General features: G+C 40.7%; 2 protein-coding genes across 5 annotated transcripts in view; both read left to right on the top strand.

Moving 5' to 3' along the window:
- TNPO1 (transportin 1) overlaps nucleotides 1-2,213 on the top strand; it is an 84,035-nt gene extending 81,822 nt beyond the window's left edge. Inside the window, exon 22 of the mRNA XM_075579563.1 lies at nucleotides 1-2,213. This exon is cut by the window's left edge and continues 4,343 nt beyond it. The gene's annotated coding sequence lies outside the window, so the exon portion shown is untranslated.
- Nucleotides 2,214-33,325: 31,112 nt separating this feature from the next.
- On the top strand, nucleotides 33,326-134,183 carry FCHO2 (FCH and mu domain containing endocytic adaptor 2). Of its 4 annotated transcripts, none has more exons than XM_075591860.1 (27): nucleotides 33,342-33,651; nucleotides 62,178-62,269; nucleotides 66,326-66,400; nucleotides 66,496-66,637; nucleotides 66,762-66,914; nucleotides 67,761-67,865; nucleotides 82,594-82,692; nucleotides 85,027-85,123; nucleotides 99,160-99,204; nucleotides 99,977-100,049; nucleotides 100,376-100,400; nucleotides 104,808-104,868; nucleotides 106,055-106,230; nucleotides 109,896-109,907; nucleotides 111,769-111,793; nucleotides 112,120-112,159; nucleotides 115,888-115,973; nucleotides 117,546-118,034; nucleotides 118,974-119,089; nucleotides 119,895-120,024; nucleotides 121,221-121,332; nucleotides 123,374-123,529; nucleotides 123,814-123,946; nucleotides 127,064-127,263; nucleotides 128,695-128,759; nucleotides 130,476-130,640; nucleotides 131,258-134,183. In XM_075591860.1, the coding sequence occupies exons 1-27, from the start codon at nucleotides 33,619-33,621 to the stop codon at nucleotides 131,278-131,280; spliced, it is 2,928 nt and encodes a 975-aa protein (XP_075447975.1). In that variant the 5' UTR covers nucleotides 33,342-33,618; the 3' UTR covers nucleotides 131,281-134,183. The 4 variants fall into 4 exon arrangements, with proteins under 4 accessions (XP_075447998.1, XP_075447975.1, XP_075447990.1 ...); XM_075591867.1 differs by lacking the exon at nucleotides 33,342-33,651 and adding an exon at nucleotides 65,681-65,761; XM_075591875.1 differs by lacking the exon at nucleotides 117,546-118,034 and having other exon boundaries at nucleotides 33,365-33,651; nucleotides 131,258-134,180.
- Nucleotides 134,184-144,179: the final 9,996 nt, after the last annotated feature.

Raw genomic sequence — 144,179 nt, 5'->3', positions numbered from 1 at the left:
TGCAACTTAAGGAGAATCAAATGACCAAAGATGGTATACAGCACAAAGCGCCATGTTCAATTAATATTAACTGTAGTCGAAAGGATACAATAGGTAGCATCTTAATGTAGTTATATAACAGGGAGTATCCCATCCCATAGGCATGAGCATTAAAATGTGTAGGAACATTTTATGTTTCACAAATTAAAAGCTAAAATAAATGTCTCAAGATTGTACACTCTTTGGGTGCTGTTTGACTGAACAACTACGTCATGGGGTCTGCCACTCCAGGGCCCCCCGTGATGTAGCTACTTGATGATCTAGTTGCTATATTTTGTTTTCTTTCTGCTAGAAAGAGGACTCCTCCCCTTCTGTTCCGTCATCAGTGACTGAGCATCTGCATGATCACGTGTAAGGGGGAGGGGCAGTAGCCTCCTCCGGCCCTTAAAGGGTTAACTTGATTAAGGAGTATAGCCATCTATGACCCAGATCCACAAAAGGGTAGCCAGGCGTTGGCACGATTCGTCTCCTAGTCATATGAATTGGAGTAAAGTCATGCTGAAGCTCAGCACCCTCTTGTGGATCTGGGCCTATGATTTGTGATGCCATTTATGGCTTTAAGGCCCCAATTCAACATGCTGTGAAGCTACGAATTGAGCTCCGCACCTAAGCAGCTGCACAGCATGTTCAATAGCGGCATAAATATATATCTTTGAGTCCATTGAAATTCATGGTTAATCCAATTGGCTTCTGGGAGTCCTGGAACTGCACAAACCTTCCCCCCTGCTGCAGTAAAATACAAATGTACTGCATGGCCCCTAGTTAATACACCTAAGAGGTATTACCCATTCTGGATGTTTAGCCCTTTTCTCCAGCACCGGAAAAACCGCATCACAGCATTATAAATAGGGAACAGTGTGTTTACACTGCAGGACATGGAAGTGTACGATACTCTGCGGGAAGCCGATATCCATAATTAATTTCAGCCCCACTGTTTTAAGTGTAATAAAGAACATTTCAAATCAAAATCTAGCTGTTTTTTGTTTAAACTCCGTGGCTGTTTATACACGGTCACCAGTCTGCTATAAATAGGAAATGTCTCTAGTAAATGCCACTATTTGGATGAGGTAGCATGTTATGATGGAGAAAGCGAATTATTGATCGACATGCTTCATGATCACCTATTTGCTCAGTTACTCTTCATACTATTAATGCATACATGTGGGTATGTTTTGCTTTTGTTAGTATTAGGTTGCCTAATATTAACAAGTACCACTAGTTAAGCATGTAATTTCATATGCGCTATGTAAGTTGAATGCAATTCGTTGTATAATGGACATTTTGAAAAACAATATCTTACAATGACTACTGGAACTAGGAATGATCTGTATGTATGTATCACTTTTTTTATTTTATTTAAATAAACAAATCCCACTTAGCCAGTGATCCTCACCTCTCTTTGGGAACCACTGGCCCCACCAGGTTTTAGAAATAACCAACCAGTGCACTTCCACATAAGGGAATTCACCTAATTTGCATATTAATAGAATATTAGATGGTTGCCTCAAAAAACTGGTCTGACGTAAGGCCCCGGGGAGAGGTTTGAGCACCACTGCTTAGGGATTTCTTGGTCGCACTAAATTTGGAATAGATAGCCATGGGTAATGTAGAGAATCCAGCACTGTGATCCTAAAAGTTCAAGTAGCCATATGAAACACTTGTAATCAACATGTGCTGATACTTACACAAAGCAATATGAATATATACGTATGAGTGTTAACATTATTAACAGAGTATTTAACCACTTAGTATAATTTATTAGAATATACAAACGACATCAAATTAATGGATCTTTCTGCTGGCAACTTGGGTTGTATGCATTTTTGCATAAAAGCTTTATATCTGATTATTGTTGTTGTTTTTTTTTTAAATAAAACCTTTCCCAGGTAGGATGTTTCCGTCAGACATATCCTCATGCAACCTAACAGCCTGTAGTAAATTGAGTGATATCTCAAGTCTGCCTCTGCTTATTGAACTTCACTTTAAATAAAATATGGTTTTAGTTTTTGATAAGCTGCTGAATTTTAAACGTTTTTCGGGGCCACCAAATATTTTGGATCATGCAGAGAATATATATTGTACTGTAGTAATTTTGTATTTACATTTGTATGATGTGACAATAGATGTGAATGTTAATCACTGCTTGGCTGTGTTAATAAAGTTGTTTAAATACAGTAGTAGTTCTGTGCTTCTTATATATAATGTTCTATCATATTTGATTTCTACAAAGCGATTTTAGGGATTGGTTACTTATTTTTTTCTCTAACCAATTATCTCTAGTTGCTCAGCCATCTTAGTTAACATTATGCTTAAAGACAATTATATGACCCAAATTATTGAGGAACCAACCAGGAGAGGGGCAATACTGGATTTGGTAATATCAAACAATGTAGAAGTAATAACAGATATTCAAGTCCTGGAACATTTGGGTAACAGTGATCATAACATGGTCTCATTTGAAATAAGTTATCAAAAAAAACAGATTACTTGGGTTCAAAAAAGACCTTAAACTTTTGAAAGGCAGATTTTAATAAACTGCGGTCTAATCTACAAGTAATACACTAGGGTGATGTTTTTGCAGGGGAAAATGTAGAAGATAAATGGGCAGTCTTCAAAATATTGTTGGAAAAGCACACTTATCAGTGTATACCCTTGGGTAAGAAGTATAAAAGAAATAAGTCTTAAACCAATATGGCTAAATAAACAGGTAGGGGAGGAAATGGACAAGAAGAGGAAGGCGTTTAGATTCTTTAAGTCAGAAGGGACGGAGACATCGTATCCGAAATTATAAGGAATGTAACAAAAATTGCAAAAGGACAATCAAATTAGCAAAAATGGATAATGAAAAAAGGATTGCAATAGAAAATAAAGTCAACCCTAAAAAGTTATTTAAGTACCTTTAATAACAAAAAAAATGAGAAGAAAATATAGGACCCTTTCAGTGTGAGATGGGTAAGCAGATTATTGGAGATAAGGAAAAAGTAGAGGTATTAAAAAAAATTTTTCCTCTGTGTTAACCAGGGAAAAATCAAGTTCAATAGTGGTGCCGCAGGAGGAAGCCACAAGCTCCATATTAATGAACAATTGGTTAACTTAGGAAGAAGTTCATAAGCAGCTTGAAAAAAATTAAGTAAATAAGGCACCTGGCCAAGATGGCATACATCCAAGAGTTCTCCAGGTGTTAAGCTCAGTAATAGCCAAACCATTATATTTAATATTCAAGGACTCAGTTTCCACAGGCTCCGTATCACAAGATTGGCGTAAAGCAGATGTGGTGCCTATATTTAATAAGGGAGCTAGATCACAACCGGGAAATTACAGACCTGTAAGCCTGACTTCAATAGTAGGGAAACTACTTGAAGGTTTAATACGGGATAATATTCAGGAATAACTAATGGAAAACAAAATTATTAGTAATAGTCAGCATGGATTTATGAAGGATAGATAATGCCAAACTAATCTTACTTGTTTCTTTGAGGTGGTAAGTAGGAATTTAGACCAGGGTAATGCAGTTGATGTGGTCTACTTAGATTTTGCAAAGGCTTTTGATACGGTTTCACATGAGGTTGGTGTACAAAATAAAGAAAATTGGACTCCGTAATAATATATGCACCTGGATTGAAAACTGGTTAAAGGACAGACAACAGAGGGTTGTCATAAATTGAACTTTTTCAGGTTGGGCTAAAGTCGTGAGTGGAGTACCTCAGGGATCGGTACTGGGACCCTTGCTTTTTAACTTGTTTATTAATGACCTTGAGGTTGGCATCGAGAGCAAAGTCTCCATCTTTGCTGATGATACTAAATTGTGTAAGGTAGTAGAATCAGAGCAGGATGTAATTTCTCTTCAGAAGGATTTGGAGAGACTGGAAACGTGGGCAGGTAAATGACAGATGAGGTTTAATACAGATAAATGTAAGATTATGCATTTGGGATGCAAGAATAAAAAGGCGACTTACACATTAAATGGGGATACATTGGGGGAATCCTTGATGGAGAAGGATTTAGGAGTGCATGTAGACAACAGGCTTAGCAATAGTGTCCAAAGTCATGCAGTAGCTGCAAAGGCAAACAAGATCTTATCTTGCATTAAACGGGCAATGGATGGAAGTAAACATAATTATGCCCCTTTACAAAGCATTAGTAAGACCACACCTTGAATATGGAGTACAATTTTGGGCACCGATCCTAAGAAAAGACATTTGGGAACTAGAGAGAGTGCAGAGAAGAGCCACCAAATTAATAAAGGGGGTGGACAATCTAACTTATGAGGAGAGACTAGCTAAATTAGATTTATTTACACTAGAAAAGAGGCGTCTAAGAGGGGATATGATAACTATATACAAATATATTCGGGGACAATACAAGGAGCTTTCAAAAGAACTGTTCATCCCACGGGCAGTACAAAGGACACTTGGTCATCCCTTAAGGTTGGAGGAAAGGGTTCTTTACAGTAAGGGCAGTTACAATGTGGAATTCATTACCTATGGAGACTGTGATGGCAGATACAATAGATTTGTTCAAAAAAAGGTTGGACATCTTTTTAGAAAGGAAAGTTATACAGGGATATACCAAATAAATAAACATTGGGAAGGATGTTGATCCAGGGAGTAATCTTATTGCCAATTTTTGGCATCAGAAAGGAGTTTATTTTTCCCCTTATGAGATATCATTGGATGATATGACTGGGGTTTTTTGTTTGCCTTTCTCTGGATCAATAAGTATAGATATAGGATAAAGTATCTGTTGTCTAAAATAAGCATAGGTTGAACTTGATGGACATACGTCTTTTTTCAACCTCATATACTATGTAACTATGTAATATCTGTGCACAAAATGTATTTTTGATCACCGTCAGAATTTCTGTGGCAATTATAGTAGGACATAGTTGTTTCTTTATCCATATGATGCATTACTCTGTTTTTTTTAACTTACAACTGAAATATTGTGTCTGAATTATTATTACTAGACAACACAAGTTCATGAATTGCCCTCATACCTTATTGAGAATTGTCTTTAGTAAAAATGTTCACATTTTCCTGCAGGTTTTTTTTTTTTTTTTATATCGAGAAACACTTTAACAGAACTTGCCTGTATTCACATACCGTACAAATTAGGAAACCACACAATCAATGGTGCATATGATGCATTTTCTGCATGGATAATGGAATACAAAAACACTTCGTTTTTTTTATTATTATTACATTTGTAATGTGCATTTTCCAATACATTCTGGTGTTCAGATTTCTGATTTTTTTAATTTGTCATTTATTAAGTTTGTGTACTTGGTTATCAGTGCATGACAGGGTTCCTTGCAGTTCAAGCTGTCGTTTGGAAACTTTTTTTTTTCTTTTTATTCAGTATGTGCATCAATACAATCTGCACACTGACAAGTGGTTAGCTAAGTTGCCGATCGATCCGTTCTCCTGTGATTGATCGGCGAATATTCGGCTCGGGGGTTCATTAAATTTCTGTCAGTGCTGCAGAAGACTACCCAAGAGGCAAAGTTATGTGGAAGATCATGTGACCAGGCAGCCACTAGATACAAATGGTGCACGGCTAGAGAGAGGGCAGGGCTTAAGAGCCAGAGTCTGTCTTAGAAGAGGAAGTGGATGTGACTGTAAATGGTTGCTATAGAAACAAAAATGCATGCTACATTAAAAAAAATTAAAGGTGCAATTCTTGGTGAATCCTGAAGTATGACAGTCGCTGTTAGAGCCGAGTAAAAGACACACATGCTGAGTAGGTGACAAATTATTAGGAATAGAAAAGCATTATTTTGCAGGTCTTGTTTTACATCAGTGGGGGCAAGCACAGCCATCAATCCCTTTTAAAAACAAAAAGGTCAAATACATGAAGATGCGTTTAGCAGCTGACTCGGGGCCCTGCTGCTGTCTTTATCTGCTGTACTGTACTTAATACTATATGGCCTATTTGCCAAAGTGCATCTACAGTGTTAACCAGGGTGGTGAAACTGATGGTGGGCTGTGGTCATTTGGGAACATGGTAAATCCTGGTTTAGAAGTTACCTAAAACAAGAAAAGTAGACTGATACTTGGTGTCCCAATTATATATTTTTATGTAATATCAGCAAATAGTAAGGTAACTGTGCAATCAAAGCTGCTGCTCAGTGCAAATTGCAAAAACGTAATTGTCTCGGGTCATTTACCTTTCTAGTACCGCCACTAGGTTTAAAGCAACAATCCTGATCAAAGTTTTTAAATATATCTGTTGTCACGTGTATTACAGCTGTGAAGCGCTATGTACATTAATGGCGCTATATAAATAAAGACATACATAAGACCTGAATCGAGGCGTCCTCTGGAGCCCATTTTTTTCTCCTCTAACATCTGTGTACCCCCTCCAGAGTCCTGGTGACGAGTACACCACCGGGCAAACTGGGGAAACAATATGGCCTGTGGGTAGTTCCCACTCTGGCAGCCAACAGATGTCATTACTTTCTATTGGTGACTCTTGCCATGTTTTGTGGTATGAAGTTGTGTCTATATAATATATATTTTTCATTTTGTCAGAACTGGCACACAAAATTCAAATAACTAGAACCAGGGGATGTCTCGACCTGTCATCAGCAACGGGGGATCCCCAATGAAATTATTTATTTATTTTTAAAGAAAACTGGTATTGCTGCACTGGATCTAGGTAGGACTCAAGCACACTACCTCAGCTGCCTGTCTGGGTTGGCAAATCCCCATACACCATCATGCGGGAGACTCAGGAGTCCTGTTGCCAACAGGTGCACCACCAGACACTACACCGTAATGGGGACTGGTTAGACCACAGGGGCCAATGTGAGATTGGGTGGGTCAGGCCAGTCCAGAAAACCCGTTACACATGTATAGGCACATGTTGCCACAACAGCGTGCTTCTTGTCTCCTCATCCGACATACAACACGGCGGTCCGGTCCCAGGGAAAAGTGTGTTCAGCGTCACTCTCAGCAGAAAGGTACTTCTGGGTCCCGGTAGCTGTGCTCTGTGATTCCTGCAGTCTCCGTTGAGGATTGGCGCTAGTGGTAAAATAGTAGCTGAGGAGGCTTCTGCACTAACGGCTGTTAGCCGGAAAAACTCCTCTTGTGTCTCAAAGCGGCGGACGCTGACGTCACTAGACTTGCGTCACTAGTGAAGGACTGTCTGGTTATGGTCAGAAGTACAGCTCACTAACACAGGGAGTAAAACTGCAATGAGTCTGTTACCAATACTGGCTTACGAATATTTATGCGTTTCATAGAGTGGATCTACTTCATCAGGGATCCCTGATGAAGTATATCCTAACTACAAACCGCGTAGGATATTCGATGGTCGAACCGGGTCCGTTGTAGATGCGGCACATACCCTCTATGTAATGGATCCCACCATCCAGGTAATGTGTCCCTCCCGACAGATATGTTAGATCTCACATTTGGGGAAACCATCACATGGGAAGCGGCCACAGTCATTACCAGGGACACAGGTCAAGAGGACCGGGACTTGTATCTATTGTCACCGTCAGATCCGCAGGGACTAAGTTCAGGGCTGGGGGAATGGGCAGAACAGGGTGAGTCCAGCACCTCAAAGTCTCGTTACGCAACCCAACTTTGTTGGCAACTGGATAGATTGTCCGTATTAGGGCCTGCAACTGTCCTCGCCCTGGAGTGGAAACCTCAACAGCCGAAGGCTTAGAAAGGCCTCCCATGTCCGAATGGCAGAAGGACTAACCTGCTTGTCATGCTCCTGCTTCCACACCTGCACTGAAGCAAGAAAAGGTTCTCCGTAGAGGTACTCACCGGCTCAGCAGGGGCGGTTGCAGGATTCGTAAGAGAAGTAGTACCAGCCAGTACCGTTAGCGGAGATCCCTCTGTGCTGATCACCTTGTCCGGGCGCTCGGCCCAGCGGTGATCGACATCCCCCTTGTAGATCTGCCCCCTTGTAGATGTCGGGGCTCAAGATGGAAGAATGGGTCTTTACCTCAGGATCATTGAAGGCCTCGTCCAACACCTCATCAACGGGCACACCCTCGTTGTCCTTACGGGAAAAGGTGACCTCGTGAGAGGAATCAGTGGAGCACTGCAAGCAGGGTAGGGCGCAGGTAGAATGCAGATAGAAACAGCACACCAAGAATAAAAAATCTAATTTAATAAGTGACTAGAGACATAAAAAGGAACAGAGTAGTGTACTCTGACGCGTTTCGGGCCTTGGCCCTTTGTCAAAGACCCTTTGTCCTTACGGGAGCTCGCAGATCCAGCAGAGGAAGATACCTCATGTGGAGAGCGGGGCACCAAGGACGTGGTGGATATCTCTTGACTGTGCCTGGCCAAGCAACGGCTCACCTCCTCTAAGGCGCAGATCGGAGCGGGAACTGGCTGGAGAGCAAAAGGGGGCCCATGACGTCACAAACTGGCTGGTGTGGACTCGGGTACGTCCGCTGATCTTATTCCCCCCCCTCTGCAGGACTGGTGAGACCTCTTATATCAGTTCCCATGGCGCCCTGAGAGCCCGCTCCAGAGTCCATACTTTTTGAGCTACGGCTCCCATACAGTATATCAGAACCGACCAAGTTCCAAAACAAGGTCAAATAGTCTTGCCGGTATGTCTCAGATGGCAGTACAGCCATATCTATCAGTACTTGTAGAAACCTGCTGGGATCAGGCAGTTCACCAGTGGGCAGCGGGGTCTTGAAGGTCTCCACTCCAGGTCCCTGGAGGCGGAGATACGGTGCATTGCACCCAGAGCACCAGGAAGCGGATCCCAGTTCAGGTCCCACCCGATCGCACAACGGGCAGACCAAGTGGAGAGAGTTCTCCCCATCGTTGGGAAGCAGCATCATACCTCCGGGGAGGGTAAAGTGAATGCCTTGCTTCACATCCATAGTCGGTAGCTAGTTGAGAGGGAGCGGTTAGGCGTGTGACTGTTCCGTGATACAATCACGTGCGGCTGAGGCAAAGTCCCCACATACGCTGCGCGGCATGAGGTAAAGACGCCCTCAGCTCTTCCATCTGGTAATTCAGTAGTACGGCTGTAGAGAACAGGGTTCGGCTTGACTTTCGCGCCAAACCCGGATAATTTCTGGAAAAAGGGGCGCTGCTAGGCTTTGCGCCAAGCCCAGACATTTGCAGACAGATTTCTTGCATCTTTTGCACAAGTCGCCATGCGGTCTCCCGTTTTTGGCGGGAACCGCGATAGTATGGCTGCAGCTCCTCAAACTGAGGTCCTGACTTCTTGAAGGTCAATAGCTCCTCCTCGGATACTACCCGCACACACAGTACTTATTTTGGAATAGAGTTGCACGGTGGAGGCTGCAGTTCTCTGGGATGGGGCCCCTGGAAAACTACCCCCGCATCACTTCTTAGTAAATAAAGTTGCACGGTGCAGGCTGCAGTTCCCTTGGGTGAAGCCCTTGGGGACACTAACCCTGCACCACTTCTTAGTACAAAGGCTAGACACGCATGGCAACCCCGTTGGTGGGAACTGCCATAGTATAGCTGCAGCTCCTCAAACAGAGGTCCTGGTTTCTTGAAGATCAAGATCTTCTCCTCTGATACTACCCGCAAATATAGTATTCATTTCGAAGAATAAGTTGCATGGCGCAGGCCACAGTTTCCCTTTGGTGAAAACTCTGGGAAACTGCCCCTGCACCTCTTCTTAGTACATAAAGGCTAGTCTACGCACACTGTACGTGCATATTGGTAACTTGGGGAGGAGGGGTCCATGTCGTAGCTCCATTTAATGGGTAGTCCAGTCCTCAAGATCCCATAGAGTCCCCTTTGGAAACTACACCCATATGCCCTCTGTTTGGCATAATAGGAGAGTACCTTCTTCTTTCACTGCAAAAGCCTGTCCTGATGGTATCTCAGCAGCACCTCCAAATGTAGCACCCTTTCCCCCCCCCCCCCTCTCCTCCCCAGGGAGATCATGTCGCTACCTAGGGTGTTCTGGTGCTGGTGCATACCTGTTGGTGTTACAGGAGGCATGAGGGCTCCGTGTTCTTGTAGGAAGACATCAGGTCAGGCTTTCATCTGGTTGTCAGCGCAGCACCTCCATTCCATGAGGATTCTGGGGCAGCCAGGAGGGTCCTCACAGGTAACTCGTGTCAGTGCTCAGAATCAAGCATCACGCCAGAGGTAGTATAACTGAAACTTTATTTCGTACAGCCATCATCATCAATCTCTAATTCCCTGAAGGTAGTACCCAGGGCTTGAGGCCCTAAGCACCCCTCCTCACCTTACCCCCTAACAGGGCAAGGCCTCAGCCCCCTCCTGTCCAGGAGAGGCTTTACTGGTGCTTCCTCCACGCAGGGAGATCAGCACAGAACTAACTGCTAAATTCAAACCTTAGAGGAAAACTCCCTCCATCCCAAGGCTTGTAAGCCGGCCTCCTATCAAACATAAATCTTGAACTGTATTAGCTAACATATATATGACATAACCAGGCCCTGAAGGATTTGCTCCCAACACTGCCCACGCTTTACTGGGACTTACAGTGCTGGAGAGGCCAGAGAATTAGTAGCCACGGGGTACTTGGCTACACATATAATACTTGTTATGATCTTGTCGGATGTATGTGTGATACCTTTTCACATTTGCCTAATATATTTGAATTTACTATACTATGAGAGTTGTGCATTGTTTGTTTTTCTTCCTTTTACCGGATATAATTACCCGTCTTCACCGGATGCCACAGGCGAAAAAATCAGACACCCGCACTCCCCTGTGAATAAATGTGTCACGAGAGACCAGTACTTTTACACCGAAACCAGAGGGATCACTAGCACCAGACAGGACAAAGTGGTTGAATAAAATGGGGTTTATTCTGGCACGCCAGCAGACAAAACAAAGATGTGCAAAGCAAGATACAATACCAACTGGGGGCCTGGGGAGTAGACTCTAGCCTAGCTAGGTGCAGGGGCCTGCTTCAAGAAGGCTTGTCCTGTCTGCTTCTCATCTAGGATCTCAGAGGGCTGATCACACAGCAGCCCCTCTGAGATACCTCTCCAGCTGGTCACTGTAAAGAGTAAACTCCTTCACAGAAGGTCTCTCAGTCTCTCAAATGGTCCTCTGAGGGAATCTCCGCACTCCTTCCCAGAGTGTCTCTCTCAGATGGTCCTCTGAGGGAATCTCCACTCTCTTTCCCAGAGTGTCTCTCCTTCTGTTAGCGTCTCTAAGGAAATCTCCACACTCCTTCCCAGAGTGTCTCTCAGTCTCTGAAGGTAGATCTCAATTCTCTGATCAGCAGCACCCCTTATATAGCCCTCTATGGCTATCCCTTGCATGGGAGGGGACTGCTGGACAACCAGAGCACAGATTAAGTTAGTGCCACAACAGCCAGAGGGCATTGTAAGAACCCATCCCTGACTAAATCAGAGTCCCCTCTAAACAAATGTACACATAATCCAATTAACACTTTACAGTGCTGACTCCCAAATCACATCACAGAACAATGTTGATTCACTAAACTGTGGGATTGCATTTACAGGGAATAACAAATACAGACATTGAAATACATTTACACATTCCCTGTTCTTCCCCAGATATTTAAAGAACATTTGGCCAAAGTAAGCCTTACAAAGGTGGCCAAGTTAGGGCCGTTCTATAGTGTGTGCGGCCGTGCACGCGCGCGTGCCTGTGCGAACGCACGTGCCGCACGCTTTTTGTGTGTATGCTGTGAGCGAGTGAGGTACTGTATGTATGTTTATGTGTGTGTGTTAAATAAGTTTTGAAATAAATAAATACTTTAATAAATTGTTTATTAACATTGTACATACATACATACATACACACACACATACATACATACACACATATACATACATTTCAGCGGCAGTAGCGGCGATAATTCTTTATTTTCTTCATCTTCCCCTCTGTCGGCCGGTTATAGAAAGGCTGACTAACCTCAGCCAACAAAAACTGCCGCGCACGGCGTTGCAAACGCACGCAGTATAGAACAGCCCTTACATAGATTTAAGGGTAGCTAGCTGGGCTTCATCCCAGTTTTGTGATGCCAGCTAGCCCTACTGTCACAAAATGAACACAGGGGATGGGGTGTCTGACAATCAACACAGCGCCCGCTCTGGAAAAGCACTGCATATATATGTGTATACATAATAAAAAGGATTAATTGGTGAACAGTCATGAAATCACATACATATTGTATTGTATGTCTTTATTTATATAGCGCCATTAATGTACATAGCGCTTCACAGTAGTAATACACGTGGTAATCAAATAAATAACAGATAATATAAATAACAGATCATGGAAATAAGTGCATATATAAAAGCTGACAATTTTTATATACTGTACCTCTCAACTCCTAAGTTCTTGTCTGACACTTTCTGTAGGTGCAACGCTTGCAACACGAGCAGCCAAATACTTATCTACATGGATAATCACACATAGACTGACCCAATTATTATTTATTCTACTCCTAAAGGATCTGTTCTTTTTCATGGATGTACTTTTTTTGAATAAATTATTTACCATACTGACTGATTTCCTGGGACTAAACAACTCGAGCATTATACTGATGGGATTCATTTCCCTCTTTTGACAAATTTTAATATGCATTAGTAATGCAATTCTGTGGGATTTAGTAATATCACACTTTTCTACCATAGGGGACTTCTTATAAAAACCATATGGCAGAACATAATTTAACCCCTTTGATCACTCAGGCTACCAGTACCAGGCATGCCTTCAGTAACCAAATGGGTAAATATACAAAATAAATAGCCTGCAAAAAAAGTACATCATCTAGATGTGAAAATATTAACCCCTTATTAGCCCAAATGGACATCTTGCTTTTGAGTACCAGTAAGTGATTTGGTGTCAACTACGCATTTACATACGCTGCATTTAAATGAATGCAGACATATCGCTGCTGTAGAAAGCTCTTTATTTCATTGCTGCTGGTGACTAGGTCGATAAATAAAATTGGCGTTAAATGTGGATTATGACAATTTTTTTTATTTATTAATAAATTAGTGAATCTAGGCCTAAGTTTCATCACTTATTAACTATACTTGGAAGAAGACGGCACTCACAGACAATCAAATTGTGATAGTTATTGAATCAGATCAATGTTTCGGTCCTGTTTTTGCACCTTTCTCAAGATCTTGAGTTGGCTACAGAATTTGTTTCGGAAGTATCTCTAGATCTGGTGAGACTGTCCACAAGATCTGTGGCCTTGTCATGGCAGCCAGGCATGCTCTATGGCTTCGACCTTGGTTAGCAGATTGAGTTTCCAAGAATAATCTGTGTGTATTCCCGATTGAAGGTCAACTTGTCTGGAAGAAGGTTGGATACCATAGAGCAGGAGTGGCCAACTCCAGTCCTCAAGGGCCACCAACAGGTCAGGTTTTCAGGATATCCCTGCTTCAGCACAGGTGGCTCAGTCAGTGACTCAGTTCAAGACTGAGCATCCCTACCCCTGAGTATTTTATTTACCCTAAGAAAGAAAATTGAGAATGTTTTATCGGTTGTACTTCTCATGAATCAGAGGCTTTAAGAGACATGAAGGCTTACAAACCTGGAAGAGGATATTTGAGATAAGATATTAGAGAGGGGGCTAGAGCAACTTTTATTGTCGTCCAAAAGGTCGTGGTTCCTTGTTCAGAAGCTCTGGCATGAGATGGGGAGAGTCCAACCGTCTCCAGTAGGCGGCAGAATCCACTATTTCTGAGATGCTTGCACTCAATCGAATTCAGATTTCTGAGTTATCAGCATAATCCACAAAGGATATTTTCAGGAGTTCAAAAAGATACCTGCAAGAAACAGTTTCCTGATGTCCAAAGGAAGCTGCTTTAGCTTAAAGGCAAAGTATAAAAGATTTATTAAACGATAGGGCAATAAAGCCGATTCCATTACCTCAAAGGTTTCAGGGATTCTGTTCCATGATGTTTCTGTTACAAAAAAAAGAAAGAAAGATACATTCAGATCAGTATTAGACTTCAAGAAGATAAACTGATTTCTCGACTTAATACAATTCAGGTTGGAATCACTGAGCATGATCATTGCGGCAGTAGGTCAAGGAGATTGAATGGTGTCGATGGACATCAAGGACACCTGTTTTCATATCCCGGTACTCAGCAGTGATCAAGGATATTTAAGGTTTGCTGTGGTTCATTCTTATTACTAGTTCACAGCTCTTTCATTCGGTCCTGCCACTTCCCCAAGAACCGTCACAAAAGTATTGGTGAGTTTTGTAGCTGAACTAAGGAAAGAAGGCATTCAAATATTTCACTACCTCGACAATATATTCATAAAGGCTCAAGACACACATACTTTTCTACTACACCTTGCAAAAGTCCTGGAATTCTTACATTTTCACAGATTACTAGTGAACGAAGGCAGGAGCAACCTCATTCCACCTCAGAACCTGAGTTTTGTTGAATTTTTACCGTTCAACACATTATGAGTCATCATCACCCTTTCCTGCGATAAAAGATAAAGCATTTGTCCTGTGTTTCAAGTTATAAGAAAAAAAACGATTGACTGTAGGATCGATATTGTAAGAAACTAATAGGCATTCTGTCATCTACCATTCACGTAGTCAAAAAAGCGAGATGGCAAATACATTTAATTCGTCAATAGGACAAGCGAAGAAGGTATTCTCTACAGCTACTCTGGCTTCCGGAACACAAGAGTTACTGATATGGTGGGAGCAGGAGGAGAAAGTAAAACTAGGCTGTTCTCCGCACGATTGGATCTTTCTCACCACAGATACAAGTGGTCCAGGCTGGGATTGCAACAAAAATACAATATAGTAAATGTAGACAGACATAAACGGGTATAAAACGGAAAACGAAACATTCGTTATCACATTTATTTATAAAAATCTTTTACCAGGAAGAATACATTGAGAGTTACTTCTCATTTTCAAGTATGTCCTAATTTCATATCCAAAATACAGGCATTTTATCCAAAAAGCTCTGTAATGGAAACAGGATATACCCAATCTCTGGGGGGGGGGGAGAGGGTTCTTAACTCCCCCTAATCAATCACATGATACGGTATTTATGTTGGGATGACAGGATCTTTAAAACTCAAAAGGCTCAGAGTAAAAAAAATACATCATAACTTTCTTTTGGTAACTCCAAAAGTAAGGGGACCCGCCTTATTGCATTCAGGTGAGTTCCCTGGGGGTTTGGAAATAAGTCTTTCCAGGGCTACTCCTAGTTTTCTGGGGCAAACAAATATCTGACCTTTGCACCCTCAAATTCGTGGTATGTTTAGTATCATTTAATGTCAAATGTCACAAGCTGTAGTCGTTATTCTTGGGGCTCATATCAGATCCAATATAACTTTATATAGGTAAACCTGTAAGGAAATTGCAAAATGAACTTTGTCACCTTGCGCATCTAGTTTTATGAACCCTTAAAGGTGGGGTTCTGGCAGAATGGCTATTCCTGTATATACTCTGTTTGACAATTTACTATAAACAGCTGTGTTGGGTTATCGCTTAATCACCCCACAATCCCAGATGTGGGCGCTCTTAGATAACCCCACGTTTAGACATAAACACAGAAAAGTGGCCCAGTCATTGTGCCCTGACCCCAATAAAACAAAAGATGTATTTTTAAGATGTAACTAACTCAAATTAACCCTTTGTGTGCTGGAGTATTAGAAATAGCAAGACCACACCTTAAATACAGAGTACAGGTTTGGGGCAACACTCCATAAAAAAAACAAAAACATTATGGAACTAGAAAAGGTGCGCAGAAGAGCCACCAAATTAATAAAGTGGGTGGAAAATCTGACTTATGAAGAGAGGTTAGCTAAATTAGATTTGTTTACATAAGAAAAGAGGGGATATAATAACTATATACAAATATATTCACGGTCAATAGAGGGAACTTTCAAAAGAACTGTTCATCCTAAGTGCAGTACAAACAAGACAGGGTCATCCCATAAGGTTGGAGGAAAGGAGATCTCACCAGCAACAAAGGAAAGGGTTCTTTACAGTAAGTAAAAAAATAAACTAATGAAGGGCACTCCTGGCTATGCCAAATAAAATGTTAAATCAGTGATGCTGATAACACTAAAGGGAATTTATAACTATATATCAATCGATGTGATTGATAGTGATCACAATAGGAATAAAAGTACAGAACCGTGAAATAATGTGATAAATAAATAATAGAAGTGGCAAAAAATAAACAAAATGCAGCTCTTCTACCCTTTTCAGAACTTGTTCACAAATTCTTCCAAATGTAGCGAACTACAGAAACAATTGCGGCAACTTTGCAACTGCAGAGAGAGACGCTGCTGTGTGAGACGCGGTCAAATAGATGCAGGTCGAGTCACGGGGAACGCCGAGATTGGTGAGGCTGTAGAAATCCTGCAAGATCTTGTATATCTGACATGCGATTTTAATATTGGCAAAGTGTGAGTGCACACTGATGTTCCGTTTATTCAACAGAACGGTTTCCATATTTAGTACCATCTGCATTATTGTTTCCTTCTCTTACATCCTGAGATTAAACTGAAAACCGGGCGGAGAATGTCTGCAATTTAAAGAAAAGCCTAATCCGATTGCTGCGATTGATTTTGCCTTATTCTCATACAGAAATTGTAAGTGCAGATCCACTAGCTTACCCACATTTGTGTCCTGTGTGAAACAGTAATGTACTATTGTGTATTCTTTATCTCTTTTTTTTTGTTCCTGCGCTCCCCAAGTTTCTGAAGATCTTTACAGTAAGGGCAGTTAAAATGTGGAATTCATTACTCATGGAGACTGTGATGGCAGATACAATAGATATGTTCAAAAAAAAGGTTGGAAGTCTTTTTAGAAAGGAAAGGTATACAGGGATATACCAAATAAGTAAACATGAGAAGAATGTTGATCCAAGGAGAAATCTGATTGCCAATATTTTGTAAGGAATCGAGGAACACGCCCCCTCCTTACCTGCTGCATCTCAGATCCCCACTCTCCTTACAGATTGCACACGCACCCGCGGTTCTTCTACGTGTGTCACGGAGCTCGGCCCCGCCCCCGGTCATATTGCGCCTCTTTCGTGTGCGGCACGCTCACGTGACGACGTGCACCGCTCCCCAGCTGCGCAGCAACATTATCCTATCTCGTGTCTTCTGCGGCTTTCCCACCTCGCTACCGGGTCCCCCTCCTTGTCTTGGCTTGTGCGTGGGAGCACAAGCGTTACATTATGCTCAACCCAAACAAACTGACCCACTGAGGTGGACTCTGCCGTTCCTGAACCCCTTTACCATTGGGAGACTCGATCCCTTCCTTCAACAGTCCAGAATTGTTTTTCCTCCTACTCCAGGAGTGAGCCCTTGAGTTCCGGTCCATGGAGTCCTGTGTCTGTGGGTTTCCAGGTTGCGCAGTTTTTAAAGCCTGAGTCATAGTTCCTGTTCCTACTGCAGCCTGGACTCTCTGCTGCCAACTCCTTGGAGTCTGCCGAGACCCCACTGTGCTGACCACTTTGGTAAGAACTCTCTCTGGATTGTTTCCCCCTAGTCTAGTATGGATCGCTCGAAGTTCGATCCTGAAGAAGGGGGTACTGTAAGGAATCACACCCTGTGGTGTGTTCCCTCCTTACCTGCTGCATCTCAGATCCCCGCTCTTCTTACAGAGCGCGCATGCACCCACGGTTCTTCTAAGTGTGCCATGGAGCTCGGCCCCGCCCCCGGTCACGTTGCGCACCTGTCTCGCGCGCGGTGTGTACATGTGACGGCATGCATCACTCTCCAGCTGCAAGTCAAGACTATCTAATCCTTTTCTGTGTCCTGAACCCTTCCCTGATTCCGCGGAGGACGCGCCTCCGCTCCGCCCCCTGCCTTATCTCACCAACCGGAAGTGACTTCAAGCATACTGAAGCAAGTGACGCCATCTAGCTCTCTGGCAAATCCTGCCCTCATCCTCCTGAGAGGAAGTAAGCCTCACTCTCATTACCAACAGCTGCTGCTGCTCCTTATATAACAGGCAGTTGCTATCTGTCCTGTGTCATGCAAAGTACTACTCCAGTAGTCTATGCCTCTTGTTCCTGTCATTGCATGCTGTGTCCTGCCTGGATTTCCACTGGGACTTCTACTTGATCTCCTTTGGCTTTCCGGAAGTCTGGGACATTACTCTTTCTATTACTGAGGTATAGTTTACCGTTGCGGGTAGTGTAGGACCTGCTGAATAGGGTTTTCCTTGACGTGGTAGCAGGCTTACAATACTTTGGCGAAGCATTTAACAAAAGAACCCTTACTTTGAATTTAGTGCTGCTTTTCTATTTTCGCTCACTGAGGACTCAGCAGTCTCTGCGAATTACTGGCACTCTGCCCTTAAGGAGGCTTGACGTCCTCCAGTGAATAACTACTTATGCCACGGAGCTTGGCTCCGCCCTTGGTCGCATTGCGCCTCTCTAGCGTGCGGCACGCTCACGTGACAACGTGCACCGCTCCCCCGCTGCGCGGCAACTTTCTCCTATCTCGTGTCTCCTGCGGCTTTCCCACCTCGCTACCGGGTCCCCCTCCTTCTCTTGGCTTGTGCGTGGGAGCACAAGCGTTACATATTTGGAGTCAAGAAGGAGTTTGTTTTTCCTCTTGTGAGATATCATTAGATGATATTTCATTGAGGTTTTTTGTTTACCTTCCTCTGGCTCAATATATTGTACTGTGAGTACAAATATAGGATAAAGTATCTGTTGTCTACATTTAGCACAGGTCGAACTTGATGGACATATGTCTTTTTTCAACCTCCTCTACTATGAATATATATATAGTCCCTATCGTCACACAGGCAATTATTTTTATCTCATCAGAAACAAAGGGAAGAAGTCTAAAAGTTAGCTGGAATTTTTACAGAAGGGCCTTGATCTGGGGCTCAGTTACCAAAAAGTCCAAATGTTTGCACTTTTGCATTATTGGACTACACTAGATTTGATAGCACGATTGTTTCAGGCTATACATAGAATGACAAAAAGAATGATTCCTGCGCTCCTACCAATTAGGCTAAGATAAAATAATAATCTCATGAAAAACGGTATTTTGTTAAACCCTTTGGCCAAAGCATTTGTAAGCCTCCATGCCACGTCAAGGCATACCCGTATGCAAGTACCTACACTATATATATGTAATAGTTGTCCCATGGACTGGTGAAAAAAAGTGTGAAAGCCCTGAAGGGGTTAAATAAAGCATGAGCTTATGCGAGTAGTGCAATTAAAATCTGGCTAAAGCCAGTATCATAGTTACCTTACTATAGAGGCAAACTGTGTGCACAATTTCCCTGGTGTGAATATAATTCAACTTACACATATTTCTCTCTGTCAGCCTTACACATTCACCTACCATTCAATGGAGGGTGATGTCCAGACTGACACCGGGGTGTATTATACTTGCACTAATTGGAAAATTGGTAGGGGCTCAGTAACTGCTATGTAAAGCAGATGAGCCAATAAACCTACCCCTGTGATGTTTCAGAGATTCTATATTTAAAATGCCCTTAGGGAGTATGCAGCAAGGAAAAGGAGTGCCTAATATTTGTGAGAAACTGTACATAATACCGCACTCCTCCCTATAGAAGTTTGCTGCAGGTAAAAAGATAGGCCTTACATGTAGAAAAACAAAAAGAACGATTCCCGCGCTCCTACCAATTAGGCTAAGATAAAATAATAATTTCATGAAAAAGGGTATTTTGTTAAACCCTTTGGCCAAAGCATTTGTAAGTGTAGCCATGCTGTAAAATGGCTGCAGTCATCTCTCCTGCTGACAGTAAGGCCTGGTAAGTTATGGGCATGCCAGCAGTAATCATGGAGGTTTGCCCTCACACCCTGGTGAGGTGCCCTATGTATGGATGGGAGTGGTCACAGGCTCTGACTCCCTGGTTGGTGATGTCAGAGTTGTGTCAGCCCCCAGAGGATACATAAGGCACAGCACTGATCAAAAGTTAGTTCAGAGATTGTTGCTAAGTAGTTGGAGGAGTTCAGAGTTTGTACACTGCAGGACTAATGAGACTGTGACCAGGGACCTGGCGCAGAGTAGATATCCCTACGGGGATAGGGAATCCCTACATTAGGAGGACAATACCTTTCAAAGGGAAGTACGGTGAACAATGGAGGGCTAAATTCACCCATTGTGGAGGGCAGCTGGCCCACCGTACTAATAAAGATGACTCTGATAAAAGATACCCTCGTGTGTAAGTGTGGAGTGATTACACAGGGGGCTGCACCACAGAGGAGTTCCTCACCAGGACCATCCACAAGCGAACGCTGGGATCCTGATGAGGTGGAGGGGCTGGACTGGATATAGGTAGGACTCAAGCACACTACCTCAGCTGCCTGTCTGGGTTGGCAATCCCCAACACAACATCATGCGGGAGACTCAGGAGTCCTGTTGCCAACAGGTGCACCACCAGACATCACACTGTAATGGGGACTGGTTAGCCACAGGGGCCAATATGAGATTGGGTGGATCAGGCCGGTTCAGAAAACCCGTTACATAAGCCTGCATGCAACGTCAAGGCATACCCGTATGCAAGTACCTACACTATATATATATATGTAATAGTTGTCCCATGGACTGGTGAAAAAAGTGTGAAAGCCCTGAAGGGGTTAAATAAAGCATGAGCTTATGTGAGTAGTGCTATTAAAATCTGGCTAAAGCCAGTATCATAGTTACCTTACTATAGATACATAGAATGAAGCTGCAATTTAGAGTGCCTCTTCCCTCATGGGAACTACCCATAGTTCTACAAGCCCTCGCTAAATTCCCATTAGAGACACTTCAAAAAATCTCCGTTGTGAATCTCACGCTGAAGACTGATGGCGGGGACTGCAGCTCATAGAATTAGACAGCTACACGCCGATTCTATTGAGTAACTGTTAGTAACCTTTTCTTATATTTCAACAGGACAATGCAGTTCTTTAGACCAGTGCTCCTATTCCTGCCAACGGTTGTGTTCTTATTTCATCTGAATCAGGAACTCATTCTACTCATTGCCCAAAGTCATCTACTAATAAACACATCCTCCATTCTCTGGATGGCGTTCGATGCCTGAAACATTACCTTTCGAGAACTGAGCAGTTCAGGATTTAAGATAAACTTTTCATACTCCCTTCAGACGGAGAAAAAAAAAGATCAGACTGCTTCAAAACCACTATCAGTCAATGGATTGTCTCGGGCACGAAGAAGGCTTATACAATCCAGGATAGGCGGGCACCAGAAAGTTTTAAGGTGCAGTTCAAGATGTTGTTTAAAAAATAAATTTAAAAAATTTAATATGTGCAGCAATACAATCTACACACTGACAAGTGATTAGCTAAGTTGCTGATCAATCCATTCTCCTGTAATTGATCGTTGAAGATTCGGCTCGGAATTCACTAAATTCATCTTGGGTCCTCTTCTGCTACACAGACAGCCAAAGTTCTTCGAGGAAGATCATGTGACCAAGCAGGCACTAGATTCAATTAGTTCACTGCTAGAGAGGGCAGGGCTCAAAAAGGTGATGCTAATTCAGATGGGGAAGGGGATGTGACTTTGTAAATGGTTGCTATAGGAACAAAAATGCTTGTTACATTAGAATACATTAAAAATGTCTTTAAAATTGTTTTTTTTTTTTAATGCTACAAGTATTTTCTCATAGTACAGAACTGATTTATTAAAAAAAAAAAATACACATGTAGGATATTGCTTGAACTTCAGCTTTAAAATCCCATTCCACTAGATCCATGGCCACATCCTGGGCAGCAAATGCTCAATCTGCTACAGGGCATCAGTATGAACTTACATTATTTCCTTCATTAGGTTCTACCAGTTGGATGTCCAGGCTTCAGCATATGTAGGCTTTTGCCAGAAAGTCCTCCAAGCGGGTTTATACATTCAAAGAATTAAAAAATTAAGCAGCATCACAGTGTTGTATGTTTCTTGATTTTTAAAACCCTCCATCATTGGTAATACGTGGGCACTTCCTACTGCCATGGCTATGCCCAGGAAAAGAAAAAAATGCTTTTACTACCGTAACATCATTTTATTTTCCTGGGTAGTTCTCCATGGCTGTGCACACCAATTTCCCAGCCCTGGTATTGAGAGGTATTAACGTGTATATTTATATCTTTCATCGTAAGAACTATAATACTACCTGTTAAGCAGAATCGTGGCTATTTATGGGGACCCACTACAGGTAGAATTTGTTCTGTCCTATCCCAGCTGGAAGGTGGGACTTAACCTTTCGTGCACACTGCCACAGAAAACTACCCAGGAATTTTTTTTTTTTCTGGAATATGGCATCTGGTTTTTTTTGTGTGTGTTTTACATCTTATGTCACTGCATACATTTTGTAAAACTGGGATTAACTAGGCAATTCTCTCAGTGTATTTCACCTATCTCTGTTATAAAACTTTGCAAACAAAATGCAACAAAAATTGCGACCATCATAAGCTCTTATGATGTACCAGGTACGTCATAGGCACTTGCGTGTATTAAGGCTGCCTGGTCCGATTGAAACGGAAGTGGAGCCCTCAACACTTGTCCAGCATCCAGGCGCCAGTCTTATCATGTAATCATCGCTCCAGGGGTAATCACATGACCTGGAAGGGGCAGAGGTCTGTTGTCACTGTAAATATTGTAATTCTATTATATTGATTTGTATTAAGTGCACTGTTGCAGGGTTTGGGGTTATAATTTATATCATACAATTGTTTATTCCAATAATATGTCTAGTTTTTCATTGCTCTTTCATTCTTGCCACTACAAGAGTTTCTCTGCTGTTTAATTCCAAGTGTCATAGTTCTACAAATGAGTCTTTTGGAATAGGCTCTTGCCTAAAATCTTACTAATTGTGTTCATTCAATCTTACTAATTGTGTTCATTCTATTATCATATACCACAGGATCTGAGCAGTTTCTGTCCCCTGAAGAAAGTGTTCAGTAATTAGTGATCCAAGCATGTCAACTCTTACTAATTTTCTTTCTCACTAATTTGTTAGTCTCAATAATGTTTAACAGTTTTCTTTTCAACATAGTCTCTCTGATAAAAATCAGTGGTTTTATATTAAAATTTATTTATTTATAAAATATTTTACCAGGAAGTAATACATTGAGAGTTACCTCTCGTTTTCAAGTATGTCCTGGGCACAGAGTAAAACAAATAATACATGGTTACAAGTACAGTTACATAAATGAACAGGGTATACATTATATACAAGACATTGCGTGCACAGTTAAAGAAAATATATATTATGAGCGTATGAAACAGTTACAGACCAGGTTAAAATGTGAGACAGCCTTAGATTTGAAAGAACTTAAACTGGTGGTGGATGTGAGAGTCTCTGGTAGGTTGTTCCAGTTCTGGGGTGCACGGAAGGAGAAGGAGGAACGTCCGGATACTTTGTTGAGCCTTGGGACCATGAATAGTCTTTTGGAGTCTGATCTCAGGTGATAAGTGCTGCAAGTGGTAGGGGTGAGGAGCTTGTTCGGGTAGCTGGGTAGCTTGCCCATGAAGAATTTAAAGGCAAGACAGGAAAGGTGAACTTTGCGCCTAGACTCTAGTGTTGACCAATCTAGTTCTTTGAGCATTTCGCAGTGATGTGTGTTGTAGTTGCATTGGAGAACAAAACGACAAATTGAATTGTAGAGGGTGTCAAGTTTGCTAAGGTGGGTTTGAGGAGTCGAGCCATATACTATGTTTCCATAGTCAATAATTGGCATTAGCATCTGCTGTGCGATACGCTTTCTGACCAGGAGACTTAGGGAGGATTTGTTCCTACTTTTAGTGTAGAACCCCTGGATTTTACTGATTTTGTTCATTGGAGGCTGACATCCCCGGTGATCTGTGATAGTGGCTTGTAATAATGTATATGTACAGTAGATTGATTGTATTTGTTGCTGTCTGCTTACAGGAAAAGCTAAAATAGCTTCTCTCATGAACTCACATCAGCCCTAGGAGAAACTCATGATTGGGAAAAATGCAGATCTGTGGTGACTGTGCAGGATTCTACTCACATGTGTTGTGCATTAATTGTCTTCTATTGCTGGGGTCGTATGAAAACGGTTAGGCCTCGTTCAGGTTGCCAGAGTCAGGAGTTGGAGGTCGGGCGTTCGCGTGTGCGAGCGGCAGTCTGCTGGGCGATGTGTGCACATCATCCCCAGCAGACTTTTTCAGGAGTTGAGGAGGCGGGGAGGGGGCAGGGCTACAGACAGCAGCTTAGGGATCGGTGTTGCTGTCTTGAAATCATTCTCAAGAATGATTTCATTGGCTGCCGAGGTACCAGTGACGCTGCTGCAGCTTCAAAAAACAACTTGGGTTGTTATTGAAACTGTAGCCAGCATCAACTCCGTACTTCGGAGACAGGGCAGCTGCTACTCTGACAACCACAATTCACTTTCAATACATTGTTTCGGACGGCCGCTCGCACATAAGCACGCCCTCCCTTCGAAGTCAGCACCCTGAACGAGGCCTTACAATGGTCGTAAGGCGCTGCTTTAAGTACGGCTTTAATTTGAGCTATGGTTTAATTTTGACTCATTTATAATAAACTAGCTGAGAGACCCGGCGTTGCCCGGGATGTAATTTTGGGGGGGCGGACGACAGGGTTGGGCTTCCCCCGGGTGACTGGGTGACTGACTGAATGGGTGAGTGACTGACTGAATGGGTGGGTGACTGGGTGACTGACTGAATGGGTGGGTGACTGAGTGGGTGGGTGACTGAGTGGGTGGGTGACTGAGTGGGTGGGTGACTGAGTGAGTGAGTGGGTGGGTGACTGAGTGAGTGGGTGGGTGACTGAGTGGGTGAGTGAGTGGGTGGGTGACTGAGTGAGTGGGTGGGTGACTGAGTGAGTGGGTGACTGAGTGAGTGGGTGACTGGGTGAAAGTGGGTGACTGGGTGAAAGTGGGTGACTGGGTGAAAGTGACTGGGTGACTGGGTGGGTGTGTGGGTAGGTGACTGGGTGGGTGGGTGACTGAGTGGGTGGGTGACTGAGTGAGTGGGTGGGTCACTAAGTGAGTGGGTGGGTGGGTGACTGAGTGAGTGGGTGGGTGGGTGACTGAGTGAGTGGGTGGGTGGGTGACTGATTGAGTGGGTGGGTGACTGAGTGAGTGGGTGGGTGGGTGACTGAGTGAGTGGGTGGGTGGGTGACTGATTGAGTGGGTGGGTGACTGAGTGAGTTGGGTGACTGAGTGTGTGGGTGGGTGACTGATTGGGTGGGTGAGTGGGTGACTGGGTGAAAGTGGGTGACTGGGTGAAAGTGACTGGGTGACTGGGTGGGTGTGTGGGTGGGTGTGTGGGTGACTGGGTGACAGTGCGTGGGTGGGAGACGGTGGGTGACTTACCTTGACCCCGTGGCATCTGGCTGGGGCAGGTGAGTTCGGGAAGCTGGCGGGGGGCAAGAGCGGCAGGAGGCCCGCGCCACGCTTACCCTCCGTCTGGGAGCCGGTGCACGTGAGGAGGAGGCCCGCGCCGCGCTTCCCCTCCGTCTGGGAGCCGGCGCACGTGAGGGGGAGTGCAGGAGGGCCGGGCCGCGCCACGCTTCCCCTCCGTTCCTCGTTGTGAGCGAGGGGGGAGGAGCCTGGAGTTTGATGCTGAGCAGGAGGGCCGCGTTTCCCCTCTCCGGGAGCCGGCGCACGTGAGGGGGAGTGCAGGAGGGCCGGGCCGCGCAACGCTTCCCCTCCGTTCCTCGTTGTGAGCGAGGGGGGAGGAGCCTGGAGTTTGCTGCTGAGCAGGAGGGCCGCGCTTCCCCTCTCCGGGAGCCGGCGCACGTGAGGGGGAGTGCAGGAGGCCCGGGCCTTGCCGCGCTTCCCCTCTGTTCCTCGTTGTGAGCGAGGGGGGAGGAGCCTGGAGTTTGCTGCTGAGCAGGAGGGCCGCGCTTCCCCTCTCCGGGAGCCGGCGCACGTGAGGGGGAGTGCAGGAGGCCCGGGCCTTGCCGCGCTTCCCCTCCGTTCCTCGTTGTGAGCGAGGGGGGAGGAGCCTGGAGTTTGCTGCTGAGCAGGAGGGCCGCGCTTCCCCTCTCCGGGAGCCGGCACACATGAGGGGGAGTGCAGGAGGCCCGGGCCGCGCCGCGCTTTTCCTCATTGTGAGCGAGGGGGGAGGAGCCTGGAGTTTGCTGCTGAGCAGGAGGGCCGCGCTTCCCCTCTCCGGGAGCGGCGCACGGTGAGGGTGATGGTGCGGCTGGGGATGTTGCGGAGCGTGGGGATTTGGGTGAGGTGGGGAGGGGGGAGAGAGTGAGGGGCACCGGGAGAGGAGGGGGGGGGGTGTGTGGAAGGTGAGCTGCGGTCCAACTGACGGGGGAGAGTGAGGCCAAGCAACAGAGTGTGTGTATGTGTGTGTGTGTGTCGTCACTCCGCCTCAGCCCAATGAGAGTCGCCTCAGGCCAATGAGAGGTGTGGGGGCGGGCGGCCCAAGGGACCAATGAGATTTCCCCTAGGGACACAGGAAGATGCAGACAGGCATACAGTGCTTTCACAAATATATAATAAGATGGATAGCACCAAGTACTGGATGTTTTGGATGTTGTTATTGTGTAGGAGGGTTAACAAAAAAATAAATAAATACCACTAGGTATTTCATACATTTGAATTTTCTAATAATCACAAATTGGCAAAGATTAAAAAAAAAAAAAAAAAAACACAAATTTGAATGTTTGGCAAAAAAATTACAATTTCGAAAATTAAAAAAAATGGGACAATACTCGCAAAGGTATTTTTTTTTATGTTTGGGAATGTTTCCAAAAATGTAAAACCATAATCTGCAAATATAATTTTGCCACATTTACCCACCTCTAGCTTTTTGTAAATTTTCTAGGGAAGACTGCGTCATTCGCTCCTGTGAAGCCATGAACATGATCTGACCAGATGAGGAACAGGAGACACCTCCTCTTCTGGTCACATCATCAGTCATGTTGCTAGTGGTGAGGTGGGGCCTGCGGCACTCAAAGGTTAAATTACATTGATTTATATTTACTGTGAGAATATTATACTAGTGCACTAATATGAATCCTTTGTCAATTGTGATTTATGTGGGGTTTGTCTGTACACTATTTAAATATGTCTCTTGTATTTTGAACATCGTATTTTTGTAAGTCAAACTGGCATGGTATATATTTAAGGTTCTCATTGTAGTAGAACTGTTCCCTTTATGATGTAATTGTAGGTGTTGTGAACCTAAGATTTTTTTAAAACTATTTATACTAATAAATGCTTTGACATTTTTTATTACTACACTGCATGCAAAATATACATATTTTCTCTTGGTTGCTGTGAATATTTAATATTTTTCACCTTAGACTAACAAACACACAAATGCTTATCGCTCACCAACTATTCAATGTAGAGAGTAATGTAGCTCATGGTGCATAGGGTAAAATTAGTGGATACATAAATCCAGAGAGGGGTTTTAAGGCCCCCAGTGGAGCAAGAAACCCAGGGCTGCACTCACGAGAGAGAGTAGAGGGAAACACACAATATGTCCCGGGCCAATAGCCCTAAGCTACGCAACGCAAAACAAAAAAGGTTTATTATATATATATATACAAGGGAAAGGAACATCCGGGGGTGTAGGGTAAATGGGTAAAGAGAAGTGCGTTAAAAACATGAGGTGGGTAAGTGACCAGGGCAAAAACTAAGTCTCATATATCAGGTATACTGAAGGTACATGTGTATTCCCAGAATATATGACGCTGGAAGTACTAACTGATAAGAGACTTGAATGGCCAGGGGAGCAGAGAATGTACCTTTGTAGCAGCTAGCAATCAGGTAAGGTACAGGGGGATAATCTAACATACATGATAAATATCTAAGCTGTTAGGGTCCCCGGCTGATGACAGGAAGGCACCTAGTAGGTGTCCGCACATAGGTGATCCACTTTTGCCATATGACGTGCACATATAAATACACAGTGATGCCCCTACGGTAGGGAACCAAAGATATAAATGGCCTCCCGTTGGAATACTGTATAATCAGCCTAAATAATGCTTTGAATCAGGCGCCTGCAAACACACACTCCCCTGTGGTGAGAGGCCGTGCGCATAAACAGGCTCCCGCAAAGGGTGTGGATTACAGTGTCCCGTCACCCAAAGCTATGTAGTAGGCATGAGAGGTGTATAAGTAAAAAAACAGGGCTAATACAACCCGTTCCGCCGCGTGGCTGATAGTACACACGGTACAGCAACCTCTCCTGGCCACATCCTGGTCGCCCCCACCTACGTCAAAGGAATGACGTCATCTAAAACCGACGGGCCGTTTCGCATAGGAACCTATGCTTCGTCTGGGTTGGTAAGGAGACTCACTTCATTAGTGCCTTATATACCCGTTTTGTAGCAGGAAGTCGGTAGTTCCCTGATTATTAACCCCTTTTAGCATCCTCTCATGGATGCTTAATAGTAAATACCTCACATTGTGGATTTCAACCGACTTTAATGTGATGCTGCGCTTTCGGAGTCCTGCAGGTTGCTGCAAGAGTTATTATTAAAGAATATCATGGGAAGGACCTATTTTTGTCTCGGACCCTCAGTTATCCATAACATGATTGCATGAAATAAACATATTAAAACACCATTGCTGCTTGTTGGTGTATTTGATGTAAGACCTGTCCTGATGTATGTCACAGACTCCAGTGTGGCTGATAACATGATGGTATACAGTGAACATACTGAAAAACCGTGGCTGTTGGTTGTGTACAAGTTAATGATATGAACTCAAAAAATGTATGTGGCATAAAGAAGGGGTGTATATATATATATATATATATATATATATATATATATATATATATGGGGTGTAGGAGTGTGAGCCCCTGGATGGAACCACCTCTAAAGTCAATATGGCTCCTAACGAGTATATGACTCATACATATATATCAACCCTGTACAGAGAAAACATACTGAAAAACCATGGCTGTTGGTAGTGTATTAGTGACAGTATAGGCTCAAGAAGTGGTAAGTGGCTAAGGAAAGGGCGGTGAATATAAATATGGGGTGTAGGAGTGTGAGCTCCTATAGGGAACCACCTCTAAAGTCAATATGGTTCCAAGGAGTATATGACTCATACATATATGGGATGCAATCCGTATCCCTTATCGCCACATACTAAACATGTATAATGGGGCCTCCTTATACACTATTACGTTGATAGGTGTAGGTGGATCTACTAGGTCTCATGAATACAAAAGATGTTATAGTGTAGGAGTGTAAACCCTTACATGGAGCCACCTCTAGAAGTCAATATGGTTCCAAAGAGTATATGACTCAATTAAAAAATATATCCCTGGATCCCATGGCAGGTTAATAAACAGGAGGGGTTCATAGGAATGGAGTATATATGAACCCCTCATTGAGACCATCTGGGTACAGTGTCTTAAGTGTGTAAATCCACCTGCACTCAGTTTGCATAAGATGGCGATCCCAGTCACCTTTCCTTGCCCCCGACTTACATGTTCGATACCACAAAAAGTTAGAGCGTTCAAATCACCATCAAGGGCTATGTTGACATGTTTTGCCACAGGCAAATCCTTGCTGTTTCTAATGGACCCTATATGTTCGAGGATCCGTGTTTTCAGTTGTCTGTGGGTTTTGCCCACGTATCTCTTTCCACATTTACATGAGATGAGGTAAATCACCCCTGTAGTGAGGCAGTTGATGTATTCCCTAATGTAATAGGTTTTGGCTTTTGGGCCCAAAAAGGTCTTAGTCCTGGGCATATATGAACACGCCTTGCATCTACCGCAAGGGAAAGAGCCAATGGGCTTCGCATCTCCTAGCCAAGTTCTGGGTTGTTCCCCACGGTAATGGCTGCGTACTAAGGTGTCCTGAAGATTCCGAGCTCTTCTACAGGTCATTGTTGGACTTCCCTTAAGTACCTGTTTGAGGTCATCATCCTCCATCAGGACGTGCCAATGTTTAGAGAAGATATTCCTAATGTTCTTCCATTGGTTGTTGTATGTACCAATGTACCTGATGACATGTTTGTCCGTGTCATGATTGGTTCTTTGACCCGCCACTAGTAACTCATCTCTAGGTGTTTGTCTAGCCCTTTTACAGGCTTTTTTAACAACCCCTTTACTGTATCCCCTCTGCAAAAAGCGTGTGGTTATATCTGCAGCCTGATGATCAAACTCCTCTAAGTTGGAGCAATTCCGCCGCAATCTTTGGAATTGTCCTGTAGGGATGCTATTAATCATATATCTGGGATGGTGGCTGTCAGCTACCAGGAGGCTATTGGTGGAGGTTGCCTTCCTAAAGATTGTTGTTTTTAGGGTCCCATCATGATTCTTGCTTATGGTTAAGTCTAGAAAGTTTATTTTCTGACTATCTACCTCATAAGTAAGTTTCAAGTTGTGGTTATTAGTGTTGAGGACCTTAATGAATTCACCTAGAACTTTTTCTGTGCCACTCCACAACAGTATGACGTCATCTATATAGCGGGCCCACAGAACTATGTGGCCCGTATATATGTCCAGGGCCTCGCTGAAGACCACAGTTTCTTCCCACCAGCCTAGATATAGATTGGCATAGGTGGGAGCACATGTGGTCCCCATTGCGGTGCCCTGGATCTGGTGGTATATTTTGTGATCAAACAAGAAAAAGTTCTTTGTGAGTACAAATTGTAGTAACCTCAAGGTGAATTCATTATGTAAGGTAAAATTCCTGCCCCGAGATCGCAGGAAATGTGAGACTGACTATATACCGCATTGATGTGGAATGCTGGTATACAGTCCCTCCACATCCAGTCCCACTAGTAGAGTGTCCGATTCTACTGTGATTCCCTCCAATCTTAGTAGTACGTCCTTCGTGTCCTTAAGAAAAGAAGGAAGCGAAAGGACAAAAGGGCACAATATCATATCCACGTACTGACTGGCGTGTGATGTTAGATTCCCTATTCCCGAGACAATGGGTCTTTCCGGAGGGGGGGATCAACCTTTGTGTAGCTTAGGTAAGTGATAGAAAGTCGCTAGTTGGGGATTGGCGATAAATAGGAAATCGTATTCCTGTTTAGAGATGACATCATTGGCTAATCCTTCTGATAGGATGTTTTTAAGCTCTGTGGAGAAAGTGAGTGTTGGATCATGGGGTAGGATAGTATAGCATGTTGCATCACTTAGAAGGCGGATACATTCAAGTTGGTATGCCCCTTTATCCAGGATAACAATGTTACCCCCTTTGTCAGAGGGCTTGATAATAATAGATGTATCGCTTTGCAAATCCTTCAGGGCAATGCGTTCTAAGTTAGTCACGTTGCTAGGACCCGTGTACTGCGACAGTTTCTCAATGTCTGCTGTGACTAATTTCGAGAAAACGTCCACGTTAGTACTTGTCTCAATAGGTGGAGTAAATTTGGATTGATTTCTCAAATCAGAGAATGGTCCTTTTCCAGGTTCTCTATCATTTTCTTCCAAGAGGCTATTCATGGCCCTCAGACAGGAAAAGTCTGCTACATCAAAATTTTCTAATGGTGTGTTGTGATATTGATGTCTATTACGTCTGGTGAAAAATTTGTGTAGTAATAGCTTGCGAGTAAATAAGTGTATATCTTTGATACATCCAAAAATATCTAGGTGGTTCGTGGGTGAAAAGGATAAACCTTTTGCCAGGATGCTGGTGTGTGTAGGACTGAGGATTTTACTGGAGAGATTGACTATTTGGGTCGTCGTTTCCGTGATCTCTTGGGTCGATCTCCCCAAGGTCTCTGACCCTGGTACCCCCATACCTCCCTGTCCCTTAGATAGGCCTCCCTGTCCCCGCCTGGTTTTCCTCTTCCGGGTTGATCTAATGGGAGGCTGGTCCCTTCTAAAAAACAGTCTGGATTATTGGTGGTAGGGTGACCGTCTCTCCTAGACCGGCTAGTGGAAGGGTTTGGTTCACTGTCACTGGCTTATGTTTCCCACTCCGCCTCTGACTCATAAACAGGAGCCTTGGAGGTATTGGTTATTTTTTGTTTTGCGTTGCGTAGCTTAGGGCTATTGGCCCGGGACATATTGTGTGTTCCCCTCTACTCTCTCTCGTGAGTGCAGCCCTGGGTTTCTTGCTCCACTGGGGGCCTTAAAACCCCTCTCTGGATTTATGTATCTATTTTTCACCTTAGCATTGTCCCTTTTTTGTTGAATGGTATAAAAGCTTATGCTGGTCACTTTTTTTCCCCCATCTTGTTTCTACATCAACAAAATGCGCGGGGGTCTTATTCCTCAGTAACAATGTGAAACCCAAACTGACCAGTAATAATACGCAATAACAAATCTCCCATATTATGCTGAAGGAAGGAGTGGCTCAGTGGTAAAACATATCCAGTGTCCTCTCCTGGTTTCCTTGGGCAAATCATTCCATCCACGTGTGCTTCAGGCACTAGGCTGTGACCAGGGTGAAGCGAAGCGCATGCACGTGCTTAGCGCGATCAGAGTGGTAATTTGTGCGGGTGCGTGTGCACGTGCCCGTGAGCTTGCTGCTTGTCGAGACAGTCAAATTTGATTTTGCTGCTCGCTGATGCGTCACGTGAGCGGTTCGCCAGCTCCATGACGTCTCTGCCGCGCCCCCCGCACGCGCAACTAACAGGATACAAATCACAATAGAAAAATTAGCGCCGTGCTCGTGCGCCTTAGGCTGGGGCTATGATGCCGCAGACCGTGCGGACGCTAGCGATCCGACTACCTTAAGGTAGTGTTCGCGTCGATGCGGCGTCCATGCGCACGGAAGCGGGCGCATGTTGTGCAAGAAATCAGTTGAAACTGATTTCTTGGCGCGACAGGCCGGTCACGTGAGCGGTTCGCAGCTCCGTGACGCCCCCAGAGCACACCCCCCATGTCCCGGCGCCTCGACCATGGCAAGGGAAAGCACCCGCTTTCCCACAGCCTCCGCACGACTCCAGGCGGGCGAAGGCACCATGGCCCGGCCCATAGATTGTAAATTCTACAGGGCCGGGTATCGTGGCTGCAAAATTCTACGTACAGAGCTGTGTCCAAGGTCAGCACAAATGATGTAAACTGTATGTATTGTTTTAATGATATAGTGCTTGTTTACGCAGAGCTTTAAAATGTTTTACAATACAAGGTAAATAAAGTATAAACAATGGGGATAAGCGGGTCAGGTACCACATAACAGAAGGCACAGGTCGCCCCTGCCCTGAAGAGTTTACAACTAAGTACAAGACACACATATTGGTTGCACACAGCTGTATATCACACTGTATGAATTACAGCAGATTGGGAGCGAGCGCGTGCACGATGTTCCACACGCTATATGTTCTCAGCAGGAGCGCGCGGCGCATGCTCCCTGCTGTGCGCCTGGGCCTCATTCCCAAACCGCCTTGCTACGCGCATGCGCGCAAAGCTCATACAGGTGAAGTGTTCAGCACACGCGCACGGGACTCCTTCCCCCCGCCCCCGCTCCCGGGCACAGTGCATGCGCACGGGGCTCGTTCCCCCCGCTCTCCCTCCGGACACAGCGCATGCGCACGGATCTGGTAGCAGTCACTGTCCCTCTCCCCTGCCCCGCCTGCTTCCGTTGTGCGCACGCGCGCTGGCGGTTAGGGGCGGATGCCGGCGGGGCTCGTAGTCGGGTCCATAGCTGGAAGAGTGTCAGGGCGGCGCTGCCTGCTGGAGGACACCGAGCTGGGGCTCGGCGGTACAGGCACCTGTACCAGGAGCGCGGAGTTTCACCTCCTCCAACACCACCATGGTCATGGAGTATTTCTTGGAGAGTTTCTGGGTAGGATCAATCGCTTCCTGTCCGCTCCTCCCTTCCCGGGGGCCGGTGTCCGGCCTCCTCCCTTCCCGGCAGGGGAGGGTGGTGGGGGGTTGCTGGGGAACACCACGGCCGGCGGGGTGGTTATATTATACATGTCTTATCCTACATATACCTTACATTATCTTCCCAAATGTACATCTGCCGCTGTCTCACTATATCATTACACCTGGTACATTTATATACACTGTATACATAGACACCCCATTCTCTAGTATATACATGTTGTGTAATGTAAAGTGTATGTACATACTGTACCTGGTATAGTTACAGCTGACGCTCCATATATGTATTTCTATATGGTATGTATATACCTGACGCTGTTAATGTGTTTTTACTGCTGAAGATCTTTTTATATATAGTAATACAGTATCTGGTATATTTACATATGAAGCTCAATATATGTATTTATACCTGGGGTATATTTCTTGCTGATCTAGTTCATTGTGCTTCAAGACGAACACTACATTCAGGTTGTGACAATTAAAATGCCCAGAATGTTTGCTATATCTTGAGTAGATTGAATTTTATGTCCTATACCACAATTATTATAGTTTATCAGGTTATACAATAGGGTCACTTGTATTCTGCTGCTCCAGTTATTAGGAAGCGCAAGGTTCCCAGAAGATTTTTTTATAGGCATATGTTTATGTTTTGTTACGCTGTCCAGTTGTAAAGTCATTGTTTATGGTGTGAGTCAACAAAAAAAGGTTTAAGCAACATACCCAAGATCCGAAAGTAAACATGGGGGAAGGGAGGTTTGTAATCTGCACATTTGTGCTGGGTACCTTTTTGAAACTGTGGAAAGTATGTTTTTAGTGCCCACTGTCTTCACCCCATCACCTACCATGGCATTATACTGTGCAGAGGCCAAATCCCTTTGCTACCACAGATTGCTCAGAAATGCTTTGCTGATTTAAGCCTTATTTTGATAAGGCAATTGGGAATTTAGATTACAATCAAGTAATCTAGCTTTATGGCAACCAAGACATTGTCAAGTGCCACTTCCAGTTTTTTATTTGAAATATCTCAAAAAAGTGAGTTGATTGCTCTTATGTTGCGTGTAAAGTATTACTGCCTATATATGTCGCTGACAGCTTTTGCTTTACAGTATAAATCAGGGGTGGCCAACTATATAGTCCACAAAGGCCAGCAACCGGTCAGTTTTTAAGGATATTCCTGCTTCAGCGCAGGTGACTTAATCAGTTTTTGATTGAGCCACTGATTGCGCCACCCATGCTTAAGCAGGGATATCCCTAAAATCTGACCTGTTGGTGGCCTTTGAGGACTGGAGTTGGCCACCCCTGGTATAAATACTTATAAGGCAGTTGTATCACATAGAAATGTAACTGACTTTAGACAGCTGAAGAACTGTATCCCCCAAGACTTACTCTCATATGAATTCTTGGAAGCTAGATGGTAAATAGGGAGGTTTCCTTCATTGGCTACACGTGATCTATGCGGTTAGAGCAGTGATGCACAACGAAGGTGTTGTGACACCCTGGTGTGTCACAATTCAGACTATTTGTGTCACAAAATGTCATAGAGCAATATTTAGAGATACTTAAATGAAATGTTTAAAGGTAATATTCCATTCAAATTTTATAGTAAAAAAACAAAAATTGAAAATGAATATTTAGCATAACACTAAAAGAAATACGGATGTCAGCTGTTTTTAAAAAAAATAAGATAATGGTGTCGCCACAGAAAAAATGTTTAGGATTACTGGGATATAGATGACCAAAGTGACATTGTTCAGGTGTTAGATCTCGGTGATGCTTTTCCCTCCCAAAAAATCTAAAACCAGAGCGAGGGGAAAGTTGAGGGTGATGTGTGGCGCTGATAGACCATGGTTGCTGAAACTCTTCTGAAACACAGCTGTCAATCACCGCTCTACTTGCCTTGCATGGTGATATACAAGGAATTGTGGGGTGTGCCAAGATGAGCAGAGCCTGCAATGGCCAGTCTTTGGCGGGTTCTTTTGCATCCGTTTAGGGGAACTTTTTCCCATACCAAAAAAATCGTTTGAGACTTTGTAAAGCGTGAAATGTAGCAGCTGATAACATGATGAAAAGAGTTACTGCGACTGTGGTTCCCAATGCACAAACTTATTTATATATTTGAATTTAAGTTTCAACTTGACCTTTTTTCTAGTTTCATACCAGTAACTGGTCAGGCAAATCCATAGCCCCCCCCAACCATACTCACGCTATTTTCCATTTAATTTAACTATAAAATATGCAAACTAGTCCTACTACTAAATACCCTCTTTTCAGTCTATTCAAAGATCATTTTTCCTCCCATAAAGCTGTCACTTTGTCATAGTTTGGGATACTTTGAAATACACCAACATGAGAGTTCCCCAGAAGAAATTCTAGAGTACAGACATGACAGGTCTTCAAGTGTTATGTCATAGGTGTGGGTGCAAAGTAAAGCAAAAAGCCATGAGCAACCCACTTCATGCTTGAAATAATATTTAGATTTACTCTTTGTTACTACCAAACACCAGAAAAGTCCATGTTTTACTTTGACTGCCTTTTTCAATACATACAAAAACTATATATTCATGATCCGGGAATGATATAGATCTAGATATATTGCAGACATTTTCAGATGATAGATTAGACATGACAAATATAATAATTTGTAAAGTTTGAATGATCAACAAACTCTTGATGTGGTAGGGAGACTTAAATGTCCCATTGGCATTTTTTTTTACTTTGTATGGTACAAGGTCTTTAAACTCCAAGCCGTTGCATTGTGTGTGCCCTTACTATGGGAGGGTGTACATGCCCCCGCTACGGAGAAGCAGACAAATACTGATCACATTCTAGTCTAGTATCTTATAATGCATAGACCATATGCTTAGTCACAATGCATGTGCTAGAGCTAGAAAGTTCACATTTTAAACTGCTGTACTTTGCTACGTTTGCTTTTGCCCTCACAGAATCTATAATTGTTCAACTCAACCCACTTTGTCGTTAAGCCTTTCACACTTGGGGTTTAATTCATTAAAATGCGGTAGGGACGATCAGGGTACTCTCGCACAGAAACTCCAAATGAAATCAATAGGAGTTTTTGTGCGACTATACCCCGATTGGCACTATCACCGTTTCATTAATTTTACAACCTTGGTATTTATAAAATACTATATTGACAAGCTACTATATATACTTTTAAGTATCATTCATCATGGCCACAAATGATTGAGCTAAACGAACTCAAAACAGATGAGTGAGAATACATTGGAATTCATTTCAAGTGAAGTTGAACTGAACAAACAGGACTTTTGTATTAAAACATATGCCAGAGTGCCATAAGTAAAGGAATATAATCGTTTCCACATCTGTTCTGTTCTAACTTTCTATTAGCTTCCTTTTGATTTGCAGTCCATTTTACCATTCTATTGTACATATGGTTTCTTTGTATTTGATCTATAAAAATAAACATGGTGAAAGAGCTATTAATTTTTTTCCCCCTAGTTTCAAACTTCACTGGGGAAGAATAATATCTGAAGTCCCATGTACTGTTTTAGTGGCTCACTGGGAAGTGAGCAGTGGAAATGGCATTACAAATGCAATTCATCACCTGCTATTTTGCACTGGGTAGGCATGTCTGGTATAATTAGCACTTCTGCTTTTAGACCCGGATTTACTAGGCTGCAATATTGCACTCTGATCCGATGTGAACTGCTATTCGTCAATGGCATTTAACACGGGATTGGAATGCAATACCTTGCATCATGGTTCAGTGAATCACGGCCTGAGTTCCCTGTTGACCCTCTGCTTTGGAAAAGCATTTCCTTTGCAAAAACTGCAAACTTTGGCAATGAAGAAATACATTGCAGTATGGTCATTAATAACGTAATTGTTGTACCGTGTGATGACATTAATTGAAGTATTAATCTTATTTATTTGTTGAATGCTGGAAACAAAATGTGAGTGACACATCTGCTTATAATTACTGTAAGTGCAGTGTGTGTAGACGGTACAATAGAATAACTGGGTGTGTCCTGCTCACGTTGCACAACTCCTGAAATGTTTTAGTAAAAACAGTAATGACTTAACCACACTCACTACGAATGTCTGATAAAGGTAAAAATGCATGTTTGATACAAATACAGTACACCAAATCATTGAAATCATTCTTTTTCTAATGTTTACTTTTGTGCCAGAAGCACTTATTCCTATTATATCATGTACTACTGCTGTGGATGGTGCTATACAAATAAAGATATTCATACATACGTCAGAACAGAGTTGTTTGGGGTTTTGATATGGGAGATCTATACTTGTCTTGTTTGTATGCAAACTGCTTAGAGTGTACCCAAGAACATATTGCTGTATTAGTCTGATACGGCCCTGTAGGGGCATTTTGCCCTACATGTTTATTTTTTAAATATTTATTCACGAATCTGTACAGTAGGTTTTTCTGTTTTGACCGCCCTAGGTTTTTTTTGGTTGCTTATTATTTTTATTTTTTAAATTCCGTATTTTAAATGCATTTTTATTTAAATGGCAGATCTTAATAGAAATATGATGCCTGTTTTTTAGCTCCTCATACAGTGCGAGATTTGGTGGGGGTTCTGCAGGTTGGTTGAATATCCTGTTCCTATAACTGTTTTAGAGCATTGATGTGCAACATGCAGGGGCCGCGTGGGGCCCTTGAGGCGTCACTTGCGGCTCCCAACCGCTTACTCCCCTGGCAGCTTACTACCCCCAACGCTTCCCAGTGCAGCAAGAGGCAAGTGGTTGCTGGTGTGGATTGTAGCTGCTTCCCACTCCCCGAGCCGCCTAATGACCGCTGCTAATTCCTGTGTACGGAGAGGAGTGGGACACTATTAATCAGTCTGCTAGCATTAAGATGCTGAGTGGAGAAGCTCATTACCCATGGCTTCAATGTCCCTTCTACCTGTGCACTGTATATGTGGGTAATGTCTGGCACTTTTGAGGCATCAAGTGCCACACATGCAGCCCTGGAGGTATATCATGTTGCCTACCACTCTTTCAGAGACGTGAACCCACCGCTTACAGTTATTACAGAACATTTAGCATGGTTCTTGAATCTTGTAAGTTATATTTTCTATAAAGAAAACAAAAGAATCTTAGGAGGGCTGTAATAGTGTGCAGTGTGGACATTACTCAACTGTGGGACTGCAACCACTGGTGGTCCTCAAAGACCGTGGTTTTGGTTACAAGCATTGAGAAGTCTACTTGCATGTTTTACTGAAATTGGTGTATTGGGATACGGTTCAAGTACATTTTGGGTTAATTTTGTGTAGGTTAGATAAGCATACAGCAGGGCTGTGGGACTCGTCTTGTAGAACAGCCCCTAGTTATTGTCGGTAACATTTGCATTTGTTTGAAAATATTTGCTGGCACAATTCCTGTGCTATGTCCTGCGCCTTTTAAATGTGCAACGTATTGTGTTATCACAGGGACTGCATACATGCCAGGGTGAGGTTTCTGTAGCTTTGGAATGTAAGGCGTGTCCTGTATAACTAGTTGGTGATTAGGTTGTATAAAAGCTATATGATGCTCTAAATACTGTCTGCATTAGTTTTACACTTGGGGTGGTATGAGTGCCTATGCTTACATTCTGGTAGTGGGTTTGCTTCAGCTTGCTTTGGATTTATAATGTACAACTAAAATATCTCATCTTCAGTCACAAAGGTTGTTTTTTATTTTCTACTGCTATAGGGCAACAAATACATCTGCTACCTATTATTACGCTATAGCACTAGCCATGCACACACCATGTGTATAATAGAAGTGTAAACAATGTAAAATGCAGCAGACTGCTTTCCACTGAAAGCTGAACAGTACAATGTGCTTGCTTCTTTTTATTAGAAGAAGCTATGTAGAAGCATGCATACTTGTATGTACAGAGGAAGCATTCTAATAATGACCTGGATAAAAAGCAGTTGTAAAGAAGTCTTTTGATAAAACATGTTTTTGAAGTTTACGTTCCTCATGTTTATATTGCGTGGCCAATCTTCTGTATATCACATGAGCGTCCCTAATATGAACATGGCAATGTGTTTATAATACAATTGCAGCAGACTTCTTGATTACATAGTTCTTTTGTTACAGGGATGTTTAAAATGCTTGCTTTCAGTATTGCCTCATGGCTTAATTCAGCTTTTCAAAATATTGGAGTGGAACAAAACACTCAAAAATGTCTTTGACCAAATGGCTTTTATAGGGTGATAGTCTTTGTAGTGACACATCTCATTTGTTTATTCCACTACTAGAAGAAACCTAATCATCAATATTTTGAGTGTGGTATGGCAGAATTGACTATCCATTAGATAGCCCCATGATTTATGTCTCCGCTGTTCTAAGAATTTTCTGCTTGGCAGAAAAATACAAACGGTCTACAGTTATTAACTTTTTACACCTTTATTTTGACCATTACTCAGCATTGCTTCATGAGTAAAGCTAATTGTGGCATGCACTTCAACAGGCTTCATGTGCTGTTCTTTAATAATGGAAAAACCTGAAAAATATCCCAAAATAAGCATATGCACCCACAGCTTGAATGTGAACTCTTTGTGAGGCATATGCCTTTACTGTTTACTTGCTTGAGATAGCATGTACATTTTCGCATTTCCCACCATGCACATGAAATTAGGATCTTTTGGTACGGACAATTAAAAAGAGCTTTAAAATCTATTTATCCCTCAAGGTGGGAAGCAGGGGGGGTCTCCATAGCTTGAACTGTGTTCATTGCAGCTCTCGAGAGACTTACTAAAGGGGCTGTCGGTATCATATCTGTTTAAAGGTCACGCGGGCCAATAGGAAGCTGCAAGGGATGACGTCTAGGCTTCCTATTGGGACGCTGGACCTTTTAAACTGACATTTTCTATGCCCAGCCAGGGCTGCTTCTGGCAGCCCATCTACTAGAAAGTATCGCCGGGTGCAGGGTGTCCCATGAGCTGGAATTAACGTGGTTCGGTTCCAGGGAATCCCTGCTTCCCACCTAGTCCAAAAACAAACGCTGCTTTAATGTATAGAAGAGCGGAAATACAACATTGGTGAAGAATTGGTTGACATTACCAAATGTCTCTTTTGTACAACTATTAAAACTTACTATAGAATGTGCTTTTAGAGAGAGGACTTAATAATCATTTAAAGGAGCAATCCAAGTGGTCTTTTTTTACCAAGCATTGAAGCTGGGGGTCTCCAGAGATGAACACCATTAATGTCATCTCCCTGCTTCCCGAGGTACAGACCTCGGAAAGGGTTACCGGTATCTCTGCAAAAAAGAGATGGGAGGTGGAGCGCAGAGAAAGAAAAAACCAGGGTGAGATAGGTTCAATTTATTACAACAACAGAAGCACAGAATTACTTACAATTAGTAAAACAGCAGCATGTAGATACTCCCACAGGAATCTGATCTGCAACTATTTGGTTACCCCCGTCCTGACTGCAACACACTGCTTCAGTCACACAGGGTCCCTGACCCGGAACCGGAAGTGTAGCGACCGAGCAAAGGGCGGGCTCTCTCTAGCCGTGGCAAGGGCTACAGCAATAGCAACAGCCACTCAAGACTCACGGGGGAATACCAGCAAAAAACAGAAAATAGGGAGATTCTACTGTGCTAAAGATGCACTCCTACCCAGGAGTGCAACATAAAAGTATTGAAACAACCCTCTACGCGTTTCGCGCAGTATAGCGCTTCGTCAGGAGGTATTAGGGTATTGCAGGAGGTGGTCTTATATAGGTCACACCTAATTAACCACCACAAAATACATGTGTCAAAACCTACTTTTAAAATACTTCCCAATGGTGAATGTGACTAAAAGACATATAATATACATATAAAAACACTGAACATACTTGCACATAAAAATAAATGCAATAATACCTAATATGAACTCTACAAATACATGTCTACCTATACTCATACCAATAATCCAATTAATAATAAAGATTTGATTAGATAGCTACCCATTTTTAATCCCTAATGTTACATATTGTGTACTTGTACAGTTTGACCTTTTGCTAGCATACATCTCCTAAAAGTACATAGCAATAGTAAAATAGATTTAAAATAAAATTAAAATCTAAAATTCCACGTCTAAAAACTATATCTATACCTAAAATTCATTGTTGATGATGTGATTATAATTCCATTTTATTATTAATTATTTAAGAAAAGGATTTAGTTCTACCATCTCATTAAGGCCACCAGGGATTTTGCTTTTCAAAGTATAAATCCAATACTGTTCTCTTTGGAGTAATTTTAGTTCTCTATTACCCTTCCTAATATCTCTTTCTACGACCTCCAAACCTCTAAAATGTAAACCCTTTATTTCACCATTGTGTTGCTCTAAAAAGTGCATGGCCAGATTATGTACCTTCCTCCCAGACTCTATATTTCGTTTTACATTTTTAATACCATTAATGTGTTCTCCAATCCTTATTTTTAGTGGGCGGATGGTTTTGCCAATATAGTATTTTTTGCATGGCAATCTATTATATACACTAAATGTGTCGTTTGGCATGTAATGAATTGATTTATTTTATATTCTATTCCTGTCTGATGGTCTTTAAAAACTTTTTCTTGGGACATATATTGACACATCACACATTTGCCACATTTGTGATTGCCCATCGGTTTACTTAAAAAACTTTTATTTGCAGCAGATTTTTTGTTGTTTGCTCCTTTTAGGAGGCTTGGTGCTAGAATACTTTTAAGGTTTTTGGCCTTTCTAAAAACTATTTTCGGCTTTTCAGCTAGTTTATTATTAAAAACAGGATCCATTAATAAAATATTCAAATGTTTATTAATTAGTGTCTTTATCTTTGATTCTTGTTTAATAAAATTGGTAATAAAAAAGGGGCTTGAATTTTCTTGGATTTCTGGTGTTTTCTTTTTAGGTATTAGTAAATTGGATCTTGGTCTAGTTTTACTTTTAATTAAGGATTTATTTAAAATCTCTTTTCTGTATCCCTTATCAATAAACCTCTGTGTTAAGATATTTGTTTGATCGTCACAGTCTATTTGTTCAGAACAATTCCTACGTATTCTTAAAAATTGTCCATAGGGGATATTATTAAGCCAATTGACAGAATGATTACTCGTATAATCTAGGTAGGAATTTGCATCCACCCTTTTAAAAAAAGTCTTAGTTGTTATTTTGTTACCTATGGCTTTTAATTGTAAATCTAAAAAATTAATTTCTGTTGTACTGATATCACCACTTAGGACTATATTGCGATCGTTACAGTTTAGGAATAAAATGAATTCATCGAGGGCTACCTTTGATCCAGACCAAATCAGTAGAATATCATCAATGTATCTACCGTAGTAGACCAAATGTTCACGATATATATTATTGGCCCACACATAGTCTTCCTCCCAGAGGCCCATGAAAAGTCCTGCATAATTGGGGGCAAACCGTGTGCCCATTGCTGTGCCATTGGTCTGGATATAAAAGTCTCCCTCGAACATAAAATAGTTGTGTTGTAAAATAAACAAAATACTATCTAAAATGAATTCTTGCTGCATATTAGACAATGTATTTTGTTTATACAAAAAATGTGCAACTGCATTTATCCCCAAATCATGTTGAATACATGTGTATACGGAGCTGACATCGAGGGTTGCCCAAATATAATGATTTTCCCATACAATCTCATCCATAGAATTAAGTACATTTGTACTATCTTTAATGTAAGATGGGAGAGCTGCAGTTAGAGGGGCTAGGAAAGCATCTACATACTTAGACAGATTCGCCGTAAGGGAATCTATACCGGATATAATCGGTCGCCCCGGGGGGTTAGTCAAAGTTTTATGTATTTTGGGGATATGGTACATAATCGGTACTCGTGGGTGTGTTGCAAAAATAAATTTGAATTCCTGGGCATTTATAATGCCTTTCTGTCTGGCATCCATTAAAAAACTCTAGTAATCTCAAAAAATCTTGAGTTGTATCCGACCTCAAGGTAGCATATGAGATAATATCCCCAAGTAATCTTTTTGCTTCACCTATATATTCCTCACGATTCTGTAGAACTATCCCCCCTCCCTTGTCTGCTTGCCGTATTATTAGATCTCCATTTGCATTTAAACTTTTTATCGCTTCTCTTTCTGTGCGTGTGAGATTATCATGAACCATATGGTATTTATTGTTGTGACATAAATTGCGGATGTCTTGCTCTACTAATTTGCTAAACAGTTCTATATATGGTCCTTTTGACTCATATGGGTAAAAAATGGATTTCGGCTTAAGGCCTGTATGTAAGTTTCCGGTATCTCTGCAAAGTTTGAAGCTCCCCATCACGTGGGCCAGTAGGAAGCCACACCAGATGTCACAGCTTCATCTTTGCTTGCAAGGTGCGGGAGCTTTGAAAATTCACCATTAAGTGAACCCAGCTAGCGACCTGGACCGTCTACCAGCACCCTTTATGATGGTAAGTATCTCCAGAAGCAGGGTGGTGAGATTCATGGGTGGTCAGCGCGGGAGATCCCCCTGCTTCAAGCCTATGTAAAAAACAAACAAACAAAAATGGGAAAAAACGACCATGTGCCGCTTTAAGATTTTCTTCAGGATTACAAATTAGGTTGTTGTACAAATACTAACGTTGCATAGGAGGTGCAATAAATACCACATAGTTTGAGAAATACAGCTGTATATATTTCAAGTTATTTGGGGAAACGTACAAAAAAACACAAGTGAATATAAAAAACTCTGTATTACTGTTACCCGCTGTTTCAGAATTCTGTATGTTACCAGTAGTCTTCTTCTGACGCTGTAACAGGTTATCATCCTCCTGCCCATACTGTATCTTTTGGTGTTCTTGAAACTTCTTCTCCCTGGGGCTTCCCTACACTGCATCTTCTCTCTCTGGAGTTTCTCTAGCATTTTACCTAGGTTTTTATGCTAGCTTTGATGTCCATGCTAGCGTTATCCATATGTACATATCTGATTGGTTAGAGATAATCTACTCAATCGCACTATTTGTTTTGATACGCCATGTTGGATGTAAACAAAGGTACTTTCCCTTCCTAGCAATATTGCTTCCCGTGGTCCCCGTCCACCGTTTCTTGGTTCAGCTGCCTTTCTATTTATATATGGAAGCCATGGCATTATGGGTCGAGAGGTCTCCCTGGGGACTGAAATGTTGGTGCTCCTGTAAAATGCATGGTATTCATTTTCAATCAATGGCCTTTCCTTTATATGGTGCTGGGGCGTATAGTGTCTGTTTGCACGATTGCGCTGTCCTAATACCTACCCCTTTCACCTTGCAACTGAGCAGTCTGAAGAGTCAAGTATGCTTTTATAGAGTGCAGTCCCACATTGCATTATTGTTTTGAAGGACAGCATTGTATGGCATTCAAGGACATCACCACTGGATTTTTTTTCTTTTTTTTCTAATGGAACTTTGCTTCCCTGTCCAGTCCTGTTTTCTAACTCACTATATGATAAAGACATAACTAAATTGGATTATATTCTCATTGGGTTGATTGTAAACAAGCCAAATCAACCAAATGTAAGCAAAAAAATACATTTACAATATAGAAATACTCTTTATTTATATATAAAAATGTATTTATAAAAATGTTTTACCAGTAAGTAAATACATTGAGTTACCTCTCGTTTTCAAGTATGTCCTGGGAGCTTAATTTCAGTCACTAGTACAAGTTCGTTCTATGTGGGGTTACACCTTTAAAACGCCATCTTTAAAACATTGTGTCTATTATGTGGGTTTGCTTTGGCAACAATCGGCAAGTGGAAAAAAAGTGAACAGCGGGGTACCTCTGGCTCTGGAGTGGTTCGTATTGAATGGTATGCTGAGCCATAAGGATATGCAGACATTGATTGTGTGAAGCCACATGAGGCAAGTCCTGAAGAATATTTTTACAGGCAGTACAATATTTAGCTGCACAAGGTCACTTGGCTTTTAGCACATGAAAGAACTGGATTAAGCAGTGTTTGCTTAAGCACTTTTTCCTGCTGAATAATCTGACATTAATTAGTTTTTCTCTGAGCCACTTAGAAAATGTACTTTAACCAGTTTGCTCTGAAAAACTACTTTCGGAAAGCATGTGCTATTATGCTGTAAGTTAGATCAATTCAGTTTGATATTTCTTCCTTAACTGCATCTTGCTGTTTATATATTTTGTGTACTAACTTTTTCACTGCCCAATTGATGTACGTGGTATCACACGGGAATGGGTATAACCAACCCCACACATTTCCACTCCCCCTTCCCTCTCCCCCATATAAGGTAAGCGAATACATGTGCTTGGTAATACATTGGTGATCCTTCAAATCTGGTCTGACTGGTGTTAACTGAGGAGAGGATTGAGATATTCTTATTGCATCAGAAGCATCATACTAGAAATGTGGGAAACATCCACTCCAGTTTACCACCCTTTTTTGTTCAGCAAATAAAGTTGTTAATCGGTCCGAGCTGTCACCGCACAGCCAAAATTCACTGAGCATTTCAATTAACTCCCACTCAGAGCTTGAATGGGTCTTGCTGGGTATAAAATGCTTGGCGAATTGTGACGAAGCTGTGATTCATTGGCGGAGCCGCAAATGAATGGTGGAAATGTGATTTCTGAGCAACTTTAGCCCATAAAAGTTCTGCAAACTGGTTCGCCAGGAATTAATGTTTGTAAAAAATCGCAAGTGCATTTTGGAAAGTTTCCCACGGCTCTACATCCTACTTGTTGTCTGAACCTTTTCTAGGTGTTCCTCTGTCAGCAAGGTGACATGGATAAACCTCAATATCATTGGAAGGTGAAAACGAGATAAACGACCTCCTGAATTAGTCCTGTCCACCCCATTTTTATGTCCAATGATCATTTCCCTTCACTATCACATGCTTAAGTCGTTTTCTATTTTGCAGAAATGTTTGGTGTGCACTAGAAAACATTTGCAATTGTGTGCACACTGCTGTTTTTGTAACGTAATCCGTAATTTTGAAATGATTGTTAGATTTTTATTCACTGTTGGAGTGGCAGCTCTGTCATTTGGGGAAGTAGCAGTGTGTCTTTCTTGGGCCAGGTATGTCTTATTGTATTTTTCGAACGTACAAAGATCAGTGTTTTGGGGGGATAAGTATGGGTGTGTAGAATAGTGTTAAATCCCTAATCCATCATGGATGACACTCATTGAATCTGTGTTTTTGTTTATACTAAAGTCTTAAACTTCCCTTTTTACCATTATCACATACTTCATTGTGAAATCCTCCAATTAATTTTCTTTTTGGAGAAATACTTATTTGAAACTAATTTTCTAAAACCTTTTATAACTCGGCCCTCATAAGCAAAGCCTTGAAGCTACTAAAACACTAGGTACTAATACATTCTGTAGTATATGTTATTGGGACTTTTAGATCTAAGCTATGATATACTGTAAAAAGAATATAGAGGCGGCGGTGATGTTCCACTTGAATGCAACTGTAATGAATGTAATGTATACCTACCGGGAAATGTGTCTTTAAGCCTTTCGCCTATATTAGACTGTAGTATAATGAATTATAGAGTCAACAAGTGCTAATATGGGAGATGGCTTGGAAGTCACTGTTCAAAATGCATTGTTAACATTATAGCTAACTTCAGTGCATATTTTCTCTCATCCAGTGAGAAGATTTCAGCACATTTAGGGAGTTTCTCTATCCATTTCCTGTTGATACATTTGTGGAGGGCTTCTGTGCTCATTTATTTCCAGCTCTTATTGACAGCCCTGAGGAAGTTCAATTCATGTAACAGAGCTTTTCTTTGCTTTGTATCTTGTAGTTACATATTGAATTTTTTGGTGTTTTACAGTCAGCATTGACTATTGTTTAGTCTGTTTTCCTTCTCTTGTTCTTGTTTGAAGTATGAAACTGTCAACATTGTACAGGCATACCCCGCTTTAAGGACACTCACTTAAAGTACACTCGCGAGTAAGTACACATCGCTCAATAGGCAAATGGCAGCTCACGCATGCGCCTGTCAGCACGTCCTGAACAGCAATACCCTGTACCGAAGCTGTGCGCAAGCGGGGAGACTATAGAGCCTGTTACACATGTCTTATTTATTTATTTATTTATTTATTTATTTATTTATAAAATATTTTACCAGGAAGTAATACATTGAGAGTTACCTCTCGTTTTCAAGTATGTCCTGGGCACAGAGTAAAACAAATAATACATGGTTACAAATACAGTTACATAAATGAACAAGGTATACATTTATATACAAGACATTGCATGCACAGTTAAAGAAAATATATATTATGAGCGTATGAAACAGTTACAGACCAGATTAAAGTGTGAGACAGCCTTAGATTTGAAAGAACTTAAGCTGGTGGTGGATATGAGAGTCTCAGGTAGGTTGTTCCAGTTTTGGGGTGCACGGAAGGAGAAGGAGGAACGTCCGGATACTTTGTTGAGTCTTGGGACCATGAATAGTCTTTTGGAGTCTGATCTCAGGTGATAGGTACTGCATGTGGTAGGGGTGAGGAGCTTGTTCAGGTAGCTTGCCCAGAAAGTATTTGAGGGTGAGACAGGAAAGGTGAACTTTGCGCCTAGACTCTAGTGATGACCAATCTAGTTCTTTGAGCATTTCGCAGTGATGTGTGTTGTAGTTGCATTGGAGAACAAAACGACAAATTGAATTGTAGAGGGTGTCAAGTTTGCTAAGGTGGGTTTGAGGAGCCGAGCCGTATACTATGTCTCCATAGTCAATAATTGGCATTAGCATCTGCTGTGCAATACGCTTTCTGACCAGGAGACTTAGGGAGGATTTGTTCCTGTAAAGTACCCCTAGTTTGGCATAGGTCTTGGTTGTCAGGGTATCAATGTGCATCCCGAATGTTAAGTGGGAGTCAGACCATATACCCAGGTATTTAAAACTAGTGACAGGTGTTAGGGTGGTTTTAGCGTTGGTTCTAATCAGGAGCTCAGTCACTGGAAGCTTTACAAATTTAGTCTTGGTCCCAAATACCATTGTTACAGTCTTGTCAGTGTTTAAAAACAGTTTGTTTTGGGAAATCCAGTTTTCGAGTCTCAAAAAGTCAGACTGAAGTATGTGTTGAAGGTCAGAGAGGCTATGGCTGTGTGCATACAGGATTGTGTCATCTGCATACATGTGTATTGAGGCTTCCTTACAAGCTGTGGGAAGATCATTAATGAACACTGAGAAGAGTAGGGGCCCCAGAACAGAGCCTTGCGGGACACCACAGGTGATATCCAGGGGGTTGGAGTTAGAGCCTGAGATGGACACATGTTGGGATCTTCCTGATAGGTAGGACTGAAACCAGTTTAAAGCATGTTTCCCTATTCCAGAGCTCTGGAGTTTGTTAAGCAGGATAGCATGATCAACTGTGTCAAAAGCCTTTGCAAAATCTAGGAATACTGCACCAGTGAGTTGTCCCCGTTCCATTCCACACTGGATTTCATTGCAAACTTTTAGCAGGGTAGTTACGGTGGAGTGTTTGGGACGAAACCCAGACTGGAATTGGCTAGGGAAATTTGTCTTGGTGTAGAAATCGCTTAATTGGGAGTGGACACATTTTTCCATAACTTTGGATAGAATTGGGAGAAGTGAGATTGGCCTGTAGTTTGAGACAGTGTTTTTGTCCCCACTTTTGAAGATTGGGACAACTCTGGCAGTTTTCCAGGTCTTAGGGATATGGCCTGCAGACAGGATAGAGTTGACTATAGACGCAATTGGTTTGGCAATGGCTGGGGCACCAAGTCGTAGGAACCTAGATTGTAGTAAGTCGGGTCCACATTGGCTGCTTACTTTTAGTTTGAGGAGCGCTTGTGTAATCTCCTCTTCAGATACTGGGCTAAATTGAAAATTGTGGGCAGTGTTGGGAGGGGGTGGGACTATAGGGGTACTCCCAGGATGAGATTCAGGTTTATTTACATCAGTTATGCACGTATATGATGATTGCAGTACAGTACATGCATCGATAAGTGGGGAAAAGGTAGTGCTTCACTTTAAGTACATTTTCGCTTTACATACATGCTCTGGTCCTATTGCGTACGTTAATGTGGGCTATGCCTGTAGTGTATAAGGGAATTGAGGACGCATTAATCAATCCTGAGGGGTTCATCAAGAAAGCTACAGGTGCCCTGTGACTTGGAGGTAGGGGTGGTGGTGGGGGGGAGGGGTCAGGATTGGAAGAGGTAGATACCTCAGGACACCGCAATCTCCTTGAGATCTTGAACTATGTAAGAGAGGCACATGGCAAATGATGAGCAAAGTCTGGGGTCCTGTTCCCTCAACTTCTGGGATTTAAAGGTGACCACACTCAAAATGGAGTAGGAGTTCCTGGAGAAAGCGCCCCAGAAGTGGTGCCTTAAAAGTACAGTCCCACTTATCAGTATAACTGGCTTTCAGTCACTATTGAAGTAAGTTTGTAATACTTCCCTTCCCTGGGCCACCGAATTCATGCTTCTCAGAAGTTACCAGCATTATTTTCTGTTTTTCAAAGTGGATTTAAATGGCTGTCCTGTAGGAAACGGCAGCCGATATGGCATGCTATTGGCCCATGATTAGCCAGCTTCGTTGTTTCCTCTGGTAGTAGATTTAAGCCTGGTCATTTGACCAGTAAATATCTCAAGAACTGGGGGATCCATGAAAATACCGCTGTTTAGCTCTTGTGGAGCCCAGGTTCCCGTTCTGAAAATGAAATAGAAATGGAGTGGTGACAAAGAGTAAGTAGAGGGGATTGCTGCTTTGTAAATACTTGTCTGGAGTTTATTCTTTGTGGAGATATAAATCGCCTATTTTTAACCTATTAAGCCTGCCATTGTCGTTAGTGCTACTTCATGTCAGAATGGTCCAAGCTCAGTCCTCAAGTGCTACTAACAGGGCAGGTTTTCAAGATTTCTCTTACTATCCTATAATTAACCATTTAACCTAGCTCTAGTAACTGCTACAAGGCAGTACTTCACATGGTCCCCTTTAAAGCTGCAGTTCAAGCAAAATCCTACATGTTTTTTTTTATTAAATAAATCAGTTCTGTACTATGAGAAAATACTTTTAGCATTTAAAAAAATACACTATTTTAAAGACATTTTAATGTATTCTAATGTAACAAGCATTTTTGTTCCTATAGCAACCATATACAAAGTCACGTCCCCTTTCCCTTCTCTAACATCACTTTTTTTGAACACTGCACTCTCCAGCAGTGAACCAATTGAATCTCGACCCTGCTTGGTCACATGATCTTCCGCACAGAACTTTGGCTGTCAGTGCAGCAGAAGATTACCTAAAATGCATTTAGTGAACCCCCAGCCAAATTTCAGCGATCGATTACAGGAGAACGGATTGATCAGCAACCTAGCTAATCACTTGATAGTGTAGATTGTATTGATGCACATATTGAATTGGGGAAAAAACAAAAAAAACGACCGCTTGAACTGCAGCTTTAATATATATTTTGCGCATTGTATATAGGATTGCTTAGAAACTGGAACATACAAGGGAGAATGCAAGAAGAGGACAGTAGCCCTATCCTGTAACATGCTATCAGCACACTGCCAACTTACAAACACCATATAAACGTTTGCTTAATCATTCTCGGACAGGCAGGATTACAGATGCTTTGCAGTAGATAAAATATGTTGATTTACTCTTACACGTGTATTGGTGTACTATGAAGAATCATACAGCATTCTTAGATTATGAAGCACAGAGTGAAATGTGCTTTCATTTTGATTGCAATAACCCAAGTAATCTTAGTCTTTTTTAACCATAAGCTTGTGTTCTTTATTTTCTCTTAGTCCTTTTTAACCATAAGCTTGTTTGTGTTCTTTATTTTAATAAACCTTTTCTGTGATTGGTTAAACAGAACAATTCTGCAAAGAATCAAAATAGCTATGTGTATATTAAACAATTTAAGTGTTATTAGCTTTGCTAGAAAGATTCTGTCACCATTAAAGTAATTGTTTTTCTTTATATGTACTGTATATTGTGAAAAATGTATTTTTCTGATATTTTGTTGCCAAAGGGCAGAGCTCAAAAGGTGTATGTCAGAGCCTATATCAAAAGAGGAAGTGGATATGACTATCTAAATGGTTGCTGTAGCAACCAAAGGAACTGATTTGGTTAAAAAATAAACCATATAGGATTTCATGTTTTGCTGCTTTAATCCATCCTGTATGTACTAACTAGGCATAACTTCCCTGACACCCCCACCCCCTCCCTCCTGTGTTCTTCATACAAACACCTGGTATCTCACTGTACTTGATTATGATCCTACTATCCCCCCTTGCTTCCACAGCCAATGACTGGAAAGGCAGGGGGTGGAGCATAGTTTACTGACAAAGGGAGCGGGTGTGGCAGTGTTTCAACTCGCCAGATGAGAGAATTGTGCAGCCAGTTGGGAGTGAGCAAGTTTATGTTCACATCTCTGCAAGTTTAAAGCAAGAATACGAAAAAGGAAAACAAAAATAGAACCACTACAATCTGGTGCTAGTTTCATTACCCGTTCACTAAATATGCAATATTGTTTTTCTTCTCCCCTCTCCCTTCAGATTTCATCTAGGTCAGGAGTTGTACATGGGTTTTTTTTTTTTTTAAATACAGAGCACTTAAATGGTTAGTTGTGACCACCATAATAATGTTTGCCATTATATCCAATGCTGTTCCTCATTAGTAAAATAAACCAGTATAGAGGCATATCGGAAAGAGACAGCTACTGTAGGTACCATAAGCCCACAATCTGAGAACCTCAGATCTAGGTCATCATGGCATGAGTAATACGTGTGTGTCTTTATATAGCATCTATCTGCATAGCGCTTCACAGCAGTAATATATGTCACATAATCTAACACAAAATGGGAATAAGTGCTTCACACATAAAAGTAACATTAGGAAAAGGTTCCCTGCTCTCAAGAGTTTGCAATCTATGTGGATAGTTTCATAATAATTTCCCGGAATCCCAGGCTCCAGTGGAAGCACTGTGTGTTAGCAGATAGTGATGAAAACAAAGGGCTGCAGACCTGTCTGAGACATGTGACTGTGCTGACAAGTGGTATTTTTATTTGCTGTATACTGTATGGTAGAGGGTTTTTGTCACTTTGTTACCATAACTTTTGTAATGTGTGGTTGAAACCTATCCCAGCTTCACATTGCAAAAGCCATTATATCCAGCCTCGCACTGATGAGACCCAAAATGTTGAAACAGCGGTCTGTGAGCAGGTTTTACTGGCTATGCACTTCTTTAACCCAGCTGTGTAAGGCCTTGGCCATGTTTGGCGCTTGCTTGCTCTCGCTTGCTGCCGCTCGCTCTACCTGGAGCTTTTTGCTGTCCTTACAGAGGAGACAGCAAGCGCTTGGGAGGCGGGTATCACTGTGTGTGTTGGTAGCTGTCAGTGTGTGTGTGTGTGTGTGTGTGTGTGTGTGTGTGTGTGTGTGTGTGTGTGTGTGTGTGTGTGTTATATAATATTTTAAAAATTAAAAAAAAAAGACGTTGTGAGAATAAATTATTTATTAACATTGTGCAACTTTGATAAATATATTCACGCACACGCACACACGCATACACATACACACACACACACACACACACACACAATGCACACACACACATGCACACACATATACATACACACACACACGCGCATACACATACACACACACACACACACATGCACACACACACACACACACACACACACACACACACACACAATGCACACACACATGCACACACACATGCACACACATACATACACACACACACACACACACACACGCATACACATACACACACACGCACACGCACACGCACACGCACAAAGGCACACACTCACACACATGCATACACAAAGGCACACACACACACACATGCATACACAAAGGCACACACACACAAAGGCACACACACATGCATACACAAAGGCACACACACACACACATGCATACACAAAGGCACACACACACAAAGGCACACACACACAAAGGCACACACACATGCATACACAAAGGCACACACACACACACACACACACACACACACACACGCATACACAAAGGCACACACACACACACACACACACACATGCATACACAAAGGCACACACACATGCATACACAAACACACACACACACACACACATGCATACACAAAGGCACACACACACACACACATGCATACACAAAGGCACACACACACACACACACGCACACGCACAAAGGCACACACTCACACACATGCATACACAAAGGCACACACACACACATGCATACACAAAGGCACACACACACAAAGGCACACACACATGCATACACAAAGGCACACACACACATGCATACACAAAGGCACACACACACACACACACACACACATGCATACACAAAGGCACACACACACACACACACACACACACGCATACACACATGCATACACAAAGGCACACACACACATGCATACACAAAGGCACACACACACACACACACACATGCATACACAAAGGCACACACACACACACACACACACACACACACACATGCATACACAAAGGCACACACACACGCACACACACACGCATACACACACACACACACGCATACACAAAGGCACACACACACATGCATACACAAAGGCACACACACACAAAGGCACACACACATGCATACACAAAGGCACACACACACAAAGGCACACACACATGCATACACAAAGGCACACACACACATGCATACACACACACACACGCACGCACGCACACACACACACACACACAATGCACACACACATGCACACACACATGCATATACATACACACACACAATGCACACACACATGCATATACATACACACACATACACACACACATACACACACACATACACACACACACACACGAGACATGGATCGGGGTAGAAGGGGGACAGACCGTCAGGGGGCGGGCGCGTCACTGGCCGGGGGCGGGCCAGTGACATCACGGAGCTGGTTCGCCCTCATTGGGCGAACCGCTCACGTGACCGGCCTGTCTCGCCGGCAAGCGGGGGAATTTTAAATTCCCCCAAGACCTGCGCTTCCGCAAGCGCGCGGAAGCGCAGGTGAGCCCCTACTAAAGCCGCTCTAATTGCGGCTGTAGGGGCTCAGTGCTGAGCGGGAGCGCGCCTCAGCGCGCTTCCGCCAGCAAGCAGGTAACATGTCCGGGGCCTAATACGGCAGACATGCTTATAGGGAGGGGTCCATGCTAAAATGGACATGAAATAAAAGGTGACACTGTGCTCATTTGCATGTCATTTCCCAGAATTCCTGGCTGCAATGGAAGCACTGTATGCTAAGAGATAATGGTGAAAAGCAGGGTTTCAGACCCGTCTGAGACGTGAATGTGCTCACAAGTGATATGTTTATAATAAGGGTACAATTTATTTCTTCCAAAGTGTTAATAAAAATGCACAAGTAAAGCCATTTTGGTTCAAGGTCACCACTGCAATAAGTAGACTGTGCATAACATAATCCCTATAACCAAAATGTAGCGATGTAGATAAAAAACAAACCTGGATTTCATTATATAACGGAGTATACAGAAAATGATAAAATCACTTGTGACCACAATCACAAGTCTCAGACAGGTCTGCAACCCTGCTTTTCACCACTATCTCCTACCATACAGCCCTTCCACTGCAGCAAGGGATTTGGGGAAATAACATGCAAATGAGCACACGGTGTCGGAGTATAAATATTTCAGCTAAAGCTTGCTGCTTTTAATTCAAATCTACATTTGTGCTCTTTATTTTATTTTTTGCTTTGGGACTTTTTTTTAAATCTAAAATTCATGGAGTTTTTTTCACCTTATTGTGCTTATCATAATACATGTGTGCAATACAATTTAGTGTTGCAATTGTAGGGCAGTTTATCCTCTTAAATATTGAATGTAGTGTAATATATTTGGCATTATATGTTTAATGCCCTAAAGAATGCGCTGCAGAATTGGGATACCAATTCAGCCTATGTCTTAACTTGTACATTTCCATGGAGCCCACTTCTTGCTGTGATAATGGTTATACTACTCTTGTGTTCTGTTTTGAGGAACCAGAAGTGGTTTTCCAGTCATAAAGGGCTCGTAATGAACAAGAAGCATTTTGGCAAAGATATTTATTCTATTGTTCTAAGAGGACATTGTAATAGTTTGAATCCTCGCCCCCCACAAGTCTGGGCTGTCACTACTGTAGAAGTGCCCCACCAGACCATTGCTGGTCACTGGTCTTACACTTCCTTCACCACCCCCTCCCTGTGCCTTCTTTAGTCAGTAGTACCATGGCCCAACAGAAGGGGATTGAACTGATTAGATGGACGACTGTTTTCATCGAGCGCCGATGTGGATGTTCGCACCCAAACCGTTATCCATGTCAATGGCCCTTAAAACCGGAGCAGGGTGTGATACACCGCTTTAATGAATCTGCCCCTTAAAGCGTGAAGCTCAACATGCTGCTCAATGGCAAAGGTGTTTGCAGGCTGCTCAGGTCAGGCCAACATATTTAGAGCAGCTGTTGCAGAAACACTAAATTTAATTTCCACCAACTTGCCATAACAATGGGTCTATGAATGTCATGTCAGCAGTGTCGAACTCTTTGTGGTGGAAAAACTACATTTAAGAGTTGTGTGCTGCCATTATGGTGAAGTGGCATTCGCTACCCAGTCTATTTACCCTACTGAGTATCAGGCTCTATTAGTGGCCACAAATGTGTAAGGAAATTAAAACAGATTCAAATAAGTGCCGCAGGTATTAAAAGGTGTAATGTTGCTGATGAGTCCACAGGCCAACAAGTTAACTTAAAAAGATACATTTGTCAGGTACAGCACACATGTGAGCATGTGCCCTGCATACGGGACAAGGGTTAATACACACAGCTCTCTAGTTGAGTCCCCTTTCTCCACACATGGACCCTCAAATTTCTAATATTTCCCCTCAATCCGTCCCAATATACCATCTGTCACAACTTGTGAGTACGTGACTTGGTTATGCAAGCAGGGTTAATACACATGGCTACTCTAGCCAAATCACCTTTCTCCTGCGCAATGTATCTTCAATTAGTTAATATTTACCCCTTACTCAATTGCAATCATATGTATATGCTAATAAAATATGCAATTATCTTCCAGGGTCTCAGGTTCCTGTTTATTAAAGAAAAACTATGCACTTAACACACAAATGTGATGTAGCAAAATGTGTCCGAAAATGTAAGTTACTCTCTACAAACCATGAAAACAGTTCATTCAGAGCCTAAAGCATCACTTATTAAAGTTTTATTTACACCCCCCCCCCCAGGTTACAGAAAAAGATTACCAGAACATACATTTACAATAGATGCAGAACAGTTTCTTAAAATACATAGGAATCCCTAAACAGTACAGTATGTTACCATATGTCATAGGTCCTGTCCCAGAGAGGTCACTGGAATAGAAGAGAAGTGACGTGTTCTGATCCTAAAACACACACCTGTTAAATTCTAATTTTCTATTAAAAAGTCGTTTTTTTTAAATTCCAACTTCCCTTTATTGAAAACACTAAGCTCTCCCCTGCCTTAAATCAGCTACTGGGTTTACCATTTTATGACTTAGAAGAAAAAGACAACCTTTCTTGACGTTTAAAGTCTGACTGACTAAATATAAGAAAGAACTCCTCATTTCCCTAATACATAGACGCCATCTTCACGGTTGCATCTGTGCTCTCCACATAACAACCAAACCTCTATTTTCGCAGGAGAAACCGTTATGTCGTTGGCACCCCTTTATCATGACGTGTGGGGTATAATTTGATTTGTCTTATTGCAACAGTGACAAATAAGGACCTGTTATTCAGAATTGGTGTCATCACATGATATAATCATTTTTAATAACGTCCTCCAACTAAGTGGTGACCTGTTTGTCACACCTCTGGGATTAACAGGGGATATTTAAAGGAATGATTTCCTTGAGGCTGACAGCCCAGGGTCTGCCTATTGTCCCCACCCTTCGAAACTACACACATTTAACTTTTAGTGGGCCACCAGTGAGACACCCCACCCCCAAATTAAGCCCTCTTTGTAGATCAACACAGACACAGGAAGTGTCTTGACCTGCCATAAACACAATTTCTTGTATTTTTAACATAATTTCTAGCCAATGTTAACCCCTGAAGTACCAGATTGATTAAAATACTTCATACCACCCACCATTTTTATTACAAACACCAAGTCTTTTATTGCTTTTGTGGCTTATATCCTAACTTGTCCCTTTCAGTTCCTGGTGAAAGCAAATCATTGTAGTATTTATAGTTGTGATTATTAAAAAAAAAAAAAAAAATTCTCTCTGGCCTCCTTTTTAGCTTTTCCCATGGAGAATGACTTTCCATGTTCTGGGTACATTCCAATTCATGTGAAGTTCTCGGAAACAGGCAAATATCCTCTGTTTATATTATTCCGCTGGTAGTGACAAGTAAGGTGAAATTTGTCTGATTTGTGAAATTAGATTTGTTTACATTAGAAAAGTGGCGTCTAAGGCTGCGTTCATGCTAAGCGCGGGCGACTGCTCGCGCGGCGTGATCAAACACATTGAGGTTTATGCTCACGTCCACAGTGCGCACGCATGGAGACGAGAGTGTCGGCACGACTGGATCACGTGAGCGGTTTGCCCAATGAGGGCGAACTAGCTCTGTGACGTCATGGCCACGCCCCCCAACACGCCTCCCCGTCGCGTCTACCTACAGGACAAAAATCTGCTACAGGAGTGTGTAACGCCGCGCAAACTAACTGTGTACGTGGCCTAAGAGGGGATATGATAACTATATACAAATATATTCTGGCACAATACAAGGAACTTTAAAAATAACTATTCATCCAAAGGGCACGGGGTCACCCGTTAAGGTTGTGGGAAAGGAGATTTCACCAGCAATAAAGGAAAGGGTTCTTTACAGTAAGGGCAGTTAAAATGTGGAATTCATTACCTATGGAGACTGATGGCAGATACAATAGATATCTTCAAAAAAAGGTTTGATATCTTTTTAGAAAGGAAAGGTATACATGGATATACGAAATAAGTAAGTATGGGAAGGATGTTGATCCAGGTAGAAATCCGGTTGCCAATATTTGGAGTCAGGAGGGAATTCTTCCCTTTTATGAGAGCTCATTAGATATTTCACTGGGGTTTTTTGTTTGCCGTTCTCTAGATCAATATACTGTAAGTACAAATATAGGATAAAGTATCTGTCGTCTAAATTTGGTATAGGTTGAACTTGATGGATGCATCTTTTTTTCAAACTTATCTACTATGCAAGTATGTAAGTAAGGGGAACGTGGGATCCAATACAGAGAAAATAGAGGCATAAGAACAGAGATGGTGTAATACGTTCCTATTTGGATCGGAATGAAGGTATAAGGGGATGATTCTATACACTCACATTAGAATATCAGTATTTTCACACTTTGTGGTATAGAGGGGTGAAAAATCCCCTCTTTTTTTTTTTTTATTTCCCCCTTGTAGTGAATAATTTCCACAATAGTGCAGATAGTCTTGACATTTATAAACAGAATGATGTGTAAAACATGAAAATGTGCACTTACAATGTTCACCAAATTTAACTGCATTAAATTATATGCGCATAGTAAGTGCACATTTTCATGTTTTACACATCATTCTGTTTTATAAAAGTCCAGACTATCTGCACTATTGTGTATTTCCATTTCTCTTCTCCATATTGAGGAAATGATTCACTACAAGGGAAAAAGAAAGGGGATTCTTCACCACCTCTATACAACAAAGTGTGAACATATTGATTTTCTAAGGGAAGAAAGTGAGTGTATAGAATCCTCCCCTTATACTTTCATTCCAATCCAAATAGGAACGTATTACACCATCTCTGTTCTTATAAGTCTATTTTCTCGGTATTGGATCCCGCGCTCTCCTTAATTGACAGACACATTTCCACTTGGAAGAACAGTTCCCCTTAGGGTTCAGTGTTGCGATTCTCCCATTCTTTGCCATTTTTATCCGATTTTGTATTTTATCTTTATTTTTGCACTTTTTGTATTCACTTGATATATTGTACATCACTTAGTCACTTTGTATTTTCGGTGTTTACGAGCACCCTTTTACACTTTTCTGTTTTTAAATAAGGTGACATGCAGGATTTTATTAGAGCTGGTTTTACCTGAACTATGTGTAAATTCACCTTAAGCCATCAGTCCTCTCTGGCGTCTCTTTTTTGTTGGTAGCTTCTGAACCAAGGGGTTTTCCAGTGTAGGTCAAAATTGGCTGTACCCATATGCCTCATGTTTATGGAGAAATTGAATTCTGTAAGAGGGCTTGAGAACTTGAAGAGCAATGACCCCATATCTCAGTTAATGATTGGCTAGCCAGCAGTTTTAGGCCTGGGACATGGTAAAGCAGACCCCACTGAGCCGCGCTGAGCAGATGCACTTACCCCCTGCACCTGCAATCAGCGCGGCTTTAGGAGCCGCTTCCACATGTGCGGAGGCTCAGAAAATTTCAGCAGACAGGCAGGTTTAAATTTTCTCGCTGAGGGGAGCGGAGGAGCGGTCACGTGACCGCAAACATCCAATGGGAGTGAGGGACTAGCGCCGCCACCCGCTCCGCCTTCGCTCCGCCCCGCCCTCAAAAGCGCGGTCACTGCCTCGCCTGCCAGGACACAAAAAAGCACCAGATTGAGCAGGCGAGCAGAGCAGGAAGCACGGCTCAGCACGACCCGAGGCACCATGCCCGAGGCCTTATATTTGTGAACATATTAACATCCTTATTGGTATGTTGCAGGTTGCTATCTTTTCAACCAGGAACTAAAGGTAGTAAGAAAGCAGCAATTCTGTAACAGAGGACATACCAATGTATTAAATGATTAGCTTCTTTAATAAGACCTCTTCTATATGGAGGTTATTAGTGTTACCTTTTACAAAGAACATTGTTTAGCTAGAATGAAAACAGACTAGGTCCTACTAGAACTTGAATGAGCTTCTTACAATTCAAAAATAAAGATGGGTAGTATTTAATGTGTTTTGGCTGTTAAATAGTGCATTGAAAATAAGACCATTCCTTTCAGTATAGGTTTTGGGTAAATTCAATTTTGCAGGTTCCATTTTTTAGTCTGGAGGATAGCTTATTTCAACTACCTGGCACTCTTTTTGGTTACAACTTTTCCAAGCCAGTTGTCAATGGAACTTCCTATGACATTTCTTCCAAACTCCTTTCTTCCACAATGATTTGGGATGCCATCTCCCAACATGAATTGAGATCCCCATGCGATGCTCATGCCAATGCCGTTGCTGTATGAAACTGCCCTGTTAAGAGACCGTTTCTGCTATGACCAAAGTGAACTGATGGCCGTGGCACGTGAAAGTTGTTAAATGAAGGTGATGGCATTTTTAAATAAATTGGGCAAGAAGTGAAGAGAGAATAAACAGAAAAAAAAACAGATCTAATTTGTCTCATTGGATGTAGTATTGGGGCTTCTCTAGCTATTGTTGAATATAACTGTTTTTACCGAATCTATTGTGATAAATACTGTTTCTAAGTGATGACAACATAATTAGTTTAGAGATCAAGGGAAATACATTTTTTACATACAGAATAGTCAACTGCTCAGCTGGTATAAAACAAATGTGGCCTTGTAGATGCACCTAAGGGGAAAATAGGATCTAAGGGAATCCCCAGAGGGGAAGGAAAAAGCAAAGCCCCTTATTCAGTGCACAACTACTGAGGAACCGGAGACTTTAATAAATAAAGAAAAACATGTTTTACCGGATAACATTCACATTTTAAAGCAGCAATCTTGTCTGGAAACATTGGAAAACATATATATATATATATATATTTTTTATTAGCCAACGCCTGGGGACCTTCTTTGTTCCTGAGATATATTTGTGTTTCTTGTGCTGGTTTTGGCACAATAACTGCAAATATGGCTGCAGAATAAAACATGACCCCGGAGTCACCAATACAAAGCAGCGACGTTATCTACCCAATGAGGTCAACGCTGTTCTATTGTTAGCGGGGGCGCGAGTTCTGAGCCCAGTTACGTGAGGTGGTATTGTATAATTGTAAAGCAGTCCACTATATTAAGGGGATTCCAAAACCCTTTATTTTTTATGCCCGGTATGTGGAACAGCCATTTAATCACAGAAGAGTTGTGAGATCAGGGAGACTGTGACCCCTGTTACATACAATGTTGATTTGTAGGACATATTAGGCAGATTATACGGCACTTCTTTCTTAGGTCCTTACTGATTCGTTTCTTTACCTCTCTGTCGCAGTAGTGGAAATCTTTCAAGAACACAGAGTTCAGTAACAATAATCACATTTTGAAAGCAGTGCATTATATATTGTAATGCTGGGAGTGTCACACAGGTATTGCATATCTGGGCATTGATGACTTTCATTTGAGATTTGACTTGTTACTTGGTTGTTGGGATTAAAGCACCTGCCATTTTTTCTACACAAACCTTGTCTATTGTCTGCATTAATTGTGCTCTAAAAACAAGTGAGTAGTCAGTAGTTGTATTAAATTCTTATCTCTATTTAGGGGGAAAAGAACAGCGGCTTTGATGTATTGTACCACAATATGAAACATGGACAGATATCAACAAAAGAGTTGGCTGACTTTATGAGAGAAAGGTATGTATATTTTTACATTTTCTCCGCCCTTCTTTCTTAGGTAAGGTTATCTGTATTATAAAGTTGCCTTGTTAAACTGTTCTATAGAATCATTTGAAACCCAAGTGCATGAATCCTCTCCTTGGAAGCAAAACTCTGACCTCCTAGTCCCACGCTCTTCCTTTTAAACCTCCCCTTTCCCCCCCCCCCGTTTCTCCCTCCCCCCCTGCAGCCAGTTCACATTTGCCCGGTCCGGGTGTTGCAGCCCTTATGGAGCCGACCGATCGTTCTGGCCCTCTGACTTACCTAATCGGTGAATGATTAGCACACTCTGTGGCCCTGTTGTAACAGGAGTAGTCTTCAATTTAATCTGAACCAGGGCTCCTTCGCTGCAAATAAGTGAAGGGCCAAAGTGCTTACCAGGAGTGTAATTAAGGACTGCTCTATAATGTATCCAATAAGGAAGGTTCACACGGTGCATTCAAGAAGCAGTATTTACGTACCTTCTGTTTGTACCCTATATCCCTTTAGTTTGTGATTGGTCCAAGTATTACTTTCCCCTCAACCAACTATTTTATTTGTGGGGTAAAATTAAACAAGCTATGGTGACTACATTAGTCTGACGGCCCCAGCTGCTTAGCGCACGTCTGATGCAGATGCGTTTGCCTTTACAGTTTAGAGTCAGATCAGATCATTGGGGTGTTGAGCCACCTTTTTTTGCAAGTGGACATCCTAATGACAGAACCTAGATTGTTGGAAATAAGGCACGTCTTACTCAAAGAATGAAAATGAATCCTTTGTTATACACTGTATTAATAGCAAGCATGCATGTATTAACTCCAAAAAATAGATCTGATACCATTTTCTCCTCTGTAATTCATTAATTCATTGTAATTCATTAATTCATTGTATGTTTAAGCAGGAGCTGTACCTTAAGGAATGTTGCATCCTGCTTACTTCCTTACTGTATGTGGTATACCATAGATTGTCATCAGTTGACATCAGTACTATGGACCTATGGAGTCACCCAGTGTCAGCCTCTACTTGTTCCCCTTTTGGATCTGGAAACAGTCCCGGCTTTGTATTTCCAGCTGTGTCTTATTTATTCCGGTTTTGTTGCATTTGAATAGTTGGCAATAAAGACTGGCTCAGGCCGTTGCCAGCAATTGTAATATTTAACTCCTTCATCCTGTTTATTTATTGCTGGGCTTTGAAAATTACCTGGTACATAGCAGCCATGTCGAAAGTATTACTTGCCATTATATCATATAACCACTTGTGTCAAGGAAATGCAGGCAATCCAGTCATAGGCTGCAAAGTACAGTACATACTGTTCTGTAGAGGTTTTTCTGCAGAACTCTGGCAGATGTGTGTAAACACTGTTTCTATTAGGAGAAAATGTACAATTTGTCATACTTTAAGACCCTTTATTTCGATAGATGTGTATATATATTATAGTACATTTGTGAAGAGATAAATTGGAAATACATTACTAATAGAAACTCTCCAAGTGCGGCATGCCTATTTCTTTCCAATCATGCAAGTTGTTGGGAAGCTGTTTTTGTGGGGACTTCTAAGGTACAGTCCTACCCTAGCACGCCCACCTGTTAAAATCCTATCCAAAATCAACAGAAATCTGAAATAATAAAAAGGTGCAGTCAGTAGATTTTATCTGGTTCTCTAAAAATATTTCAGGGTGACAGTCCTGCAAATTTATTTATTTATTTATAAAATGTTTTACCAGGAAGTAATACATTGAGAGTTACCTCTCGTTTTCAAGTATGTCCTGGGCATAGTTAATATGACAAATAATACATGGTTACAAATACAGTTACATAAATGAACAGGGTACATTATATACAATACATTGCATGCACAGTTAGAGAAGATGTATATTATAGGCATATGTAACAGTTACAGACCAGATTAAAGTGTGAGACAGCCTTAGTTTTGAAAGAACTTAAACTGGTGGTGGATGTGAGAGTCTCCGGTAGGTTGTTCCAGTTTTGGGGTGCACGGTAAGAGAAGGAGGAGCGGCCAGATACTTTGTTGAGCCTTGGGACCATGAACAGTCTTTCTGAGTCAGATCTCAGATGAGTGCTGCATGTGGTAGGGGTGAGGAGCTTGTTCAGATAGGTGGGTAGCTTGCCCAGAAAGCATTGCCAAATGAAAGCATTGTTATGCTTGCTTTGCAAATAGTCACTCCTTTCACATTACTTCGGAATGAGAGCCTAAATGTTGTTTTTCCTCCACAATTGCAAACTTTAAAAAAATTTGATATTGTTTAAAATCATTGTATTTTTGGAGGATGTGCTCATTTTGAGAGTGTCTTTTTTATAGTGTTGCTTAGTCTGCGCTTATAGTGCCAGCGACGCGACGTTGCGTCAAAACAAATGCATTGCCGCCGTTGCGTGCGCTTTATAGTAAGCCCGGTGCGATGGCTCGCGATCGCTGGAAGTCATCTCAATTTGATTTTTCCAGCGACCGCAGCCTGTCGTGGCTGCCACCGGCACTATAAGCATAGCCTTATTCATGCTACAAAGCTTCTTTGGGTACAACTGATAGGTATTTAAACAAAAGAAATAAATAAACGTGTGTGTGAGAGGGGAAAAAAAAGTGAAACCGGAATTATGATTAATTTCCTGAACCTTCCAACAACAATGTTGTGTCCCTATGCTACAGTTCAAAGGTTCAAACTTTCATAGTAATAAAGTGAGTGGATAAAGGGCGACTGCACTGCCAGAAAAAAAAGTTCAACAAATTATTAGTGTAAATAGCTTTATTTATTTTTTTATTTATTTTAAAACATGAATCACTATCATAGAATGAAAAATGTGGGAACTTTGTGTCATGAGAAATTAACACTTTTATTTATAGACACCAATCACCTGCACCTGACACACATTTCACTCAACGTGAATGAATAACATACATTTCACTGCCATTAGTTTACTTTGCTCCTAGTGAAGGTTCCCTCTATAAAAATATAGGAGTGGCACAGTGAGTAGACTGTGTGTGTGATGTTTTTATTTTTTTAAACAGTTTTACCTATAACTTAGCCGTACAGTATAATAAGTGGGTAACAAGCTAATTTAACTATGCAAATAAGCGAATTTGAATATAATTATTAAACCTGTCTCAGAGCAACAATCATATAAAAACTATATACGGCAGGACAGTTATCTGATGTGAATTCTGAAGGGTTTTAAAGACTAGCACGAAGATATTACGGGATCACAAGTTGGAGAACTGCTGGTGTGAGGGTTTACAAGACTAGGTCTGGTCTGTCAGTTTACAATTAGAGCTTGCAGTTAGAGCTGGCCAAAATCCCCCCCCCCCTTTTTTTTAAAAATGTTATGGTCATATTGAGAGCACAGAGTTCTTTTCTTCTCTGAGATGGTGGTGTATTCGTTCATTTGCCTCTTTTGCCAGGAACTTGGGAATATCTTACCAGTGGAAAAGGAGAACCAATGACATCACAGAAAAAGGGAGGCATTGAACAAAGTACTGTAGGTGTGTTCAGATATCTCCCCATGTCACACACAGGGAGTGTTTGGAAGGTATAGAATTCAAAGGGGACTATTAAAAATAGGACTTTTTCCTTCTCTTTCTCTCTCCCCATCTTTTTCCCTCTGCCCATCTCTCCCACGTTTTCATCATTGTGATGTTTTGCTTACTGCTGCAGCATATAGGACTGATTTTGCCATTTCTTTAGAATTGTTTCACTTCACAAAATATCTGGCATAATATTTATTACAAAAAAAAAAGAAACAGCATAAAATTGTTTAAACAAATTTGGAATGGTTTTGCACATCTCTAATCTTTATATCCAAGTCCAGTGTTTTTCCTAAAGGAATTCCGAACTATGTATACATTTATTGACGAACAGAGCAAAGTGCAAATATGGTGGTCCTCTCAGTTGTTCTTCACATTCAAGTGATCTGTGAAAAAGGAAAGTTTGGGACATACTGGCCTTTACTACTTGTGTGACTGGTGAAGTTAATCCCCTACATTTGTAGGTCCTTTGCAAACAAAAGTATTAACGTTTGAGATATTTACATCATGGTTGTTTTACAGATCGACAATAGAAGATGCATACTCCAGGTCAATGACCAAACTTGCTAAGTCTGCAAGCAACTATACACAACTTGGGTAGGTTATCTTTTTAGTACATCCTGTAACAAAGCATTGTCCAGTAAGTTTGATGTTTTTTCTAAGCAGATAGCTAATCGTGTTTTCATATCAAGGACATTTGGACCAGTCTGGGATGTCTTCAAATCTTCAACAGAGAAGTTAGCCGGATGTCACCTAGAACTTGTCAAAAAGCTGCAGGAACTCATTAAAGAAGTTCAGAAATATGGGGAGGACCAAGTTAAAGCTCATAAAAAGGTCTGCTTGTGTGGTATTGTGTATATTTGTACTATGGAGTCCAACACCCCAACTGACCTCATGCATTATTCCAGCAAAGATGAGGTTAACAGGATCCGCCTAAAACATTGTTTATTTTTGACAGACGAAAGAGGAAGTATCTGGGACCTTGGAAGCTGTGCAGAACATTCAGAGTATTACTCAAGCCCTACAGAAAGCCAAGGAACTGTATAATGCCAAGTGTGTAGAACAAGAGCGTTTAAAAAAGGAGGGTGCAACCCAGAAAGATGTAGAAAAGGTACATAAATAAATACTTAAAATATATATATATATATTTTTTAAATTGGGAATGTTTTTTAATATTACTTGACATGGGTACATTTCTGATCCATCCTATTGGCAAAGTGAAGCAAAGCATTGCTTTAGGAATGTAGTTTATAACTACCTGCAACAGCTTCTGCTTCCTAACTGGTGTAGTCATACATATCAATTTCATAGGTTTTGTTGTTCATGAACTGTAGACACCTTTTAGATATTGTGTTTATGTGTGGTCTTGCATGCTCCTGTTGAACAACATCTGGGAAGCACTTGCAAAATACTGTCTTATATTTATGCAACATATTAGCAGGAATCCTGAAAATGAGATGGGCTTTGCCTCTCTCTGCCTCTCCAATACAAGGAGTGCCTTGATGTCGATACCTTATTATCACAAAGGAAGCGCATCCCATTGCCCTGTAAACTTGTCAGACGTGTCCTGAAATGTCCACACCTTTGCTAAAACATTGCAGTGAGCAATGAATTTGAAGTCTAATCCTTTTCTATTGTAATCTTAGACAGGGACTTCACAATTACAATTTCAGAGTAGCACACAAATTAATATTACTAGTACCTATGTGCATATATATTGTTTTTGCCTTGTTGTGATGTAATTGATTATTTGATACATCAGTTAAGGATTAGACCTCCGTCTTTTATGTTTTAAACATACTTCAATCATGAAGTCCGAAGCAGACCATGTGCAAGTTATAAGAATGATTGATTGTTTCCATGTAAAGTGTATACCAGCAAAATATATTTTGATGTAATTTGCCCTACAATTTTGTATCTGCTATCCCATTTTTTTAACCTGTATTTTGTGTTTTAGGCAGGTATTAAAGCAAAGAAAGCTACAAAGAGTTATAAACTCTGTGTTGAAAAATATGCTGCAGTTAAATCAGATTTTGAACAGAAAATGGCAGAAACTGCGCAGGTAGGTTCTGTTAGAATGGAGAAGCCAGATACCTATTCAGAGCCCATTATGTGAATGCAAAATAATAATTAGATGTGTGTTGTGGGAAATACTGTGATTGTTTTGAAATGTTCACATTTAGGTGTTTTCATTATTGTTATGGCCCATTGCTGGCTAGGCAAAACAGAATTGTTTGATCAAGGAGGGCAAAGTCCAGTCCTCAAGGGCCACCAACAGGTCAGGTTTTAAGGATATTCCTGCTTCAGCACAGGTGGCTCAGTTGTGACTGAGCCACTGATTAAGCCACCGGTGCTGAAGCAGGGTTATCCTTAAAACCTGGCCTGTTGGTGGCCCTTGAGGACTAGAGTTGGCCACCCCTGGTTTAGACCATCAGAAATCTTATCTGAATATTTAATCCTAACGTCACTAGTACTTTCCCCATATGTCATTACCACCCCGCCCCAGGCCAACATTAAACATGTTGGAGCCAAAATTAAAATACTTAACAGACCTTTAAATGTCCCAATCCTGTCTTTTAGTCTGTGTCCAAATATATTGTTTGGCAATAAAGACGATCATTCTGTAGCCAGAAGTGAATCAAATATGTAACGTGGCCATACATAAATATCTTTGTTGTGGTCTCATCACTGCACAGCAGCCACCATTCTGGGCACATTGTCTGTTATGTCTGCCATGCAAAAGTCATATAACAACTTAACATGCTTTAAATTAAGTATGCAGGATTTCTTGCATGTTTCAAGCATAGGTTTGCTTTACCAGGAGCTACCTCACAAAAGAACATGCTTTTTACCAATCTTCCTGGGGAAAGCAACTAAGAGGGTCAGATACCACAGGTTCTTGGCCTACTTTTTGAGATCTGTTTTTAAGCCCTGTGCTGCTCTGTATCGCTGTGATATACCTTACAATAATGTCTTCTACATACGTGGAAGGAAGCAGATAAGGGCTTTGGGAAACCAATCTTACTTCCTGTATGTTTCCCCTCGAAACATGGAATTACCTTGTTACGATGTAGATTATGATGATATCTCCTAACCTTAAAGGAAAGGAGAACAAATCTGGTGCTCCAAAAATATGGGATTCACTTCCAAATGAAAGAAAAACTGGTGTATAATTTATCCAGTATACTTTCTATGTAAATTGATAGCAATAATGCAGAAACCCTTTAGCAAGCATATAATCCGATGAAATATTTGTGAGTGGTCTTCTGGAGGTGTTGGCATTGGACTACGGTCCCACCCTAATTAGAGTATACCTTGGACCTTTTATACTGTCCCACCGCATAGCGATAAACTACTATATTGCAAAGACAGTCCAGTACTCCTGGAATGATCCTCACAAATAGATGACAGTCCTGTTACTCCATAGTGGAATCCACAGCAGTAGGTGTTTTTCACTTGCAGGGTAGTTTCTTCTGTATGCAAAGCATCAGTTTAAAGAACATACAGAAAAACCTGGCATGATGCCAAGAGGACTGCCGTACCACAAAAATATAATGAAGCAAAGAGGATGACAAAAAGATTTATTGTAAAGAAGAAAAAAAAAATGGAGACTACACTGACATGTTTCACCCCAAAGTGCTTTATCAAAGTGTATATACTGTTTTTGTGGTGCGGTAGTCCTCTTGGCATCATACCAGGTTTTTCTATACAATGTAGATTAGATTGCTTTACTAATGACATGTTAATCCATTCAGTTGAAGAGAGAACATAGACCATATCAACCATTTCACGTTACGCTTTCATAAGCGTTAAAGGTGGTCTTGTATCAAACTAAACTCAATACCAATGATATGATATACCTGACCCCTGCCTACCAACCAAGCTAACTATCCATGCATCTAAGGCCTGGGACATGGTCAGCGCTTATGCGCTGACCCGTGCTGAGCCGTGCTGCTGCTCGGCACTGAGCCCCTGCAGCCGCAATGAGCGGCTTTAGCAGGGGCTCGCGCACGCGTCAGCACGCTTGGGGAAGCGTGTGTCTGACGGAGTTTTGAAATTTCCCCGCTTGCCGGTGCGCAGGGCCGGTCATGTGAGCGGTTCGCCCAATGAGGGCGAATCAGCTCCGTGACGTCACTGGCCCGCCCCCTGATGGCGCGCTGTGTAAGGCCAGGGAAAGCCTGAGCCTTAGCGTGCCTCAGCACTGGTTAAAGGCACAATGTCCCAGGCCTAAGGCTGCCTTATAGTCACGGCGATGCAACGTCACTTGAAAACAATTGTATTGAAGCCAGAGCGGAAGCGCTACCAAAATCCTTGTAGTCACTAGGATTTGATTTCTGCAGAGATGGTCTCACCATGTGACTGCCTATAAGCCAATCAGATAGCTTCTATTGCACCCAATCAGAGAGCATAGTTAATAACCAATCAGCGTGTATGTCAATAGTACATGCTGACACCTAGTGACTTAGTGGATTTGGGTGTATGATGTGCAGGGAGAGGTGTGTATACTATAGGTTTAAACAAATTCCAGTTTGTGTTTAAATAGCACACATTGGCAGCATACAGAAAACACAACTCTCCGTTTTGCCTTTTGCTGTTGACTGTGTTTGCCCTCGTCTCTGCCGCTCTGCCTTCCCCCCCTTGCTCTTGTCTCCGCCGCTCTGCCTTCCCCCCTTGCTCTTGTCGCCGCCCCTCTGCCTTCCCCCTTGCCGATGACACACCCCTTGTAGCCAGCGACGTCTCAAACTCATTTACAACTTTTGCAATGGCTTCGGAGACGGGTGACGTTATCGGTCATGTCGCCTGCACTATAAGCGCGGCCGACGCATACCTGACCATAATGTTCCCACCACAAAGACACTAACAATTACTCTATGCCCATCACATGAAATGTTCTATATATAACCCCCACCATTAGTTAGTAAAACAATGTGATTTGGTTTCCTTTGAAATGGTGATTGTATTTTACTCTTATTTGTTTCCTGTGGAATCTGAATAATGTTCTTTAGACGTATGTACTTCTAACATTATCTGCCATTTGTTCTTTCCTTTGTCTCTTTGGTTAATATTGGCAGCATAATTTGTTTAAACAAAATGAAAAAGTGTGAGCTAAGAGTTTTTGGAAATACCAGAGATTACCATTTTACCTGTAAAACCAATCCAAAGCACTTGAAGTTTTAACCAATATTTAAAACATTTTTTTTTTAAATGTTTGTTTTAGCAATGGTGTTAATCACAGCATTCCACTGCTATTATTCTACTTTTAAGAAACTTGCCAGGAAAGGTTTCCTAAAAATGCTTCTCTTTAAGCCATTATCTAGTTTTAAAGCAGCATTTTCTCTTTCCCAAATTATTATATTTAATTTTTTTAAATGCAGCAGTTCCTTGCCTTCGCAGCAATGTAATTGTATAAGCCTCTGATCGATCAGTGAAGATTCTGTTTCCCAGGAAAAGCAATATGGCTGTCTATTTCAAAAGAGGATGGGTTGGTTGTAGTTTTTAAATACATGAAAAATGGCATATAGAGTGAAAAAATGCAGTGTTATGTAATACTGCACAACTGATTTATTAAAAAAAAAAAAAAACTCACTGAATTTTGAAGGAAATGCTGCTATAACTTGTTGCACATGACTTCCAATAGTTTAATTTGGACTTTTATGTGACTACATTTTTAACAGTCAGCAAAGAACATTAGGTGTGCGTGTTTAGTTAAAATATCGGCATTATGTTGGTTTAGTGAGCACAATCTCAAGTAATTTCTCAAAACTTTCAAAAGGAACTACATAATTTCAGGGTGAACACTGAGTAGACCAGGTTATTTAATTCGAGGTACCTAGGCACTGTTGGGTTACCCGGGCATCCCTATATGTTTCCCTGCAATTTTAAGGGCACTTGAACTTTGTACCAAATACAGAAGAATTTACAATGCATCTGATCTCAGACGCGCTATTAGTGAGGGTTGTGGTTCCTTACAATGCATCTGATCTCGTTGTGAAATACTTTAGGAGTTTTGGATTTCGAAAAAATTGTGAAGTATTAACATTATTCATGTGACCCATAAAATTGGTTCCAGTCATAAATACTAATTAATTCTAATTAGGCTTCAAGTAAAGCATTGAGAATTGTACATTTTGTTATCTTTGTAATTTATGCCAGAAAGAGCCTTACAAACTGAGCAAAGCTATTATGTGTTACTTCATGCAACAACTGCTACAGATGGTAGATAAGTAAATTCTACGTGTAGCTGTGGCCTTTTTTGATCCCCTTGAGTGCTTCAATCAAATTGCAGCTGAATGTGTTGCAATTCTGTAAGAGTTAATCACTGACATTACTGAATGCCTAGTGAAGACGAGACAATCTATCACCACATACACAAAAATCTGTGAAACAAGTTGATGGATGACTCTTACTTTAATGTTTCAGTGCTGGAGGTATCCTGCAACACTGCTGTTAATACAACAAATTAAACAAGGCAATAAGTTGGCAAAATGTGTTGTACAGAAAAGGGAATTTGTTCTGGTCTGTCAGGGTTAAAGCTTTTCAGAAGTGATTTTGGGGAGTGGTTACTGTTTTCATTGGTGCTGTTATTATTTGACACTGACGTGAACAAGTGCTTAGGCATGTTAAACTGTACAGGTAATTGGTGTTTGCTGCTGGCGCAGCCATGTGATTTATAGTTAAACAGAATTCCACACCCTTGTGCATACTAGATATTTTTTTTGTCAGTAACACTCATTTTTGTAAATGTAGCCTCCGTTTTCTGGAAATGGGAAGTGTCACAGCAGGTAGGTGTATATGTGGGCAAATTTAGGGCATGATTTCTCTGGTGCTCCCTGAATCGGCTGACACTGTTCATTTGCTTATATATTTATTTTAAAACTGACAGTAAAATTCACTTTTTTCTTTTTATATAATTCTTTTCAAGTCCAAAGCCCAAATTACATAAATGTGTTTTATTTTTTTATTTTTTACTAAATAAAGATAACGTTCCCATTTCCTTATTTATATCTCCATGTTTTAATCATCTAATCCCAGAATCAAAGCAAACATGAAACCTAATTCTTCATCCTAATGGGATCTCAGTCATGACTATGCAGGATATCACTTTGCTGATACACGCACATTTTGCTGTTTTCAATCATTGCATATTTCCTGCAGAGCTTTTCCTGTTTGCCATTTTTTACTTTTATTTTTTTTTAATGGCATGATCAAAAGTATATCGTTTCAGCTGACCCTGGGATAAGTGGCCACTTACGTTTGACTCGTAGAAGTTAAATAAATGTATTTTACAAACTTGGACATGGAGTTCTCAAGCCGAAACAGGCTTTATTTTTAGTGCCAGTGACCCCATGGTTACCGAAATAACAGTTTAGCTGCCAGTGTCTTCCTCTCCTTGAGGGAATTCAAAATAGCTGGCAAAATCCTGTGAGTCCCATGGGCCAATAGGAAGCTGCAACGTTAGAGGGATGCCGTTACGGCTTCCTTTTGAACGCTAGAATGCCCCGGAAGTAACACCGGCAACTAAAGCAGAAAGTGTCTTGGAAACTGCATTGTAATTTGGTGGGGAACGCTTTAATGTTTGTAAACTTAGTAAGCGGAGACATGGGAAGGTTCTGATTTATTTGAGCTCCTTCCTTTTGTAATATTAGGCCTCGCCCAGGTAGAGAACGACGCGCTGGCGCTGCGCCCTGCTCGGCCGGGCGATTCCTGGCCGGCTAGTTGCGCGCGCGCGTCTGGGGGCGCGACCCCAACGTCATGGAGCTGGTTCGCCCTCATTGGACGAACCGCTCACGTGACACGCTTGTGAGTAGCAAAATCAATTGTGCTTGTGAGTAGCAAGCGGCTGAGCGCCGAGCAGGCGCTCACGCAGGCCACGTGCATTGTCGCAATGGGTCCAGCGTGAGCGTGCACGCCCGCTCAGCACCACCCTGGACGAGGCCTTACTGTGCTAAACATGATATTGCACAGGTAAAGCCTTCATCTCTCCTGCCTCTCTATCTGTGTTCCTACAGGTTCAGGGTGGGCAAAAGTCTGGGTACTATTAATTGACAAGCAATGAAAAGCAAACTACCAGGGATTTCACCTTTTTAATGGTCGCAAATCTCAGGCTGCGATTATAGTGGCTGCGTGCGCGTGATATCGCGCGCAGCAAGTACAAATTTGTGTTCCTCAATGAGAGCGTCCATAGTGCATGCAAGCGCTGCAGAGCGACCGTGCGGGCGATTTTTGAAGATACAGTTGAATTTGTGTTTTTTTTGCGCAATGGCCGCATCACATGAGCGGTACAGCCAATGAGGGTCCACCACGAACCCGAACCAGCCTGGTGACGCGTCCACCACGCCTCCCAATTACCTCCTACCTCAGTGCATGTTTTGTGTGAGCAACAGGAACGAGTGACATCACGCGCTCGGTTGCGCGCATGCCGTAACTATAATCGCGACCTAAGAGTTCTTCCTCCGGCGTGATCTTCCCTTTGGCACCAATTCAATATACTTTAAAGCTGCTTTCATGTGTGCGAGACACTTTTGATCCTATTTGTTAAAAAAAAAAAAAAAAAAGACCAGACCAGGAAGGTAAAAAGGGGCATAGGTATTTGTGTATCCCGGGTATAGTTAGAGGTCCCTGGTTTAGGGGGTCCCCCACGATATATGCCCCAACCCCCGGACCCGGTATAGGGGTTCGGGGTGTCTCCAACCATGTATAAGGTTGCGTGAGTAAAATTATTTCTAAGTCCAGCTTCGGTATAATTGAAGCAACCCTGAAAATGAACCTTAAGAATGATTTGAACTTTTATTAAAACTTCTTATTGGAATGTCTAGGAGCGCTGAAAAGGAATGTGTGTGTCTTTTCAGTAGATCCTAGTGGATGAGGAACTTGGAAGAATTTTGTAAGATTTTTGTTAATATGGTGTATAACAGTGTATATGTGTAAAACAAAGAGAGATACCGGCGCCAAATGAGTCCAAGGAAGTAGAATCCTGGACATCCAGTGGAAACAGTTCAAGTCCCAAGGTGATCAACAGTCTCTTAGTCTTTGGGTGACCAGATGGGACTTCGTTCATTGGAAGTGGAACATGCAATGAGAAAAGAGATATTTAGTGCAACACAGCTATGGTAGTTTACACAGACATAAAATCACAGACTGGCTGACACTAATAACAAGACAGACAGGCACGACAGGACAGATAAACACAAAGCAAAGCTAGTAATAAAAGTGAGTTTAATATAACTAGATTAAATAAAATGTTGGACAAAATCTGGAACACTGCTCCGGTCGGTTAAAACCTGAGTAACACACACAGGACGGCAGATGGTTTAAAGCAGTTAACTGGTGTGGACTGTTCTCATCAAGGTGTATGGTCTGAGGATAGAATGTGTCTGTCCTGAAACGCCACGTGTTTGCATATACCTGCTCTGATGCTTTGAATACAAAATTGCCTTGATTGAGAGACCAATCGGAGCAAAGGTGGGAGTATTTATACCAGGCATCACTGCCACCACTTTTATCCCCTGAGGAAGTGTGTGTAGACACATGAAACGCGTAGGGCCATTTTATACTGTTTGGACATTCTTGGAGGATAAGCAGTACAAGTGCTGAGTGTTGCGGTGTTGCGATCCAGTGCTGTGAGGGGCAGAAAAGCGAGTGTTACCGCTCCCTTGGCTTCGTTGAAGATTTGCCGGATTCTGACGCCACGTCCGGTGACGTTACCATCAGTTCCGGCACACGACGGAGACGCCATTTCTGGTTTTTGTCCACTAGGAGACATAGAAGAATCGCACGGCTTCCAGGGCACTCTGCGGACCCTCTACACGTGGAGAACAGTCCACACCAGTTAACTGCTTTAAACCATCTGCCGTCCTGTGAGTGTTACTCAGGTTTTAACCGACGGTGCTCCAGATTTTGTCCAACATTTTATTTAATCTAGTTATATTAAACTCACTTTTATTACTAGCTTTGCTTTGTGTTTATCTGTCCTGTTGTGTCTGTCTGTCTTGTTATTAGTGTCAGCCAGTCTGTGATTTTATGTCTGTGTAAACTACCATAGCTGTGTTGCACTAAATATCTCTTTTCTCATTGCATGTTCCACTTCCAATGAACGAAGTCCCATCTGGTCACCCAAAGACTAAGAGACTGTTGATCACCTTGGCACTTGAACTGTTTCCACTGGATGTCCAGGATTCCACTTCCTTGGACTCATTTGGCGCTGGTATCTCTCTTTGTTTTATGCCTTTATTCTGATTGTACTGTCAGATCACCACCAGGCTGCCTGTTTTACCAATAGGGCTCACCCTTACAGTAGGGTATATTATCTATTGACATTAGCGCTAATATACATCACCTTCTTTTGTTTAGTGTATATGTGTATGCCCTGTATATGAACTGGGGAATTTCCAAGTCCTTGGTTCCGAGAGACCAGATGGTCACTAGGCTTGGTGCCACTGTGTCTGGTCAGGTCCCTGACTTGAAAGTCTCAGAGATGCCAAGGTGTTAGGGTGGGCAGAGTACCGGAGTTACACTCAACTACCCAATTTCTGACATGAATAAAGGCTATCCGGCAACCATTTGCCCAGCCCCAGACTCTGAGAAGCCTGGCACAACGGGGATTTCAATATGCCAAGTGGCAGAGGTGCCAGGTTGGTGCAAGCCCCTTAGCAGAATTGAAATCAGTGCTCGGCCGGCTTCAGAGTATCGGCAAATCTGTGATAGGCTGGTAGAGATATTCCCACTCGCTGATTGGCTATAGCGTTTTGTGAATGGGACTGAAAATCCTATAAGAAACCTAGCAGCCAATCAGGTTGAGAGAGACTAAAGAAATTCTAAGCTCGAAGACAGCAGCGGCAGATTTGAAGTGACCAAAAGATGCTCTGAGAGAAATGGACGCGAGCCGGCTTCAGACATTTCAAGGCAAGAAATTTTCTAAGTCCCGCTTTTCAGGGGCCAAGTTCTGAAAAGAGACGTAGCGGTCGGGGCTGGAACTCCAAGCCGAAAAGAGTACCTGGACATTTGGTACTCGCTCCCGGTCATGGGATTCCAGCACCTCCAGAGTGGAAAGAGCGGTGGCGTCAGGAACTGCATGCCGAATTGGGTTCCAGGACTTTTGCGGGTACTTCCCGGTCATTGAAAGGACTTGTAAAGACTTTTTCTGAGCTTTTTCAACTTGGAAAGATTAGTTTTGTAGCCCAGACCCCCAGCAAGTGTGTTTTCTTTTGCATATTGCAATTCATTGTGTGTATGTCTGGTTCTAAGGAATAAATGCAATTTGTTCTACTCCTTGGTTTTTCTCCATGGCTGATCCCGGTATAAAGGTGTACAATTCCTGGTCTCCCTTGACAGTAAGGTCAGCCAGAAACTGTTGTGGGTTAAAGTTTCTACATGTTCTAGTGAGGAGAACTTTAGGGCTTGATTGGGGTGGTTTAATTTTCCTTACACAGTACACTATTGCATGGTCACTGGCATCCTACCTGACATTTTCAGAGGATTGGATTCTGCTGGGATTAGAGGAGAGAACTCAGTCTAGCAAGGTGTCAGGTGTGGGTTGGGACATGAGTTGTGTTAAGTTAAGGGACTTGAGTTGTATCTGGATTTTGTTGTTTTTGCGGTGGAGCCAATTGTTGTTGAAATCCCCAAGAACTAGCAGCTCACCCTTCTCATTCAGAGGATTTGGAGCCAAGAAACTGGGTGATATCAGTCAAGGACTGTAGAGGGGCTTTAGGGAGCTGGTAGATGCCAATGGAAGCATTGCATCTTTAAAGTTAAATCAATGTATCTGTGTGTATGTAGTTTAAATAAAGGCAGCTTAGGAATGTGTTGGCAGGCTTAATGTCTAGCAGGGGTTTATATAAGAATGTTGACAAGTCCAGGTTTTTGTCTGAGAGGACGGGGTGTTTTTTGTGTGCTTTGTAAATGCTGTACTCCCTCTAGCGTCTATAAAACCTGCTGCATTGAAAGTGAGAATTATTAGTCGCCACTAAGATTTTGCTTTACAGATGTGCATGATCTATTTCTGTTTTTCTGAGATCTTTTTGTGTGTGTCCCAAAAGCAGCAGCTCCACTTCCTTCATTTTAATATTCATTTTGTTAATTTCGTCATTTAACAAGAGTTTGTGCTTTCAATTGCAATTGCTTTCTTACATTTTATGCAAGAGCACCAAGACCTTCTCATAATTTGAAGGATATTGGCCAGTTTTCAAATGACTGCAGTAATTATATGTGGTTCGTGCAATGAAATAGTCCTTTCTCTCCCCACCCCCACCCCCCATCCCTCTTGATTTAGTTTTAATTAGAAGCCAGTGATACTTTGTTTTTCAGTAACTCTTCAAATGGTGTAGCTGTTTTAATATAGGTTTCTGGGTGAATTGAAGTATAATTTTTGTTCTATATTTTAAGTTTTTTAAATGATATATTATGTTAAATTGTGAGCTTTCTAGCATACAAGTAATGTATGGACTGCCATTGCATCACTTGTTTAGCAGAATAAGAAGTGAAGACTGCAGCAATTCAAATATTAAATCTGTTAGATGAACTCTTGTGAGCACAATACGACGGAATTAGAAGCACGGCCAATAGCAGGAAACCTTCCATTGCTGGATAGACCAAAAGGAAGTGGGATATTGGCAAACTGTCAGTCTCAGGCCAGCAGTTCAGCTTCTAAACCTTGCCTTGCATTGTGCATATGGCCTCTAGCAATATGTCAAGTGATATTTTATCAAAAAGTTGACATATAAGTGCCACTGCTGCTTTTGAGGTTAGAGAAAGTAACATGATAATTTCAGTGACAGTGCGGTTACCAACCTTGGCAAATGTGTGCAAGACTAATTTGTTTTTGATACGGTTGTGCATTAGAAGTGCATCCATGTTGTGTAAAGTTGTACTGCAGATGTGATTTCAGCAGAGGTATACTTTTATTACTGTACTCTGAAGAAGATTCACTACGGTCCGTTGCAGGTTCACATACCCAATCTGGTGTTAACAGACATTCAGGTCACATGCAAATATTGCTAGATTGTGGGTTACGTGGCAATGGATGTTAATGAATCACCCCCTCTGGTCTCTCAAAGCAAAGACCCCAATAGTGAGGACATCTGTCATCTACCCAAGGCCTGGGACCCGCTGCGCTCGTTGGCGCGGGCGGCAATGTCGCGAGTTCCCCACCAGCAGGGGAATCCTCGCGAGCCGGTCCCGGTCCCCCCTGGCGGCACAGCTGACTACACGCTGTGGCGCGTCAGCCGCTAGGAGACACCACAGAATGGTGTTTCCTAGCGTTGACGCGTCACGTGGTGTGGCTGTGAGCCAATGGGGAGGGGAGGCTGCGGGAGGAGGAGAGGCTTCGGGGAGCGGGGAGGAGTGTGGAGTGAAAGCAGCGTGAGTGCCTCTCTGTGTGTGTGTCTGAGTGCGTGAGTGCCTGCCTGTGTGTGTGTATGTGTGTGCCTGTCTGTGTGCGTGCCTGTCTCTGTCTGTGTGTGTGTGTGTGTATGAGTGCGTGCGTGCCTGTCTCTGTCTGTGTGTGTGTGTGTGTGTGTGTGTGTGTGTGTGTGTGTGTGTGTATGAGTGCGTGAGTGCCTGCCTGCGTGTGTGTGTTTTTTTTAACTTACCTGCAGCCCGTGGCAGCCCGTGGAGGGAGGGGGGGGAAGAGTAGCGGGTCCCTCCGCTCAAGCCACGCCCCCCCCTCCCTGTCAATCCTCCCACTCCCGCCCACCCCTCCCTGTCAATCCTCCCACTCCCGCCCACCTCCCGCTCCGGCCCCTCACGTCATGGCCGCGCCCCCTCACGTCATGGCCGCGCCCCCCCCGACCCGTTTGGCCACGCCCCCCCGCTCCGAGAAAAGTATCCTGTAGACCGCAGATCGCGGTACAGCGAGTTGCACGCGCCGCCGGCAAGCAAGACAGCCGTGCGGACGCGTGCAACGGGACCTTAGCCTAAGCTTCTGGAATTTCTGCTTTTCTTGGTTTTCTTTTTCTCCTTGTTTCCTTACTTTTTCCTCTGTGTGATGAACCTCCCTGTGTTTGTTAATACTTAATTCATTCTTATATTGAATGAGCTAAATTGACTTTTAGCACTTATCTATTAACAGTTGAACGAATTAACAATTAAATTGCTTATTTTTTGTGTTCATAAAAAGCTTAGCAACGTTACCGGTCATTTAAAAAACAAAAAAAAACAAAAAAACAATTCTACATTTTTTGGACTGTTTGAAGCAGGGGATTTGCGGGGCTGAACAGTGTTATTTTGCACTCCCGGGACCCCCTGCTTCCCGAGATACGTCCATCTGAAGGTGATGCCGTTAGCAGGCAATGCTGGGTACGGAAAATAACTACTTAAAGGGCGGCGGGTCAATAGAAAGGCTTACTATTGTAAGCCCCTTGTTATGCGGGACCTTTAAACAGGCAAGAGGTTCTGGCATCTTGGCTTTGGTGACCCCCTGCTTCACATTCGGGAGAGGAGGGGGGAGAAGAATTGTTATTGTTCTAATGGCAATTGTGCTTTAAGGGGGAGTGGTCATGTTCAATATACATTTTTATTTCGTTTTACTTATTATCCTTCACTTTCACCATTGCTTCATAGCAATGTAATTGTTATGGCACTATTTTATTGTAAATAAATGTTTGCCAAACATGTTTTTTCCCAGTTCCTGGCTTTTCTTATCTGCGATTTATATAGAACGATGCATGGCTGTAGCTTTTTATTCTAATAAATAGGCATCATACATATTGGGAAATATACATATTATTGTGCAACATTGCTTAGCTTTAATATGCTGATAAAAAGCATTTGTAACAGCAATGAGATTGTATTAGGCACTTAGTCAGTGGCGTAGCGGGACATGCGTTGGCCCCAGGCAAAATATTGCCGACTGCACATGCACGCATGCATGCACGATCGGAGCTTGCCGGTTGCGCATGCGTTACCAGCAAAGGACGATCGCACAGGCGCCGTCAGCGAGCAGGTCGCCAGATTCACGCATGTGCAGTCGGGAACAACTATGTGATAGAGCAGGCTACCTAACAGCATGGGCCCCCGGGCTATAGCTAAGCCACTGCTTACAGTAAATAACTGTACACATGCATAGGCCCTTAATCTACAGTATAAACTGTCATGAGCAGTTGAAGTCAATAGAGCTAGCGGTTCATAGAATAAGGGCTGTAGAGTGTTTAAATTGGCCTTCAGCCTTTGAACCTAATCATCGTTAAAAAAAAAAAATGTTGTTTACATATAACTGAACAGTTCCATTTTTCCTTTGTGTTCTGCATTCCATTCAAGGTAGATCCTGCACCACTGATACTGTATGGGCTGTTTGTGTTCACATTTGAATTTGATGTCCATGACATGCCCAGAAGTCTATTATACAATTATTATTTTGTGGTAAATTTCTAAATGCCCATGTAATAAAAAAAAATAAGGTACTTGTAGAACAGTCTATATATTATATTAAGTCCAACCATGGTCCCTATCTCATTTACTGATAGCATCTCTTGCTATTACAGTAGGACCTGCTCAGAATAAAATGATGACATGGAGCAAACAAGCTTTCATTTACAGAGTTTTAACATTGTTTGATATTCATCAGTTTCCTTAAGTTGAACCCCCACTTTCCTATAGATGGTGTCCTCCATTGGTAGGCCCCGATGCTTCAAAATAATTTATCTGAAGAGCGCTTTTGCCCAGTATGGTTGCCAGATACCGTCATATCTGTGAACTAATCAGCAGTGGTGACTGCAAAGGTCATTGGTGCTTCTGGCAACTCCCAGTGGGAAGCTTTTTAAATTCCACAAATATGCTGTTACATCGGAAGTACAGATCTCCTGAATCAATGCCTTTCTTAGTAATATGGTCACAATACTGTGACAGGAGACCTCCCTACTACGTTTTGTGTGTGGATATTATATATATCTATCTATAAATCTATCTTTAAATCAATTTCCTGTGTGTGTATGTCATACAAGGGAATTCGAACTACTGAGATTTCCCTCTGCTTCACTTCCATTTTCGCGAAATGAACAAAATTATATATATATAAAAAAAAAAAAAGGTTTTGTGTAGGGATACCCATGGAATAGGGGTAGAAGTGGTTTGCTCATACTCGCATAAAGCTATTACTGGGTCTCAAACAAGTGTCCCACTTCTCACTCTTACTTTTTGTTTAAGAGGAAACTATTTGGAGACTGAAGGCCATTTTAGAACATTTAGCCAGTAAAGAATTAAGGTGATTTACACACACACACATCAACCACACACACACATCAACCACACACACACATCAACCACACACACACATCAACCACACACACACATCAACCACACACACACATCAACCACACACACACATCAACCACACACACACATCAACCACACACACACATCAACCACACACACACATCAACCACACACACACATCAACCACACACACACATCAACCACACACACACATCAACCACACACACACATCAACCACACACACACATCAACCACACACACACATCAACCACACACACACATCAACCACACACACATCAACAACACACAACACACCACACACAACACACCACACACCACACACCACACACCACACACCACACACCACACACCACACACCACACACCACACACCACACACCACACACCACACACCACACACACAACACACACAACACACACACACACACACACACCACACACACACCACACACACACACACACACACACAACACACACACAACACACACACACACACACACACTCTGCTTTTTCCATGTAAATAGTCTGAAAGATTTAGTTTTGCTTGTGTTTATCAAACAGAAATTTCAAGACATTGAAGAAGCACATCTCATTCGTGTGAAAGAAATTATAGAATCTTCCTCCCATTCTGTCAGCGAAGTCCACATTCAAATAGGCCAGGTGAGTTGGACTTTTTAGTGATATTCAGTTTGTGTGTATTTAAAATAAAGCATGTGTGATTGTACTGGATAAAGCGGTGTGTTAAAAATATAACCTAACGCATTATGCAGCTTTTGATTATCCAAAGGAAGCACAAATAAACCAATCATGTCAGCCCTGTGAAGACGCTTGCACATGATGGGGCAACCTTTGGCAGGAAGTTGATTGTTTTCCTGTTTCTTGTGTCACTACATTTTCAACTGTACATAATCAGACTAATATATGTTCATTTCCTAATCAGGACTAGATATATAAAATACAATAAAAAATAAATCTCCCTCACACCAATATAGATATATCTATATATAATCTGTTTGTATGTACAAGTATAGCAGATGGACGCGCACGTCTAGTGCAAAGATCCCCTGAGACCATTTATTAAATATACAAGAGACAAGTGCACAATGTTAGTGTCAAATAGTTGGTGAAAACGAGAAATGGTATGTATTTAGTACATGTCTTGTCACCTCCGTCGCATTGGTTTTTCACACCAAATGCTAATAACATGACGTGATTCTAACATCCATCATATTGATGTCACTGTCATGTATTCACATACATGCTCATCAATGGGAAATTAACTTGTGCAAGATATTTCTCATGTTTTGCAAATAAATAAATCTAGACATGGGTTGTAAGTATAATAAAGAAGAAAGCACTTGTGGTCTTGTGAAAATGTTATTTAATTATCAGTGGTCAACGTTTCGGTCCTTTGGACAAGGGTTTTTTCTTGGTAGCTCAGAGGTAAGGACAGAAATGTTGACCACTCATCATTTAAACAAGGTGTTACAAGGCCACCAGAGTGCTTCCTTCTTTATTACACATGTACAGCACGGATCCTTCCATGCCCCAATCTGCACCCGTGGCAGATACCTTATTACGTGAGAGCTCCTTTTATCTTCTATTGTAGATAGACACACAAATGTAGATCTAGCCTATAAGCAATAGTGAAATATCTAATACCTCAAAACAAAAAAAAAACTAAAGTAAGAAAGCTTAAGTGCAAAAGACTAGACAACAGATCGGGATATGCTTAGCTAGCAGAATAAAGACCAAAACGGCAACAATCTAACCTATTACAAATACAAGTACTCAAATATATTAATAAGCAAATCAAATAGAAAACATAACACCTAATAATTTCTTTTCTTCTTGTGTACATAACATTTTTGCAGGCACAAGTCCGTGCCCGTAGAGCTTTAATAGCTTATCTATAATTGGTGCCTAAACACAGAGATTGTGAGTGAAGGAGCTCCCCCGCTTTAAACTATGTCATTGTTTTGAGTCCGCTGCTTTATATATATCAGTGTGTAAAAGCACTATCTGACACACGTCTCGTGTATAGAAAAAAGTATCAACTGCCGGTGCTTACGGATGAAAGGGATTGTCCCGAAAGGTCCCAATAGAGTCACATGAAAGGAGGATTAATCCAGGCACTCTGTCTTCTCTTCTGAAAATGTTTTCAGCAATGAAACAACCGTTTCGAGCAGCCCTCACCTTGACCAAGACTGCGTGGCAGTCGAAACGTTGGTTGTTTCTTTTACACACTGAGCCACTCCTTCAGCCCACCTAACTGAATTACAAACCACATTGAGAACTCTGTTCTAATATAGTTTAATAGCGCTTTTGTCTCATGACCATCTATGACCTATATGAACCAATTTATATTTAATGTTAGAGAATTACATATATTTGACTGTCCTTACAACGCTCTTCCTTTTATTTTTGTGAGTGTTTCCAGCTCCCCTACCGTGAGTATGTATATAAAATGTTAGTACATTGTACAAAATGTGAAAATATACAATACTAGTGTAAGTAAGCCAATAATACTACAATAGCTACTACAGTATGTGTCAGTAAATGAGTTAACAAAAAAGGGTTATCCGCTGCACACCATATGGTCAGAAGATTTTTACAATTACCGGGGCTCTTGTGCTGAGGGGTAGCCTGCTCGAGACCCAAATAGTATCTGGAAGCAAAGAATGACACAAGGCACTTCGGATTTTCTAATGCTGAATTTAACGAGCTAATAAATTCAGCATTAAAGATCCGAAGTGCCTTGTGTCATTCTTTGCTTCCAGTAAATTAGTTAAGGCAGTAAAATCCTCTGTTCAATTTATTTTCACTTCCCTGTTCCTCTTTTTTATGGGGTTCTGCGGGGCAGCACCTCCTTACTAGTTACATTCTAAAACTGGGGAGTCTTCTAGTTTAGGGATTATTAACCTCTGATGCCCTTAAAGTGCCCCAATGATTTGTTTTACCTGGATGTTCAAAGTAAACATTTCTTTTTTTCAGGTTCATGAAGATTTGATTAATAACATGGCAAACATCACAGTTGAAAGTTTATTACAAAAGTTTGCGGAATCTAAAGGCACGGGCAAGGAGAGGCCTTGTAAGTACATAACAAACATACTGTAGATTCAAATGCGCTTTGTCACATACGGCATATCTGTGAGCACGTGAACTGTATACAGGCATGCCCCGGTTTAAGGACACTCACTTTAAGTACACTCACGAGTAAGTACATATCGCCCAATAGGCAAATGGCAGCTCACGCATGCGCCTGTCAGCACGTCCTGAACTGCAATACTAGCTTCCTACTTGTACCGAAGCTGTGCGCAAGCGGGGAGACGATAGAGCCTGTTACAAATGCGTTATTTACATCAGTTATGCACGTATATGACGATTGCAGTACAGTACATGCATCGAAAGTGGGGAAAAGGTAGTGCTTCACTTTAAGTACATTTTCGCTTTGCATACATGCTCCGGTCCCATTGCGTACGTTAATGTGGGGTATGCCTGTATGGGACAAGGGTTAATACAGCTCTCTAGCAGTCGTTATTCTCTTAGCATAGACCCTCAAATTATTAATATCTCTCCTCAATCCGTGCCAATATAACATCTGTCACGAACAACACACTTCTGAGCATGTTACACGCGCGCACACGCACACACCTCGCCTTTCTCCTTTGCAATGTACTTCAAATTAGTAATATTTACCCTTTGTTGCAATCTATCTGCTGCCACCACCAAAGATAAACGCTGTTAGTATGCATTTTTAAAAAATGTATTTTTCTCTGAAAAGAGGTAGGGATAAGAGCTCACGCATGTGCAGACGGCGATTTGTGTTAATAGCTTACACAGTAGCTGTATGAAAAGGGTAGGGTTGCAGCGTATCCCAGTGTACCCCCAGAAAAAAAAGCTATGTATATATTTATCGATCTACCAGGGTCTTCTTTCCCTGTTTAATACACAATCTGTTGTAACAAAATGTGTCTGAAAATTTAATTTGCTCTTTACAAATCGGGCAACAGTTCTTCAATCAGCCCAAAGTATTACTTATTAAAGTTTCTCTTTAATATACAAAAAATACAGTGCTTACATTTACAGAATAAAGATTACATGAACATAGTTATAATAAATGCAGGCAGTTTCTTAAAATAAAAAATTAAGATAAAACATTCAAGAATCCCTGTGTTACCATGTCCGAGGTTCTTCCCAGAGAGGTCAGTGGCGTAGAAAAGCTAAAAATTCACGTGTGATACCAAAACACCTCTGTTGAATTCGAGCGGCTCAGTGAGTAAAGTCACTGACTGGCATTGAGAGTTTGAAGCAGGGGAGCCTGGTTCAATTCCCGGTGTCGACTCCTTGTGACCTTGGGCAAGTCACTTAATCTCCCTGTGCCCCAGGCACCAAAAAACATAGATTGTAAGCTCCACGAGACAGGGACTGTGCCTGCAAAATGTCTCTGTAAAGCGATACGTAAAACTAGCAGCGCTATACAAGAACATGCTATAATTATTATTTTCGGAACCTTATGGTCCCATTGAAACCACCATAAGAACATTTTTATGATTTTAAAAGAAAAATATTTTTATCATATATATATCTATCCTCTCATGATTTTATTCCTATAAAACTTGAAATAACGTGATTCGTATCAATAGGTTTAGGCGAGTTTACTGAATATAACAAGACTAATTTTGACCGTCTTGCTCCTAAGTTTGAGCAACAAATGGATATCTATCTCTCCCTCGCCACCACCTAAACATGAAGGGTTTGGCCTTATTGCACCCGTTTCATTGTAACAGTTACAATCTATTGGTTATTCTTCAAAAATAAGGGTCAGACTGATGATTTCATATTTCCTATCTTTTTAACCGTAGGTCTAGTCTCGCCCTTAGACACTCTGTTGAACCCCTCCTAAATATGCTTTTCAAGAGGTATTTAAAAGGGTCTTGTTTATTCTAGTGTCAGGGAAGCCATTTTTTAATCCCATCTCTGGCAAAGAGATGGTGACTGGAGATAACTTCAGTCCTATACAACACAGGCCTGGCTATAAACACAATTCTTGTATTTTTACGGCAGTTTGTAACCAACGTTAACCCCTTGTGTGCCAGATTGTTAAAATACCCAATATCGCATGATATTATCATGACACGCACCCTGATTTCTACAATTACATGAATCTCCGAGCCACCTAAAATTTACTGTTGCATATTTGAGCAGTTAAACAGCCAACTGCGTCCGTGTGACTTGTCGTATGTGGACATAAAGAGAAAAAAATGAATTGCATACTTTTTCATATTTTATTTTTTCAGATCTTTTTTTTTTTTTAAATTACATTCCCTAATGGTTTAACAAAGTAGTAAACAAGTTAGTGTTGTGCTGCTCATTGATTGATTTCACCCTAAAGCTCACAGTTTTGAGGTTAAAAGTACTTCTGCTCTATCTACTCATGCTAGACACGTTATGGGAAACACGCGAATGTCAGGTTCCTCCTGCATTGCTTTAAGTTCTATCATTCTTTTTCTGATATTAACTACGCGCACACTACTCGCATGCCATTTTTTTTTACAGTTTTATTAACCCTAAGCTCAGTGTCGAGCAGGAGGATAAATGCCTTTGTATTAAGTATTAACCCCTTTGGTGTCAGCATTGCATAGCTCTACCAACCTATTTTACTCAACTCTTATTGCAATATTTTTATGCATTGTAAAGCATCCTTTTCATTTTATAGCGGGTTTTAACCCATCTCCAAAGCAGTGAAAGATCTTTGCAACACTTTCCTGTTTGGGATAATTTGTTGCAAATGTTCCCAGCAGTTTGAGCTGTAAACTGTAAAAATAAATAATGTTACCTTAGTAATAGAAGGATATATTGTAGCTGCTGGGTTACACTGACTGAAACAGCCACAGGCACAAAACCATGATTTTGACAGATTTATAACAGGAGCACCAAACGATTGCCAGATTAGGTAAGAATGTAGAATTATACACTGTGACATGCTTTACATGTACAAATAATAAAAAAAAAGGAAGAAAAAAAAGTTGGAAAGTAGTATTGCTGATTTAAAACTAATTAAAAATTACATTAAGAAGCCCTCTGCCCTCCACTCCTGGAGACTTAATATTTCACTGCTGGTCGTCCCAGAGATCGACTAATTTAATCATGAGATTGAAACATACTTTACCATAAACAACAACGGAGACACAACACCAAACACATTGACAGAACATAAGGGACTTTAAGAACAGCGTCGTAAAGGGAAAAAATGGGGAGCAGAAACAGAGCTAACCAAAGAACTGGTGGACCTAGAACCCCGCAATAAGCAAAAGGTTGACCCCCCAGCTAATTAGAATCCAAAGTTTTTGAAGAGAGCTGGGTATACTAGAGCTGGGTATACTTCTGGTGGATGAGCTGAAAAAGCTTTGCGCTGGGCAGTCAACTTTTCTACCAAAAGGGGAACAAACTGAACACCATGTTGGCACGTAAATTAAGAGATAAACAAAGTCAACAACATATTTCGGCCATCAAATTCAAAACTGGGACACTTACACATAGCCCTGAAATTATCATATCAGAGTTCCATAGATTTTAAATAGAATTATATGATGGGCAGAAAAACAATGAAACAACAAAAGATAGAACACAATTCCTAAAGTAATGCAATCTACCAAGAGTAACCCTGAAAAGAGCTGAACGGCCTCATTACAGAAGAGATCTCCATCACAATAAAATCATTAACACCAGCCAAGGCGCTGGGACCCGTCGGCTTCCTTGGTCTATATTAGAAAAAAAATCAGAAAAATAAACGCCTCTAACGAGGCTTTTCAATAGCTTTATCGATCGTAAGATCATCCCAAACTAAATGTTACAGGCCATGATTACGCTGATAAATAAGCCAGAGAAAGACCTGACAAAGTGCCGCAGCTACCGGCCAATATCCCTTATTGATACAGATGTCAAGATCTTGGTAAGAATTGTAGCAACCAGATTAAATAAACTGCTCCCTAGATTTATTCACCACGACCAAGTGGGATTTATTCCACAAAGAATCACCATAAGAACATTTTTTAGGATTTATGACGACGGGTTGATGACTTGGGAGAATCCAAGGACCCTACGACTTGGCAGGACATGTGGGAGGCGACATATTCTATATCCATAAATACTAATATAAAGGAAAATGCGTATAAAGGGTTATGACCCCACACAAAATACAGGAGCTCCTCCCTGAATTGCTTTTGTGGTTGTGGACAGTGTATATCAATGGCACATACTGTATCTGGTGGAACTGCTCAATGATAGCTGTAGTCTTGGGGTAAGGGGAAGAAAGGGAGGGGCTCTTGCTGCAATCTGTAGTTTGTATGTGGTGCCAGGAGTATAGGTACAAGGAGCAACAGAAACTTGCCGAAGCAAGTAAAAAAGACCCCTTTAGGTACAGCACTCGCCAAAAAATGTGGGTATATGAAGACATTAAAACGTAACCTTTAATGGTCCTAGTAGTTAAAATAATGTTGGATAAAACACTACTGAACAAACGGCACGAACACACACGAACACACACGATCACAAGAAATAAAAAATTATTAAATTAGTACTCTGTCTGGTCTCTGTTTGTACCTTGAACTAAGGTCCAGAAAATAGGGTTATGCTGATGAAAATTGATCAATAGCGCCACCTAGCTGTTAACTCACATTATCCAATATATATATACTTTACATTAAGGAGTAAATGCCATACATAAATGTTTGGAAATTTGTACGTGAACTACAGCATATAATTGATATAGGTGATTGAATCACCTTATGACCCAGCTCGGTGGTTAATTAGCCCCTCTAGAGAGAATAGTGATACTATAAAATGAGCAACGCAAATAATGTCTTGATATTCAAGGTTGGCTTTAATGTAGCTCAAAAAAAAAAAATATTTAAAGGTTTAATAACCATAGATTGAGACATCTAACTAAACAAATGTCTCTCGGCATGATAGCTGGCCTCATAAATAGTCCTAAATATAACATTGAGATTGAGTGCATGGCCAGCTTTACTAAATGAGCCCCCATTGAACCTACCATACTATGCGTGTAAGCTCACTGCATATTCTGGCAGCAACCAGATGCACCATAGCTGCCTCCTAGAAGGGTCCTATGCCAAGTATAGCCAAAGTAATCAATAGTCTGGCTAACAGTACATTACGAAAAAAGTACAGCATATTTAACAGACTCTATGCACAAGTTTAGAAATATTTGGGGACTTTGGCTAGACAGAATGGCAGAGCCGGTGTTTGTAGGGCAGGATCTGAAACTCTAGACCAGGGGTGCGCCGCGTTACCAGGATGACGCGCCGCTGGAACGGAAGGCAAGTGTATTATAGAGGCTTGGCGCGGTTCCCCGGCATTTAATTTAAATGCTTGGTGGGAGAGCGCGGGACCTCTATAACGGCTGCGCCCCCCAGTTTACGCACCACTGCTCTAGACTGTGCCTGATTGAGGAAAATAATTTTGGGAAAGGGCCTAGCACCTGTGTGATCTATTGGGCAAAATAACTTTGGTGATTTTTGTTGTTGATCTAGAGGAGACGATCAAAATGGTATTGCATTATATAAAACATTTTTTTTTAAACCCATTAGAAGTATTTGTTACACAACTATGATATGTAATCATGCAACTGACATGCCTTGTCCCGAATCACCCTGACCTCCCACCGTTACCAACACACCCCCCTTTTTATTTTTCTATACCTCCCATCCCAATGTTATGAGTGTGTCAAACTTCTGTAATGTTATTTACTGTGTTACAAAAGAAATAAAAATACAAAGTTAACAAGAGAAGTAAATATCTAATACTACAGAACTGATTTATTAAATAAAACACATGTAGGATATTGCTTAGATTGCTCTTTTCAAAGCTCTGTAAACTATAACGTTATCTTTGAAGATTTTTGAAGATATATTGTTGGATAACTAAAAAGTATCGCAACCTACATCATGATAATAAACACAACGAAAAGGAGTACGCTAAAAAGAATAAATCCCTCTATATTTTTAAAGGGGGGATAATTGCATAGTTGCATAGTAGATGACGTTGAAAAAAGACATACGTTCATCAAGTTCAACCTATGCTAAAAGTAGACAAGATACTTTATCCTATATCTGTACTTACTTATTGATCCAGAGGAAAGCAAACAAAAAACCCCAGTGTCATATCATCCAATGATATCACATAAGGGGAAAAGTAAATTCCTTCCCGACTCCAAGAATTGGCAATCGGATTATTCCCTGGATCAACATTCTTCCCATGTTTACTTATTTGGTATATCCCTGTATACCTTTCCTTTCTAAAAAGATGTCTAACCTTACATTACAATAATTAATATTGAAGGACTGCTACCGAGGATTACCTACATAATACATGAGTTGAAGCAAATGGAACAACTTAAACTAGTAAATTACATCAAATAAATAACTATTAGGACAGGGAAATTGTTAAAACCACACATGATGGCTGAGAGCAAGCCTGAGTGTAAAAAATATCAACAAAAAATATGAAGTCCAAAATAGAGATTGGTCTCAGTTTGCTGTTTCAATCCTCTTATCTGTATATATCTCTGAAAAAATGAGGGCAAAAACAGACCTCAAAATCTTTATAGAACACTTCAACATAAACGCGAGAAATCACTTGCATTAAAATTGTAATACTATTAAATTATCACTTGGAAATTGTAGTAATTATAATGGATCTCTCGCTCTCCGTAATTAGTCCCCGAATCATGTCTCAATGAGCTTCCAAACCACCTGGAGCAAGTTGAAAAAGAGGAGCCAATCTCCTACGCTTCTGACAGATCTCCTACCAAGCAGTCAGTGTCTGGATCCACTCCAGAAACGTCCGCTACCTCTGTGTCAAGCAGCCTAGCGTCCTTGTTGGTTGTGGTCTCCTGGAAATGACACGTCCAGCCCGGAAATCGCTCTCCGTGTTGTATTCTGGTCCTTGAAAAAGGTTGTGCAGGGGCTCCAGATCTCCCGTCTTGCTACAATGCAAGAGCACAAACAGAACAAAATGTTCCAAAGTCCAAGAACACCTCCTATGCGTTTCGATCCCTAACGAAGCCACAACCGGTGGTGAAATGTGTAGGACGCTCGTGGAGATGTGATTCGGGGACTAATTACGGAGAGTGTGAGATCCATTATCATGAATACAATTTCTAAGTGATAATTTAATATTGCAATTTTAATGCAAGTTATTTTTCTCATTTTTTTTTGTTATATTAAGATTTTGATGTCTTTTTTTTGCGCTCTGTTTTTTTCCCCAAGGCAACCAACATAAAATCTGCTTTCTCCCGTACCAACGTGGCTAGTAGAGCTTTGAACGCCATCTAATTTGATAAAAGGGTTTTGAAGCAGCAAATTATGTTAGTCACACAATCATGATTTTGACAGATTTATAACAGGAGCACCAAACGATTGCCAGCTTGGGCAAGAATGTACAATTCTGCATTCACATGCTTTACATGTACAAATAATAAAATAATAAAAATGAAGTAGAGGTAAGTAGTATTACTTCTTTAAGCATTTGTATCGGGTTATTCAGGGGTGCTCAACTCCAGTCCTAAAGCCCCCCCAACAGGTCAGGTTTTCAGGATAAGGCTGCCTCAGTCAGCATAAATGGCCCAATCAGAGGCTCAGTCTTTGACTGAGCCTCTGAGCCAACTGTGCTGAAGTAGGGACTGATTGAGCCAGCTGTGCTAAAACGGGGATATCCTGAAAACCTGACCGGGGGGAGGGAGGGGGCTTAAGGATTGGACTTGAGCTCCCCTGTGCTAATTGACAAAGGTGACATTTTACACTAAACTTTTAATTTTCAGTTCCCAAAGCATTAGCATTATTATTATTATTTCTCCTTACCAGGAACGTGTGCCATATGGCAGACATGGAGGTTATATTCGAATTCAAAAACCCCACAAAGCAGGCTATTATAAGTGCAACACACTACTCCTTCCCATCCTTCTCCCATGTCACGGGTTGGTAAGCACAATATTTATCATTGTAAGAACAAATAAAAGCACAAGATTTACAGCGCCAAATATTTGGGGTCAAACAGGCGACCCTCAGTAACACAAAACATCCTTCCCAAACATGCAAACACAGAATCATTAAAAAAGATAGGAATAATGTCTATCAATTAATCCAAACTATGAGTAGGGTTGCAAACCAATCAAATATATCACTGATTAGCGAGTAACACTTCAGCAGAGTTTTTTTTTTATATTGTAGGCCACCACGTAATGGATGCAAACGCTCCAAGTGCAGTCCCACGTGGGACGGCTGATCTAAAATGTCCCAGTATTTTTAACGGTACAATCCTATGTGGCTGGCCATAAAAGAAATATTTCCATTTCCCTTTATTCCAGCAAGTCCTGATTGGAGGGCTAATACATATAAAGGGATGGGGAGAGAGTGGGGACTCGGGTTGAAAACCATGATATCACAAAAGGGGGTAGCCACAGGAAATTAAACCCCTCCCAAGTCTCCGCTCACCAGGTTTACAAAATAGTTGTTGGGGTCGGAAGTTGGTGAAAAGGCTTCAGTGACCCAGATTTCACTGACACCCCACCCACCTTCTTCTCCCCCCCCCCCCACCCCCATACCTCTTCTCTCCCCTATACCTCCTCTCACCCCATACCTCCTCTTCCCCCTTCCCGTACCTCTTGTCCCCCTGTACCTCCTTTTCTCTTCCCCCCCATACCTCCTCTGTTCCGCATATACCACCTCTCCCCCCTCCCCCCCCCCCGAGGGCGCGGGGCCTCTGTCTCTTACCAGAGCGGCATTTCCTGCAGCGTCACGTTTTCATGACAACCCGATGGCACATGGTGACACATTGACATGACACTGATGTCTCATGGCAATTTGTTGCTGACACAACGTGACGTCACATGACGCTGTTTCATGAGACGAGGGCTGGTAAGACAAATCGCCACGGCCGATATATCTGTTTTCAAACCGCTCCTGCCCTAGGCCCCATACACTCTTTCCCTCCCCCCCGTATCTCCCCACTGTGCAAGGTGATTAAGGGGTTCGGGGACGGCTCCTTTTATTTGTCTACACTACAAGATTTCTATTGTCAACCCTGGCTGGAAGAGTGACGGCCGCAGAGTGCACTCAACCACATGCTCGCTTTTTGTAGTGATCATGTGGTCACCGTTCCGATTGCTTCACCGCTCTATTGGCTCGCTGAACGCGATCTCTTAGAAAAGCAGCATTTCTAACATGACATACCCTCGAAATCAATATACCTTTATGACATGCATAGTACATCTTGGAGCACTCATAGGGTTAAAGGGCTTAATCTTTTACTACATTTTGGCGATTTACCATTTATTTGGGAAATTGTTTTATCTCTGCTTTGTCCCATTTCTTTCTAGTTGGTTATTTGAGATCACAAATCTGATTGGGTTACATTTCAGTGGAGCAAAGGTGTCCCTTTCAGACACCTGGCAAATAAACACAATGGGAAATATACAAACTAAAAACTAATTTGACAATATTTCTACTTTTCAGTGACCTTCTAATAATTTATGGAATATAGCCCTGTAATTAGTTCTATTTGGGCCTTCATGAGACACCACCTTTAAACTGTGTTTTTGTTTTTTTTGTGGACAAAGTTAAATTCATATTAGGCATGAAGTGTTTAGAAATGAGGGGAAAAAAAGCTTGTTTGTGTACTCACGAAATTTGGCCTTTGCTGACCCGGCTTTAACATCCGAGCACTAAGAGCAGTCATTTGTTTTGACAGCAGAATTAATTAAGGCTAAAACAATTGAAATTCCACTTGTATCAAGCTGTTCATTAGGAGCTGCTCTCTGGCTTTAGTGCTGTCAGAAAAATAACTGTCTTGCAATGATGCAATAGCAGAACGATGGCCGGTCCACTGAATTTTGCGAGTGAGGTTGAATAAACGTTTTGCTGCGGAAAAGATTCAGAAGTGACACACTGCAGGAGGGGGGTATCAGTGTGCACTGATATCCAGCTGGGCTGTCAACTGGCACCATGCCAGGCACGCAAGGCCTCGCCACTCAGAGCAGCATTGGGAACACATGCAAGTGAACTTAAGGAACCGCAAACAGCTCTCGGTTTCTGCTTAATCCGGTAAGGAAAAACTCCTATTCTCACAGAAAAATAATCTAAGAAAGAATATTAAAATAGCAAATGTCACCGATTATCTGAGACAGCACCAGCTTGGAAATGTTGGTTCAGAAACACAAATAGGTCATCATGAATAACTGTGAGCAGCATACAAAGCTTGTCAAAAGCATAAAAACTATGATTTATTTTAGATGAAGTATCTCAGATTACATTTTGAGCAGCTTCCCACTTTATCTCCAATATACTTTGGTTTCATGGAAACCTGCAACCTTTTGAGCGTTCCAGAAATGTGTCAACTTTACCATAATTTAGCGCTGTTCAAGCAGCAGTACTGTCTGCTTGTGATTTTTTTTTGCTTTTTAAAGCTTACCTGAAAGGGTTTGTTCCCCGCTCCTGATCTATACACCTACCTTCTGCTTTCCCCCAGACATGCGCTCTCTCTGTCCTTCAAAAGGTTATGCAAACTCTCTCTTTTTTTAAAAATAATTTTGCTTTAAAGCTGCGCCACCCCCAAGAAGCTGGTATGAATGACTATTTTACCCCATAAGCATATCCTGCCTAAAAAAACAACTCTTTAGACTGCACTGGGTTCTGGGGAGGGCTCCATTTTAACATCCAGGATACTTCATATTTCAAAAGCTTATAGCTCTCATATTTTAAAAAGACAGTGTTGGAAAGGGTTAGAAGAGCTGAGAGTCATAAATCAACGAATTTGCTTGTACAGAGTTTTGTTGTTAGAGGAAGATCCCATAACATAATTTTAATGCATTCAAGTAAAGGATCAAAAACCAAAGAAACAGCGCAATACGCTCATCGTGATCTATATCAATACATAGTTATATTTGAAAAAGGGTAAGTATTCTGCGTACATAAAATCATAGGCATGTCATGTGATCTTCACATATGTTACCGAACATCAAATTGGAACACTGGTCAGATGGACAGCTGTGGGTGGTTTCCGGACGGCGTCTTCTCCCCTCACGGATGGTGGCTTCTCTCACAAGCAGCATTATCAGTCCATTCCGGAGCATGCGCCTCGTCAGAGGAACCTCCCCACGGCAGGTGTAGAGCAAAGTCCCAAATTGGAGAGAGATTGAATTCTCTCTCTTAGACTATTTAGTCCCACAGTGTACCGCAATCGGTAATGGGAAGTCCACAGGGTCGTAGGATCACATAAATATAGACCCACAGATCAAGTGACGTTCTTAGGATCAATACTGGAAACCCCAGACTAACACTTACTGTGCAGTGCAACATACAGCAGCGTCACAATTAGTAAAACCGCTAGTGGGCGGTTCACCAATAGAACGAACAACTGAACTTGTCACACACACAAGGTGTTTAAGGCTTCATGGTTATTACAAAGGCTAAAATTAGCAGAAATAGAATAAAGTAAAATCAATTATCCTACGTGTTTCGTAGCTGTACTGCTACTACTTCAAGGAATACCGTGGGGAGGTTCATCTGACGAGGCGCATGCTCCGGGATGGACTGATAGTGCTGCTTGTGAGAGAAGCCACCATCCATGAGGGGAAAAGACGACGTCCGGAGACCATCCACAGCTGTTTTTGTGAGGGTCCAGTTCCTGACCAGTGTTCCAATTTGATGTTCGGTAACATATGTGATGATCACATGACATGCCTATGATTTACTGATTTTATGTACGCAGAATACTTACCCTTTTTCAAATATAACTTTGTATTGATATACTTCACGATGAGCGTATTGCGCTGTTTCTTTTGTTTTTGATTCTCAGTAGTGTTAGGGGTGTTGAGCCACCCCTTGGTACAGCTGCAGATGCTCTCTGAGACCTACACGGTTTTGTATGTTTTTTCACTTAATTTATTATTCACTGGTGTGAATTTAAGGGTGTTGGCATTTGCATTTTATACAGTCACTAGTTACACGTAATAACATTTTGAGTTATTTTAGTCGCGCACTTATTCTTTTAACTATTCAAATAAAGAACATTTCAGACGCAATGGACCTTCAAGGCTACACCAGTAGTTTGAAACCTTATCCAGGACCATCAGCATGTCCACTAGAGGGCAGGCCTACACTTTCTTTAAAAAAATATCATTGTTTCTCTGTAAAGCGCCAACATATTCCGCAGTGCCGCACAATGGGAGTACAGAGTTGTATATATTACATAAACAGAATGACATGCCAAGTAAGGACAAACGAGCACAGATACAGAAGGTAATTAAGATTCTGCTCGTGAGCGCTTACAATCTATATCTGAAAACATTTCTAAACCTTTTATTTTTTACCTTATTTTTTTTTTTATTTAAAAAAAAAAAATTTTTCAACTTCAAATTTTCTTTATTGGGGTCATGTATTCTTACATTGTATCACATCCCATTGTGTTACTTCCCCCCCAATAGTGTTTTTATACATACATAAGGCAACGTTAACTGCAACCGTACAGAACATGGACAGCACAGACAGAACAGACAAGACAAACCAGACGGCAGACAGGAGGGGGGAGGAAGGAGGGGACAGGGGAGGAGGGAGGGGGCGGCCCTCTCTGGATATTCCTGATGTCGTGTTTTCTTTTTCTAAACCTTTATTTTAATGTAAGAACAGGCACTTTTTAGTATATTTGTAGATTGACAGTTTTTCAACATTTATTGGTTTATTATTGTTTTTCTCAAGCCCTTTAGTCAGAGGACCAGTGAGCTTGGGTGGGTATTTGTGGGTATTTTCCCTTTCAAAAGGCTGTAGTATCACAGAAAAGAAGTAACAAAGGCAATGTTTAGTTAACTTTTTACAACCTAAGTTTTTTTTTTTTTTTTTTTATTTGTTATAGGGATGTCTATATTTAATACATATCCCAGTTTTAGCTCCTCAAATCCCCAGAGGGTTTCCTGCAATTTTCAGGTAATTCGAAAATTGTACCAAATACAAAAGAATTTAGATGAATCTGCTTGCAGATGCGCTATTAGAGAGGGTTGGGGTTCCTTACAATGCATCTGATCTCAGAGAAACTATTAGAGAGGGTTGGGGTTCAGCAGAATTTCACAATAGTACTATAGGGTTCCTTAACAAAAAAAAGGTTGGAAACCACTGCTATAGAAGATTGTTTGAACATTCAGTTGCTGCCATTTGGAGTACATTGTCAGTAGTTATTTGGTTAATCATTTGTAGCTTTTTACAAAAGGGCCATTATGTTTACTGCGCATTTATTTGACAAATAATATTATAGTAATTATCCATTTATGTTGTATATGGTTTTACTAATTGTTCCAAACAGGTGGTAAGACCTATGTACATGTATGTGGCATATACGTCAGCATCTCCATGTAAAATGAACGGGGTGGGGGGCAAACTGGGTAAGGGTTATAACCCTGGGCATAATTTGTGAAATGTGTGTTTAAGGTCATTCTTCCAATTATTTTATATTGTCCTAGATTAAATCAGAAGAATTTGCACTGTAATTTGTGACTCTTAATATTTGTATACAACAAAAACAAAGAAGCCCAGTGTTACTTCCAATATGTCAAAAATACACAGTGAAATACCTATATATTCTCTTGAATAAGGGTCATTTAGTTTAACCCTTTGGCCAAAGTGTCTTAAGCCTGCTGACACTTTCAAGGCATGACCGTTAGCAGGTCCTGATTTTTTTTTTTTTTTTTAGAGCTTGCTGGGTATCTGTGTGTTTCTTTATATTTGTGTCTGTAAATGTTTACCCCTCATGTACTTTTATTTTGGATATTGCCTTTCTTTGTGTAAATTATGCTTCTACTTTAGACCCAGATTCATTAAAGGCTGCTGAGCTTTCAGCATGTCTTAACTCCCATTAAAATGTGTTTGAGGTAGAGTGGTAAAGCGTAGCACCATTTAGTGAATCTGGGCCGTTGTCTGTCTTTGGGTGGAGGATTTGAACCAAAATCCTGACCAAGTTCTCATTTACTTTTGTTGACACTGACTTTTCTTTTTATTCCGCAATTATGGTTGGTCAATATTTTCATTGAAGACTTAATGCTCCTGTTCTTTCTTTAAGGTCCCATTGAATTTGAAGAGTGCAACACAGCCATTGCTATAGAAGGTGAGTTTTATTAATGCGAGTAAACTTTGCGGTGTAGTAATAGAATATTAAGGTGGTTATTAGTGTATTAGTAGGCAATCTCCGCTAAATTTGGCGCCCTGGAATACCACTAAGGATTGCTTACAAACCCTTTCACCCCAGTCACAAGAACAAAAAAAAGGACGCAGACACGCACTTAAATGCAGGACCTTAAATATTGCAAGACAAAATGTTGTCAATATGAGAATGTAGCTGCAATCCGAAGGGTTATGGGGAGCTCAATCACAAGGGGGCATGCAACCTGAAGTAGATCAACAGGTTGTTCCCTATATGCAGGAGAAAGGATGACGCCAACATTCCTGACAGTCCTGCTGAAAGGATACTATTGATGTTCACTATAAAGTGCCAGTGAGATTAAGTCCATCCCTCCAGGCTGTGTTGAGATTTGGTATTCAAGAACCGCGTATCTGGTTCTCCATTTGTTTTCTAGTCCCAGTCGGTCCATAGTCATGTGAGCTCTTATGTTATTCAGTCTAGGTTTGAAATGATCATTGGAAAATGTTTTGGAGAGAATGCAAAATAACGTACGCCAGGCGTGTTTGTGAAAAAGGGACCATGTGGTATCGATAGGTTGTAATGAATAACTAGTTTTATATTTATTATTTTTCTTGTTGGTTTTCGTCACTGGGTTGGCACTCCTCTTTATTTTTAGCAGTCCAGGCAGTATTTAACATTTTCAGTGTTTTTCTTAATTTCCTCTATATAGCAAGCATTTTCTCTTCTTTTTCTTAAGGCGTAAAACAGAGGAAAAGGAAGACTTTTGGTCTACCTGGAATAATTAAGAAGGAAAAGGATACCGAATCTGTGTAAGCATGTTGCATATTTATACCTTTTACATTGTAGGCTATATTTGAAACCGGTTTTGAAGGGTTTTAGCAGTCTTTGGTGGATGAATAATAATGTTGTCATGCTCCTACTGTGTGTAATCACGAGCAATCAATATGCATAGTCAATTCAAATGATTCTCAATCTTTTGACTGAGGGAAAAGTACAGTTCTAGCCAATGACAGACTGGGCCGTATAATTTCTAGAAAACGGTGTGGCAGAAGACAGCCAGCCCAGTTAACTTTTCTTGCTAAAGAAAGAATAGATGATCCTGTTTATTTACATTGTTTTTTTTTTCCTTTTGCAGGGAATGTGCAGATGCGGATTCAGGTGTAAGTACTGCCTAACATTTTCATTCCACATCACTTAAAAAATAAATAAATAATAGGACATTTTTGCTGTGTAAAATGTAATTGCTACCCACAATATTTTCTTTCCACCCCAGATATGGCTCCCTGCATTGTTTTCGTTGGGATTTATGTAAAGATTATACCCTCATCTTTGTTCCGCATTGTTTTTGGAAATGTTCTGTAATTATATTTAAAGTACTGTACTTGGTTTCTTCCTTCTTTCCTGTAGCTTATTTGTTTGTTTTTATTATGTTGCCTATGTGATCTTTTCAGTCTAAGTAATCTAATTCAGTGCTGTTAGGAGTTAAAATAAAATGTGTAAACCAGGTGGAATAGAGAAAAAAGGGCTTGTTGATCTGAAAACAAGAAACAAATGAGTCTGTAGTTTTTGCGTTCTATCTAGCTCACACATCAAATGAAATCAAATTACCATTCATTTTAAAATGCATCATTTACATATAATTAGTCAACAGTGTTTTTCATCCTTAAATGTAAGTGGTTGGGCACAAATTTAAAACAAATCAAGTGGGTTTAATAGTAAAAAAATAATAATAAAAATAGGATTTTGTTTTTCCTATGCTACCTAATTTCAATTGTGGGCCGGATTGTGGACTGTCCTATATACAGGTCAGTTATTAATCCAATCCTTTCGAGGTTTTGTTTGAATGATGACGACAACGCAGTGCGATTTGCATTTTGACAAGTAAGCCAATTACATTGATACAATGTTTAAAAAAATAAATTAAAAAATATATATAATTGTATTTGCTGCTTGGAACTGTCCGATCAACTCTCTTGCTGCCAGAGGAGCCTGTAACGCATCACTCCACAATGTTTTGCAGGCCCCTCTGCCAGCGAAACGATTTGTTCGGTCCTGCGTTGGGGTCTTGCACTTTTAAGCTGCTATCTGAGACAAGCGTTATTCTTTAGATTCCAGCTCAATAAAAAGAAGAAAACCAGACTGTGTGGTGCTCTTAAAACGTAGACTCAGCAACTTCAATTATAATGTATAACATAGTGTTTGTCCTTGGAGTATCCCACATATAAATGGTGACCACCTATAGCATAAACACCTATTTCCACCAGGTATCAATAAACCGGAAGAGTATAACCCCAATTGGTAAATACTCACACTAGCTAGTGTCCAGCCAAATCATTGAATGGGAAAAAACGGTGTATATAGAGTAAATAAACTCACTTAAGACAGGTGGTCCTCCAGGGATTAACCTTCCTAGGTGCGTGCATCCGGTACTCCACAGCAAGGGCAGATATCCAGAAGGAGAATTGGAGCACAGCTACAAAAAATTGCTAGAGAGTGTTTCCCAAAATGAGAGGTTTAATATGGTCAGAGCATGGTTGACAGAAAAAATAGAGCCCTCAGGCCCCCACCGACATGTTTCGAGCGTGCGCTCTTTATCAAGGTGTACCAATTTTATTTACTAATATAAGACACTGAGTTTAGTTCCTGGTAATGACCAGTGTTCGGACCACCAGCTATTTTGATTTGTGGGGGCAATCCTTTTGGCAGTTATAGGAGCAATGCACCCCAAATAGACCATTTTTTCACAGGATTAGAACTTGGCGGTCCTCCAGAGCTGAGCCGCACTATTTACATGGGGCGGGATACCCCGCTTCCCTGAGGTACTTACTGGTAAAGTTACCAATATTACGTCCTGGTCTTTAAAAGGGATTTAAATGGCTGTCCAATAGGAAGCAACAACGGATAATGTTGCGGCTTGCTAGGCTGCGGCCAGGGTGAATGCCGGCGCTCACGCTCCATGGCGTGAGGTGCTTATGTTGGTCGGGCGATTCGTGGCCTACTAGTTGTGCGCGTAGGGAGGTGTGCCCGTGACGTCCCGTGAGTGGTTCGCCCTCATTGGCTGAACTGCGCACGTGACAAGGGGCAAGCACGCAAAAAAAATCAAATTTGCTTGTCTCTGCAAGCAGAAAGCTCACGCACCCGCACTATGGCCAATCGCATTGTGATTCAGGGTTTCGATCGCGTTAAGCATGAGCACGCACGCTTCACCCTGGCCACGGCCCTATTGGCCTGAGTGGTCTCCCCTGGAAGAGTTTTAAATCCAGTAAATATCTTTAGAACTGAAGGGTCTCCAGTAAAAAAAAAAAAATATATATATATATAAAAAAAATTAAAGCTAGAAGAACTGCTCCTTTAAAGGTTGCATATAAAAAGCAAAGCACATCAATGTTTATAAAACCTCACAAGGTTATCAGTTTATCATATTCTCCTTAAAATAACTCTGCTATTAGATGTTTCAAAGACTCGCACTGTGAGGCCATTTACTGCTGCAACACTATGCTGTCTTTCTGCTTCACATAAATACTGTATGCATAGTTCGGTTTGATACAATCAAAGGTCACTTGGCCATGTGAGCACTGAACCATAATTACCTGCTCATGCAAACCTTATTTTAACTAAACTCATATCCATTCTGCTCCATCATTACATTACAAAATAAATTCCATGACCATTCCGGAGGTCAAAGGCATAAATCAGATATGCTTTCCTCTGTGTGGTTTCTGCAAGGCAGAGTAGGTAAAAACTGAAATTCTTGGGAAAGGGACATAACCTACAATGGTCACATTAGTGATAATGGTCGGGTGCGTGATGGCTGCAAGGTTAAATCGCTGAAGCAAGGCCTAACCCGGTTTGACTTACAATGTTTACTTTCTGACTTGCTTGTTTGGTGCTCATGGTTAATAATTAATGAAGCACATTAAACTGGAAACATGTCTGTCGGCTTCTGTTCAAAAACACAACAGTATTGAGGGTTTTTCAGAAGTGCTGCATACACTGCTTACATTCCATTTCCCACTTAAACACACCTTGAATTTGCAGGCATATAACATCTTCTCTTCCATTTGTATACTTGCATAACATTAGATATACTATTAATTGTGGTTTAAAGAAGACCAACATCACATTCCACAGAATACACCGTTTATACTGGTTTCTTTAATGACTACTTTTGGGATCATAAAGTGATTTTAATCAAGTTATTACACATTTCCTAAATCACATGCTGCTCCTTTTCAGACTTGCTAAATCCTGGTAATGATTTCGCATCTATGTTTCTGAAATGCATTAAAGTATTGTTCTGATGACGAATGTGACACTGAAGTTTGTTATGACGTGAAAGAATAATGCATGCACTTTCTAAAAGTAATTTGAGACTCGGCAATAGATCGAGGTTTTAACTCTTGGTAAAGACGAGTAATCTTTCTGTGCGCTCTAAAAGTTCCAAAATAGATGGAAAAAGGTTGGTTCATCGAAATGTCAACTGTACATTATATATAGTACACTGATTTCAAATTCATGTATGTTTTCATATGGCTTAGTCTTTGATATTCCCAGTGCTCCCCCCAAAAAATTATAATCACATTCACTCACTCGAATATGAAAAACCTAGTAAATGTAGAGTTAAACTTTGAGCTTCTATTTTGTGGGTTTTTCCTCTGACGTTGCAAAGATCACCCCTTTACGGTTTAAACTCTAACACAGGCTCTCATTCTCTTACGTCTTAACTATTTGTAACCTTCTACTGTCCAGCCTTCCTGTCTCATGTCTCCCCTACAATCTATCCTAAATGCTGCTACCAGAATCACGTCACGCTCTCCTAAATCTGTCTAAGCTTCTCTCCTGCTGACATCTCCTCCTGGCGTCCTGTTATATCCCATATTACTTATACAATTCTGCCTCTCGCTTTTAAGGCAATACTCTCCTCTACCCCTCCTTACTTGTCGGGCCTGATTTCTCGCTGTACACCTGCCCGACCCTTGCGTTCTGCCGAAGGCTGTCTTCTCTCTACCCCTTTTCTATCTAAAGCCCTCTCCCGCCTCTCCTGCCTAAAACCTTTCTCACTGACTGCCCCACACCTCTGGAATGCACTTGCCCTAAATACCCGACTGGCACCCTCTCTCTCCAGTTTTAAGGCACATCTTAAGACACACATCTTTTATGCAGTAGTTAAGTAGCTTTAACGTCCCAGTCCTTTGGCTAGTAGTATATAGTTCATAGCCACTTACCACAACACTCTCCTATTGTCTAATTTCTCCCTACTTACCACTTAGATTGTAAGCTCTTTGGGACAGGGACTCCTTTTCCTAATGTTTACTTCATGTCTATAGCACTTGTTTCTATTATGTCACCTATTATTTTGTCCCGTATTACCGCTGTGAAGCGTTATGCATATAAAAATAGAGAGATGCATACATATATACATACATACAACATGAAGACAAGTTGGAATATAGTCTAAATTTATACCTGCGTGATTCTGCCCCAATTGATTGTATTTTTGTATTATGCTTTTTAGTTCTTAAACAGGATTAAGATTTTAACTTTTTTTAATTTATTTTTTATTCTAGAACCTTCCTGCTGTCGATGAAGAAGGATATAGTGTTAAACCAGAAGAAAATCAGACTTATATCCTTTGTTAGTGTTGGTTGTAATTAGCCAGGATTTCGGGTGGACACGTGTAATTTATTTTATTTGCCAGAAAATTACTTTTAGTCCGTCTTTCACACTTTCCTACAGTACCTACTATGTGATGAGCAGATGTATCACTTCATATACAGTACCTTTTACAAATGTGATTTACATAAGGTTTACATAAGTAGATTTTAAGTGTGGTATGCCATAAACATTGGCCACATGTTGCACAGTGACTAGGACATTGTGCAGTCATAAAATGAGCAATCCAAGCTCCTATTTGTTATTTGTTTTTAAACCCAGGATTGAAGCAGAGAAGCAGGCGGTCTCCGGAGCTGAACCCCAGTCATTTCAGCTCTGGGGATACTTACCTCCGTAGTAGGTGCCAGTAGCTGCTCCGGCTTTACAGTTTAAAGCTCCGGTGTCATGCGGGCCAATAGGAAGCCGAACCTGAGGACGTCGCAGCTTCCTATTGGAAGGGCACAGAAGCTTTGAAACAATGCCATAATCTGAACCCTGGTTGCCGAGCAGAGCGGCTTCTGGCACTTACTATGTAGGCAAGTAACTCTGGAAGCAGGGGCCCCAGAGCTATAATTACGGGGGTTCTGCTACGGAGACCCCCTGCTTCAATCTGCGTATACATTATTTTTGAAAAGAGCTTGGATTACTGCTTTAAATGACTGCACACATTTTACTTTGTGGTGTATAACAAATATCAGCATGACATTGACAAAATGCAAGCGATCATCTCAGATGTGAATATTTAATATCTGCTTTATCTTGGATGTGTGGTTTACCCGTTTGTGATTGAGAACAAACCTTGGCAACAAATACCGTATGATCAGTGGCTTTCTAACCTCAATGGTTATGGTTTTCAATATACAAGTTTTAAACTGATTGTCGGTGTATTATTATTCTTGTCTATTAACTTTTGTAAAGGTGATTTACATGTCCTATTACTTTTGAATTCTAGAGCAGTTCTTTTTATTATGTTTCTCACGCACTTTTCCAATTTTCAGTGTTGAAAATGATCCTAATATTTTGTAAGGTATTTGGCTGCAACCTTTGCCGCGTTACTTCCTGCTCCCTGCAAATGGGTATTAAAGCATCAGTTGTTTGTTTTAGATTGTAAAATACTTGTAACCTGTTTGAGTTGGTGCTTTCTTTAACTGGTGCAAACATACCAAAGAGAACCATTTTTACTCTTCATCTGATTCTGACTCGGAGGAAGATGAGCCGAAGAAATTCCATGTGGAGATTAAACCTGTACAGCCAAACAATGGATCTCACCACACGATGGCCTCTCTGGATGAACTGAAAGTATCAATAGGCAATATAACACTTTCTCCAGCTGTTTCTGTGAGTGTTTCCCACTTCTCCTTATTGATTCATATCTGGAAATGGCGAGCGGCAACAAATTATGCTTTTCAGTGATTATTGATCAGGCAAGTGTCAATCTCTAGTTCCTGGAGGCCAAGGGGTTGTTTTAATATTGTTCCACTTACCCTGTTCAGAATTATTTGTTCATTTATTTTACAAGTGTCCTTTATTTTCCTGATCCAATAGGTTAGTGGAAAATAGATTATCCAGTATCTTACTAATTCATGGAAGATAACATCTGTAAAACATTGTTCAGCCTTTTTATGCACTTCACAAAGCTGCTGCAGTAGATATTGTGCCTTCTGTGATATTTGCTTGTGTTGCATTTTGCAGTTACGTTTATTGCACGTGTTAAAATGGTACAGGTGTTATTTGACACACCTGAATTGCAGCTCTTATTCTAATACAGTTACTTACACAAGTGGTAATGCAACAAAATCTCCGTGCAAAGTAGAAGCCTTGAAATAATCCATTTTTTTTACATCCGTTTGCTTGCTAGGTTATGGAATATTTTACAATAGCCCTCACCATGTGATCAGTATGTGAAACAAAATGTAAAGGCAATTTCTAAAAACACTGCCCTGTTAAAGTAGCAGTCTCTCCTAGCACCAAAGTGCAATAATGGATGCAGAATATTTAATAAAGGGCTACATTTGGGTAATTTAAGCTTTTTTTTGTTAACCCAAATCTAACGTTAAAGTATTTTTTTATTTTTTATTATTAAGTTAGAGTACAGGGGTATCCCCTGTATAAACTGTGAGCTGAGACTTGGGAGAGGTTTGATTTTCTCTGGCTGCTCTCTTGTGTGATGTTACTGTGCGTTCAAACAGAGATTACACAGGAAAAGGCCCCTTTCTACCCCTTCCTTTATCATTATTGGCTCTCTGATTAGGACAAGCATTCCCCATTCAGAGGCATCGAAGAAAAAGGACGTTGCGCAAATTCCAAAGACACAAAAGGAGCCCAAACTTTGCCTTAAGCATAGTAACATTTGTGTAAGAATGCCACATATTGTTACGTTCTTTACAAAAGGTTGTTTTTCGGTCTGCTACCAGGGATTGCAACTTTACTATGACTGCATCTTTAATACATTCTTTACATAGTTCTACATATTTTGTGGGTGCAGTTTTCTCGGAGCGTAATGTTTGTGTGTGAGATTGCACACTCTAGTTCTAGAGAAATGTTTTGCTTATTTTTTTAAGTGAAATGACAGGTAGGGAGGGCCGGCATAGCTGTGATGTTTGAAAGTACACACGACCAGTCATGGAAAAACGAATTCCTTTAACGGCAATGAAATGTAGCTGCTAGTTTTTTCCCTTGACTATTTTTTTTGACGTTCACATTTTTGCTGCCAGAATGGCTTGCAACGCAGTATGTTACAGGCCTCTGTGGCTCTGAAAGGGTTAAGCAGTCTTTCAGTCCATCAAACTACTAATAATGCTTAAGCATTCCACTGCAGAAGTTGACAGTGCTTTGCCCTTGGTAATCTGACTGCTAGAAAGATTAAGGCCGCAATTATAGTGGCAGCGTGCATGTGACGGAGCTGGTGACGTCACACAGGCCTGCCGCTCGTGCGAAACCTGCACTGATGTCCAAGGCGTGGCAGATACGTCATGTGAGCGGGTCGCCCTCATTAGGCTGAACCGCGCATGTGACCTAGCCGTTGCGCGGCAAACACCAAATTATTGTCTTCTCCAGAATCACGGTCACGCTTCACCGGTCGCGCGCTCTATAGGCGGCAACATGAGGGTACATACATCTGTTCCGGAGGCGCGCAGCATCGCACGCCACCACTATAATCGCGGCCCAACGTGTATAAAGACTTGTAATTGTAATGTTTCTGATAGTCATTCCGAATAGGTGTTGCAAGGGAATAGAAACCCTTTTTAACATTATGTTTATGTCTGTTACGCCATTCAATATATCTTTAATAGGTTCAAATGTAGGATTTTAAAACTTCTCTGAACAGCATAACGCAAATAAATATTCCAAAGTGCGCACGGTTTGGTTAGATCAGAGGTGGCCAACTCCAGTCCTCAAGGGCCACCAACAGGGCAGGTATTGGGGATAACCCTGCTTCAGCACAGGTTGCTCAATCAGTGGCTCAGTCAGAATAATTGAGCCACTTGTGCTGAAGCAGGGACATCCTTAAAACCTGACCTGTTGGTGACCCTTGAGGTCTGGAGTTGGCCACCCTTGGGTTACATGCCACCCTTGGGTTACATGCTCGTGACTGATACTGGCCATACTCGGTAACGAAGGCCAATTCTAGGTTTGCGGAAATGAGTATGAGAGACGCAGCATTATTTTACCAAATTGACAACTGTTGCCATTTCTAAAAATACTCATTTATTTAAAATCTATATTTCTTCAGAAAACTACTGGAATAATTCCCAGCTAAATATGTGAACAGGAAGAAACGCTCAAAATATAGGCAATTTATGAAGGAAAGAAAATCTAAAGTTTGGCTAGCACAATAAGAGCAGGGTGTGTTTGTAACACAATATTGAGCGGTTCATTTAAAAACTTGCCTCCCACTGGCTTGCAATAAAGTGGAAGCATGTAACACAAACTCTACCTTTAATAAACGTTTTAAAATGTTACCTTTTTAAGGGCTTTAACTTTTTTGGCCCGTACGCAACGACAAAAAAAATCTTTTAACAAACATGAGGAGTATGTAATGGTTTAATTATGGGCTAATTGTAAACTGGAAATATTGCAGCAATGATCCCCAGGGTTCAACAGTCAGGGCTGAGACATTGCAGTTTTTAGAGAGTCACAAGAATCAATGAGTCAATTGGGGTTATTCATTAAAGTACAAAAGTGTCGTTTGCGACACTACCTTATCGAAACTCCCGGTAACCACTGTTTGCATGCGATAGTGTCCTGTTCCACACCATCGCAGCTTAATGAATAAACCCCTGATGTCGTTACAAAATAGAAAACTGCATATGAATTAGAAGTGCACCTTTAAATGCAGTGCCCACCTATTGCATTAGTGCAATATCTCATGAGTTGCATTAGAAGAGATTGCGTTGTTATGCCTGCAGATGGCGCACAATCCATACCTATGTCAATCCTGCACTTTGAATTAGAAATAGTATTATTCATGTTACCCCTAATTTAGAAGTGTTCATTTTTAGATTTACTCATTGATATGTAATATTTGTTTTCCGCATGTATGAAAAAGACTGCATTAATCTTAATTCATAGTATACATGGTTAAACGCAACCCACTGAAAATACAGAGTTCAACTCTTGGTCGGATCTTCCTTCAGCTATGAGCCCCACATCTTTCTTGTGACACTGCAATCTCCTTCAACTTCAATGTGCTGCCAAATAGTGAGAACCCCAAAGAAAGTCTCCCCCCGCATACTCTGCAGCTGGAAGTGTGTTAGCCGCTCATTGCAAAGCAGTGTGAGCATGTCCAACTTCTCTCCAGACTAGCTTTGCTACAGTATTCTCTACTTTTTTTTATTCACCATTTGAAAGTGGAATCTATGTTCAAAAAAAGCATTTATCACCATAGTCGTTATAAATATATTTGAGATGCTGATGTTAACACCATTAAGATGTGAAAATGTTTGAATCTCTTGTAATATTTTCTCACTATTTTTTTTCCTTTTTTGTTATGCTGACAACAGAGGCAAAGTCCGGTGAGTACAGTAAATGATTTACAGTACAGCAAATGCTCATTGAATTATTAATGCATAAAGTAGGCCTTGTGTTTGTGTAGATTTGCATGTACATATAACACGGCAGTAAACCACGAAGGGTTCAGATACCAGAAAATCCAGCCGTTAGGAGCCCAAAGAGTCACAAGGCTCAGCTGCCTTTTCCATCCAATGCAAGGTGAAAAACAGCCTGAAAAAGCAAATGTTTGTGAAACCAGCCCTTGAGGACAGTTGATGGTATTAATATTTCAGGGAAGTTAAAGCAGCACTGCATAATTATGCTGCATATTACTACAGTACATATTTCTAGGATTACACAGCTGCTCCTGCTCTCCTCCCTCCCTCCATCTCTCAGCCCTCCCCCTCTCCTGCCTCCATCTCTCAGCCCTCTCCCTCTCCTCCCTCCATCTCTCAGCCCTCCCCCCTCTCCTCCCTCCATCTCTCACTCTGCAGTACTTACCTGGAGGTGAAGGTTGGCCGTCAGGAGAAGGATGAAGGCAGAGAATGGCGGCTGCAGATGATCATGGTGGCAGAGGGCAGTGGTGGAGCCCGCCTCCGCAGACACTGAAAGTTGTAATGGACTTCCGAGTCATACTGCTGGGGAGGGCTCCACCACTACCCTCTGCTGCCGCTGCCATGATACTCCGTAGCCGCCATCCTTCTGTGGCCACATTTGGGCCGCCGTCCACCAGTTGAAGAACTCTGGCACGGGGTAAAAAATAAAGCGAAAAGTGTCACACACAACATTTCAGTGTTGCTCTTTTTACTTTATTTCTATGGGAGTTCACCATAAAGTTCATACATACATACATATGGCAGAGATGAGTTATATAAAACCGACTATAAAGATTAGGTAACGTTTTACAAACATTTCCCAGATATGTCAAAAATTAATATCTGGTGGATTAAGCAGTGTACGGTGCAGATGTTACAAGCTCACCTAGCACTTTCCGGTATTTTTATTTTCTTCCGGATTATAAAAAGAAATAGCTAAAGAGGATTACCTTATGGAAGATTCCAGACCATTGAAAATAGGGAGCAAAGCCATGTGTTTTGGTGGCAATCTTTTATATAGAGCCCCTAATAATAGTCCAAGGCTGAGGTGGACAACCCCAGTCCTCAGACTAAGCCACTGATGGAGCCACCTGTGCCGAAGCAGGTATATCCTGAAAACCTGACCTATTGGTGGCCCTTGAGGACTGGGATTGCTCACCCCTGGTCTAAGGATAGACTATGTCCCACTGTACCATGAACAGTCCAGGTTTGCATAGGTCGGAGAAATTCCATGCAGATAAAGTATAACTAAGCACCATACTGTAAAACACACGTTAAGTGACCTAAACTAACTTTTAGTTCAAATAAAGTATCATGGATTATTGGTGATGGAGTAGGGGGGTTGCTCTAAAAATGTAGATTGCTTGTCCATGTGGTAGCTTTAAAGCCGAGATAAATAACACACTGTACATCAATTTACAGAAGAAACAGTCTATTAATCGTATTATTATGTCAATGTCTCTACAAACCACAGAAATACATTGTGTCTTTGACTAAGCCACTAGTTGAGCCACCTGTGCTGAAACAGGGATATCCATAAAAGCTGGCCTGTTGGTGGCCCTTGAGGACTGTTTGGAGGCCCCTGCTTTAGACTAAAGAAGGGATTTTTTGTTGTTGAGGGGCTCTAAAATGGACTTGTCACTTCATACCAACATTGGTTTTGTTGTACCTTCGATTAAATACTTAAACAATGCAGCTTTCCACCCTTTAATTATAATTTGTAGTGCTCAGGGTTAGGCACTTGCTATGCTAATCTAGAAAACATAAACCTGTGTGTTTTTATTTGTAGGCACAGATGATCAGGAATTCCTCAAGTAAGTAATTTTTTGTTTAACCTCTTATTTAGGCAATGAGAATGTTATATTTTAGTCAAAATGTATATATTTTAGTCAAATTATGCCAACCTTCAAAAGCAGGTGCTTCGTTCTATTGCTATACTAGTTTGGTAAAGTTGCACACATTTTGCTGTGAAATATATATTGGAATTTAATTAGTTAACTAATTTATGTCAGTTTGTCTTAACATATATTTACTCTCGTCATTGTGTTGTTGTCCTCCCTCCCACATTGTACTGCACTGCAGAATTTGCTGGTTCCATACAAATGAAAGATGATGATTAATTTGTTTTGTTTTCTTTAAGGTGAAGAGCTCGCTAAATCAAAACTGCAAGGACCAACTGAGTAAGTAAAGGTTTGCAGTTTATAGAATCAGGTGGTACGTACCTGTTCATTTGAGTGCTGGTTTCCTTAACATCCCTTTAAGTAATCGTATAGGAGTGCAGAAGTGCCAAAATTGCTTTAAAGTAGCAAACCCCTTTCTTTTTATCCCCTCACCTCTTAAAGTGCCCCCGCCTCATTCTACACACACATGCACCTCTGTTGAGTAACTGTGAACAGAGATGTATTCTAGTGACAGTTTGCATCATTCCTATACCAGTGGACCCCCAGTTGCAAAAAAAAAAAAAAAAAAAAAAAAAAAAAAATCTAATAAGACCCTATTACACACTAGCTGTTGTGCATCTTCCTGCTTCTAAACCAATCATTAGCTCATCAACCGCATTCTGTTAGCAGACATTTACAATTGTGAAAATGGCAGTACTGTACATGGAAGGGGAATATCTCATGAACAAGGGGAATGCCAGTGGTATGGCAGGAGTGTTCTGCTTTGAGGGATCTCATCCACTCAACACTATGCACACTTTATGTTTAAATTGAATTATACAAATGGTAAATTATGGGTTTCTGTTGGTGTTCTGGCCATTGATAACTTAACACATATTGCCATACACACTGGCACCCAGACTCTTTCTCATTCACCCCCACAATGGCACCAAGAAATTGTCCTACTCACACTTTTCCACACTCGCCTTCACACTTGCACTAAGACACTTGCATGCTCACCTTATGCATTGTCATAAAACTTCAATCTTTAAGTTACAGTAAAAGTATAATATTAGATTAAGAAAATAAACTACACAAACAGATGTAAAAATGTAATGTGATTGCTGTGTGACCCATTTAATGGTATCCAATCTCAAGTTTAATGCTCTTTGGCTTTGTCTCCTTTGGTACATTAGGAAATGTATGTAAAATAGTGGCTAAAGTATAACTGGAATTCCACCACAAATGGTTTTCAACTAAATCACCTCTTTTATGCTTTTTCTTTGACTTGAGCTGTAAAAACCAGATACACTGTATTATATCATCGAGCATGAGGTTTACTGACACGTTTCATTTAAAACCGTTATCCTGCCAAACCAACATCTTAGTACAGCATGGGAATCTGGGGATATGCCAGAGTTGAATCGGTGTAATTTCAGTTCGGGACGCCCTCAGTTCCTGAGATGCTCACCGGTGTTACAAGTGTTTCCATGGCTACCCAATAGGAAGCCGCTACCTGTGACTTTGTGACTTCCTGTTGGTTTGTGAGATTTGGTGTCCATTGTTTTTTTTTCTAGATGGACATTTAACACAGATAACTAAATCAGCAAGTATCTCTGGAAACGGGGGGAGAGGGGTCCTTGGAGCTGAAAATAACGAGGTTCAGCTCTGTGGGGCCTTTTGTTTCTCATGCTGTGAAAGCATTTTTAAGATATACAGCCAGGCGGTATAACTGCTTTAAAATTACAATTTAACCATTCTGTTGGATTATTATCAAAAGTAGCCAAGCATGAGGGTCAGATTGCTTGGGGAATATGACTTGCTTTCTTGACACAATTTCTTCTCTGAATGTAAAGGGAGATGTTCATTCTTGGTGGTTTCAACCTCAGTTGGCTTTACCCTAAAAATAACAATATGAATTATTTATTTATAAAATATTTTACCAGGAAGTAATACATTGAGAGTTACCTCTCGTTTTCAAGTATGTCCTGGGCACAGAGTAAATGCAATTCAAGTCACTAAATTTAACCCAACTTATTGCGTAACCCACACGGACACACCTAAAATCTGGTAACAATTCATTGCTAGATTGGATTCTATCCTCTTGTCCCAACCAAATCCAATCCTCTGGTATTCTACCTGACATGGCAAAATCCCAAATTCAGCAAACTTCTGGAAGGTTATCAACACTATATTTCAGCCTTCTAGCCATCAACAACCATCTAATACCAAAAAAGGATGATACTACTCTCAAAAATCACACTGACATTGCAATTGCATTCAATGATGATTTGTGGGCTGTGCTACTTCCCTACTATCAATGCACAACCTTCTCTACAATCGTGAAACTCAACCTGTGAGAATGTGATTTTCAACCTCAATTAGCTTGACCTTAAAACAACAAAATAGGCACACAATTCAAGTCCCCTTATTTCCCAACCCTCACAGACATCTGGAATCTGACAGCCATTCCTTGCTATATTAGATTCTATTCTCTTGTCCCAACAGAATGTAATCCTTTGGTATCTTACCTGACATTTTCAGTGACCAGACAATAGTGTACTGTGTAAGAAAAAGCAAACCACCCAAGTCAAGTTCTAAAGTTCTACACACTAGAACACTTAGAAACGTTAACCCACAACAATTTGTCGCTGATCTTTCCTATTGCCAGGGTACAGAATCAATACCTATAGTCCCACCCTCTCCTAACTGTGCTTACAATTTTCAATTTGTCCCAGTATCTAAAGAGATTACACAGGCGCTCCTAAGATTGAAACTAAACAGCCAATGTAGACCTGACATAGTGCAATCAAAGTTCCTACGACTCTGTGCCCCAGTCATTGTCATACCGCTAGCCTCCCTAATCAGCTCTATTGTCTTAATGCCATATGAAAGAGTCCTGAAGTGATATCCAAAACCTATGGCAAACTGGGTGTACTTTAAAGGAGCAAATCCTCCCCATGGCCGCGCTCATGGTGGGGGCGTTACTATGTCCGCGGACTTGCGGGACACTGGCATGTTTTCCTATTGCCGTTTTTTAAGTGCCCGCTGCCCCTGGCGGCGATATAGCACGTCGACACTACCACATTTTGGCCAGACAAGTAAAAGTGTGATTTCGGGCTGCAGTCGCGTGACTTCATTGTCCCTTGAGCTGGTTCAACCAATGAGGGCAAACAAGCTTCGTGACGCGATCCCCGCGCCCCTGATAGCCTCCCCAATCTCCTGCAGCCAAGTGCACAGATTGCTTGGGCTGCGGGAGTGCGGGAACGCGCACGGTAGCCTGCACTGCCACCATGAGCGCGGCCTAAGACTGCTCATCAGAAAGTGCATTGCACAACAGATGCTAATCCCGGTTATAGACTATGGGGACATAGTATATGGTACAAAACCTCAAAGTCATAAATTAATCATTTTTATGTCAGGAATTGTGCAAACGTGTAAATTATCAGTTTAGCTGAATAAGGGTACTTAGTTTTCAGAATATAAACCTTCAATGCTACTTTAATAATTGGTATATGGCTGGTATTCAACGGTATACAGTACAACAATATTCTTTGGATTTGGGACAGGGTGGAAAGGATGAGGCTAACTGACTTGGCAATATCAGAAAAGCCATCATGGCCAGGTATGTAATCCAGTGCATATCACAATGTCTATTTGTGTCTTGGATAACACAACTGGATTTGAAGGCAAGGCTTCACGATTGTGTTTGTAATATTTTGCTATGGACACTGGCAGTGCTGCAAATACAATTTGTTTGCTTTTCTGGTCTAGCTTCTGTCAATATGGAAGTATTTAATTACAGAAGTATATTTGCTCTATCAATCATGCCTATAAAAAAATGTTTCAGATTAAGTTCTTTGTAATGTGAGCTTCTTCATGAGTTTAGGACCGCAAAAAAAAATCTTGTTTATTGACATCTTTGCAATCTTAAAAAATTTTTCAAAAGCTGCCAAGAGTGGTATCATAATTAATCAATACAACACACATGTCACTTCAGTTGATCTTTATCTTCACTTTTTCCACAGGAGAGTCAACAGTGATCTTCTTGCATGGGACCCATTATTTGGTTCATCTCTTGAATCTTCTTCCCTCTCATCCTTGCCTTCCACAGGTAAACCCTTGAATTTTGTTGCTTTCCTTTGACATAACGAGGATTCGTTTTATATTCATGGATAGATATTATTTTCTTTGTATGATATATATGTATAACTTTATTTGTATACAGCGATCCATGTACATAGCGCTTCATACATTCAGTTAGGTAAAGGAATCCCTGCCTGAAGAGTTTACAATCTAAGTGGGCATTCCTGAGCGTATGCTGTCAATTGAATTTTGTTTACCATCAAAGTACTGTGTATATTTTGGTGGAAAATATTTAAAGCTTAACGTTTTGTTCAACCTTTTTTCTATGCAAGATTGCTAGATATGTCAAAATTTGTGATGTTTAGATTTATTTCAATGGGCAGACATGTAGCATGTAATTAAACACAACATATTTTGCCTAAAGAGTTTGGAAATAATCGAAAATTGAGGACATTCAAGACATTGTACAAATTCTGTAATTTGAGAAACTGAAACGCACACAGCGTTCATTGTGTGAGTGTGTGTCTATATGTGCAGTAGTTTGAAAATGGGCGTGCTGCAAAGCAAGAGTTTCTCCATGTTTTTTTTCTGTCATTTGAGAAACTGGAACGCACACAGCATTCATTGCGTTTGTGCGTGTGTGCGTGTACATTTGTTTATGTATATGTACAGTAGTTTCAAAATGGGAGTGCCACACAGCAAGAGTTTCTCCGTGTTTTTTTTTTCATTAGGTGAAAGGGTTGGTCCTCAAAATATTATTTGGCAAACTCTCCTTTTTAAACTTATTTCATGATTTTATATTTTTTATATGTACAATGTGTTAAGAAGCTACTTCTACTGTGCTTGGATGTGTGCTTCACTTTTTTTATGGGCCGTGTTAATTGAATGGAATTCACTGTGACTGCACCTCAGGATTTATTGAAATACATTTTAGAGATATTTCCATCTACATTAAGCTTAAACAATTTGATTGTGCAAGGTTAAAAAATGTCAAAATATACACTGAGCTTGCTACTTTCCTTGGTCTCGTATGATCCTCCCACTGCTGTTAATTTGTGTAACCTAATTGTTTTTTTTTTTTCTACCTCCCTGGTACCTTTACCATTTTTCTTTCTATTTCATTATCTCCTCTGCTCTTTCTTTCTTCTTTTTTTTTTCCCCCTTTTATTTTGTCTGCCTTTTGTTCTTTTTTTTCTTTGTTTTGATCCATCTGCTCCATTGTACTGTTTTTTTCTTTTATTTGTATTTGTTTTATTTGCTTTTTTTTGTTTTGTTTAATACTTTTCCCCCCTGTTTTTAACTGGGATCTTCTGTTCTGCTGCCCCCTCTGCTTCCCCATTTCTATCTCCTTGCTCCCTCTGCTCTTTTCTTTTAGTCTGAATCTTCAGAGTAATTCATAACAGGTCTCTTCCCGATCATCCATTTCATGTTGAAAATGCTTATATTAAGCCAGAATAGTTTCCAGTTGGATTTAAAAATAACATTGAATGTTTTCTAGCCTATTATTTTAGTCCTGAACTGTGTCATGAAGAGACCAGTTGTGTGTGTCACAGTGTATATGTACTTCTGCTTCCTTTCAATGTTTTCCATTTTTCTTTAGCTGCACAAATGGAGCACACCAGGAGCTCCTCATTTTCTCCCACAGTTTTCCCTGCGAGTTTAATGTCTGACTACTTATTTGACTGCTTCTTAAATTCTGACTCTGGAGATATACCGCAATCAGAGTTTGACACTGACTTTATGCATAAGCTTGCTACAGTAAAACCTCAAGTAGAGATCGCAGGAACTACCTCTTCACAGTCCCCAAAGCAATGGACTTCTTTTTACGAGAACGTTAAACAGACTAGTGGGAACCACAAGAAGCTACAGAGATTGCATAGTCATTTTGAAAAAGTTGACAATGTGCGATATTTTGAATCTGAAAGGCCTGCGAAGAACTGTGCTTTTCAAGATAGTAGAGGCCTGTCTAATGTTAACTATATCCCTGAAAGTGTACTCATTGGAGAAAACACAAACATTTCTGAAACGTCTTCAGCATTGTCTCCGTCTTTCAACTGTAGCCTATTATCTACAGTTCAGATAAACAATGGTATGGCACGCATGCGTTGTGTTGCTTTGCAGTGACAGAAAACTGTCTTCAATGAGTTCCTAGATTTGAAAAGAATGCATACAATACTCACATTACATACTAAGCAATATATTTAATTGCATCAGTAGGGTTGCACTCTGTTTGTTTGTTCAATTGTGTTCATTCAACAGTTTCTCAAAACTATTTACCATCCTAACATTTTTAGTGAGATTTTTCTATTACTTGTTTGAAGAGGTGTTTGTGTTTGTTTGTGTTTGTTTGTGTGTGTGTGTGTGTGTGTGTGTGTGTGTGTGTGTGTGTGTGTGTGTGTGTGTGTGTGTGTATGTGTGTGTATGTGTGTATATTTGTACTCAGTTGCTCTGACTAACACACAGTGACCGTGTAATAACAGCATGTAATGGTTTATTAGCAGTCTGATCATCATCCTTTTCACACATTTGTTTTAGCTGTAATTTTATTTAATAAGATGTCTACAAGGTTCCTATAAAGATGTCCTCATTCTTTAGTCCGAAACTTTCCTCACTCATTTGCCACTTGTTGATGCGCCTATTTTTACTGAGAAGAGAAGAAATCATCATATTTTGCAGCAGGATAATGCAGTGGCTGGACTTTTGTGTTTGAAAATATTTTTTTAGCATGAGACAGATTTTTAATATTGAATAATGAATATTAATCTGTAAACATAGAATGATGTTGCAAAGTGGCACCGCTGCTACCAGGATTAAGTGACCGTTCCTTGTATAACTAACCAGCTCGGCAACCTCTGAGAATCAAACCTTTTTCATTTCTAGCCATGGATAACTATTCATTTTCTTGAAGAATACATTTATTCTGTAGTAAAGGTGCATGGTCTGTGGGGTGTTTTTTCTTTGTTCTTATATATATGTTCTGTGTAATGTAGCCATTGAAAACATTAAAACCATGTCTTCTTTTAAACAGTGTCCCTTTCTGCGCGGCCTACTACACCCCTGTCTGTAGGCACCATTGTACCGCCACCAAGACCTGCATCCAGACCAAAGCTTTCTGCTGGAAAACTAAGTGGAATAAATGAAGTAGTATGTATTTTTATGTATACTCCATCGTATTTAATATTGCTTGGCAGATAAAAGAAGACAAGCCCTGTTTTGAGATTTGGTCCCTAATGTCCATCTAAGTTCTTTCTAAAGCTAAGATGCACACAGTTGACATGGTATGCTGTTTAGATGCAAGATAAAATCTGCAAAGAATATTTTCTCCATGACCAATACTGCTTATAGAACTCTAACTGCATAAACATACATCACTTGTTTGATAAGCATGGGGTACTTCTATTGAAATTTTCAGACAGCATCCTGTACAATTGCTAAAATATACAAAAGGAATCAAGTCATGTTTAAGTGATTATGGTCCCCAACATTTTGTTGTTGCACTAACTTTTTCCCTGGTGTATTTGATTTTTCTGTATTCTCCTTTAGAAGGATTTGGTTTGCTCCCTACGATTTGCTCTCACTTGTAATCTTTGTTACTTCATTGTTAAGCTATTTACTCCTACAGCTCCAATTTAATATGCTGGGTTCACAACTTCCTTGTGCTGGCGAAGATGTATTCAGAGCATATTGAAAAGGGGTTTAAATTCCAGTTCTTGGTCCCAGTTGTTTGACCCCACCTTCCAAATGACTCCTGATAATGTGTTGTGCCTCAGCATTTAATAGGGCACTTTTGGGGGGACTTTTGGTTTAAATACCCTGTCTAACTTGTGACCATGATCAGGTAACTTGATCACCCCTTAGTAAGTCTAACTTTATTGTGTTTTTCCTTTATGAACAATGTTTTCTTATGTTTTATCCATATTTTTCAAATGTATTTTTGTTTTGTTTTAAGCCACGGCCATTCAGCCCTCCATTAACATCTAACACTAGTCCACCTCCCTCAGCTTCTTTGCCACGTGCAGAAAGCTCCTCTTCAATATCGTCTTCTGCTTCAATTAGTGCTGCAAATACTCCCACCTTCGGTAAGTGCTGCCTGTATATCAAGAGCTTTATATCCTTTCCCACTGAAACAAGTAAAGACAATAATCATACAATCTTCGATCCTTTAACAGGATTGATCATGCTATCTGTATCTAGTCTTACTTTTTTTCTGTAGCTCTCTACTGACTATCTTAAAATGTAGAAGATGCTAAACAGTGGTAACTAATAACCAGCCAATCCTTTTCTGACATTAACTGTGTAATACTTGTTTTGTGCAGAAAAAAATGAGAATATAAATATATAGTCTGCATTGATTTTTTTTTTTTTTTTTTAAAGAGGGATTTGTGGACCTGTACGTCAAATGCACTTTTACTCCTAAGGGCCAATTGCACTGTGATCGATCAAATACTCTGACTTTATTAGATTAAGGGGTTCATTCTATAGTTTCTGAATTGTTACTCATGTGAGTAAAGTGAAAAATCATGCATGTCACAGTGTAAAAGGTTTTAAAATGGGATTACAGGGATTCTTAACCATTTATCACCTATTTTTCCATAGTTGAAAATCACCCTAGATCAATAGGTGGCCTTGCCCTGTATATGGGTCATAGGGCCAGTGTGCAAGATCAGCCCCATTTTATGTCTGAGCAAATCATTAGCGTTTTGTCATTTTGTTTTCTGAGCCACTGAAGTGGAGGAAAGGAACAACGGTCTTCAGATGCATTATTATTATGGTCATTCTGCCAAGAGATCTCAGGCTAGGGGTGTAGTAGTTACCTCTTATATTTCAATTAATTATTTTTTTTTAGTAGATACCCAGACAATACGGGATTTGCCATTTGTAGGTGTTTGGTGAAATATGTTTCAAGCAAAAGGCGTGCCATTGGCATGATCACTGGTAATTGGCTCATCAGCAACAAAGTTGCGGGTGGCCATTTTAAGTTTGTGAATTGCTGGACAAATGGAAAAATATTAAATTCAAAATCAGTGGACTCTAGGAAGGATGACTGCAGTTGTACACTTGATTCAGATGTTCTGCTATCTTATTTAGACTCGTAATTTAGAACCTGCATCTAATAATTCATAATGGCATTATTGACCACAAAAACGTTCTGGATTAATGGCCTGAGATGCAGAAGATGGGTAATAAAAGCAAGCTTAAAAAAAGATTAGAACCAGCTATGGTTATAAGCTTGGAACTCTGAAATTAAATGAAAATATGCTTTTTTGTACTTTAGGTATTTCTCGTGGACCCAGCCCGGTCAGCCTTGGAAACCATGACACTTTACCTGTTGCGGTAGCCCTTTCTGAGTCTGTTAATGCTTACTTCAAAGGAGCAGATCCTGCAAAGTTAGTAATATTTCTTTATCAAGGAAGGCCATTTACACACAAACCTATTCTGCATCCTGCATTACAATAGTCTGTCTGTTTTTGGCTCGTCTTGCCCTTTGGATTTACACATATTCTGTCTGATTAGTGTATTACTGTCATTTTTATGACGAGTTCTGTCATGTGTCCAGACATTAATTTGAACATTTTTGTGCATTTTTTAAATTCTCTGCAATTGCAGTAGCTCTTAGCTGGGTAATGGGGTTAATCTTAACTGTAACTGCAACTGCTGTACTGTTGTAGCCATACGATGCATCAGAGCTGTACATCTTTGTCTTTAGGTCAAAATTGGTGGAGTATCACAAAAGTTTTTATTGTGGAACTGGGAGAGTACAGTGACTAGGCAAGAGAGGATGGCAATGGCATATTCCGTCTTCACCTTTAGTGAAAATATTCTCTACTGAAAGACCTCAAGTTTCATGTTAAACACGCTCTCTGGTCTCCTGTACCATACTTCTCCTGTTTGAAAAGATGTAATCTTCTAAGAAGTTAATTGCTCTTGGTTCCCTCTAATTGTTCATCCATGTGGCAGGATGGTCATGAATACTTTTTCTTAACTTACTAGTGCCTTCCATTAAGCAAAGTCAGGTGACTTCTTATGGCACATGTTCCCATATTCTACAGTCCCTGGGAAATATGTATATATAACATAGATGACCTCCTTGAGGACATATATATGCAGCATATTACCTAGAATGTGCATATTAATCTTCTATTTATCAACATCAGATGACTACAGCACTGATAATTACTAGGTATTGGAAATTGCAGAACACCAGCCTGCCTGTAATGCCATGTTGTTGTGTGTGGTTACAGAAGCACATGTATAGTTAGGCTGTTAACTGCAGTAGATAATATTATTTGTCCTTTTTATACAGCATAGATTTTATGTGCTGTTGTAATTGTGGTCTAACTGTATATTATCTTACTACAGTTAAATTGCAGATGTGTTCAGAGGTTGGTAGACTAGGCAAACATTTGTATTAGTGTGAAGACTCCTTATGTTACATGCAGGCGTTCTGAAAGGCTGCATCCAATTTCTGGCAACTATGTACTGTACTACTTACTGACTCTCACTCCACCTGGCTGGGATTTGCGCTTGTGTACGGTTTCTTGTGGAGGCAGGAGAGTTATAGCAGCTATTTTGACTGAAGAAATGGTAAAAGTTGAAAACGCCTTTCTTGCAAGCAAGCTAAAAAGTGACATTGTGCACAAATGTGTCCACAGCCAGAACCGTAGTATCTGTAATGTATGTACTGCATGGTGTTTTACACACTGGAACATACCTAATGTACAGTACCTGTGTGAGACACTCTCTTTACTGTATCCTGTACGGTGGATGCGTTTTATCCTGGTTTTTATCTACTGTAACCTTGTTGTCTCTATTATAGCCAGGGTTACAGCACATATCAGATTTTTTTTGTCTGCAATTTAAAATGTTAGATTAAAGAAAAACATTATTTAAAAAAATAAGCAAGTACACCTTTGGTTGCAATAAAAATGTGCAGGATGACACTCAAATCCCCACTAGTAAATCTGAAAGGGGAAAGCACCTATTTAATCTCTTGACTCATTCTTCTTAAATACACATACATTTAGATTATGTAACCAGTGAGAAATGGGAAATGAAACAGTGTCTTGGGAAATAAATGATGAAAGCATGACTCCTGAATCATTATTTTGCTTTGATGTATTCACCATCATAGGAGTACATTCAGTGTGCCTCGTATTAACTTAATTTCAAGAAACTGTAAACCTCTCTGAAGAAGTGACATGACGTCACAAAACGCATTGGGTTTTGTTTTAGTGATTGTTTAGCCCCCACCATGTCCATTTACTGATTCATCGGGAACAAATAATATTTTATCTTAAGCTGTGCAGTGTGCTTTAAAGTCTTTTTTTTTTTTTTTTTTTTGTATGTTGAACCTGATAAATGTTAAATCACAGTGAATGGTAAACGGTAAATTGCAAATACTGTTGTGTTTTTGTATCTCTTACTCAGATGCATTGTGAAGATTACTGGTGACATGACGGTGTCCTTTCCAAGCGGGATAATTAAAGTTTTCACAAGTAATCCCTCGCCAGCTGTACTTTGCTTCAGGTTAAAAAACACCAGCAAATTGGAGCAGATCCTACCGAATGCACAACTTTTATACAGGTACTTTGCAGTTCATGCAGGCTACAAGCGTCTCATAATAACCTGATAAGCGGCCACAAAGTTTGCATGGCACTTTCCTATCAGTGTTTCCTTGATTAGTGCTGGAAGTACCTACATTGCAATGGAGATCTTTCCAGCACTGCAGAGGTTACATGGCTAAAATATTGTTTTAATAATATTGGAACCTGTGTACCAAGAGAGCTTGAACAATGAAACGTGTGGGTGGTATATATATATATAGTATATGTAGCTTAAGTACTGAAACTGTATAACATTGTTTTTAGTGATCCATCACAGTGTGACAACAACTGTAAAGATTTCTGGATGAATATGCAAGCTGTCACTACCTACCTCAAGAAGATTTCTGAACAGAATCCATCCGCCTCTTATTATAATGTAGACATTTTAAAATATCAGGTAAGTGTAAAGCGGTAGTTCTCAACTTTTGTATGAAGACACCTCTAGCTAATATTTAAAAATATCTGACATCCTGTTCATTTTAGCTCATGCTCTTTTATGCCATTACTATTTGAATTAAGGTTTTCACATTTTTTTTGTTTCTTTTGACTTAACAATCACATCTTGCACTCCTTCTTTGCCTATGTTTTTGAACCTAAGGAATCCTTGTTGTTCTAATTCTTTTCTAACTCAGTAATATTCTTGTGACACACTTGACCAGAAGTTGTGACGCTGTAGGATGTCCTGATACCATGGTTGAGAATCCCTGGCGTATACAAATACACGCTGTGCATGCCATGGAGATGTTCAATAGTTCTAATACTTGCTGTTCTCATCCCCTGGATAAAGCAGCGGCATGCTTGTTTTAAAAGACTCCGGCACATCTCTAAGAACTATAAATTTGTTTAAAAAAAATTAAACACTCAGCGTCTCAACCATGTTTAACCCTTTACGTGCCAGAGGTTGTGGTCACATGATCACTCCTCGGAGCTGTGACCGATAATGCGAATGGAAGAGGAGGGAGTCCTTCCATTTTCCGGACCCTGTACTATAATTAGGTAGTCTACTCCCACTATCCTCCGGTTACAGGTTTCACCTGATTACCTTGCCTACTTACGCAGCCTACCACTTAGTGTCCCATGAGGATTACAGCTATATCACTATAGCCCTATACATCCAGTACTGCTGTCCTCAGGGATTTATACTAATGTTGTGAAGTTTTTTCACCAGCCCTCACATATATCACATGATTTGTCCTCATACAGATCCTGTACTATTCCCTCCCCAATCAAGGTGTTGGTCTCTATACAGTAGACCAAGGAATTAATTGACAGGACAAGTTTGAGGCAAATATCAGGTGACTAACAATGGAGGTGAGGTCCACTGAAGCGTAACGCCTCACAGCATTTTTTAAACAATTTATTTTGCCCTAATTATTTTATATATTTTGGATGATTAAAATAATTTTAATATTTTCACTAAGCACTACACAATTTTATTTGCGGCACTCAATATCATTACCCTTACCATACTTTATTTAGTGCTCTGTGTACATCCCTGAGTCCCACTCTGATAAACATACATTGATCTGAGAGTGCAAGTTATTGGGTTTCTCTATTCCCTCTACCTTTTAGGGGGGAACGTCTCTCTTATATATGCGCTATACCCTAGTGCCCCCAGATCATACCTAATACAAGGTGAGCGGGTAGTTTATTTCTCAAATTTCCGTCCCCTCCAGATTGTGTTCTGGAGCTCCGTAAGCGATCTTACCCTTGAAAAACGAGCTTAAATGACATGACCTAGTCACTACGTCACGTGGCCTGTGGAGTGCCAGACCTCATGACGTGGTTTCCACATAATGGGGCACTGAAGATGTTAATGTTTTCATTAGTTAAGGTATATCGTATAATTTCCCCAAACTGAAGACTGCATAACCACAAAACCCATACAGCATACACACTTTCTTTTGTTAAGTATTCAGGTGGTCTTTCCTGATGTAGCATTTTGAAAGTACACAGGAGTCATAAAGTGATTCATGATAGTACCCCTTTTGAAAAGACCCTGAACAAATAGTAATGACAGAAAGTGGGATACAGCAAGCAGAGGAATGAAAATGAATAATACATCCAGAAAACTACAAGGTCTTACAGGTTCATCAGCAACAGTCCAACTGTGGTGGGGTTAAAGTTAATAAGGTTTGTTCTGATTGTAGAACAGAAAATGCAGGATTTAGGTGATACTTGTAGAAAGCAGGGAGAAACAGAACCACGTTTTCTTTATCTGCTGTCAGTTCCTGTGTTCCTGTGTGTCTGTGTATCGAAGTAATGCCAAGTACAGCTAATTTCCACAGCAAGCAAATTATGCATTGAATAAAGAATGGTCCGTTGCTTGAGATTTGCCATAATGAGCATTTCATGTTACAGATTTTGCCCGTAGCAGCAGAAATCTGCCAAGAAGATATTTGTAAGAAAAGTATAATTTGATAACCAAATGCCTTTTCGTGTATATCCAAGTGAGATTTAGCTCTCCTGAATAGATGCAATATTTCTAGGAGAAATATATAAACGGCTATTGTGTGAAATAACAGACTAAAGAAAAGACAATTATCTGTGTAACATCGATTTGACAAAGTATTTCCTATATGTAACCAACGTTTTTCTCCTCTGAGCCTTTAGAACAGCTAAACGTGGTCAATATTCAAGAACATGTTACATCAACATTTGCAACTTGTTTTTCAAGTAGAAAAGAATGCAATACTTGATTCTTCTTATGTGCATTTTAACCTGTAACTGTGCCTAAATGACAAGTCCAATGAGCATGTCATTTTTATGTTCGTTTTACAACTTTGCTGCTAACAGTATCCTTGCATGTCCTTCCACAAGTTTACCTTGTTGGGCAAGCATACTTCCCAGGCTGCATAATACCCACTGACTTCCATATACTGTACAAGGCAACAAATTGTATACCTGTGTTTTTCTGCACTAGTTAATATTTTATCCTTTTACAAAACGTGAAAACTACAGTATTCACTTGCCATATGGAAAAATGACATACAGTTGTTTTAATGATTGTACTGAAGTTTAACTTTGGCCTTTTCACCCCGAAATTACACAAAATTAGTGGTGGTTAGTAGAGATGAGCATGGAAACCAATAAAGTTTTCTGGACTTCTGCACACTTAAAATACAAATTGAACGTTTGAAAAGGTGACTTTCTATTCAGTATTGCTTTAAGCTGTAGCATATTAATTGTTAGAAGGGACCTCTAGTCATGACGTGCATCTTAATTGTATTTTATTTGTGTAGATAATGTCGATACAGAGAGTAAGGAATCTGAATATATGCTTGCAATATGTAGTGTGTAACAAACTTTCTAATATAGTAAGATGTAATTTGTCATATGAACCAATAGAGTAGTGGTCACAATAAGGTGTTTCATCTCTAATGTATTTCACCGGGTTTCATAAACACGTTTCTGGTTCATTACGACAGTCTGCTGTACACATCAGTAAACAAGCCTATCAACCGTTTTGTTGGGTATAAAATATTTATGTGGGTTTTCAATTGTTTCTTTGTAGGTCTCATCGAATGGGATTCAATCTACTCCTTTAAATCTTGCCACCTACTGGAAATGTACTTCTAACACTACTGATGTTAGGTTAGATTACAAGTATAATCCAGAGTCTATGGCTGCGCCAAGTGCATTGTCTAACGTACAGGTTGTAGTTCCAATTGATGGAGCAGTAACAAATATGCAATCACTTCCCTCTGCAGTATGGTGAGTATATTCTTTAGAGTTATTTTATTTTAACATTACATAATTCAAATAACCTCTTGTTAGTAATTTCAGCGATACAAACAATCCTATGTCGCTATTTTCAATGTTTAAGATTGCAGGCTTTATTACCATTGGTTATATCAGTGGATAGATTTGTTGTTGTGTGCCGTTATGAAATAGACCAACATTTAGTGTTCTTCGTAGATGGAATTATAGTGTACATTGCTTTTGAAACACAGGGCAGGAGTGGTCAACTCCAGTCCTCAAGGGCCACGAACAGAGCAGGTTTATTTTTTACCAATCTTTTTTCTTTATTGGAGACCTATGGCGTATACATAATAGATCGTTACATTGACAGTAGAGTCATAGGCACATGACTGCGAACTTCATAAGTCAGATCCAATAAACCTTTTTTCCACTTTTCCAAGTTAGATCAGTGGGAGAAATAGAGGAGGGGAATGGGAGGAGGAGACAATCAGAGGAGGAGGGGGGTGGGGCAGGGGGGGGAGCGGAGGGGAAGGGGGGGACTCCATCGTCCTCAACCCACGTCCGCCCGACTGGGGCTCAGTTTAGTGCAAGGATCTGTAGGATGGGGGTCCTCCAGATCCGGGCCACGGTTCCCAAATGAACAGAGCAGGTTTTAAGGGTATCCCTGCTTCGGCAGGTTGGCCACCCCTGTCATAGGGCTTTTATCTGTGAAGAACTCGTGCTTTTCCATTAAAAGATATCACAACCTAAAAAAAAGGAGCCAATTATGTTAAGAATTATTTTTTTTGTGTGTTAAATTGGCCTGCCCTTTTCAAAAACATTAAACTAAATGGCTATCCTAGGAAGTTAACATTTGGTAAGAGGTAGTTTGTAGAGGTTAAAATAATAAATAGTGTAATGCTATAGTACAATGTGTGCATTGCGCTTATAGCAATCTTTTGGCACAAGCTACATTTTAAATAATTCAACGCCATTTTATAAAATCAAATGTGAGTGCAATGAGACCTTCCTATGTACTTACTGTATTGTTTACTTTAGCCCCTACATTTTCACTTTATAATCTATGATTGTTGTATTTTACAAGCTCAGACATTGGCCTTCTCACCAACTCCCAATAGTACTGGTGTCCATTACCCACCACATTGAGGGTCTGTGTTCAGTGTTCCGAAGCCCAGTCTGTCACAAGTGCCCAATTAGTAATGCACTTTATGCTTGAACTGGTTGCATATAAAGTTATTAAATATTGGGCTGAATAGGGTTTTTTTGGCTCTTCCAACAATCACATGGAGATTGTTCTAGAATCTACATCAATCTCCACCAGATTTCTGTCCCCTTATGACCTGTTTTTTCTTAAACAATAGCCTTACTTGTGTAATGTTAAATGATTTACTAAATGTGTGCTTGTGAACGCTGCCGGTTTTTCACGTGTTTTTTCTGTTCCAGGAATGCAGAGCAAATGAGGGCTTTATGGAAAATATCTGGAATATCAGAAAAGTCTGAAAATGGAGGCAAGTACAAAAAGCTCAAATATTTGACACCATAATCTACATAGTTTTACAGATATTGTACACTAAGGTTGCAGCAAAACACCACAGTATATCTGAGAAAATGACTTGCTCAAGATCTCAAGGAGCTGACCCTGTGGCCTGAACCAGATTTCAATTTTGCAATATCTTACATGTGTATGTGTGTGTGTGTGTGTATATATATATATATATATATATATATATATATATATATATATATATATATATATATATATATATATATATATATATATTGCTTTCCTGTGGAGGGTTTTTGTCACTTTTTTTACTCACCATAACTTAACTCAGTATTATGTTTTATATATATATATATATATTTAAAGAAATCAGTTATGTACTATGAGAAAATACTTGTAGCATTTTAAAAAAAATGAAATTTTTAATATATTATAATGTAACACGCATTTTTGTTTCTATAGCAACCATTTACAAAGTCACATCCCCTTCCTCTCCTGAAACGGGCTCTGGCACACCCATTTTTGAGCCCTGCCCTCTATAGCAGTGCACCAATTGTATCTAGGTGTTTAATTACTTATCATTGTGTGGATTGTATTGATGCACATATTAAAAAGGGAAATAAGCTTAGACTGCTGCTTTTAAAGGAGCAATCCACCCTAACTAACATCGTACATCCACTTTTTTTTATTTATTTTTACAGCATTAGAAACTGGGGGTGAAGTTTCAGAGATGAACTGCAATATTTTAAGCTTTGGGGACCCCCGGTTCCTGAGATACTGATGAAGTTACTGGTATATTTAAAGGTGATTTTAAATGGCCATCCAATAGGAAGCCACAACTGATGTTGCATTTAAATCCAGTAACTTCACTGGTAATTTGGAGCCGGGGGGGGGGGGGTTGCGGGCCTGACAATAGTAGTGTTTAGCTTAGGGAGACTGCTCCTATGATTTAAGATAATATTGTAAGATGTGGAATGTGTCCATTTGTGACATAATTGTAAACTCGAAGGACAGGTTTATGGTAGTTCAATGTAAAAGGGGGGAGAAAACCTGCTTTTCTAAGACACTTCACTGGAACACTTTCTAACTGTGTGTAAATGAAAGGAGCAGTATCTTCTTAGAATAAAGGGAACTAATGGCAGACATGTTTTAAAAATAAATACAAGTTTACACCGGAAGTCATTATGTAAAAATGTTACTTAGAAAGATCTTTCATTTTTATAAGGAAGCCAATGTTGTAAAAACAAAATAACATTTTTTTTTGTCGGTTATTTGGAACGACTCCGTTTTGTGTACATCCAATCTGGACTTTTTTTTTCTCCCTATGACATTGTGCCAATGTATGTTTTTCTCGTGTTTCATTTTAATATTTACCCCTTTGGTTTTACCTACATCAAAAATGTGTACTTAAGCCCTAGCCATAACTTTACTTGTATCTTGAATAATAACTGTTCTAGAACCTGCTATTTATGGGACTTGGCAGTAAAACAGTTGGTGGCCTGAACTTGTCATCCCAGGTTTTTCAGTCTTTCTAGATAGCAGAAGAAAGATGAATCAGTGCATTTCTTATGTGCTTGTACATACACAGCCCATTAACCCAAACCTAAACGCATCTTCTGTAAACATGGAGGCACCACGTGCCTACCAAGTGCAGAAATCCATTTCCTGGGAACATTTTAAGCTATAATATTTTAAACATATTGATATTACTATTTTGTAGGAGCTGGATCCCTCAGGGCAAAATTTGATCTCACAGAGGGACCTATCAAACCAAGTACACTAACAGTGCAGTTTGTTAGCGATGGGAGCACCCTCTCTGGAGTGGACGTTGAACTAATGGGCACAGGCTACCGACTTTCCTTGGTAAAGAAGAAGTTTATCACAGGTAAGAGGTCCTTTTCTTTACTTAGAATCCGGTACACAGCTACACAATTTGTAACAACTTGATATCTTTAATGCACTGCTAGCTCATCTTTTACACTACAAAACGAACAATATGTTTTGTTACATCGACATATACATGTATCTGAAACCTGATTCCTCGGGCTGCAGAGCATTCATTAAAAAGATAATATATCTTATACAATAAAGTGTATGACACAAAAGTATTTACCGTTATTTTTTGTTAACCGATTTTTTATTTTTTTATTTAAAATCTAATATAACACTTCCAAACCACTTAAACTTCAATAGTTTATGCCAGAGGACAGCTATACCCAAATTCCCAATTATTTGAAAGCAGGATAATGAATGTAGCCTCAGTGAGACGTCTCCTGTTCATGTCATTTGTGATAGTTTCAGAGAGGCTGCTGTGTATTGAGATTCATTATTAGTACAGTGGGTTTCAGAAGCAGAACTCGCATCGGTGCGCAGTAGCACTCTGTAGCCCCTGATTCTTTAGACACTCATATTACATCTCAAAAACCAACATTCACCTCACCCAGCAAATGATTTGTATTGTAGAAGTATCCTAACCCTAACTTTTCCTCTTTTTTTTTCCAGGAAGGTACATGGCAGACTGTTGATGATATTTGTTTTCAATCATTGGACATAAGCAAAACAGGCTTCCTGTTAACTTATCAAAAATCTTCCACGTGCTATTTTAATTAATTCTAGGTATATATTTTTAATCTTTGATTTATTTAGAAGGTATTTCTATATTGCCGCCAAACTACAAAACATAAAAAATGCACTTTTAAGGAGTCATTTTGTCAGAATATCTATTATACGATGTTGTAGCACTGACATTTTCTGCAAATCGTGGTTAAAATCCAGATTTTGTCTTCAGGCAATTATGTGTAAGACTTGCATATACACACAATCCTTTGTTGCATCCAAAAGTTTAAAATATTCAGTTTGTAGCAAATCCAAAATGTGCAAGAGCAATCAAATATACATATATAGTAAGGTATATATGTGGTGTACATATAAATAGTCAGTATAAAAAAAGAACATAATTTAACTTCTCCATGCTTTTGATATGTCCTAGTTTAAATGCAATGCAGAGGCAAGGTTTCCAGCCACTATAAATATATTTACATCCTTTGTAATTTTAAAATGCTACAAACCAATGATTACGATTCTCAATGTTTGTCCCTCCATTGCCTCAAAGGTCAAGGGTTTGTACACAAAACAATGTATGATCAATTATAATGTCTTACCAAAATACCTAAACTGGCTTATTGTATGAACAGCTCATTGTTATACGTAAGTGCAATGTATTAAAACAGAGTTGTTGTTTTTTCATGTTGAATAAGACAACAGAAAATGGAATTCTGTAAAGTTAAATCTCATTGGATACATGCTGTAAGGCTAGTGTATTTTATATGGATTAACATCTGTGCCTTTTTTAAGCCTATTCCTGTAGTCTGATTTTGTGCCTAGAATTTGTGGCCAAAGTCTGGCTGATTAATGAAATGAGGGTTAGCTCCTTCATTTGGGGAGAGTCTACAACACATTACTTTACACCAGCAACTAACCCCACCATTGCTGATTATTACACATTATTTCAACCATGACTGTTCCCAAGGATCTCACAGGTAATAGCAGGAGGATTTTTAAGGTGCTGTAACAGCATCCATTATAAATGGAAACCTTGGTTTCAGAATACATTGGAGATGACACTAACCGTGGCAAAACAGCCACAGGAAAGATGTACAGTATGTAGTTTGAAGCTACATTGTAATCTCCTGGGAAGAGAGGGTGGACATGTTTGATACAGATGAGATTTATGTATTGTGAATGCATTTTTACCAATTCAATGAATAATCTCAATGCCTGGTATTGTAACTGGTGCAGATGTCCTGGCTGTGTTTCCTGTGCCATGGCAACATAAAGCATCAGTCCCACTGTCAAGGTTGAATTTTTTTTAATGTAATTGCCCTCTACTTTTATAATCCAATCATATAAGTCGTGAAATTGTCCAATACAGCAGGTAAAAACCTCCACATCTCTCTCTCAGGTTCACAGAGCCAGTACTAGTGTCTTGGACATGATACAGTGTTTAACCTGCACATATCACCATTTTTGAGAAGCCGAAGGGCCCGGCAAATGCTGCTTTTTAGCATTCTCCTATAAAGGGGGAATAGCGCCTCTATTGTAAATATTTAAAATAATTCCTATAGTTTCTGCCCAAACTGGAGCATCATTGCATTGCGGAAGTATTTTTTAATTTACTTGTGGTCCTTGAGAAACAAGCATCATGCATGTTTCCGTTTTTCCTTGATGTTTGTAGGCAAATAGTTTAGCCTCGTTATTACACTTGCAGAAGACTTTGCTAAGTGGGACTGGTTCTTTAATGATGACCGCAGCCAGTTGTACTTTTGGTCTGGAAAACATGCAGGTGAAATGCACCGTTGCAATACAGAATTGTGTTTAACGGACATATGCGATATCTGTAAACCAAAATTGTTTATGCTATTGCTGTACACCTAAAAGCAATAGTTTACATAGAAGAAAAACAAAATTAAACCACTACGACTTTGACTGTATATTCTCCAACTGCAAATGCACAACTTTGATTACACTATAACGCATTTAATACATTAATTACTGATCATTTCCACTACGAAGCAATAGCTATCCTTTTTCATATTTACTCAAGTCAAAAACAAATCTGATTTTAGGTTTGGACAAAGCAATAAGACAACTAATTTTTTTAATGGCAAGTTTATATAATCGTTTGTTATACAGTATCAAAAGCTAATGAAACACAGTTTCAGGTATCTTTATTGTAATCTGCTTTGCAATCAATCTAGTTGTTATTTGAAGTAAATTCTTCCGTTTTTTTTTTTTTACTTATGTGGATTTACCATTTTTAAATCTAATGTTACATAAACTTCTGTGTAGTGGTATATGTACGTTTCAGCACTTTTTAATCTCACTTTGGTATTAAGTATTCGGAAATGCATTAGTAATGAGAGCAGGTTAAAATATTGAAGCCATACAGATTTATATGGGAATTTTCACTAGTAAATGAATAAACTTACTCTACAGGTCGATACAGGTATCTGACAAGTGACGTATTGAGCGAGCTGGTCCTTGCTTCTGTATACAGTGATACCCTTTGTAGCTGCCTCTTGTTTCGACAATGAATTTGTAAACACTGAAAGCTAAAGTACCTGAGTTTTTATGGAATGTTCTTACTTCTGGTTGTAAATTAAAACAAAACAAGTTTATCTTAAAAAAAAAAAATTATGTAAATATTTTTGATTTTTTTTTTCATAATGTAAATTTTACGAAATATGCTGCATCTGTAATAAACATGTAATATATATAATTTACAAAGCAAAAGACTGCTCTTTGTGCTTCCGTTTGTCTTTCCTTGGTTACAGCCATCTTGTACTGGTTTTACAATTAAGGGCATGTTGTATAAAGCGCTACTTGATCATTTTTCTGCACATGATCTGAGATTAAACAATGTCTTTGACTTCAGAGTCCAATACGTTTTAAAGCTGCAATTCTGCTGTTCGTTTTTGTGCCTTTGATTTATTGTATTCAAATTCAATCATATAGCATGTTTATTAATACTGTAGCTTTGCTGTAGTGCTACATTCCAATGCCGTCACCATAACGGATTGAGCAGAAGTTGCCAGTGATTTATGGTTACCAAAAAAAATAGGAAATGTTTCAGAATTATATCTGGAACAGTGGGGACTCTTTACATGATGATTGGTAAGATCATTTACAAAAAACCTAATTCGGTTTATTTTACCAAAAGTAATTGAATGGATGACAACCCCATCATTCATCTTCCCGTGGCTTGTCATAATACTTGGTGTACAAAGAAGAAAACAGATTAATCTTTAGAACTGGTTTTTTTTTTTTTTTTTTTTAACCTTTGTCAAGAGACAATATAATGTAAATCAATTTTTTTTTATTAAACTCTAGCCCAGGTGTGGTTTTTCTTAACACACCAGATTTAGTAAGTGGTGCTAAAGCCTTAGTCATAATAGTATTCTTTGGTCACATGCCATGCTCATAGAGCTGCAGCTATGGCCATGCTTTAGTGCAGGCCTGCACAACTTGTAAAGCGAGAAGGGCCGAATTGCTCCAAGGAAAACAGATTTGGGCTGCACGGGTAAAATAATAATCATCATAATCATCATCTCTCCCCCAGCACCTCTCATCATCATCTTCCTCATATCTCCTCCAGCACCCCTCATCAATCTCTCCCAGCACCCCTCATCATCATCATATATCTGCCCCAGCACCCCTCATCATCCTCATGTCTCCCCCAGGTACCCTCATCATCCTCATATCTCCCCCAGCTACCCTCATCCTCATATCTCCCCCTTCACCCCTCATCATCAACCTTTGCGAGACTCTCCCACTATCTCACACCCCCCATCTCTCCCCCTCACCCATACACAATACTCCCCCTCCACATAACACACAATACCCCCCTGCAGACCACACACATCCCAACCCCCTGCACATCACCCTCCTGCACCTCACATCACCCCCCTGCACCTCACATCACCCCCCTGTACCTCACATCACCCCCCTGCACCTCACCTCACATCACCCCCCCTGCACCTCACCTCACATCACCCCCCTGCACCTCACCTCACATCACCCCCCCCTTCACCTCACATCGCCGGGGGGGGGGGGAAACAGGCTCGCGGGGGGGGGAAAGCAGGTTCGAGGGGGGGAAAGCAGGCTCGGGAGGGGGGAGGAGGACGGAGAAAGCCGCCGCGGGCCGCACAATGAGTGCAGGCGGGCTGCATGCGGCCCGCGGGCCGCATGTTGTGCAGGCCTGCTTTAGTGGCAAACGGCATTCACATTCATACTAATTTGTTGGTTATGTAACCCTCCTTGCCCGGCTCTTAAGGCATTTATATCAGTTGACTGTACATGGCTTTGCTCGGTCTCATACCTTGTCAGAGTGCTGGATCTGATCAGGCTGGGGGTAGATATACTGATGGAATAATAATGGGTGCCAGGAAATTTTAGAATACAAACAGGAGTTTTACTAACAGCTGTTGATAATGTGCTTTATGTCTGAGACCCAGGTCAGTATTCACATTTACTGATATATGTACAGTGTTTGTACTATTTGCTTCTTCCCCATGTACCCTCATCCTTAATATGCTGGGATGTACTTAGGTTTGTTTCTGTCTTGGGTCATCTGAATCGTCCCTCTTCTGTATAGCATCCAACATGTCCTATTAGTAGTGCGCCCCTTGTGGGCATAGATCGATATTCTATTTTCTGAGGATCAATATCCCGGTATTGTACACCGACTACAACTTCCAGGCAGACTGGGTCTGAGTTGGCTACAGTCTTTCCTATTGGGCTGATCCGTCAATAGCCTAATGTTCCTATCTGGGGAAACCCTTTAGGGCATAGGCTATACGCACGCACGTCAGAGTGTCAGAGTCTTGGAAAACACACACTCCTCTCTCCTCTCCTCTCCCCACTCCCCCCAGAACTAGGTACCTTGGAATGACAGTTGGAGAAGCCTCACTATTAATAGTGTGTGTGTGTGTATATATGTATATACAAAAAATCAATATATGTATTAAATACAGAGAAGACAAAAAGCAGACGGAGGGGGTCTGATGGCGGGAAAATGCAGGTATATCAGATACCTGGTAAGGTAAGATCAATATGCACCTTGAAAAAGAGCGTATCGCTCGAAACGAGTTGGTGGGGGCCTGTGGGCTCGTTTTTGTACCTGATGCCTTGATTCATTAAATATTTTCATTTTATGGGACACACTCTCTTGCAGTTTCTCTTTTTCACTGTCTACAGTAGTGTGCCAACTTTCTTTCGCCTGCCTCTATGTATTAAATACAGGTACCTTAATGCAGCCTTATAGTTCCTAACCTCACACTAAGGTCAATCCATATGAACAGAAAAAATGAACAAGCGCAAATTAGTAAACCAATAGATAATAAAAAATTAAAAAATGATACGGAAGCTGTCCTTAATGGTAACAAAGTTCCAAGTCCTTGGATCCATAAACTTCGTAGGGTCTTCTCAATCAATGTTGCTCCCTTCCACCGTTAACCCATGAGAACACTTATCTGTTCCCGGGACCACCAGCCTAGGTTTGCATCACACATGCGCATGGATCACACGTGGATATATACATATATACGTGTGTGTACACACCTGTGATTATGGGTGAAGGGGGTTACATGTACCTCAGGTGTGGGGTGGTTTTTGACTCATGATGTGTATTGGCCACTGGATAGGGGCACCATGGGTACTTAAGATCAGTTGTTTGTATGTCTCACTAATCTTTGATAAAGCGCAAACGTTGCGCGAAACTCGGAAGTTATTTTTTTCCCTTGCTGTTTATGTGCCAACAATAAACAAATATTTTTGTACCAGTTGAGCAGTCCAGCCAGATTTTTTCCCCTTAGCTGGTGCACCGCCTCACAAACCTCTTGAAATTACAAATATAGAAATAAACCTGGCGCATGAATATATAAAACAAATGTGTATAGTCCATAAAGGATATAAGTGACTGAAGTGAGTTGAGTCCTTTCTTCCAAAAATTGATGGTTACGAATAGAGAATAGACTCAGTTGTCAATGCACGCAGAAAAGTCCCTCCTCGCAGCAATCACTGTCCTGTAGATTGAGACATAAACCAGGGACAAAACATTGCGCAGTATTGTTTTTCAGCAATGAAGCCCTCACATATGAAACCCAAAAGAATGCCCACTTACTAGAGGTAGGTAGGCAGCATGCGGTGGAGAGAAACTATGTGGGGTCTTCCAGATCCAGGCGTTTTCAGGGTAACACGAACCCCACGTGATGTCCCCCATTCCGATGGATACTGAGAGAACCTCCTCAGAAAAAATGTTTCCCGAGTCTGTCCTAGAACTCCTGTATTTGAATCTCCAACAAGGGATAAAAAGGGGATTACGCAATATCGTAAAAACTTTTAAGACGCCTCCTAAACTAAAACAGAATTATACTCACAATAAACTGTGAGTTAAAATCAAAATAGAAGTGCCTGACCCGGCCACACATCAACACACAGTCTCTGGTAGTCCTTGCCGGTACCGCGTGCAACTCGCGTTCCGGCGCAACGTGATGACGTCACCGCCTCCGTGCCAGATGAATGATCAGATGAGTGTCCAGACCAGCGTCTCCTTAGGCTCCTCCCTACGCGTTTCGTGATGAGGAACGTCACTTCGTCAGGGGCTTGTGGAGCCTCATCAATCCCGTGTGCTTAAAGAGCCCCATGTTAACCCATTACATAATGGTATACCATAGGAAATAGCAAAAGTGAATCAACTGGTGCCATATAATGGCAACAGTGGGGTTAAAGACACCTCTGGTAAAAGACAAATCTCTGTTTTTAACTGCAGCCTTAGCCAGAAAAGGTAAAAAGTAGTGTATAGAAAAAGGGGGTGACTGCGCTCTCAATTAAATCACTACACATAAATATCAATACACAAATAAACAGAAGAAAATCACCAGAACACTCGTATTTTAGGTCTGGAACAAAAGAGCCCTGGATATAAATCTTTGGATCCCACAAAATCAGAAGAAATCTTTTTCATATGGGTTATGTCTGGCGTCTGCTGCTCGCCTTAACAAGCCGCTTGATCGTCGCAAATGTTTAAAAAAAACTTCTACTTTTGCATGAGAACAGATATTAAGGTGTCATCTTTCATATCCATACGTGCATATTAAGTACACAGACGCAACAGTGAAGATGGTGTCCGTCTAAGTATTTTAGAAATTAAGTCTTTTATATATTCAGCCAATTTTTTTTTTTAAATCAATGTTTTTTTTTGTTTACATTTTTAAACTTAATAAAAAAAAACAATCCAGAGAGATTAATGAAAGGGTTGGGTTGATAACCCATCCAGAAGGTGGGTTTATGCTGTTTTCCAGGACAGGGTTTTAGAATATAAACACTGCATTTCAATCATTAAATCAGAATTCAACAGAGGAGTAAAACAAGAAACAAAAGTCCAGAGCAACATCCAATGTGACAAAAATACACAGTGAAATACCTATATATCTCTTGAAAAAGGGTAATTTAGTTAACCCTTTGGCCAAAGCGTATAAGCCTGCGAGCCACTTTCAAGGTATGACCAGTTCGTAGGTCCTAACACTAGCTAATTAAAATCCTTATTTACCTCTATAATTAGAGGAAGGATGGTCCTGGCATTGAACCTGTTGCAACCAGCTGCATGAAAAGAAAACCTGCTTACATGGAAAGTGGGGAGGGGCGAGCTTTAAACCCTGGGTGGGAGGAGCTACTAATCTCCAAAATAGCTGAGACCAGCTTGAAAAAGTTAATAAACACACAGATACGCAGCAAGCTCTCAGAAACCCCCCCAAATTACTGTGTGTGTGTGTGTGTGTGTGTGTGTGTGTGTGTGTGTGTGTGTGTGTGTGTGTGTGTGTGTGTGTGTGTGTGTGTGTGTGTGTGTGTGTGTGGTGTCAAAAGGAGTGCTACTGGGAAAGTGGCTCGCAGGCTTATACGCTTTGGCTAAAGGGTTAACTAACTGACCCTTTTCCAAGCGATACATAGGTATTTCACTGTGTATTTTTGTCACATTGGATGTTGCTCTAGGCTTCTTTGTTTCTTGTTTTATACAATTAGCCACGCCCAGTAGCACTCCTTTTGACACTTGTATACATATATATTTTGTGATCATTTTGGGGGGTTTTCAACAGAAGAGTGTCTGATGTCAACATGATACATGAATTCTCCTCTTCCTTGCTCCAATTACCTTTTTTGAAAAAGATTAAATATTTGTTATGTATGTGGTAATGTATAGGAAATCTGTCTATTTTATTTGATCAATAGGTTCAAAAAGGAGTGGTAACTGGGTGCTAAAGTACTGTAGTAATAAAGTTCATAAAAAATAATAAACAAACTATAGAGGTGGGTGGAGATATCACTGGATCTTGAGTAATAATAATAGTTGTATTGTGTGATAAGTCTAACACAGGGGGGCACAAACTTTTTTCCCTGCGCCCCCCTACCGGCGGTCCACTCACTCCCGCGCCCCCTCTAACCCCCACTCACTTGCGCTCAGGCGTCATGATGTCACGTTGCCATAGCAACGTGACGTCACATGACCTCGCCATGGCGACGCCGGAAGGAAGCCGCCGGAGCCTAGGTAAGTGAAGGTTTACAGAGGCCCTGCAGCTCCCCTGGCACTTTAATTTAAGTGCCTTCGGGAAGCGCGCAGGGCCTCTATAAACCCCGCGCCCCCCCGCCGGCAGTCTCGCGCACCCCCCAGTTTGCGCACCGCTGGTCTAACACATGAAATAGCAATGAGACCATTATTCCCTGAAGGCTAGAGGCAAGTGAATATGATTCCACATCCCTCCAAAACACATTGGGAGTGTCATAAGGCAATTCTTCCGTAAGACTTGTATTCACAATCTCCTTCCTCGGTTCTTCTGGTCACTCACCCACTTCTTGAGTCTCTCTAAGAGCAGGACAGCTGCTAGTAGCAAATCCAGATATAGAACAAAAGGCAGCGCACAGCCCAAGGGAGTCAGGGTAAAAAAAAAAGCTTGATTTATTGAAAAAACATGTTAAAAAGGAGGTTCCGAGCTCTCCTACGGGTTTCGTGCCTACAGGCACTTTATCAGTTGATTAAACTGTCTGCATTTTATACGGTATGTTCTTGTAATAATCTTTGTCTGTAAACTAAGCACTACTACTTTTGTATATTAAATCTAAACTTTTATAAGTATCTTTGGGCTCTGATTGAACTTGCATGGTTTGCAGAGAATCATTTACATTTGCAGACCTTTTATTAGAACAGGTGTGTTAAGTGCATATTTTCTTTAGAAAACAGGGACCAAATATTTGCAAATTAATATTTGATAATTATTTCATAGTGGAATCAAGGTAAATATATATTGTGAGGGATTGAGGGTAGATATTCATTTGAGTGACCTTGCGTAGGTGAAAAGTGAATCAGCTATGTAGCTGTATGTATTGGCCCTTGTCACATACTGTATGTGTCACGTACTCACAGGTGTGCCGTTCACCACCGGTAACCTTTTTTCTAAGCATCATTCAACAAATTCAATCTAAACACTATACCCTGAAAAATTCTAGGATGGAATAATGTTAACATGTCCATGTTACTTTCTCGGTTGATTACACTATAATCATGGATAATTCTGTAATTGAAATGTCTGGGAATGCATATAGACAACCCCACTTCAGTAGGTTAACCAAGCCAGCATGGGGCAAAGGTTGTGTTTGTTGTTTTTTTGTTTTTTTTAAAATCCAACAAAGGAGCTCATCAAATCTATCTCGGCAGAAGTAACAATGTCAACCATTTATATACTCTATATATCAGGGACAATAAACAAGAACGTATTGTCAATCTGTGTGCTTTACCACAAAATATTAACCATAAAAGCCCTGGCACGCAATATCTAAAAATATACTAGCAGATGTAAAGTCTATGACGTTACTGCCCTACCACAATGTTCTCAAAAGATGCAGGGGCTTATGTACTAAACATAACTGTTTTGGGGGGGCTATAGTGGCACATGACTCATTTTAAATTGCACTTGTCTTTTAGTTTAACATTTTGGCCAAATTGTTGTAAGCCCTTGAGCCAAACTTCACGGCAGACCACGTTCAAGGGTCCCTACACTAATATAAATTCTTAATAACCTGTGCATTGCCAGGAAGAATGATTTATAATAAATCTGTCAATATGAGTTGCAAAAGTTCTAAGTCTGATTGAAGCTTTTATTAACCTGTACATTACCAGGAAAAGCACTCTGTAATAGATTTGTCACAATCACACTGCATGCAGGCAAGTTCCCCTGATAGTTGGAGATGCCATGGAGTGAGCTTTTAACCATTTAAATGTGGGAGGGAGTGAGCTTCAATTGGATAGGAGGTTGTAGGGACCCTTGAACGTGGTCTGCCGTGAAGTTTGGCTCAAGGGCTTACAACAATTTGGCCAAAATGTTAAACTAAAAGACCATTTTATTTATTAGTTATTTATACATGTATATTTAGGCACTGTACCGTATATAAGTTTTTCTGGATGTGCACTGAGCTTTGTCTGTGTTTTATGTTATGTCTCTGGTTTTAAATATAAATTGCCATGCTCAGTAGCACTCCTCATTGAAACTTATATGCTTATATATATGTTGTGGGTATTTTGGGGGTTCAATTTGAGCTTGTAGGTGTTCTGTATGTTTTATAATTCTTGTGCAGCTAGTCTTGGCTGTTTTGGAGGGTGGCAACCTCCTATCCAATTGAAGCTCACTCCCTCCCACATTTAAATGGTTAAAAGCTCACTCCATGGCATCTCCAACTATCAGGGGAACTTGCCTGCATGCAGTGTGATTGTGACAAATCTATTACAGAGTGCTTTTCCTGGTAATGTACAGGTTAATAAAAGCTTCAATCAGACTTAGAACTTTTGCAACTCATATTGACAGATTTATTATAAATCATTCTTCCTGGCAATGCACAGGTTATTAAGAATTTATATTAGTGTAGGGACCCTTGAACGTGGTCTGCCGTGAAGTTTGGCTCAAGGGCTTACAACAATTTGGCCAAAATGTTAAACTAAAAGACCATTTTATTTATTAGTTATTTATACATGTATATTTAGGCACTGTACCGTATATAAGTTTTTCTGGATGTGCACTGAGCTTTGTCTGTGTTTTATGTTATGTCTCTGGTTTTAAATATAAATTGCCATGCTCAGTAGCACTCCTCTGTGAAACTTATATGCTTATATATATGTTGTGGGTATTTTGGGGGTTCAATTTGAGCTTGTAGGTGTTCTGTATGTTTTATAAATGAGTGATATAGAAGTATTCTTACATATAATGCACATTTTATGAAGGTTTGTGTTTCTTTTTAGCACTGACATTGAGACGCATTAAAAAAATGTAAAGTATAATCTTAGACCATAGGTACAAAAAACATATTTCAAAGCTACAAATAGCCACTAATGCCATTTTAATAAGATGCAGGCACCGGCAAGTGACACAAAAAAAATGTTTTTTTTTATTTTTAGCACTGCATGGGGAATTTTTTTATATATGTATATATGTATATATATATATATATATATATATGTATATATATATATGTGTGTGTGTGTGTGTGTGTTTGTGTACAGGCATACCCCGCATTAACGTACGCAATGGGACCGGAGCATGTATGTAAAGCAAAAATGTACTTAAAGTGAAGCACTACCTTTTTCCGCTTATCGATGCATGTACTGTACTGCAACCGTCACATACGTGCATAACTGATGTGAATAACGCATTTGTAAAAGTCTCCCCGCTTGCGCACAGCTTCGGTACAGGTAGGGAGCCGGTATTGCTGTTCAGGACGTGCTGGCAGGCGCATGCGCGAGCTGCCGTTTGCCTATTGGGCGATTATGTACTTACTCGTGAGTGTACTTAAAGTGAGTGTCCTTAAACCGGGGTATTCGTGTGTGTGTGTGTGTGTGTGTGTGTGTGTGTGTGTATAATCCACAGAAGCAGCCGGCACTCCACTTGCAAGTAGAAAAAATTGGGTGCTTGTCCCATAAAGCAATAATAAACCATATGATACCGTTTGAAGCACGAGATCAGGAGACAGCATTCTGGTAAGTTTGATCATAAGTTTTTGTATTGAAAAAGCACTCTTGGTTTATGTGTCTTTTTCAATACAAAAACTTGTGATCAAACTTACCAGAGTGCTGTCTCCTGATATATAGTGCAGAATAAATGAGTTCTTCAGTATTAGGTGATAGCTTTAATAAAAAAGGTATCACCTAATACTGAAGAACTCATTTATTCTGATATATACATACACACACACACTTCAGTAGTAGAAGTACTGTATTAACATTTTGTGTGGGTAATATGATTAGGCCTGAACACTTTTTGAAAGTATCAATATCCGCTCTGCGGGAGAGGCATTTGTGAGTCATTTCTTCCAAGTTAAAGAAGAAAACAATTGGATCTAAAAAAAAACTTCTGGTATCTGATTCTTTAATAAAACGGTTTTGTAATCCGGTCAAAGAAATGTCTCTAAGTATATTCAGTGGCTTCTAATGATCATGACACTGATAGGCAAGTACTTGCCTATCTAGGCTTTACGCTGAAAGAAAATACTTTATCATTCAATCTGAATTAGGTTCTGCGTTTGTTTGCCACCTCGCCAAATAGAAAATCTGAACCTACTGTAGACAAACACCAAACAAAGTTTGCCACAAGAACACAGTTAGTCCTTGATATTAATGGGAGCCTCAACAAAAAGATAGTATGTTAAGAAAGATCACAGGATGTGTTCATCAATCATACATACTGTGCAGGGAGTATGACTAATGATATGAGTAGAAAGGACACAAGCCTCACGAATGGACTGGTATGAGTATAATTGCTAAACATTTATAAATATTGATATAATTAGTATTAGAATCTTTATATACAGTTTTAGCAGGGTGTTAATG

Source organism: Ascaphus truei, chromosome 1 (genome assembly GCF_040206685.1).
Source record: "Ascaphus truei isolate aAscTru1 chromosome 1, aAscTru1.hap1, whole genome shotgun sequence".
NCBI classification, from domain to species: Eukaryota; Metazoa; Chordata; class Amphibia; order Anura; family Ascaphidae; genus Ascaphus; species Ascaphus truei.
This window is presented reverse-complemented; position numbering and strand designations above follow the sequence as displayed.

Excerpts from the sequence above, each read along its gene's own strand:
- FCHO2 (XM_075591860.1), top strand. The coding sequence starts at position 33,619 with ATGGTCATGGAGTATTTCTTGGAGAGTTTCTGG. Across the intron at positions 66,401-66,495 it reads AGCAACTATACACAACTTGG|GACATTTGGACCAGTCTGGG; the intron begins GTAGGTTATCTT and ends TTTCATATCAAG. Across the intron at positions 66,638-66,761 it reads AAGTTAAAGCTCATAAAAAG|ACGAAAGAGGAAGTATCTGG; the intron begins GTCTGCTTGTGT and ends TATTTTTGACAG.